The sequence below is a fragment of the Coregonus lavaretus genome, assembly GCF_964263955.1.
Source record: "Coregonus lavaretus genome assembly, chromosome: 14".
Classification (NCBI taxonomy): domain Eukaryota; kingdom Metazoa; phylum Chordata; class Actinopteri; order Salmoniformes; family Salmonidae; genus Coregonus; species Coregonus lavaretus.
The window spans coordinates 42,629,189-42,752,728 of record NC_140001.1 but is presented as its reverse complement, the minus strand read 5'-3'; the positions used below and the strand labels follow the sequence as shown (position 1 = coordinate 42,752,728).

General features: G+C 44.2%; 2 protein-coding genes and 2 pseudogenes across 4 annotated transcripts in view; 1 reads left to right on the top strand and 3 right to left on the bottom strand.

Moving 5' to 3' along the window:
- Positions 1 to 330, bottom strand: part of LOC311141143 (transmembrane protein 17A-like) — a 16,043-nt pseudogene extending 15,713 nt beyond the window's left edge. Inside the window, exon 1 of the transcript in view lies at positions 324 to 330. The product of the transcript in view is annotated as a transmembrane protein 17A-like (transcript). The remainder of the gene's footprint in view (positions 1 to 323) is intronic.
- A 1,816-nt stretch (positions 331 to 2,146) lies between these two features.
- On the bottom strand, positions 2,147 to 7,152 carry LOC311141029 (selenoprotein M-like; annotated as a pseudogene). Its single transcript, XR_014615528.1, has 4 exons — positions 7,024 to 7,152; positions 6,726 to 6,802; positions 3,016 to 3,094; positions 2,147 to 2,340 (listed from the first exon to the last, which is right to left on the bottom strand). The product of XR_014615528.1 is annotated as a selenoprotein M-like (transcript).
- A 12,058-nt stretch (positions 7,153 to 19,210) lies between these two features.
- On the bottom strand, positions 19,211 to 45,993 carry scarf2 (scavenger receptor class F, member 2). Its single transcript, XM_084177369.1, has 11 exons — positions 45,869 to 45,993; positions 43,037 to 43,095; positions 42,518 to 42,619; positions 41,855 to 42,374; positions 37,598 to 37,816; positions 36,981 to 37,109; positions 34,255 to 34,358; positions 31,882 to 31,996; positions 31,192 to 31,316; positions 25,956 to 26,117; positions 19,211 to 20,532 (listed from the first exon to the last, which is right to left on the bottom strand). Exons 1-11 carry the CDS (start codon positions 45,976 to 45,978, stop codon positions 19,235 to 19,237), a joined length of 2,943 nt encoding a protein of 980 aa, XP_084033495.1. The 5' UTR covers positions 45,979 to 45,993; the 3' UTR covers positions 19,211 to 19,234.
- Positions 45,994 to 47,867: 1,874 nt separating this feature from the next.
- Positions 47,868 to 61,109, top strand: prodhb (proline dehydrogenase (oxidase) 1b; the record flags this gene model as incomplete). Its single annotated transcript, XM_084176867.1, has 14 exons — positions 47,868 to 48,191; positions 49,214 to 49,422; positions 51,467 to 51,501; positions 51,605 to 51,748; positions 52,063 to 52,127; positions 52,241 to 52,357; positions 53,994 to 54,064; positions 54,188 to 54,269; positions 54,770 to 54,862; positions 57,096 to 57,242; positions 59,151 to 59,326; positions 59,778 to 59,876; positions 60,205 to 60,293; positions 60,907 to 61,109. 14 exons carry the CDS (start codon positions 47,868 to 47,870, stop codon positions 61,107 to 61,109), a joined length of 1,854 nt encoding a protein of 617 aa, XP_084032993.1.
- Between the last annotated feature and the right edge of the window lie 62,431 nt (positions 61,110 to 123,540).

The window sequence follows — 123,540 nt, the reverse complement described above, 5'->3', positions numbered from 1 at the left end:
TTTAAAACTGAACGTTTTTTAAATGTTCTGAGAACAGAAGTGAAAAGTTTTAGGTTGCAGAGGGGTTCTGAGAACATTTTACTCTGGTGGCTTGAAAGTTTTCCTGGGAGGTTTTATTAACGCTCTGAGAACTGAAATTATGGGTTATTTCGATTTTTTTAGATAACTTCCTTAAAACTTTCACTGAATGTTTCTATAAGACTTTTAATAGAATGCCATCTTATTTTGGGTAACTCTTTATTAGCGCCAAGCACAGATAGGACACACAGAAATTAATTTCCTTAGGCATTAATCATGTAAACACATTTATTTTTTATTGTTACACGGCATCAGTGGAGATTTGAACCTATAATCTTCTATCCTTTATTGATGGAATTATTCCACTGTGCCACCAGGATGGAGCTAACATGACATGTTTTTTTTTACACATACAAAGCTGTTCATTTTAGTCTATTCAAACAGACCCCATTTCAAAGGAAACAAGCACTAATTAAGATCAGGTGTGGCCAATTAGTGGGCGTGGCCAACATACCTGAACACACTTTGCAAGATAGAGGATAGAGGGAGTTTTGTTGATGCTGATAATAGAATGTATACATTTTTAAATAAGATTCTTAGAATGTTCTCTGAACGTTATGAACGTTTTCTTGTGGTTTTTATGGAAAGTTTTCTTAACGTTCTCTGAACAATCTGAGTACATGACTTTAAATAGAACCATGAGGAAACCTGGTAGAAACGTTATGCTGAAGTACTGAAATTCCCACAGAAGAACATTGCTTCTTAACATTCTGGGAACAATTTGAGAACATTCCCAATGTCAAACCAGTTGGAGAACATTCCTAGAACATTCCCAAAATAAAAATGAAATGTACTGTACCATGTTTGAACTTTTAGGAAACGTTCTGTTAAAGTAATAAAATACCATGGAAATTACATTTTTTTGTGAAGTTCCTTAAATGTGCTGAGAATGTCCTAATGCCAAGCAACTATCCTGTACCATTCCCAGAAAGTTGTGGGAAGGTTGTATGCAAAATAACCATAGGACAACCACACATTCACCTAGCTCTAAGAAACATATGGTTCTCAGAACATTAAGTGCTAGCTGGGAATCCCCTGTAATTGATATAAGGATTAATGCAGGTCCTCTTTTAAATCAACATCACACATATTTGCTACACTAACTAATGTCAATCATTACCTGGTGAGACTTTGCTCTATGACTTTAATGAGATGTAGATAAATCATGTTTTGATGGAAGATAGAAAGTGTTGTAAGCATATAATTAGAAATTTGAACACTAGATGGACATGAACCTTCTTATGATGGTATAAAGGTCAGACGTTTTGGTCAGGGAGTTGGTCAACCATGGTTTGCAAGTGCTGTGATAAGATATTTTGTAAAATAATGAATTTGAAGAATTTATCTGCACTGGATGTTTGTTAACTAGTTTGCCTGCCAGTTTAAGAGGAATGATTCCATTAATTTTTCAAATTAACTGCCAATATTCCAACATTCCATTCAAACAATGCAGTCAATCCACAGCCATAAACTGGCTGAAATCAGTTGGACTTGCAAAAATTACTGATATTGTATCATATAATAGCACTCATAGCTTTCCAAGAAAACAACAATTGAGACATTTATGGTCTGTTTACATATATTATAGAGGCTATTTAGACAGAAAACTGGCCAACAACCCATATAAACTGTATTTATAATTATATGACAATATTTTCTGTTGACAATAATTCTATTACACAATTTCTAATACATCACATGGCTTACTTTTATTTTCCTGCATAAGTAAAATCCGGATTATGTAAATTCTGCCATTCACCCCAATTAGACTGGTTTGGATTTCTCCCTGGCCAATCTGGCTGCCATTTTCACCCCATTCTGGATCTTTGAGGGTTTATTACATAGCAAGTTAATAGGACCTCTACGTAATGGTAGTCAGCCACAAAAAGTCAGTAAGAGACACATTTTACGTAACTTGTGAAAACTTTTATTGACAAATTCATGATTCAATTAATGTTTCAATTACAGTGAGACAGTGTAGTAGCGCTCTGCTTTGCTCAACTGCACAGAGTCTGTAGTCCTCAGACTGGGGCCTGGCCTATGTTGTGGCCTTGGGGCCCCACTCGTCATGTGTGACAGGGTGCAGTGACAGAGTATGGCCACGAGATGTCACTGTGCTCACAGCTCATCCCTGGGGGCATGCAGGGGAAAGTACTGAAACTCCTCAGGCACCTCCTCTCCCTTCTGAGATCTCTTGTAGAAACCCAGTGAGTCCAGCAGACTGCTGATCTCATCCACCTTCATCTTCTTTACAGGGACAGTCTGATACAACACACACACACACAAAATGCTTGCATTCGGTACAGGCAGGCAACCATAATGTAAGATATACAACATCACTGTCATGTCTCTTTCTCTTGAACTGTTTTAGATTACACCTATATGTTCCTATTTTTTTATTGTGTAATGTCTTCTTGCAATAGTTATTTATTCCCCTCTAATCTTGTCATGCTTGAGTCAAGGTCATAAAATAGATGTTATTTCCCCAATCATTTAGCTGATAATCTTTGTCTGACCTTTAGACAATATTATAGCGATCTTAACACAACATTAGTCAAAAAGTTTTGACTTCTTAGCGTAAGAGTTAAGGTGTTGGCTATACAGTCGCTGGACCTGGGTTTGAGGCCCTGTCAGGCCTACCCCCAAATCCACTACATTGGTGTCAGAAGTGGGATGACGCCCATGAGGCCTTTGGAGAGGCATGTACATGTAAGGTACTTGGTATAGAGAAGTGTGGGGACAAGCTCTCCCAAAGGAAGGGGCTAATGTAACAACCTTAACTGAACACCCAGAGACTTTGTCAAGAGGTTCGGAGCTCTTGGCGTAATGGTTAACGTGTTGGCTTGATGGTCACTGAACCTGGGTTCAAGTCCCAGCCAGAGCTACCCCCTGAATTTGCTACAATATGTAACACCTTCAATGGGTATCATATCTTACCTGAACAACCTCATCCTTATCATTGTAGAAGATCAGATGTGGATTCTTCTCCTCCCCTGAATCATATTCCAGGTTGTGACTTCAATTTTCAATTTTCAATCAATTTTATTTTATATAGCCCTTCTTACATCAGCTAATATCTCGAAGTGCTGTACAGAAACCCAGCCTAAAACCCCAAACAGCTAGTAATGCAGGTGTAGAAGCACGGTGGCTAGGAAAAACTCCCTAGAAAGGCAAAACCTAGGAAGAAACCTAGAGAGGAACCAGGCTATGAGGGGTGGCCAGTCCTCTTCTGGCTGTGCCGGGTGGAGATTATAACAGAACCATGCCAAGATGTTCAAAAATGTTCATAAGTGACAAGCATGGTCAAATAATAATCAGGAATAAATCTCAGTTGGCTTTTCATAGCCGATCATTAGAGTTTAAAACAGCAGGTCTGGGACAGGTAGGGGTTCCATAACCGCAGGCAGAACAGTTTAAACTGGAATAGCAGCAAGGCCAGGCGGACTGGGGATAGCAAGGAGTCACCACGGCCGGTAGTCCCGACGTATGGTCCTAGGGCTCAGGTCTCTCAGTTGGCTTTTCATAGCCGATCATTTAGAGTTGAAAACAGCAGGTCTGGGACAGGTAGGGGTTTCGTAGCCGCAGGCAGAACAGTTGAAACTGGAATAGCAGCAAGGCCAGGCGGACTGGGGGCAGCAGGGTGTCATCATGCCCGGTAGTCCTGACGTATGGTCCTAGGGCTCAGGTTCTCAGAGAGAAAGAGAGAACGAGAGAATTAGAGAGAGCATACTTAAATTCACACAGGACACTGGATAAGACAGGAGAAGTACTCCAGGTATAACCAACTAACCCCAGCCCCCCGACACATAAACTACTGCAGCATAAATACTGGAGGCTGAGACAGGAGCGGTCCGGAGACACTGTGGCCCCATCCGAAGAAACCCCCGGACAGGGCCAAACAGGAAGGATATAACCCCACCCACTCCGCCAAAGCACAGCCCCCGCACCACTAGAGGGATATCCCCAACCACCAACTTACAATCCTGAGACAAGGCCGAGTATAGCCCACAGAGGTCTCCACCACAGCACAAACCAAGGGGGGGGGGGGGCGCCAACCCAGACAGGAAGATCACGTCAGTAACTCAACCCACTCAAGTGACGCACCCCTCCCAGGGACGGCATGAAAGAGCACCAGCAGGCCAGTGACTCAGCCCCTGCAACAGGGTTAGAGGCAGAGAACCCCAGTGGAGAGGGGAACCGGCCTGGCAGAGACAGCAAGGGCTGTTCGTTGCTCCAGCCTTTCCGTTCACCTTCACACTCCTGGGCCAGACTACACTCAATCATATGACCTACTGAAGAGATAAGTCTTCAGTAAAGACTTAAAGGTTGAGACCGAGTCTGCGTCTCTCACATGGGTAGGCAGACTGTTCCATAAAAATGGAGATCTATAGGAGAAAGCCCTGCCTCCCGCTGTTTGCTTAGAAATTCTAGGGACAATTAGGAGGCCTGCGTCTTGTGACCGTAGCGTACGTATTGGTATGTACGGCAGGACCAACTCGGAAAGATAGGTAGGAGCAAGCCCATGTAACGCTTTATAGGTTAACAGTAAAACCTTGAAATCAGCCCTTGCCTTAACAGGAAGCCAGTGTAGGGAAGCTAGCACTGGAGTAATATGATCAAATTTCTTGGTTCTAGTCAGGATTCTAGCAGCCGTATTTAGCACTAACTGAAGTTTATTTAGTGCTTTATCCGGGTAGCCGGAAAATAGAGCATTGCAGTAGTCTAATCTAGAAGTAACAAATGCATGGATTAATTTTTCTGCATCATTTTTGGACAGAAAATTTCTGATTTTTGCAATGTTACGTAGATGGAAAAAAGCTGTCCTTGAAACAGTCTTGATATGTTCGTCAAAAGAGAGATCAGGGTCAAGAGTAACGCCTAGGTCCTTCACAGTTTTATTTGAGACGACTTTACAACCATCAAGATGAATTGTCAGATTTAACAGAAGATCTCTTTGTTTCTTGGGACCTAGAACAAGCATCTCTGTTTTGTCCGAGTTTAAAAGTAAAAAGTTTTCAGCCATCCACTTCCTTATGTCTGAAACACAGGCTTCTAGCGAGGGCAATTTTGGGGCTTCACCATGCTTCATTGAAATGTACAGCTGTGTGTCATCCGCATAGCAGTGAAAGTTAACATTATGTTTTCGAATAACATCCCCAAGAGGTAAAATATATAGTGAAAACAATAGTGGTCCTAAAACGGAACCTTGAGGAACACCGAAATGTACAGTTGATTTGTCGGAGGACAGACCATTCACAGAGACAAACTGATATCTTTCCGACAGGTAGGATCTAAACCAGGCCAGAACTTGTCCGTGTAGACCAATTTGGGTTTCCAGTCTCTCCAAAAGAATGTGGTGATCGATGGTGTCAAAGGCAGCACTAAGGTCTAGTAGCACGAGGACAGATGCAGAGCCTCGGTCTGACGCCATTAAAAGGTCATTTACCACCTTCACAAGTGCGGCTGAATGAGCGACACCGGTTGAGCATTCCAACAGTATTTCCCTCCAGAAGCCATGAGAAAGTTGTCCGGCTGCAGGGACTGTGCGGGGGGAGTTATACTAACGTTACTGTCTGTACTTACTGGTGGCACAGACGCTGTTTCTTCCTTTCCTACACTGATAATACTCTTGCCTAACGATTGCGTCTGAAGCTGGGCTTGTAGCACAGCTATTCTCGCCGTAAGGCGAGAATTCTCCTGTATATTATGAGTACAGCGACTGCAATTAAAAGACATCATGTTAATGTTACTACTTAGCTTCGGCTGTTGAAGATGTTGATGAGCCATGTCCAGATAAAGCGTCCGGAGTGAAAAAGTTGAATAAGGGAAAAAAAGTTGCGATGGAAAAACGGAAAATAACGTAAAGTTGGCAGCTAAAACGCACAGGAAAATGACTCTTCTGTCTCGGGATAAACGTCCGGGGTGAAAAAGTTTAACGAAAAAAGATGAGTGAGGACAAAACTAAAAAGTTGGTAAATTTGTTGAACACAGAGATTGATTAAACGTTTATTAAAAGTAAAACGTGAATAGTTTGGCAGGTAGCCAAGTAGCAACAAACAGCAGAGCAGCACGGAGACAATGCGGAGTAGGCTCAAGGAAAACACATGTAGGGCCAGTTTCCTGAGCACAGATTATTCCTAGTCCTGGACTAAAAATCTATTTCAGTGAAGATTCTCCATTAAGCATTATTTTTTTTATCCAGGACTAGGTTCACTCTCCGCCCGTAGGATACAAGAACACCAACAAATTCAAGAACAATCTACTTCTGGATATATTTCAAGTGAGATCAAACATCATTCAACATACTTGAACAGTGACACATGATGGATTTGAAGAACTTTGTTGGACCCACTTGTGGTTTGAGGCCAATTCATGATGGCATAAAACTGGGTTGTCGCTAACACACATTGTCTTGTTTATCTGGAAGGTCATGAGAAACTATAAAAGGCTTTATTGGTTGGGTCAATTTTGGAAAAAGATTACGTGAGGTACCATGTAACCATATGAGGTAATGCTAACATACTACAATACAATGCAAACTTGATCTCCCAAGAAATCATTAGAAAGCTACATAGTAACCATAATAAAATTATAATCCAGCCTCATAAATCTATTTGAGATCTACACAGAAACCAATAGAAGGATACTACAATGCCCATCGCTCCATGAGAAACGTATAGAGCTCAGGCATCTTCTTGATGGCTCATCCAACCACACTTGGAGCCTAAGGGAAAAACAGACAATGAGTATTTTTCATTCACAACCACCATGTCTAATGTGTTTCTCAGTTAGATCAAAGATAGTGAAGACTTCATGTATCAACAATAAATATGTGTCCTGATACTATGTAGAACGTTTAATGAAGGTATGTTCAGCTCTCACAGAGTACATGAGTAAATTAATGTCACACATTTAATCACCACATCATTCACATTTAAGACTTACCTTAAGTATGCCCTTGGCTATTACAGGTCTCTCTTCAACGGCAATATCTGTGACATATTTTTCTGCCGTCATTCTTGTAGCAGAAAAGGCCAGCGTGAGCAACAAAACGGCCCACATGTTTGAGCCTAAACCTTGCTTCTTGCGTCTTCAATGGAGTTCTTCAATAGCTGACACAGTTTTAAACTACCTTTCGGGTGACCATAGACACGTGCTCAGGTTGGACTGAACCAGGTGGCAGGGCCAAGGGGGGAGAGGGTCTATTGGGAAAATGAGTATTTTTCTTTTGGGTTTTCTTTTGGTTTATTCTCAATGACAGACATTATGGGGAATAGTCACCAGATGGGAATGGTACTTGTTCCACTTGAAATGGCTTGAATATAAATATAGATGTTAATGTACAGGATTGGAACCCCTGACTAACTCTGTAAAATATCCTCTGTCTCTGTAGCAACCCTTAAGGACACCTGCATCCTTATCACTTTTTCCCAGATCATGATGTCAGTGAAAACAGACCTCATGGCACACTGCAGTGCAATAACTTCAACTTGTTAAGCCTGTGAGGGAAAAAAGTATTTGATCCCCTGCTGATTTTGTACGTTTGCCCACTGAAAAAGAAATGATCAGTATATAATTTTAATGGTAGGTTTATTTGAACAGTGAGAGACAGAATAACAACAACAAAATTCCAGAAAAACGCATGTCAAAAATGTTATAAATTGATTTGCATTTTAATGAGGGAAATAAGTATTTGACCCCCTCTCAATCAGAAAGATTTCTGACTCCCAGGTGTCTTTTATACAGGTAATGAGCTGAGATTAGGAGCACACTCTTAAAGGGAGTGCTCCTAATCTCAACTTGTTACCTGTATAAAAGACACCTGTCCACAGAAGCAATCAATCAATCAGATTCCAAACTCTCCACCATGGCCAAGACCAAAGAGCTCTTATCAGGATGTCAGGGACAAGATTGTAGACCTACACAAGGCTGGAATGGGCTACAAGACCATTGCCAAGCAGCTTGGTGAGAAGGTGACAACAGTTGGTGCGATTATTCGCAAATGGAAGAAACACAAAAGCACTGTCAATCTCCCTCGGCCTGGGGCTCCATGCAAGATCTCACCTCGTGGAGTTGCAATGATCATGAGAACGGTGAGGTATCAGCCCAGAACTACACGGGAGGATCTTGTCAATGATCTCAAGGCAGCTGGGAATCCTGCAGCGCCCGCAAGGTCCCCCTGCTCAAGAAAGCACATACACAGGGCCGTCTGAAGTTTGCCAATGAACATCTGAATGATTCAGAGGAGAACTGGGTGAAAGTATTGTGGTCAGATGAGACCAAAATTGAGCTCTTTGGCATCAACTCAACTCGCCGCCAAGGCAACAAAGGAGTGGCTCAAGAAGAAGCACATTAAGGTCCTGGAGTGGCCTAGCCAGTCTCCAGACCTTAATCCCATAGAAAATCTGTGGAGGGAGCTGAAGGTTCGAGTTGCCAAATGTCAGCCTCGAAACCTTGATGACTTGGAGAAGATCTGCAAAGAGGAGTGGAACAAAATCCCTCCTGAGATGTGTGCAAACCTGGTGGCCAACTACAAGAAACGTCTGACCTCTGTGATCGCCAACAAGGGTTTTGCCACCTAGTACTAAGTCATGTTTTGCAGAGGGGTCAAATACTTATTTCCCTCATTAAAATGCATATCAATTTATAGTGTTTTTTACATGCGTTTTTCTGGATTTTTTTGTTGTTATTCTGTCTCTCACTGTTCAAATAAACCTACCATTAAAATTACAGACTGATCATGTCTTTGTCAGTGGGCAAACGTACAAAATCAGCAGGGGATAAAATACTTTTTTCCCTCACTGTATGTATGATGGTAAAATACCTGCTAAACTGTGTGCTGCAGGGAATATTGAAACATAGTAAAACACTTTAGAATGTGGCACATTAGAACATTTCTCTATTTCCCCACAGATGGAGCTACAGTAGAACAACAGTATGTCAGGTGGAAATAAATGGTTACATTGAATAAGCATGCCTTTAATCATTTTACATTTTAGTCATTTAGCAGACGCTCTTATCCAGAGCGACTTACAGTTAGTGAGTGCATAAATTTTTTATACTGGCCCCCCGTGGGAAACGAACCCACAACCCTGGCGTTGCAAGCACCATGCTCTACCAACTGATCTACAGGGGTCCCCTTAAAATGCAGTCAAATCCCATGACACAATACAGTACATCACAAGAAAACAAGTGTTCTGTTGTCCTATTCCATAGTAGAACCTTTGCTTTTCCTCTGTCAATGAAACAGAGGCATGACATGTACACTAGAGGGCAACAAAAACTGGCTATTATTTCCTAGCAGATTGGCTGGTAAAACGTAACCTACTTCCAAATTCTAGCCACAGACAATTATGTTTCCAAGAAAAATAAACCCTTCTAGATTGGAATGCTAAAGCAAAACCATCTCTCTCTATCTTTTCCAGGCTAGAGCTTAGAACTTGAGGTTCAACCCTCAACGTTCAGCAGTTCGATGTGTGCAAGCTATGATGTGTCAAATGGCAAAGCAGTCCTCATTTTAACAGAGTTTAACAGAGTTTCCTCCCCTTGGCTGTGGCTGTAAATCCACAGCCCAAACTGAACAGAACAGGCCCCCTCCGACACGGAAAATAGTTATAGTTTTACTTTAATTTATCTTTATTTGTGTTATAAACCCAGCCATGTTTCTCACACTGTAAGTTTGCTGGCCAAGATTGAGCAGCAGAACAATCCAACTACAATTCATTTTAAACAGCAGGAGAAGGAAAGAGAGAGAAGGGAGAAGATGGGGGTGGGGTATTCTTGGCATGCCTCTGTGAGTACTGTATATGTGTGGATGCATACCATATGTATTCTCCCTGTATGTGTGTGTAGGCCTCCTTCTATGTTGGAGAGCATGCCAGAAAGAGAGGTTACAACCATCCATCTGCTGACAACGAGAGGGAAAATGATGGTGTAGTGATGTAGTGAGATAGGTCACATGGTGATAACTGATTCCTGTAAAAAGACAGGCAAATAAATGCAGTAAAAATAGGAAGGAACTCAGTCATACCTGACATAAAGCGTCACATTCATGAACACAAAGGCACACTCCATTCATCTCATATTTTAAATAAAAAAAATTAAATGCCATTTAGCAGACGCTTTTATCCAAAGCGACTTACAGTCATGTGTGCATACATTTTTAGGTATGGGTGGTCCCGGGGATCGAACCCACTACCCTGGCGTTACAAGCGCCATGCTCTACCAGCTGAGCTACAGAGGACCACATATCTTGTTCCCCATTCCACAAACTTAGACTCCAGTGTCAAGCCTATACAACTTCACACTCCATGCTGCTATAAAAAACAAATCACTGTCGGTATTGTCAAATCATCCCAGTATATTCTTCCATCATCCATCGTACCTATCGTACATCGGACTAGGACAGGGTTTCCCAAACTCGGTCCTCGGGACACCAAAGGGTGCACGTCTTGGTTTTTGCCCTAACACTACACAGCTGATTCAAATGATCAAATCTTGATGATTAGTTGATTATTTGAGTCCGCTGTGTAGTGCTAGGGCAAAAAACAAAACGTGCACCCCTTGGGGTCCCGAGGACCAGGTTTGAGAAACCCTGGAGTAGGAGTTTCTACAGACCATATGACCAGGTGAGAAAAAACTCTGGGCCCTAGTGAAAACCAACTCCTCGTAGGATCTATATGACATCTGGTCTGTATACATACAGTATAGCAACAGGCCTATTTCCACAAAGAACATGGAGCAAGATCAAACATCCACCTCAAAAAGCTCTTCCCTCCTTCCTGTCATGTCCATCGTGAGTGTACTAGACTCCCAGCACGCCATCCCGTATATATGCATAATGAGGGGAACCAAACGGAAGCCCCTCTCTCTTCCCCAACAGATCTGCAGGTCCCTGTCTGTGTGTCTATCTGTCCTGTCTCCTGTCTCTTAGTTTCTTCACATTCAGCAGTCGTCAGGGCTTGTTATAGAGACATACACTTCCTCTACTCTCTCTCTCCACTAATGTGGCAGTGCGGCGGGGAGCTTCACTAACAGTAACAGGGGTCTGGCTGTGTGTTTGATCCTGTCTGGACCCTCAGGGCTGCAGAGGGAATTAAGGCTTTCCTCCCTGGCTGTCTCTGTCTGCTGGAAATACTGCTGCCTGTAAAATAGGGGTTGGTAACAGTAGGCTTGGTAACAGGGTTGCACACTAGAGTTGCATATACAATCATTTAGGGGCCCAGAGTTATTCCTGGTCAAGCAACATGGTCAGGGAAAACTCATGGCTCTACTTATGCTCAGGTCCAAGAGCTAAAACGGCCTATACCCTCTGCTGACACATAATACATGTACATCTAATTCATGATGATAATCCATTTTGAGCATTTGGCAATGTGGCACGAACCAGACGATGGACATCATGCAAAAATGATAATATCCCAGCTTTACATCTTTGTTTTCAATTCAGCCATGTGCATACAACCCCATAGAAACTAGTCACTGACCTCCACACCTAAATAAAAGCTGAACTTCAACGGAGAATACAGTTGTTTTCTTTATTGTGGTGGTGTGAGTTGGGGGGGGGGGGGGGGGGGGGGGGGGGGGGGGGGCAATGTTTACATACTTAGATTTGAGGATAACTAGCGAGTTAGTGAGGCGGCGTGAGTTGACATCATGCCGGATGCGGGAGCTTTGCAATGATCGATGTCCAGCCGCTGACCACATCAGAGAGGCTACGGGGCAAACAGACTACCACTGCTGCTCCCCTCTCTAATCTCAGCCTGCTAATGGAAAACACATGGCCACGGTGTGTGTGTGGCTGGGAGGGGGTAATGGCTTCAGTGTGAGCCTGGGACACACACAGACACAGAGCAGTGACGCGCCCTCCCTGTGTTCCATTTAGCGTTAGAGAGTCAGACGGCCATTATCAAACCCTGGAGAAAGCTGGGTGGGCAGAATTGAGAGCCGTATCATCTCAGCAAATTAAGCCAGGATAAAGAGGGTGTGAATAACCATGACTTGGCTGGAAAAGGGAGAGCAAGACAGCGATAAGGCAAGCCGGATCTAGTTAGGCAGGAGGCGAGCCAGAGAGGGGAAAGTCCATGGTGGCAACATACGTTTCAGTAATTCTTGGCACCGAAAATAGTCAAAAGAATGCCTGCATCTCATACAATGTACTCAATGTCTGCAACCGCTTGAGGCTTGAGTGTATTTATCAGTATGCTTTTGATTACATTGACTGTAGGACCATTGGTTCAGTGCATAAAAATATACGCTCTGTTGCTCTGAATCATTTCCCTCTCCAGCTTTTGGACAGAAAGAGCTGAATCTTGTGACCATTTTCCATCCCAATCTCTGGAGCATAGTGAGGTTCTCTACTCCAGGTTAGAGAGGAAGTTAAAAAGCTCTGGAATATGTGAAAACTGAAACCTGGAGACACACTGCCTCGTCTGCATAGATAGTGGATGGGGGTGTGGAAAGAGCGAGGGAAGGATGGAAAGCAAGAGAGAGGGCTAGAGGGAATGAGAGAGACAGCGAGAGACAGAGAGTAAAGGAAGAGAGAAAGTGAGAGGGGAAGGGAGAGAGAGAGAGAGCGTTTGACTGACCTGTTTTCTATTAGACACAGAGCTCCTTAATACACTCTCAGCAGAATTATGCTGACAAAGGGGGAAAAAATAGTTAAGGCTATTTAAAGTCCCAGACAACTGTTTGCATACCCCTCTCTTTCCACCATAAAACAATCTGGATGGAGACGGATTGTAGATGTATTCATTCTCTCCCAAAGTATTCCCATTCATCAGTTATGCCATGTTTACAACAAGACAAGATGATAACTAATGAATCATACAACCATACTTACTAACAAAGTGTCTTCACTACAGAAGCAGTGTGGTTGAATGTTAAAAAGGTCAATGTCCGTGCGAAAATGCAATTAGCATAATAGAAAAATACCAATAACAATCTGTCAGTTTAAGCTAGAGATTTTTTATTTTTTTTTGCATCGGATGCGTCTCAATCTACCGCATCCACCGATGTAACACTTCCGCCTCTGTGGAGAAAGGTGACAGAGCTAGAGCGATGTTTGTCAGACCATGAGACATCCCGAAAATCGCTCTTCTCACAAAATCATCTGTGCCGTCCGAACGGTTTGAACTACAAGCTATTATGTCGCCTCTATGGAAAGAGACTCTCACAAATACGATGGTGTTCTCCGTTTTGCTCTACGACTCCCACAAGTGTCTTGGGACTCGTCTGAAGTCGGTACAGCCGATCTGCCAACTTCGGTCTGTAGCGTCCGTACAGTTTGGGCTACACACTAATATGACCCCTCTGTACAGGTGAGACTCTCACGAACACGTACATGTCAGTTGTTTTTTTCTAGGACGCCCACAGGCCTCACAAGACTCATCTGAAGGTCCCCCAGTACCAGTTGAAAACATTTATGGAAGCATATATGGAGACTGTTTAGTAACAAAACTAAGGGGTTAAATACATGTACAAAAATTAAATAACAAATGTTTGCTGATCTTTCTTATATCTCTCAGATATAGGATAGACACCTCAGAACAAACTTTCTTTAGATTTTATGAGGGGATTATCTGTTGTTCCATGTAGTGAATCTGTTATTCAATGCGTTTGTATGGGCTAATAGCAGTAAGGCCAAATAAAACTTAATCAAATAATGTTTTACTATTTTTTTTTATACTTCAAGGGGTCTTAAAATTCCAAATCAAATATCAAAATTATACTTGGTATAACCCCACCCTAGTATTATAGGTTAATATTGCGCTGAGATAACTGTTTCATTGCATGTCACAACTTTGTTAGCCTACACTATAAAGGCCTTGTTGTTTCAGTAGAGCACTCTTTGGATTTAGTTATAATTTGCAGAAAAGATGTTTCAATATCTGCTGACACTTCAAACCCACACGTTAAGCATAATTGCATTACATGACATACTTATTTTAAATATTATTTTATTACTTACCCATTATCCTTTTTTGTATTTCTATGACAGATATATCATAATAGTGTTGCCGAATGTTTATTTGGGATCGCATGCAATGTGGTTGTCTTCAACCAGCATAGTATGTCAGAATATCCCATTTGAGTGTGGTGCCATTGTGAGGGAGTTTTGAGTTTTGGGCTATATTATACTATTATAATGACAGTGTTAAATCACGGAGCAAGTAGATGTCACTGGCAATATATAAACACATATGGGATCCCAGCATTATTTCCTTATGGTGAAACACTGACCTCAGCGTGCTGTGGTTAGTGTGTGTGTGTGTGTGTGTGTGTGAGTGGTTTAGGGCGAGGGAAAACGCCAGCTCTATTTCCAGTAAAAGTCATTTCATAGCTACTGCAGCTCCACATGCTGAACAATGACACTCAACGTGACAAAGCACTGCAATTAAACAATGTCTCTTGCTGTAAGATAATATGTTACAATATGTTGCCGTGAACATCAGACAGTAGATGAGATACTTTCAATGATATGTGTATAGTTTCAAGTCAGGAATTTACTATGAAAACTTATGGCGACTTGAGTGAACCTGTACTTCTCCCTCAATGCTGAAATACTCTGCTTAGTCCAATATGTCATCTTACAAGCAGTGCACGTCATCCGGTGAGGCTCGCTCTAATATCCATAACGTATGAATATAAAAACATTTTCTCCATGCATTCTATTCACAGAAACATTGATATTTTATATATATATATTTTTTGTCCCATTTTCTTTTCTGCTTTGCATTGCAGAAAATATTTGTATTTTTTCCCTCACTCATACATTTCTTTCTTCCTTTTTTTTTTTTTGCAGCTAGGGCTGAAATGGTTACCAGATGTGGATGCAGTCTGTTCCTGTTACCATCGTAACGCAGGGTTCTGAATAGGCCTTCTAGGTTCTAGGGCTGTTAGCTTGGCTGACTCACTGCACTTCTAGTTGTTTTAGTTGCTGTTTCTATAGACCTGGCACACTACACTGCCGTAATATGTGCCAAGATCCAACTTCTGTTTAGACTGTCAGTCAACTTGTCATTGCACTTCCCACCCACACTATTCCTCCCTAACAGTTTGACTGCCATACCTGGAAGTTATCCTACATGGTTTGGTTGTTTTTCTAATACTGTGGTTTACAAATTGCATGAGAAGCTTTGAGCATCTAAATAACAAGTGAGCACATATTTTCATATTTCTCTAACCAATGTTTCACTTTGGATGGAATCATAACCCTCCAAAACCACAACATCTGTATACAGGAATACTTCAGTGTTCAGGCCAAAGGCATTGTTTAAATTGTATTTAAAGGTTAGATTGCGCCTGTCATTCTCAAAAGACACTGATTAAATGCAGATATGCCATCTCATTCATTCCTGTCTTATATGGCATGTTGAGGGAGAGCAACTGTGTGACAGATATTGCAATGCTGGGCTGAGAACCTCCACCATCTGCAAGTTCCACGACAGTAAGTTCTACTCTGACAATACGTTCGATAACATTCTTACGTTCAATAAGTTATATTACACTCTAACATTCAGTAAGTTCTATACCATTACACTCTGTCAGTTATACAGCCAAACAGTGAATACAGTAGTCGAGAGTTCTTTGGGATGTGGTGAATTAGTATTAGGGCCTGCCCTAATCTTTTGGGGGACCTAGGCGAGATTTAATTGGGGGAACCCCCACCTCACAGGCAAAACATTTTAGTGGCCCCCCTCTTGACGGCGGAGACTGGGCTCTAAAGTCCGACCAATTTGGTTGCATATGCAACTAAATAGTTTTATTTTAGGAGCACTGTGCAACTAGGAAAAAAATTGGTGATGTTGCCTATGTCACTTATGCCCAGGGCCGGCCCTGGTCAGTATGACAAACTCAATATGGTAGTTAGTGGAGGGAGGGTCTATTTTAGAAAGGTATTTACATTAAAAACACAATGTAGAAACGCCATGTGTCAATCAAGACAAATATAACTGCTTTCTCTAGGTCTGTCTGGGATATGATTGGCTCAGACCGTCTCTTTGTATTCACAGTGTGGTCAGAAGCTGTAGTCGACCTCTGTGTCACGTCTTGACCGTGCCCTAGTTTGCAGTCTAGCTGTGCATAGGGGGCGCTTTGTTTAGTCTATGCTACACACACACACACACACACACACATACACACACTCAAAGAAATACACACACACTCGCAGAAAGACACACAGACACACACGCACGCATGCTCGCACACACATGCAGTTAAAAAAACATGGAAGTGGAGCACCATGTCAGCAGTGCAGGCCCAAGTCAATGACCCGGTCTTCTGGATTCAATTACCCGACCACATGATCCATCCATACACTCCTTCACAGCTCCTGGCTATATCCCCTTTCTCTCCCCCAAAAGAGTATAAATATGCAGCGTGTGATGCATTAACTTTGGGGTCCTTAGCACAGAGTTCCCACTGTTTTCTCCTATGAAAGGAGCTCTTGTGCCCCTCAGGAGGAGCACAACAGTGGGTCCTCTGGCTCTTCTGCCTCTTTGATGATCGACTGTGACTGTGAAAAAGTCTCTGTATCCTCTTCATCTCCAGGAGAGAGGCAGCCAGGAGTCACCGGAAACTGTAAAATATCAATTATTGCTAAGGGGATGGATGGTTTTAGGCTACAAATGGGGGAAGGGAGCTATATGTCTGAAATCAATATGTTAGGGCCGCTGTGTGATGTTTGTGTGATGGTAATGATAATATTTTAGCACGCAAAAGGTTTACTGAGGGATAGGTTCACAGACTAATGTGAGAGAGGTGATCATTTCCATATAGCTACATGTATCGCTTTTATTTCAAATAAGTAAATGAACAAACACAAATTCAACAACAATAAACTGACTGAAAATCAGATCAGACAAACAAACAAAACAGAATGATGAGTTACAAATATACCGTATCGCTGATAATGTTTCTGCAGCGTTTTGAAGCCCTGCTTACAGATATGTACTGTAGCCTGTGAAAGCAGGCAGAGGCCAGTCAGTCAGATATAAAAAGATATGTGTTTTCCGCTTGCTTAAATTGGCACTTTATAATCACACAAACTCATATGGTTTTAGTTACATGTACTTAATAACAGTGGTAACACAATAATGCACATCCTGTATAATCCTTTGAAGTTTTGATATTTGATATTTCCTATGGACAGAATGATAGCAATTGGGAAAGTCAATAAGATAAAGAGAGTAGGCTATATATTTCCTGTGTAGCTATTAATGCCAGATAAGTTTCACTCTGCTTCATGCAGTTAAGTGTTAAACAAACAATAACATCGATAGAAAAAAGGGAAATGACAAGCCAAGGACAACTTTACAAAGTACATAATCATACTGTGGCTGAAGAGAGCCTGACGCAAACAATCACATGTAACATGAAAGCCAGTTCATTGACACAAACAGAGTAAAAAGAAGTAGCAAAATAATTCATATAAGCGCAGCTTACAAACATATACAATTATACTAATACAAAAACACCTTCACATGTAGAAAAAGAACACTGGTAAAGAGTAGGCTGACTGTACCATAAAAAAAATGAAAACATCAACAACATAAGTGTAGGAAAGACACCAAAAACAATCATAAGCACTATCAAATAGCTCTGAAAACTGTGGAATGTACAGTAAATCTGAATCCACAGTCTGAACCACTGCCACTTTTGTACTACTTTATATTATGCAGATTGGTTGATTGTTTTATAATGAAGTGTTGTATTTATATTCCATACTCTTTTATACGAGCGTCCTCTTGTAATGTTGTAATCCTCATATGTATACAACCAGTAAAACTTAATGCAATATGAAATGTTGATTAAACAATACATCCCTTTGGGGGTAAGTGCTACCCTCGATTCAAAAAGGCCTCTTTAACCAATTAGCTATAATTAGCTAGCATTATTCAGCTAATTAGCCGCACTGGAATTCAAGTTAAGAAAAAGTAAACCTTGTAATGTAACATGAGTAGATTGTCTGTCAGGTAGGTGGACGATTCATCCATTGGTAAAGAATGATCGAAGTATCAAAATGTATGTAAAATATCTGTTGCGTTCCCTCTGGATGTGGAATTCAACCATGACTTCAACCTTAATAAACAACATGATGGTGAGAAAAACCAGATAAGCCAATGCCTCTCACAGACTGTTTCTAGTGGCCAAATATCTAGTGGCAATACATCTGTCTCTATATGCTCCTTAGAAAACAATGGCTGCAGAAACAATGTACAGAAACATTTGGAATAAGGAACATGCCTACCCACATTTATTAGTGGGTAAGAATCAAGCTGAAAACTATTGAGTGGGAAAGAATCTAAGAGTAAGACATTTACACTAGCTGTTCAATAGGCCTGACGAAAGCTTTTTTTAGCTGCTTTTACAGCATATCCAGGTAATATAGTGCATGCCTTTAGAATACAGGGCTATAGATCTGTTAGGAGGGGAATGTCAACAAGTGCTTCCTTAAAAGTTTGCATTGATTACTAATTTCATTGTCAATTAACTGTGACTGACAAAACTGTGGAAGAAAGTTACTGTCCTTCAGCTAAAACATTAGATTGTGGACAACATAGCAACAAAAAAAGATACAAATAACTCAATAATCACCTTTATGGAATGTTCCTTATTGAAACTGGCAAATTTAAATCAAACAGACAAATACTGTATTTGTATTCTCAGTACCTTGGTTCAACTTGAGACCTCACTTTGCATAGATTAGATTTGTATCACATACAATGTTGAGGAAAAACATTTTAAATTACAATTATTGTCAGAAATTCCTATATAAATATAGTGGTGGGCATTGGGGAGATATAGTATAGATGGAAGAAAAATAGAAGATGATTGTATGCTGCTGTCAGAACTCTCCCACTCCCACAGTTATGTCCGGCTTTGAAGTGGAAAACTGATACATTGCAGGTATATGAGTTCGATATAATACAAACCCACTCCCACACCAATGAGAAGAACCACAGTTTAAACAAAGTTCTACTTACTTCCCACTGGTCCTGGACACACAGCACACACATAATACATTCCTTTGATGTACAACCACCAAGTCCTTTTGCATGTCTCCTTTGGAAGAAAAGTCATTCATTCCCCATTGTCAACATTGCCCTGTGTGTGAGAAACATCCTGGTCAATAGGTCTTGGAGTAAAAAATTGTCTATTTGATTATCTGCGGTGGCATAATTGCTGTCTTTGTCGGTGTCTTAGTTTCCAGAGTAGTATCCAAAGTCCCGTCCTTGCCTTTCTTTCTGGGAGGCTTTTTGATGGGGGTCTTCTTTGGCATGACGTCCCCTGCACCACCACCACCACCACCACCCTCTCCCACCCTGGAGCCATTCAAGTCCTGCTTCTCCGGGCTCTTAGGGGCGACCTCCGGGGTGGCTGGGTCCGTTGTGGGGACCCCCACACCCACCGTCTTCTGGAGGCTGGTGGTGGTTGGCAGCAGAGGCTTGTTGGAGCCCTGGTGGCCTGGGGTGGGCGGAGTGGTCCGCTTCGCCTTCTGCGGAGGAGTGGGCTTCTCCCGGTCTCCTCGGTCCCGGAAGGCTGGGGTGGACAGGCCGTTGGTCTTTACCAGGCCAGTGCCCTCATTCCGGTTGATGCTCTGCGTCTTCTCCTTGAGCTGGGCGGCCAGGAGTGTGGCGGCCTCTGAGTTCATGTGTGGGTGGATCACTTTGGGGCTCTTGGGCGGTTCCTTAGGGGTTCCCACAGCGGCTGCCTTCTCGGCCGCCTTCTTGTCAGAGTTGGAGTTGTGGAAGTTACCGATCTTCTTGAGAGCGTTCTGCACCACTCCATTTATGTGCTCCATGTGGTTAATGTCCTCCCCGGACCTTCCCAGCCGATGGGCCTTGTGTTTACTGGGGGAACCATTGACCTCCGTCCCCTTCCCCTCCTGGTTCCTCTTCTCCTTGGACGTCTCCTTCAGCCTCTGCCTCTCTTCGCTCTTGGCTGAGCTGTCGCTGGAGCTCCTGGTTGTCCTCTCCTTGGGCACTGTCAGCCCCTTACCCCCCTGGTTCAGCTGCTCCACCTGGGGCGTGGTACCCCCGGTGTTCCCATGAATCCACGACACCTTGGGTTTGGTGGAAGGGTCTGGCGGGCGTGGTTTGGTGGTGGTAGTGGCCTTCCCTCCCGGGGATGGTGGCTTGCCGTTACCTTTGACCTCTATTGTAACTGTGCTGCCACCCCCATCCTCTTCATCCTTGGAGTTCTTGGAGAGGCGTGCAATGCGGGCGTAGAGGGCCCCGATGGCCGACTCAGAGCCGCTGGTGGAGCCCTCGCTGTCTGAGGACTTGAGCAGGGGTGCTTCGCTCCCGTCCCCAGCCTGGGGCTTGGGGGTGGTGGTGTTGGTAGCGCTGGTGTCTTTCAGAGAGGTGTACTCCCCTGCATCGTCCTCACTGGGGGCAGCTGCTGCAGATGGCTTCTCAGCTGCTGGCTTCTCCTTACTCTCATTCAGCGACTCTATGGGACAGTAAGACAGATCGTTGATGAGAGACAGGTTTAGTTTGGATGGTACTGTTCTCAGATGTTTTATTCAAGACCAGTGGTGTAGTGGAGGGTATACGCAGGTATACGCCGTATATACCCACTTATTTCTCAATGGGCATTGCGTATACTCACTTCTTACGTATACGTATCAAAGTAGTGATAGTGGAGGTATACGCCGGATCAATTAATAGGGCTGATGGAACGGATCGGAATGTTTAGCTTCAAATGTTGATACACTATTATTTCTTCACATTTTAGGCGCAGCAATGTACACATGTCAGTAGGCCAATGCGTGAATGTTCCAAAATGCAATATGAGGGGAAAAAAACTTTCTAAATTGCACATTGCACATGCAAGCGGTTTCATGGAACGAGATGGAAATATCCGTTAGAAAGAGGGGAGATTTAAAGATGCAACAACTATCATGGGTTGCTAATATGATTAGGATAATGCCTTTGGCTGCTAGATAGTGAAAGAAAGTTGAAAGAAAACCAATAGAACAGGAGAACGCATATGAGTAAGTCTTTATAAAAAATAATTGCCTCCACGTTTCTATGGTGGGATTTTGGCTATAGGCTACTTTGAAGCAAGGTAAGAAATGGCTCATAATATGAAGCATAACGTCCAGGTTTCATACAATTAAGGAACAGGAAAAATATAGGGATGGTAATGATAGTCCTAACCTCCTTCTGGTAGATGGAAAGGCTTTCCCCAAAACCTTCTATATTAAATGTTAACTGGGTTCAATTCTCGGGCCGACTCAATTCTCTGTGTATATCAATGATGTCGCTCTTGCTGCTGGTGACTCTCAGATCCACGTCTACGCAGACGACACCATTTTGTCTACATCTGGCCCTTCATTGGACACTGTGTTAACAAACCTCCAAATGAGCTTCAATGCCATACAACACTCCTTCAGTAGCCTCCAACTGCTCTTAAACGCTAGTAAAACTAAATGCATGCTCTTCAATCAGACGCTGCTTGCACCCGCCCGCCCGACTAGAATCACTACTCTCGGCGGGTCTGACTTAGAATATGTGGACAACTACAAATACCTAGGTATCTAGTTAGACCGTAAACTCTCCTTCCAGACTCACATTAAGCATCTCCAATCCAAAGTAAAATCTAGAATCGGCTTCCTATTTCGCAACAAAGCCTCCTTCACTCATGCTGCCAAACATGCCCTCGTAAAACGGACTATCCTACCGATCCTTGACTTCGGCGATGTCATTTACAAAATAGCCTCCAACACTCTACTCAGCAAATTGGATGTAGTCTATCACAGTGCCATCCGTTTTGTAACCAAAGCCCCATATACTACCCACCATTGTGACCTGTACGCTCTCGTTGGCTGGCCCTCACTACATATTCGTTGCCAATCCCACTGGCTCCAGGTCATCTATAAATCTCTGCTAGGCAAATCCCTGCCTTATCTTAGCTCATTGGTCACCATAGCAACACCCACCCGTAGTATGCGCTCCAGCAGGTATATCTCACTGGTCATCCCCAAAGCCAACACCTCCTTTGGCCGCCATTCCTTCCAGTTCTCTTGTGCTAATGACATTTACATTTACATTTACGTCATTTAGCAGACGCTCTTATCCAGAGCGACTTACAAATAGGACTGGAACGAACTGCAAAAACTCTGAAGCTGGAGACTCTTATCTCCCTCACTAACTTTAAGCATCAGTTGTCAGAGCAGCGTACTGATCACTGCACCAGTACACAGCCCATTCTGTAATTAGCCCACCCAACTACCTCATCCCCATATTGTTATTTATTTTGCTCATTTGCACCCCAGTATCTCTATTTGCACATCATCTTCTGCACATATATCACTCCAGTGTTAATACTACATTGTAATTATTTTGCACTATGGCCTATTTAACTTACTACATGTGCACACACTGTATATAGATTTTCAATTGTATTATTGACTGTAAGTTTTGTTTATCCCATGTGTAACTCTGTGGTGTTGTTGTTTTTATCGCACTGCTTTGCTTTATCTTGGCCAGGTCGCAGTTGTAAATGAGAACTTGTTCTCAACTGGCTTACCTGGTTAAATAAAGGTGAAATAAAAATAGCTACAAAGTAGCCCACGCCTACCTGTCAGAATGATATCATGATGATTATTTGCATCAATCCAGTGGCCATTTCTTTTGCAAACTCCATATCATGTGCTACAGAAACACAGCTAATCAAACAATAGTGCTAGGTGCCTGCACACTTGAATTAAAGGTTAACTTCTATAAAAAATAACAATTTCTTTGATTTTCCCAGACCTCAAAATGGTCTCCTGATGTGCAATGTCATGGACTTAGAACATAACATTTTGTTGTTTTTCTGTAAAAGAAAACGAAAACCTGAAACAATTGGGGAAAATCTAAAACCTGTGAATTTCTGACTCAGTTTATCTGTTTCAATAGTTTTAGCCTACTGCAGAGTACAGCTTGGGTTGGCCTGACTGTGAAATATCAATATGGAATAAATCATTTTAGGTCATTCAGATTGTCTGTCACTGTTTCTCATAGAAATTTTCACGCGGGGCGCCATTTGGAAAAATGTAGGCAAAATTTGAATATATACACTTGAATATACACCACTACATCCACTGTTCAAGATGCTATATATCCATTGTTTAGCTGGAATGGAATGTTCATATTCTGTATATTTGACTGAGATCTGTGGTTGTCTCACCTAGCTATCTTTACATGAATACATTTGCTGTAAGTCGCTCTGGATAAGAGCATCTGCGAAACGACAAAAATGTCAAATGTAAATGTTTTACATACAGATCTCATATTACTGTATTGAATTATAAAAAATAAAAAAAGTGTTTTAATATTGAAGTCACAAATGTATAATTTGTACATTTATTTATTAGAAATGTAGTTATTTGTTACATTTGACTGTGTAAAACCTAGCAGTACTACTTATTTCTCTGAAAGTGAGGCGGATATTTAGCATTTAGCAAAAAAACATGATTATTTGTCTCTCTGAAATTAAACCATCAAGTAATAGATTTTAAACAAATACAGTGGGGAGAACAAGTATTTGATACACTGCCGATTTTGCAGGTTTTCCTACTTACAAACATGTAGAGGTCTGTCATGTTTATCATAGGTACACTTCAACTGTGAGAGACGGAATCTAAAACAAAAACCCAGAAAATCACATTGTATGATTTTTAAGTAATTAATTTGCATTTTATTGCATGAGATAAGTATTTGATCACCTACCAACCAGTAAGAATTCCGGCTCTCACAGACCTGTTAGTTTTTCTTTAAGAAGCCCTCCTGTTCTCCACTCATTACCTGTATTAACTGCACCTGTTTGAACTTGTTTACTGTATAAAAGACACCTGTCCACACACTCAATCGTACAGACTCCAACCTCTCCACAATGGCCAAGACCACAGAGCTGTGTAAGGACATCAGGGATACAATTGTAGACCTGCACAAGGCTGGGATGGGCTACAGGACAATAGGCAAACAGCTTGGTGAGAAGGCAACAACTGTTGGCGCAATTATTAGAAAATGGAAGAAGTTCTAGATGACGGTCAATCACCCTCGGTCTGGGGCTCTCACCTCGTGGGGCATCAATGAGCATGAGGAAGGTGAAGGATCAGCCCAGAACTACACGGCAGGACCTGGTCAATGACCTGAAGAGAGCTGGGACCACAGTCTCAAAGAAAACCATTAGTAACACACTACGCCGTCATGGATTAAAATCCTGCAGCGCACGCAAGGTCCCCCTGCTCAAGCCAGCGCATGTCCAGGCCCGTCTGAAGTTTGCCAATGACAATCTGGATGATCCTGAGGTGGAATGGGAGAAGGTCATGTTGTCTGATGAGACAAAAATAGTGCTTTTTGGTCTAAACTCCACTCGCTGTGTTTGGAGGAAGAAGAAGGATGAGTACAACCCCAAGAACACTATCCCAACCGTGAAGCATGGAGGTGGAAACATCATTCTTTGGGGAAGCTTTTCTGCAAAGGGGACAGGACGACTGCACCGTATTGAGGGGAGGATGGATGGGGCCATGTATCGCGAGATCTTGGCCAACAACCTCCTTCCCTCAGTAAGAGCATTGAAGATGGGTCGTGGCTGGGTCTTCCAGCATGACAATGACCCGAAACACACAGCCAGGGCAACTAAGGAGTGGCTCCTAAGAAGCATCCCAAGGTCCTGGAGTGGCCTAGCCAGTCTCCAGACATGAACCCAATAGAACATCTTTGGAGGGAGCAGAAAGTCCGTATTGCCCAGCGACAGCCCCGAAACTGGAAGGATCTGGAGAAGGTCTGTATGGAGGAGTGGGCCAAAATCCCTGCTGCAGTGTGTGCAAACCTGGTCAAGACCTACAGGAAACCTATGATCTCTGTAATTGCAAACAAAGGTTTCTGTACCAAATATTAAGTTCTGCTTTTCTGATGTATCAAATACTTATGTCATGCAATAAAATGCAAATTAATTACTTAAAAATCATACAATGTGATTTTCTGGATTTTTGTTTTAGATTCCGTCTCTCACAGTTGAAGTGTACCTATGATAAAAATTACAGACCTCTACATGCTTTGTAAGTAGGAAAACCTGCAAAATCGGCAGTGTATCAAATACTTGTTCTCCCCACTGTACATATCTGTCATTGCCATGATTAGATAGTGGAAAAACACAGCAATCTCTTTCATAATTTCTTTAAACATTGAAAGCTAATTTACCAACGTTTCTGAAAATGGATATATAGCGGTTTTTAATGAAACTCTTCATATACAGTATTAGTGCATCATCAGGGATAAAGCATGCATATGTGAGGCATGTTTACATTATTTACAATGAGTGTACATCATATTTATCTTCTTGAATAATATAAATAAATATTGAGACCTCCAAAAACAATAAACTAACTGGGAGTCTAAGCTAAAAGAAAGATAAACTGAAGGCCATGATGCTTTCCACCAAACTACAAGGAGTGATTCATGAATTGGATGACTTTACCATTATATTTCCTGTTTATGGTTTCACATCAACACAAGGGACAGGGCTCGATGGCACACGATAAGGATAACTAACTATCCTATCTCTCTAATTAGCTTTGCAGAAGTGTGTGACTCAGTGCTCAGTCATCCTAGGACATATTCTTCCTTTCCACTTTGTGACAAACAAATCCCACTCCAAGTGTGTGTTCAAACATTTGTGTGTGAACGTGTGTGTGTGCATGCATCCGTACGTGCCTGGATGTGTTTATTTGTGGAGTAGCTGTGGCTAATCACGGTATTTATTGTTCTTTCCTGATGACTCACCTTCATGGGGCACACATTGTTTAGACAGGTCTGTCGTCCTTGTGTCCGTCTGTGCGTCTCTCTCTGTGTGTGTGTGTGTGTGTGTGTGTAACGACTTACCTTCATGGGGTACACAGTATACGGGGCCATCATCGCTGGGTTCCTCCTCGAAGGAATCGAAGGACTCCTGGGACGACCAGGAGGAGGGGCAGGGCTGCTCGACGACAGAGGGGGGCTCGATGAAGCTGCAGTTGAATGTGTTCTCAGGGTCGTGGTGGGCTACTGGGGGACAGGGAGAGAAAACAAACACAGAGAAGCAGGGGTCAGAGAGAAGTAGATTGACAGGACTACCTTACAAGAACAACAGATCGAGAGACACTGATTCCACAAGATGTTGTGGTGTGTGTTGATGTTGTAAGGGAGTCTGGCTTGAACTAGCTAGAGTGTTTCAATAGTGTTCATAAACTTTTCATGTTGATTTGTTGTTGGTATTTTGTGACAATCTGCGTGATTCTACATTCCTTGAACAAACTGCTATTTACTGAGAAATAAGTTCAAGTTTTCCTTTAGTTATCATTGCAATAGACAGAGAATGCTCCATTTCCTAAATGTAGGTAATTTCCCTCCCTCCATGCCTCCCTCCCTCCATGCCTCCCTCCCTCCTCCCTCCCTCCCTGCCTCCCTCCCTCCTTGCATCCCTTCCTCCTCTTTAGATGTTGATGTATTCTGCTGACCCTTCAGTCTGGGGACAGCTGTGTTCGTGTGGGATGTCTGTGGTTCCTCTTCTCCTTTCCCCAACTGGCTGTAGACTGACTGTGTTTGTGTGTATGTGTGTGTGTGTGTGTGTGTGTGTGTGTGTGTGTGTGTGTGTGTGTGTGTGTGTGTGTGTGTGTGTGTGTGTGTGTGTGTGTGTGTGTGTGTGTGTGTGTGTGTGTGTGACTGGGCGTTAACTGGACACTAACCACATCAGATATGTCAATTTACACCCTCCCCCCTCCACTCGATGACACATGAGCCCATCCGTTTGTTCTCCGCTAACGCTAAGCTAAAACTAAACCCTCTCTTGGCTGGAAGTTCCCCTCCAACTACACTGAGTCTCTATGTATTCAACATGATTTATTTGACCATTTTAAACACAATTCAGCCACACAAGTGGATTTACTGCATTTAAAATCATCGAGGATATATCTAAAAAGTTTTACAACGTATTTCCATTGTGGTCCTTATTGTGTTATGAGTTTATGGTATGAACGTTGTGGCATGGAAGTCATCTCCCAAACTGTAAAACAACTGACCTCTGCTAACACCAACACAAGCAGGTGTGGTACAGCTACAGTTAAATGAGTACCAGGAGATGTGTAAATGCAAGAGCAGCATTATTGTACTATTCTCACAGCGCTTGTTAACTAAGCCTTGGGGTGGGGTGGGGTGGGGGGTTCTCCTAAGCTAACATATGGCATTGTTTTAAGATGGTCATACCATGGATCATTTAGCTTTTAGATTTTTGAATTTTAGGACCCCTGTAGGTATCAGATGAGCATTTTTTATTATTTGATCAAATAAAAATATAGAATTGGGCCTGCTATACCCCATAGAAACACATTGAATAACACATTCATAAATGGTCAAACAGACAGTTCAAAAATGTATCATTAGGAATTAGATTTTGAAGTGTCTGTCCTATATCTAGGAGATATACGAAATCTCTGGATTTGTATATATTTTTTACACATATTTAGCCCCTTTTTTTTGGGGGGGGGGGGGCACAAAACTACTTCATTAATTGTTTTAACCAGTACGGGGTTTCCTTCAGTCCTGTGAGTCTCATCTTTCCATATCAGTCTGTAGCCCAAACGGTTCGGATGCTACGGACAAAATTTGACACATCGGCGGTACCAACTTCAGACAAGTCCTATGGGGCTTGTGGATGTCATAGAGCAAAATGGAGCACACCATCATGTTCGTGAGAGTCTCTTCTTTCCATATTAGTTTGTAGGCCAAACTGTTCTGACGTTTTTTTTTTATTTTGTTAATTAGATTGACGCAAGGGGACTTTCTATGTTGGTGGGAATTTCCACTGAAAATGGTGGGTACTATGAGGATGTCCTTCATACTGCAGAGTCAATCTCAACACTTCTAATATTGTTCCTGTCATTATATCTGGTAATATCCCAATATTGTTCAGATATTGTTCAAATTCTACATAATACCGCCATGGTGATGGGATTAAATGGAGGAAATTGACTTGATGTAGATTAGTTGGACTGTAGCAATGGCAGCCGTTACAAACAATATAATATAAACAGTGCCCACCCAAATATTTATCCACGGACACAGAAAAAAAAGGCTTTTCTTCCAGCTGATAAATATTTTGCTCAAATTCAATAAAGGAGATACATAAATAAATACACCAGACTTTCTGTTTGGACGGTTTGCACTTTATGACTATTGTAACAGCCCTGCTGTGCTAGAGTATAATGGACAGACGACTCCAATGCCAAGGAGGTACAATAGCAGAATGTCCCAGTTGACTTAACCAATGTCTGTGCTAGACTATATTATTCAAGACTGATGCAGTGTCCAATAGGGCCTACTGTAAGTAACCTCAATTGACCAACTAACCAACTGGCTCTTAATTCCATTCATTCTCTTTCATGCTTCACTGAACAACTGCTGTGGTTGAATGTTCACACCAGACTAAAAGTCTGGAGCCGGATGGATTCTTCAGGGAGAGACAGGACAGCACTGAAAGACCAAAGCTCAGCCTACACAGAGTCCATTGGACAACTGTGCATTTCTTGACGAGCTCCAGCTGTACAGGCCTATCATAGCTGCCTGTGAGGCCAGCTACCCTGGAGCAGGTGGTCCCGCTCCACATCACTTTTCACAGGGAAGCATTCGGACATGCAACTGCATCCCAAATAGCACCCTATCCCCTATATCCCCCAGAGCCCTGGTCAAAATTAGTGCACTGTACAGTATAGGGAATAGGGTGCCATTTGTGACACACACGCACACACAGAGGGCTACGGAATGGAAATGGGGGAAGGCAGCCAGCAGAGCGTGAGATAGCTAACTATAGTGTAGGGCGTGGAATAAATATGCTTAGAATGGAATGACAAACTATAAGCAGTGTGGAGGTTTTAGTACAGGATGGGGGATGGGGGGAACGTTTACGTATGAAGGAGCGGAGGAGCTATACGAGCTATGCAAAAGACAGAGCAAATGTTTTCTTCCTCCCTCCTCCCCCTCTTCCTCCCTCCTCTTCCTCCCCTATTTCATCTTTCCTTTTGTCTTGCCACATCTGTTGTAGTATGTTGACCCCAGTGTGGGTAAATCATAGGTCTGACACAGGCTGGGGTAAATTTGGCCACTTCCTGTTTCGAGTCCAGTGGGCCTCCTGTGGAATGTTGAAGGGACTGACGGCGCCCCAGGGAGGGTAGAGTTTCAAAACGCTGGCAGGCAGGCCACGCTTCTGTGGGCAGGCAATGAGGAAAGCAAAGCAGAGCAGAGCGATGGAGGGAGGGAGGGAGGGGGAGAGAGAGAGAGAGAGAGAGAGAGAGAGAGAGAGAGAGAGAGAGAGAGAGAGAGAGAGAGAGAGAGACAGAGACAGAGAGACAGAGAGACAGAGAGAGAGAGAGAGAGAGAGAGAGAGAGAGAGAGAGAGAGAGAGAGAGAGAGAAGCTGACCAGTTTATCTCTCCTTATGAACAAGAGAGTCTATAACACTGGTAGAAGGACTGTAAAGTATATTCTTACATTTAGTCGTTTTATAGCAGTGTGTTGTCATGTATTGTTGAATGTGAGGGAGGAAAACTTAGAGAGAATTGGTTTTGGTTTGAACCAAAAACTCTATTCTACTCTCTCCAAATTCCCAAAGTGGTAGTTTGTTCTCCTTGATTTGCTTGATTGCAATCCAGACATCGCACGATATGCTTTGTGCACAAAATAATGAAAGGGCTTGTTTGTTTGAAAGGAGGTCATACGCATAGACTTTTAACAAAATGCCATTTCTGTAGCCTCTGGCGGATTGTTTATAAGTTACAGTAAACTTTGAGGGTGTTTGTGAAAAATGATCTTAATGTCCCATGACACTGGATGACAAAGACAATACTGTTCCAGTGTGTGTTTCTACGCAGGCACAATGAATACAGCTGCTAGCTGAAATAATCAGCTAAAGAAGTGGAGAAGCACATGCTACTCATCGTGAAAGAGGAGAGAAACAAGGTCACCGCTTTTTAACTCCTTCCCCATCACCGGTCTTAAATTATTGCTTTTAAAAGTGTCATATTGCACTGAAGAGCAACTTAGGGTAACTACAATATATCCCACAAATAGGGCATTTCTCCATTCCAAAATATAGTCAGAACCCTGTCAGAGCTCTTCCATCCATGCATTCAGAACCAGTCTAGAGAGCCATGATTCAATTGAACTCCTACATTGCAGAGCCAAAGCAGAACGGCACAGAACGTGGCCGTGTCTGGAATGTCTAGAGATTCCAGAAGGCATCTGGGTAGACAAAAGAGAGTTATTCAGTATGTAGGCTATGTGTAATGTCCTTTAAGCTGACTTGAGATGGGTCCTGACAGACAATCCTATCCCAGACCACGAGACCTTCCTCCACCTCCCTCTCTCCCTCCCTCCACATAGACATACAGGAGCTACTCTCCCTCCTCTCCTCTCCATGTTGACACAAACAGAGTAGCCTTTGATAAAGTATCACTCAACACCACTCAGACCTCCCGAGCACCACACCACTACACTGACCCTTTCTTTCTTAATAACAGCGCCTTCAGCCCAGCAGAGGAGGAACTCAACTCACTTTCTTAGGAAGGAGGGAAAAAAGAGAGGGCCCGTTTAGGGTTGTAATAACATGAACACATGGTATTTAAGGGTGCCAAGAATAATAAGCCCTGCAACCAGTGCATTCCTCTCAGATGAAACCCCATACCCATTTGGCAGTCGCAGTACACTTTTCAACCCTATTCATTGTCTGAAAACCACTCCACAGAGAGTCGCAGAGCGAGGTATTACAGAGCAAAGGTAAAATGAAAATGCTCTCTCCCTCTTGCTGAAGAGTTAAAGAGGCTTGCAATGACTATGACACAGAAACTATGGGATCATCCAGAGACACATGGAGCATATACACAAACAAACAAGACAGTATCGTATTGAAGAAAGTGGCTGTAGACGCATCCCGAATGGCACCTTCTATTCCCTATAGAGTAAACTACTTTGAACCAGGGCCCATAGGGCTCTGGTCAAAAGTAGTGCATTATTTAGGGAATAGGATGCCATTTAGGATGCAGATTCTGTCTTGGCATGGTTGCCTATGGGGAGGAGGGATTGGGGCTTACCGACTACTTTGGGCAGCTTCTGTCGTCTCAGTGGGATCCGGGGGAGTTTGGTGCTGATTCGGCTGAATCTTCCACATAGGATCCGCTTGGCTTTTTTGCTGTTGGTAGAGTTGTCTTGGTCAGGACTGAGGGAAAGAGGGAGGGGTGACGCCATGGAAAACAAATTAATTACTAAACACCACAAATCGATTCAAATGTGGGTGATGTTCATCTGTATTGACACACTTGCAGTACAAGCAACATCTCATGGACCACATGAAGAAAAAGACCACACACAATATCATACTGACCCATTTTTGATTTGGCTACAAATGACATACTATGCAGAGCCTGCAGTTCTTCCTTACCACGTGAACTAACCAGGAAATACTTAAGGCCCTTATTGTAACTTATAACAAGGACCCAGAGTCTTTCCTGATCAGTCTTTCCTCCAGGCCCTAACTTGACTGTATGTACAGTTGTAATGTAATACTATATATTGTCACTGTCAAAAGAAAAACCTTGTAGATCCATTTTTGCCATTTTTATTTTATTCCGACAGTGACAATATAAGATACAAGGGCAAAAAACTATTTCAAAGGATGGAGCCATCTGCATGAGCTATTTTAGCAAGGAAGGCAAACGGCCCACTCTTCCTTTCCAACCCATCCCCATCCCTCGCTCTACACCAGGCCCGTGTCTGTCACTCACTTGTGGTCATCTTTATTTCGGCAGAGGCAGCAGCAGCAAAGCAGCGAGAGGAGGACAATGAGCAGAAAAGAGACCAGGGTTCCTGCTGCGATCACGCCCATCCGCTGGTTGGGCTCTGAAAAAGCAGACAGACACAAGCAGGGATTTTTGGGTGTGCCAGACTGCCAGTGCCAACCAGAGCCATTTGTATAATATATCTGGTGTAAACTAACGTTACTCTCTGTCAGAACTACCTGAACTCCCAGAATCAGAACTCTGGAGCTGAAATTCAATCTGTCGTGCACTGTGTTGACCCTCCACACTGTGGAAATACTGTAGGCCTATCATTTGTACCATTAAGTGGGCATTGAAGAGATAGAGGTATCCAAATTATAGACAATGTGAAACAGACTAATTGACTTCCATGAAACAGCCTTCTTCTATTAAATCGCCACCTGCTTTATCTATCTCCTGTTGTGGATTCTACTTCTGAAATGTCTGTCAAACCCCATCTTTTCACTTTTCAATTTTTTACATTTACATTTACGTCATTTAGCAGACGCTCTTATCCAGAGCGACTTACAAATTGGTGCATTCACCTTATAGCCAGTGGGATAACCACTTTACAATGTTTTCTTTTTTTTTTTTGGGGGGGGGGGGGGGGGGGGGGGTAGAAGGATTACTTTATCCTATCCCAGGTATTCCTTAAAGAGGTGGGGTTTCAAATGTCTCCGGAAGGTGGTGAGTGACTCCGCTGTCCTGGCGTCGTGAGGGAGCTTGTTCCACCATTGGGGTGCCAGAGCAGCAAACCGTTTTGACTGGGCTGAGCGGGAACTGTGCTTCCGCAGAGGTAGGGGAGCCAGCAGGCCAGAGGTGGATGAACGCAATGCCCTCGTTTGGGTGTAGGGACTGATCAGAGCCTGAAGGTACGGAGGTGCCATTCCCCTCACAGCTCCGTAGGCAAGCACCATGGTCTTGTAGCAGATGCGAGCTTCAACTGGAAGCCAGTGGAGTGTGCGGAGGAGCGGGGTGACGTGAGAGAACTTGGGAAGGTTGAACACCAGACGGGCTGCGGCATTCTATCACTGCTCTACTACACTCCCTATACCGCCATAATTCATTGATGATTTATTAGCACCCCTCCCTTTCTAAGCTGGATACACTTAAACAGAATAGCAGTCCGTCTGTTGCATAAGCATCTCTTAGGGTGTGACCGAAATGGCACACTATCCCCTACATAGTGCGCTATACTGTTAACCATAGCCCTATGGGCCCTAATCAAAAGCAGTGCACTGCATACGGAATAGGATGCCATTTCAGACCCTTCATCTCAACAGTACACATACACTGTGCAGCCAGATGACACCATAAGTGAGATAACCTATAAGTTAGCATATAGATAAATACTGCTGGCCCCTGGCCCTCTACGCCCCTCCGCTGTCATAGAGGCTGTGGATGAATGAAAGTATGGCCTGGGTGTGGCGTGTAAGGCCTCTGTGTTCACAGCTGGAAAAAGGAAGAAACTGGCCTGGCAGAACCCAAAGGCCTGACCTGGTGACATCATCACTGCTTCCTAACATGTCCATTTGGTAACCCTGTTTCCTCAAGCTGCTCTCCTCCCCCCATTCCATCTCTTTTCTTCCTCCAGCTCTCTCTTCCTCTTCCTCTTTCTCTCTCTCTCCAGCGGGACAGGAAGAGGGCCAACAAACACAGACGAAAAAAAGACACCAGGCAGTCTGGAAACACCATTAGGCTCCCTCCATGTTAACTCTACTACATTGACCTGAATAGACATGTGTGCTAGTGCTCATTGTCTCCCCCATAGGGCTCTGGTCAAAAGTAGTACACTATATAGGGAAAAGGGTGCCATTTAGGATGAACATTGTCTCCGTCCAACTCACAGACATTCTATACATGAGGCGCGTCACCGCTATCAACTGGCTATTTAGACAAACAGTTCAAGCAAGGGGTTTGGGACCTTCATGTGCAGTGCACACATTTGATATGTTCCCTATGGTTTCGTGTGTTTTCTTTATGTCCTGCCTTTCTTTCCAAAATATAAAAACTTCTTTATCACTAGAAGCACCAGGGTTTGACGCCCCACATACTCTGCTAAGAACGCCTTTTTTACATCTACATTTTAGGTCTTGCAGCATGGCTACCTTCAAAAACAGTGACCTAACATTCTCCCAGATCTGTAAAAGTGAATGAGGTAATAAAGAGAGTGGTTCCCTTACGTAGGTTGCAGAGTGTGTGTGTGTCTCTCTGTCTCTCTGTGTCTCTCTCTGTGTGTGTGTGTGTGTGTGTGTGTGTGTGTGTGTGTGTGTGTGTGTGTGTGTGTGTGTGCGTGCACATGTGTGTGACTAAGGAAAGAGAGTGGGTTGGTTTCCTTACCTAGGTTGCAGGTCCCAGACATTGGGTTGCAGTTCTTGTCGTGACAGGAGCAGGTCTGGGCACAGTTCACTCCATACTGACCCATCTGACACGTCATATTGCAGCTACAAGATAGAGAAGACACAAACAACTTAGTTACTGTGTCCATGTGAGACACATACAATGAAATAGACAGTGGCACAGGGATTCAAAGACAGTAAAAAATAAAATATAATAACAATATGATACTGACTACTTCCCTGTACTGACTGAATAAGCAATGAGTACAGCCAGGTGTTTTTCCTGAACATGTGACCTGACCAGAGATATGCTAGAGGTCTACGGGTCTAAAGTGTTTCCTGCTCTGGTCATGTAGACAGGAAACTCTAGGCGTGAAGCACGGATGAGTGGAAAAAAACAGCAGAGAGAAAACATGTCATGTTGGACACTCTCTCTGGCAGTGAAGCATCCTTAGAGGAGGAAGGGGAGGACCATCCTCAGTGAATTTGATAAAAATACAAATAGTGAAACATTAAAAAAGTTATTATTTTTAGATAGAATTATAATAAATATATTCACGTCACCAAATAATTGACTTAACACACTGTTTTGCAATGAAGGTCTACAGTAGCCTCAGCAACGCTCTGTAGGGTGGCACCATGGTGTAGCCGGAGGACAGCTAGTTTCCGTCCTCCTCTGGATACATTGACTTCAATACAAAACCTAGGAGGCTTGTGGTTCTCACCCCGTTCCATAGACTTACACAGTAATTATGAAAACTTCCGGAGGACATCCTCCAACCTATCAGAGCTCTTGCAGCATGAACTGACATACTGTCCACCCAATCAAAGGATCAGAGATTGAATCTGGTACTGAAAGCATAAGCTACAGCTAGCTAGCACTGCAGTGCATAAAATGTGGTGAGTAGTTGACTTAAAGAGAGAGAAAGGAGAAAGACAATAGTTGAACAGTTTTGAACAAATCAATTTCTTCAAAAATGAAGGAGAAGCAAGAGAGAGAGAGAGTGAGAGAGAGAGCTAGCTATATTTCATATTTTTTTCACTTACTTAGCTAGTGAAATACAGCTAGCCTACTCAAACACCTGGCTCAAACAGAGAGGGATGATATGTTACCTAGCTGGCTATGGCTATCCAACACTGGAACTCTTCCAAGTCAAGGTAAGCTTTTGGTTTTATTAATTTATTGCCACCGGGGCCCGCCGGTGTAACTGGTAAACTGCTTGCTAACTGTACACTGTACTGCATGATTGTAGCGGGTTTACTAACGCGTTATTTCTAGTAGCTATGTTGACTTGACGGTAGCTAATATGGTGACAACGATGTAGGCTGTGTGTAGCGGTTAGCTGTTATGATATGAAAGTTTGGCTTGTAACGTTTTTTTTGCCTGGTCACAGACAGTTAATGTGTTGTGCACTGAAGTCCACAAGTGAAGGGAAAAGGTGACAGGAGGAGAGGGCGTAGATGCGAGAAGGAATAATCCAAAGATCAAAGGGATCATGCTGTTTTATGTGACTGCTATGAAAGTGAAGTGTGTTTGCATGTGAACAGGGGTGTATTCATTCCACCGATTCTGTTGAAAAACGTTTCTTAAACGGAAACAAACGGAATGAAAAGGGAATAAACATACCTGAATTTGTCCAATAGAAATTCTAGTTTGCAAGTGTTTGACTAATGATTACACCCTAGATCAGCTAGTTGCAAGCAAGACTGTGCAAAGCGGTATTGAATGTGTCAATGTCTGTCACCTTGCTTACTAAAATTTCTCTCAACCTGTACTCCTACATTGTAAACTTTCATTCATAGGCTAGGTTGTAGCAACCTCATGATGGGTATAGGGAAAATTTGAGTATCATTTAGTAGCCTAAACCTATTGATGTTACAAACGAGGGCACTACGTTCATCCACCTCTGGCCTGCTAGCCCCCCTACCGCTATGGAAGCACAGTTCCCGCTCAGCCCAGTCAAAGCTATTCGCTGCTCTGGCACCCCAATGGTGGAACAAGCTCCCCCACGACGCCAGGACAGCGGAGTCACTGACCACTTTCCGGAGACACTTGAAACCCTACCTCTTTAAGGAATACCTGGAATAGTATAACAGTAATCATTCTACCCCCCCCCTCCACCATCCCCCCATAAAAATAAAAAAATAAAAGGAGTGGTTGTCCCACTGGCTATCATAAGTTGAATGCACCAATTTGTAAGTCGCTCTGGATAAGAGCGTCTGCTAAATGACGTAAATGTAAATGTAATTGAGCTGGGTGAATGGAATATGAATGACAGTCATCAAATATGCTATAATAGAAATAAGGCCAAGCTCATTAAATAAAATATCGTCCTCCCTCATCTTAAATGGCACCGACCGCCATTGCTCTCTGGGTTTTGTAGCTGTGAAGGGAAGCGTAAACATGAAGATGTTTTTGTGAGAGGTCTGACTCACTAGGTCCCGTAAAATCCAGGGTCACACAGGCACTCTCCGGTAGCAATGTGACAGACGCCGCTAAAACAGTATAATGTAGTAGCCTAAACCTATCAATGTTACATTGAACTGGGTGAATGGAATATGAATGACAGTCATCCAATATGATGCAATAGAAATAAGGCCATGTTCATTAAAAAAAAGATTGTCCTCCCTCATCTTAAATGACACCAACTGCCATTGCTCTCTGTGTTTTGTAGCGGTGAAGGGAAGCGTAAACATTAAAATGTTTTGGTGAGAGGTCTGACTCACTAGGTCCCGTAAAATCCCGGCTCACACAGGCACTCTCCGGTAGCAATGTGACAAATGCCGTTAAAACAGTGGCTGCAGTCATTCTCACAGTTATCCCCATAAGTCCCGTTGGGACAGCGCACTTCACACCTACCGACCAGGGAGACAAAACAGGAAGGAATGTTGTGATTATGGTCATTGTCACATCAGCTGTGAATCATGTCTCAGAAACATTAGCACAACATGAAAGCCTGTGTCAGTACAAGTACAAGTTCAAGTATTTGAAATAGTCATTGTAATGCAGTACCTATGTAAATTACACGTTGACGTGCTGAAAAGTAGACAACAATTAAAACTTTCTCTAGCTTTGTATTCAAGTGTATATTAGCATAACTGTAAGTCTTTGTTTGAAGTTATGTTTTCAAGTGTTTTAAATTGTACTAGAGCAGGGCTGTTCAATGTCGGTCCTGGAGGGGCCAAAACACTCCTAGTTTTCATCCTCTCCTTTGAATCTGGGACTGATTCAGACCTGGGACACCAGCTGAGTGCAATAAACTACCAGGTAGAAACAAAAACCAGAAGTGTTTATGTGTGTGTATGTGTGTTTGTGTTTCCATTCCATGTGTGTGTTCTCTCACCTGTCCCCGATCCAGCCGGGGTTGCAGTGAGAGCACTTTCCGTCGATGCGGTTGCAGAAGTGGCCGTCTTTACACGGGGGACACACGTCCAGGCAGTTCTCTCCGAAGAAGCCTGGCAGGCACATCTGATCACACTTGGTCCCGTTCCAGCCCCTCTCACAGGTCACACACCTCCCCTCTGTTATCTTACAGGGCTGCTGGCCTTTACAGTGGCCACACCTGGGGACATGGAGGGAGAGAGGGCATCAGGATGGTGGTTGAGACATTTGCTTACAAAATGGCCCCATATTAACATCATATTCCCTATGGTGCACTACCTTTGGCCTGACCTATTGACACCAAGACTATTTAGTAACATTGTTATAGCGAATATTCGTGTTGTTATCTCCATAGTTTAGCGGGCCCTGTATATACATTTCCAGGAACCTGTAGAAATGTTACACCTCCATACTGCCTTTTCAAATAAAATAAAATAAAATAAAATACAATTTTATTGGCCACATGCGCCGAATACAACAGGTGCAGACATTACAGTGAAATGCTTACTTACATCCCTTAACCAACAGTGCATTTATTTTTAACAAAAAAGTAAAAATAAAACAACAACAAAAAAAGTGTTGAGAAAAAAAAGCAGAAGTAAAATAAAATAACAGTAGGGAGGCTATATATACAGGGGGGTACCGGTGCAGAGTCAATGTGCGGGGGCACCGGCTAGTTGAGGTAGTTGAAGTAATATGTACATGTGGGTAGAGTTAAAGTGACTATGCATAAATAATTAACAGAGTAGCAGCAGCGTAAAAGGATGGGGTGGGGGGGCAGTGCAAATAGTCTGGGTAGCCATGATTAGCTGTTCAGGAGTCTTATGGCTTGGGGGTAGAAGCTGTTGAGAAGTCTTTTGGACCTAGACTTGGCACTCCGGTACCGCTTGCCATGCGGTAGCAGAGAGAACAGTCTATGACTAGGGTGGCTGGAGTCTTTGACAATTTTGAGGGCCTTCCTCTGACACCGCCTGGTATAGAGGTCCTGGATGGCAGGAAGCTTGGCCCCAGTGATGTACTGGGCCGTACGCACTACCCTCTGTAGTGCCTTGCGGTCGGAGGCCAAGCAGTTGCCATACCAGGCGGTGATGCAACCAGTCAGGATGCTCTCGATGGTGCAGCTGTAGAATTTTTTGAGGATCTGAGGATCCATGCCAAATCTTTTCAGTCTCCTGAGGGGGAATAGGCTTTGTCGTGCCCTCTTCATGACTGTCTTGGTGTGTTTGGACCATGATAGTTCGTTGGTGATGTGGACACCAAGGAACTTGAAGCTCTCAACCTGTTCCACTACAGCCCCGTCGATGAGAATGGGGGCGTGCTCAGTCCTCTTTTTTTTCCTGTAGTCCACAATCATCTCCTTTGTCTTGGTCACGTTGAGGGAGAGGTTGTTATCCTGGCACCACACGGCCAGGTCTCTGACCTCCTCCCTATAGGCTGTCTCATCGTTGTCGGTGATCAGGCCTACCACTGTTGTGTCGTCAACAATCTTAATGATGGTGTTGGAGTCGTGCCTGGCCATGCAGTCATGGGTGAACAGGGAGTACAGGAGGGGACTGAGCACGCACCCCTGAGGGGCCCCCGTGTTGAGGATCAGTGTGGCAGATGTGTTGTTACATTTTACATTTACATTTTAGTCATTTAGCAGACGCTCTTATCCAGAGCGACTTACAGTTAGTGAATACATATATATATATATATATAGATATATTTTTATACTGGCCCCCCGTGGGAATCGAACCCACAACCCTGGCGTTGCAAACGCCATGCTCGATCAACTGAGCTACATCCCTGCCGGCCATTCCCTCCCCTACCCTGGACGACGCTGGGCCAATTGTGCGCCGCCCATGAGTCTCCCGGTCGCGGCCGGCTGCGACAGAGCCTGGATTCGAACCAGGATCTCTAGTGGCACAGTTAGCACTGCGATGCAGTGCCTTAGACCACTGCGCCACTCAGGAGTACTTGTTACCTACCCTTACCACCTGGGGGCGGCCCGTCAGGAAGTCCAGGATCCAGTTGCAGAGGGAGGTGTTTAGTCCCAGGATCCTTAGCTTAGTGATGAGCTTAGAGGGCACTATGGTGTTGAACGCTGAGCTGTAGTCAATGAATAGCATTCTCACGTAGGTGTTCCTCTTGTCCAGGTGGGAAAGGGCAGTGTGGAGTGCAATAGAGATTGCATCATCTGTGGATCTTTTGGGGCGGTATGCAAATTGGAGTGGGTCTAGGGTTTCTGGGATAATGCTATTGATGTGAGCCATGACCAGCCTTTCAAAGCACTTCATGGCTACAGACGTCAGTGCTACGGGTCGGTAGTCATTTAGGCAGGTTATCTTAGAGTCCTTGGGCACGGGGACTATGGTGGTCTGCTTGAAACATGTTGGTATTACAGACTCAGTCAGGGACATGTTGAAAATGTCTTTGAAGACACTTGCCAGTTGGTCAGCACATGCTCGGAGTACACGTCCTGGTAATCCGTCTGGCCCTGCGGCCTTGTGAATGTTGACCTGCTTAAAAGTCTTACTCACATCGGCTACGGAGAGCGTGATCACATAGTCATCCGGAACAGCTGGTGCTCTCATGCATGCTTCAGTGTTGCTTGCCTCGAAGCGAGCATAGAAGTGGTTTAGCTCGTCTGGAAGTCTTGTGTCACTGGGCAGCTCGCGGCTGTGCTTCCCTTTGTAGTCTGTAATAGTTTTCAAGCCCTGCTAAATCCGACGAGCGTCAGAGCCAGTTTAGTACGATTCAATCTTAGTCCTGTATTGACTCTTTGCCTGTTTGATGGTTCGTCCGAGGGCATAGCGGGATTTCTTATAAGCGTCCGGGTTAGAGTCCCGCTCCTTGAAAGCGGCAGCTCTACCCTTTAGCTCAGTGCGGATGTTTCCTGTAATCCATGGCTTCTGGTTGGGGTATGTACGTACAGTCACTGTGGGGACGACATCATCAATGCACTTATTGATGAAGCCAGTGACTGATGTGGTGTACTCCTCAATGCTATCTGAAGAATCCCGGAACATGTTCCAGTCTGTGCTAGCAAAACAGTCCTGTAGCTTAGCATCTGCGTCATCTGACCACTTTTTTATTAACCGAGTCACTGGTGCTTCCTGCTTTAGTTTTTGCTTATAAGCAGGAATCAGGAGGATAGAGTTATGGTCAGATTTGCCAAATGGAGGACGAGGGAGAGCTTTGTATGCGTCTCTGTGTGTGGAGTAAAGGTGGTCTAGAGTTTTTTTTCCTCTGGTTGCACATTTAACATGCTGGTAGAAATTAGGTAGAACGGATTTAAGTTTCCCTGCATTAAAGTCCCCGGCCACTAGGAGTGCTGCATCTGGATGAGCGTTTTCCTGTTGATTTATGGCCTTATACAGCTCATTCAGTGCAATCTTAATGCCAGCATTGGTTTGTGGTGGTAAATAGACACCTATGAAAAATATAGATGAAAACTCTCTTGGTAAATAGTGTGGTCTACAGCTTATCATAAGATACTCTACCTCAGGCGAGCAAAACCTCGAGACTTCTTTTCTTATAACATCTACGACATAGAGGTCAGAGAAGTGTGGGAAAGTGGCTATGTAGCAGCTCATGTATAACATGAGTTCTGCAGACTTTGAGCAAGGTAAATCACTTAACCTGAATGGCTTCAGCATATTGGATGATTATTATGAGATAATGTGAATACCAATTCCACAATATCGCCCTAATACACTATCATGTTTAAAGTAACTGTCCAGTGAAAATCTCAATTTCAAAAGTTTATATTCTGTTAACTCATACACAAATAATGCTGTTGACTCTTTCTATACTAGCACAAATCATTTTTTTGACAGGTATACGCCCACACCATTCTGTTGTTGGGGTACGCCCACACCATTCCAACGCAGAAAAGCTGATTTTAAAATACTTAATTAATATTTCACTCATATTGTAATTATTTCTAGGTCACATTTTATAGAAATCTGTAAACACTACACATTTATTTTAAGATATGTTAAGGGTTATCAGCTGGAGCGTATGTCAAATCATATTTCCAATCAAAACTCCAAAACCACAATATAATACGTATCAGGGAAAATACATTAACATTAAGATCCTTGGAAAAAATTAAGAGAAAGCCCTGTTCATAAGGCTCCTTGGCTTTTCAGTTTCCCAGCTGCTACACTATCATGAAAAATGTCTTATGTTCGGTTATAATAACACAGAGTCATGTTCTCCAGTGGTTCCTCACCTGTTCCTGCAGTTCTGTCCGTAGAACCCTGCGGGACACGGTTCCCTGCAGAACTTCCCTCGGTACCCCGGTGTGCAGGTACACGAGCCGTCCGCCTGGTTGCACTTCCCATGGATACACTGACAATATCTCTCGCACCGCTGGCCCCACAGTCTCTCCCGGCACTGGCAACGACCCGTGAACTGCTCACATGGCGAGTTATTACAGTTACACTGGATGGCACAATTCCTCCCTGTCCAGCCTGGACTACAGTTACACCTTCCTGTGTTCTGGTCACACACAGAGTTGAGACTGCAGTAGCAGTTGTTTGCACACTGAGGGCCCCAGAAGCCATATTGGCAAGTGCATGTGCCCGTGTCCTGGTCACATTTGCCCTTCTGGCAGAGGCAGGGCTTCTCGCAGATGGGCCCCCAGCGGTTGGGGTTGCACGTGCACTTGCCCGTCACGTCGTCACACTGGCCGTTGGGAAAGCATTGGCACTTGCCCTTGCAGTCGGGGCCCCAGAACTGGGTGGGGCACTCTGGGAAAGGAGGGATGAAGTGGTGGATATTATGGTGAGAACATCACAAACATTTCTTTGATGCCTTATATCTAGGTGAATATGTCCTTTCTGATGGTTTAGGACAAGACGTTTGAGATGTGTCCGAAAAACAAGGTGCTTACTTGTATCACAACTGGCTCCGAAGTATCCATGGCGACAGCGGCATTCGTTGGGCCTGACGCACACCTCATCTTCCTTACAGGTGAAGTTACCTTCACAGAGAGCTAGGGGGAGGATGTACTGAATCACTACAGGTCCACATATTAAACATTGAGGGCTGGTTTCCCCGACCCGAGAATCTCCATTGAAATAATTGTTTAGTCCAGGACTAGGCTTAATCTCTGTCCAGGAAACAGGCCCTAAGTGATATATATATATATATTCTTTTTACCTTTATTTAACTAGGCAAGTCAGTTAAGAACAAATTCTTATTTACAATGACGGCCTACACCGGACGACGCTGGGCCAATTGTGCGCCGCCCTATGGGACTCTCAATCACGGCCAGTTGTGATACAGCCTGGAATCGAACCAGGGGATCTGAGATGCAGTGCCTTAGACCACTGCGCCACTCGGGAGCCCAAGATATAAACATGTAGATATTGAAATACTATGCTATGATGTTGATATGCTGTATACATACGTGTCAAACATTCCTCTCCTATCTGCCCCCACCCGCTGCAGCACACAAAGCCTGGTGACCTGAAAGAGAGGAGAAGAAATACGAGATTGTCAGAGAGGAAGAAGATAAGCAAGAAAACGTAAACACACACTGGAGCATAACAACACGCCACCGCCCTGCACAACCACTACTATCCTTTCATCTCCTCAGTCCTCACACTTCTCCATCATGTGGCAAACGCTGAATCCTCTAATCGTCTGCGCAGCATTTGTTCTTTCTTTCTCCATATGCTTTCCATGTGCAAAGAAATGGGTAAATATGAATAACACACTTCTCTCATAAACATCCCTTTCTGCAGCGCGCCTTCAACCCCGACCTCTCCTGCCCGGTCTGTCAGCAGTCAACAGTCAGAACAATAGTAGCCTCTGAAGTGCTAACCCAGGGAGAATATAGAGGAGCAACTCTAGCAATAGCTAGCTAGCTACAACCACGGTTCAAAAAGTATTTGTTTTCTTTCAAATACTTTGAACGTGTGATTGAACCTTCCAGGCATGCCTGGAGGGTGATGTTTTGCACTTTTGGGACTATCCCATTGATCCAGTGTGTCAGTCAGTCTCAATCAAGCACAGCTTTGGTATCAGAAAGAAAACAAATACTGTTTAAAGATGACCCCACGTCTAGCCAGGAAGGAGTGAGGAGTGTGTTTAGAGAGGCAGTCTTTGGCGGTCTAGCTTGAAGCAACGATAGATCCCCTCCGCACTGCTCTCCTCTCCGCTCTGCTCTGTCAGGAAAGGACAGATGCTTCTCTTCTTCCTCCCACACCACTGACCTCCCAGAGCCCCCCGCCACACTTTTACTTCCTCTAAAGTGTTGGGGCGGCATTCTCCCTTCAGTCAGGGCGCGCGAGCGCGCATGCACGTACACGTGCACACAGACACACACATGCGCTGTTTTTCCCCTCTAAAACCTGCCATGTGTTAAAAACACTATCTCAGCCTCTCTGTTTTGTCTCAGAGCTGGGTCTGTCACACAGAGGAAGAGTCTGAGGGATACTGGTCTTATTTAGGCCTACTATTCTGGATTAGGTCTAAAAACGCAAGAATGAGCTAATGCATGGATAAAAAGCTGTGTGGGTTCATTTATAGCTGACAAGAAGCTGTTTGTACAGTATTAATCAAATCTCCTTTCAGTGAAGTGTTTCCAAGGTGGCCAGCGGTATCTGTGATTTTAGATGACCCCATCTGACCTTTGACACACAGCTCAATCCATCACAGCTCTGGAAAAGACACATTATGTTCATTGTGTAACAAATGTGACGTTTTGACATAAAGCAGGACTCACATTGGTCTCTCATGATCAAAGCAGGTCCCACATTTGTCTTTCGTTACTCAAATTAGCCTAAACTTTTTCGCCCACAGTATTGTTACATTTGGCACTTCTAAGGGTGTTCTAGTACTGAACACCTCATTCAATAACATAATATTTGTTTCTCGACACTGTCAAAATCAGATAGCAGCTTTTCCCCATTTTTATGGGTTTTCTTTGCAATTCTCACTTTCCCATGGTACTTTATGATGCATTGAATACTGACAAACAATGATGTGTGAACCAATGTTGTTAACGTTGTCAATGACCCCACTACAGTCAGCGAGCTGATTTAGTAACACGAGGACACAGATAGGAAGTGCTGAGCAGCAATGATAAAAAAACAACTACTTCCCTCAATTCTTCCTGTGAGCAGTGAACCCAGTTAAGAGATTAAACAAAATGCACAAATGAAATAAAATGATAGGGGTGGTGCACAGCAAAAAAGCAATCATGCAAGCATGTAAAAACACGAAGAATAGGGTTGTGATAGAGACGTTAAATTGAGAGTGGGGCCAGCGGTGAACTTGTGTGATTGTGTTGAAGATAAAAGGGTTGAGAATAGTTTACAGTAAGCACTAAAACTCATCAGGGATGCTAAATGTTAAAGTAATGACCTTCATACCAACTATAGACACTTTGGCAACAACTTTGACAACAACTTTGACAACAAAGGAACATGTTTTGCCCATGAGGCACTGCAAATGCTCACCATTGTCTATTGAGTCATATTCTAACAGGTAAGGATAGGCCCAGGTGTCTTCTTGTAATGACATTTAAACGTGTATAAGACCACAGAAGGGCTATGACCTCTATTATGGAATGCCAAAATATCAACAGATCCCACAGACTCTGGTCCTACACCCGACCCTCCTTTGACATGTGGTTTTCAGTCCCCCTCCACAACCACCGCCCACCCCCACCCCCCACACATACACATGTTCTGAATCTGATAAATAAAAACATTGGGACACCAAGCTGTCTATACGTTCAGTCTAGAACTTTCCTTTGTTTTTTGCAGCTGCAGCCATACAATTTTGTGTGGTTATTTTCAGTCATATAGCTGATGCCACGACTTCAAGCCAGTGTCACTAAATATATAGCGCCTGGAAGCGCCCCCTATGTGAAATTATAGAACATTACGCATGGTTCCAGATGTAGGTAGCATTTGGATGGCTGCTCCTCAGATGGACTCCTCCTTGTGTAAGGAGACTGCATTTGAAAATAAATATGACTAACTAGCTTACGCAATATCGAAAATGAACTATTTTAGGTAGTGAAGGGCAAAATAAACCTTCATACCCGAGTCTAAAACAGACTTTTGCAATGTGAGCAGTCAATAATCAAAGCACAATAGTTCAGAATTTGACCTGAATAATAAACAAGTAGCTTAGTAGTTGCATTGCATGGAGAGCGATAGAAGCAGGCAACTCCTTCTTTTATCGACAGAAGCACGTTATTCCGCGTCCGCAGTGCAGCTATACTTACCCTGGCAATTTGCATACATTCCTGCCTTTGGGATTGAGTTCTTGGCTAAAACTCGATGAAAAAAAGGAACAAACCACCACAACAACTTCAAAAATGATCTTCAATTCCATTTTACAAGAAACAGCATCCTTCTAGATGCCTCTTTCTCTCCGCATTCCCCCTCTCCAGAAAACTGCAATTGCTCCTATTATTCTGCTCTCCAGGGTTTCGTTTATAATCCACGGCGGTAAACGTTTTTTTTGTTGTTGTTATTGTGGGAACTTCAGAAGCTTTATCCAAGTATTCGAGGTATGATCCAGGTTCCAGTTGGGGAGAAAAGGCTTACCACTGCGCCATCTACGCCATCGACGTACCCAAAAGTTGAAAGAATGTGTAGCGACACCAAACCACACAGAGCACAGTTCCAAAGAAGTTATAAAACCCAAACTTGAACACGCAATTCGATCTCCTCGAATGATGACTTTCCTTCATTGCTGACTTGTAATAGTAAACCATTCATTATTCCATACATTTTCAGAAGAATAAAGAAGAATGAAAGAGGCATCAGGAAAGTAGCAGAATCCAAAAGGCATCCTCCACCGACAATAAAAGCAGCCGCTTATTGCCACCAACCATAACTTGGCCACAAATCTTATGTTTTGTGCCCAGTGCTATGGAATAGGTCAAAACAAAAGAGTAGAAAAACTAAATCTTTCAACTTGCGAGGCAAAGACTCCTTCTTTTTTTCTTTTTTAAATCAAATATTAATAACGTTTTATTGTCTTCTCTTTCACTTGCGCTCTCAGGAGTGACGGGGGGCAGGCAATTCCTGATTTGTTACTCTAGCCTTGCCTGCAGTTAGTTACACAGAGTCAAGCGAGCATACTTTTCGTGCGCAACAGTTGATTTCTTTTCAGAGAAAATAAGCCATAAGCAACACACAAAAGTGGGTGTGCCACATGGGGACAATATGATATAGGCCTAGGTTCTTCAATGACAACCTTTCCTCAAAATATAAACTATAATACATAGGCCTACTTATAATAATAATAATAATAATAATAATAATAATAATAACAATAATAATAATAATAATAATAATAATAATAATAATAATAATAGGGTGAGTATTGGTAAAGTAGGGCACTTTCTGAAACCCCCCCCAAAAAATAATGCCATTCTAAATAGGTTAAGAACTATATTACACTATATAAAAGCAATAAAGGATGGATGAATCTTATTCAAACAGAAATTGTCCTGAGACCAATTGTTTTGCTGTCGACACTGGCAAATTGGGACATCTTTGATTGGCGAAGTAGGACACTTAATTGTTTAATGTAAAAATAGAGAAATTAGAGAGTAATAAGAATAATAATTTGATAAGAATAAGATTAATTCTATCAAGTATCAAACTTAAATGTATTTATTCACATTTTTGTAATATGAATGTTAGTCCCAATCAATAGACCCAATTTGGTATTTTACGGCCAACTTCATTGTATCGAAATGTAACAGATGACTACTAATTAGGCTATACTTTTGCAAGACAATGGCTCCCCCGTCTGTTTCATTAAATGAACTGGCAAAATAACCACAGAGATGACTGTGGGTTATTAGTATATGGCCATAGTTTTTCAATACAATATTGTTTACTATTTTTACTGATGTTGAAGGTGCAACATTAGGCCTACACAAAAACGAAGTCACTATTCCATAAGATTTCATGACAGGGGACAGATAGATGGTCTTGCTTGCTCAAGTCCACCTGAAAATCGTGACAAATGAGGTCTCAATATAGACGTGTCGTAATTAACCTATTACGTCAAAATCAATATGCATGCGTCAGGGTTTTTCCACCAACCGGTACTTCAGAATTAAACTACTGTAAATATGCATGAACGGAGTAGATACGAATACGTGTGGCAGATAAATGCGCAACTAATTTCAAGCAGCCTACAAGCGATGCTGCGCTCACCTGCTTAGTTAGCTCCGCTGAGACCAACGCAACACCTCAAAACTCATGTCAATTGTCAAAACTGTACCTGCCCTTGCTCGGGCAGGCGTGGATATAAACTTCAGAAGACTGAATGCCCTTTCTAACCGGAGAGCACAGTCCACTGTCGCCTCAACTCAGGCGGACCAGGATGTCAACAACAGAGAGGACGCCGGCGCACAGTCCTACTCTTCAAGGAAAAGCAGAAATGCTTCCTCCTCTCCAAAGATCTCTATTGACTTTGAGCAGACACAGGAAGCATACAAGAGTAAAGACAATTTAGAACTGCTCAGAAGTTTGGTGGTTTTCAAATTGTGCTCTTATGACCTTTTGGTTGATAAGAATAAGGAGGTATGGTGTGCTGAACCTGCATCAAGTTTGTTTTTGTTTTTTGTTGAGAAGCTCAAGTTGGTGAGACACATAAACTGCATTAGAGACACTTTAATGCATGTCTCTCTATATCCTGCTGAGGTGGTTTCACTTTCTGATCTGTCTGTCCTTTAGAGGGATGCTAAATCATAATATGTCATTTAGCAGACGCTTTTATCCAAAGTGACTTACAGTCACGTGTGCATCGAACCCACTACCCTGGCGTTACAAGCGCCGTGCTCTACCAGTTGAGCTACAGAGGAATAATAGAAGAAAGACAACACAGAAGGCCCAAATGACTTTCTAAATGCAGGACAATCTGCATTTGATAGAATATAGAATATATAAGAAACAGAATGAAATCGAATGAAATAGAACAGAATAACTTAATTTTTCCAGTGAGGGAACTCTTATTTGACATGGTATAAGAAAACATAAACATAGTTGTTTAACATTCAGTTAACCTAAAGGGTGTGCATACAGGTGCAGTCAGAAAGGAATCTATTATGTCTCTTCCAGTAATCCTGTCGTCCACCTAGCATGCTGTGTGCCTATCACTAGATAACGTTACCACCAAGCTGTCTATTTATAGTGTGGAATTACTCCCTCTTATAGAACATCACTGTGCCTGGCTTGCCTGGCCCTCCTCCTACTGTTTGCTGTCACCTTGAGGTCATCACCTCAGTGAAATATCCACAAACTGCAAAAGATGGTGTTCATGACAAATGCTATAACAATGTTATGTAGCATTAATAAAGGATTTATTACCATTATTACCACACAATTATGGGATTGATTAAATCCGTAGCGCTGAAGATCTATGGTAATAGCGTGATTTAAATTTAAAGGCAATATTTACTTGTTTGCAGGGACTGCATTCACTGTAAATACTGCATATGTCGGCTCAATCGAAAATTGCCTTTACATTTAAATCGCGCTATACCGCAGATGCTCAGCGCTACAGATTGAATCGAGCCCTAAATGCATTTCCCTATTTTTCTTAGCTGATGGATATCAGTAAGTTCCTACTGGGGAAGAAGGCATTTGAGCAGTTTATGAAGATGACATTCTACGGTCAGTTTGTGGCGGGAGAGGACCACAAGTCCATCAAGCCTCTGATTCAAAAGAACAGGGCCTTCGGAGTGGGCTCTGTCCTGGACTACAGTGTAGAGGAGGACCTCACACAGGAGGATGCAGTGACTAACGAGATGGAGTAAGTAAATTGCTTATTACTCTAAAATTGCTGTTCCTGACCTATATCAAATGAGATTCCCCAACTGAATAGGAAAGGAATATGGGTGGTTGTTTGATGTATGCATTTCCTGCCATCAGTTAGGTTTCGATAAGGATTAGGGAACATAGAAAGTACTGCATCTGTGTGTTATTTACTTATGAAAGCACACAAGCATTGTTTTAAGCAAAACAAGTTCTATTTTTCACACATACAGATTTAGTTGCCCAAACTAATGTAATTTCCTTATTTTTGATCAAATCAAAGGCATCCAAATCTAACCAGAGTGAACGACCATAAGTATGATTTCCCCCTCGTTTGAAAGCAGGGACATGCTATAATTTGATATCCCTCTTAGGATGTAAACACTAGTCTGTCCAGACCCCATTGGTCAGTTTGGTCAAGGCCCTCCTCGTTGGATTGGCTGGCCTCTCGGAACTCACTCTTCAGGAATTCTGTCACATGAGTTGATCCCAGCTCTGATATAAGCCTGTATGACAGGCCAGGAAAAACTTACACAACCGTTCTCTCTGAGTGATGTGTGTGAGATAATGGCACAATGCACTCACACTGTAAGTTAGTTATGCTAAGGAATTTTGTTTTTCTTCTTAACTCACTTTTCTGGCCCCTCTTTGAAGGACAACTAATTTTGAGGTTATACACCTACAAATAAGTAAATAAGACATTTTGTCAACATTTAGTCCAGTGAGAGAGAGAGATAACGGTTTATTTCACTTTTGTTTATTATCTATTTCACTTGCTTTGGCAATGTAAACATATGTTTCCCATGCCAATAAAGCCCCTTAAATTGAAATTGAATTGAATTGAGAGGGAGAGAGAGAGAGAGAGCGAGAGAGGAACATACTGTCAAAGGACTGAGTCTCTCTCTCTCTCTCTCTCTCTCTCTCTCTCTCTCTCTCTCTCTCTCTCTCTCTCTCTCTCTCTCTCTCTCTCTCTCTCTCTCTCTCTCTCTCTCTCTCTCTCTCTCTCTCTCTCTCTCTCTCTCTCTCTCTCTCTCTCTCTCTCTCTCACTCACTCACTCGGAAGGAAGTTACTCCGGTCAGGTACATTTTACAATCAGCAGTCGATCAGCTCTGTTGACTCAGAATATATCTCTGTTGACTCAGATATCTTGTTTAATATGCAAACACTCCCAATACACATACCGTCACCTTAGTGCTCTGCTTAATTTTCTGCTTTGTCTGGAAGTCTCAGTCAGGCCTCTCTGTTGGTCAAAAAACAGACCTGCAAGGCATACGCTAGGGAGAAGTAGCTAGTCTACTTTGATGCAAGACGACTGCTATAGTAACGTTAACTCACCAGCTAGAGTAGGACACAAACAACAGGGATGCTTGGCCATCCAGGAAAATAAAATAGAAAATAATAGATTTTTCACAAGCTCATACATGTACACACAAATATGCAAACCAACAAACAAACCATCACCCAGACATTTACAGTTCCATCCCAAGCATGTTGTAAAACGTCTGGCACTTATAGTCCAGACACGCATCATAGCTTTCAACTTCCTTCTATTTAAACACACTGACAGTGACGTCCAAATACCCACCAAGGTTAGCACCAATAACCACCAAAATACCCAATATAGTGTCCTGTGATGCAAGTCAGCCCATGTGTCCTTTGATCTGTGATGGTATAGTGTGTCTGGTTGCCCTTTCAGGAAGGTCAAGACATTGGCAGGGAGACAGCTCAGCTTCAGTCAATCTGGGGCCACCTGTGGGTAGATGTGTGCTATATCCACTGGCTTGTGCCTCAAGGGCAATATGGTACATGGAATGGTGTTTATTTATAGAAGTGGAACGGGGCTTGATGTGCCAAGCGGTCACCAAGGAATTGAACGTGTGTGTGTTTGTGTGTGTGTGTGTGTGTGCGTGCGTGTGCGTGCATGCATGTGTGTGGAGAGAGAGCTCTTTTATAATACTTTGTGTCCAAAACATTATAATACTAAACTTTGTGTCCACAACCAATTAATCAATTCTCCTCTCTTTTCTTTTCTCATTGTCAGCTCATGTGTGTCCGCTGCAGAGAAAGAAAGCATGGGTAAGTCCGTCCTTGGGTTGTTTTGCTCCCATTTGAGCCCTAACTATATGATGCAACTGGTTGCAATAGGGAGGGATGCTGATGTGTTTACTGCCCCCTGCAGGCCACAGAGAAAAGAAGTACAAGGCTCACCAACAGTTCGGGGACCGCCGAGGGGGAGTGACCGGTGCCAGGACATACTTCTACACTGATGAGGCCAAATGTGACCAACACATGGAGACCTTCCTAAAGTGTATCAAAGCATCTGGTACGCCTGTGGATATAAAGAATACGAAGGCTGGGTGGTTGGGATGGAGTTTTTTATTAAATGACTCTCTGTGGAGAATAATAGCAATTACCATATACCAATTTGTAGTTTCTTGGCATCATGACACTCAGTAATGGACACTCATGAACGCGAGACCGTAATTATTACTTAGCAAAATATCCCGCTATGTAACCCTACTGTTTAGACAACATAATGCAAAATGCATCAGCTTCCCATTTCCATGAATTTATATATTGCTGTTTTTGATTGATATTACTGTGGCTTACACTGAGCAGCTATCAATATTCATCCAGGTGGGAGCTCAGTGGATGGCTTCTCTGCCATCAAGATGACTGCACTGGGACGACCTCAGTTCCTGGTAAGTAAGGGGGTACTCACCTCATTCAACATCAATGTGTAGCACACACTTAGCTGATACTTGACTCTCTGGTAAAGCGCTATAATGCTTGGTTTTGCTCTCTACCTCTATAGCTCCAGTTCTCGGAGGTGCTGGTGAAATGGAGGCGTTTCTTCAGCTTCCTGGCAGCACAGCAGGGGAGAGATGGCATGGAGGCTCTGGAGCAGAGGCTAGAGCTGCAACCACTACAGGTATACAGAACACACAGGGTTGGGCAGTAATGGATACCAAAAAAAAGTACCTGTAATCCATTAGGTTACCAGCAAAAATATTGTAATCAGATTACAGATACTTCTGAAAAACTAGATGATTACTTATTGGATTACTTTTAAAATCAGATTTTTTTTTGTGCCCAAAACCTATTTGACACCCTGCTGTTTTCTCAATTACATTCAAATCGGCATTGAAAAAAGGCGCATGTTTATATTCGTTCGGTGTGAGCGAGTCTGAACACAAGTCAAAGACCAGTATGATGACACACCAAATACGTTTGATGGATCGCAGGAAAATAGTATGAATAGGCTTTTGTAGGCTACAGTCCAAGCTATGTCTTCCAATGGCGCGACTGCTGTCGGTATCCAAAGATTATCCAACTTGAATACACGCTTGGAGTTAAGGACAACAGCAGTGGTGGATATCACTTATTATTGATATCTACATAGCACATTGATGTGAATCACACTGTTGCTCTCTCATTTAGCTAGTTGTATTTGTTATGGATTCCCATTAGCTGCTGCCAAGGCAGCATCTACTCTTCCTGGGGTCTAGCAAAATGAAGTCAATTGTATACAATTAAAAACATGACATTACATTTTACAACAGGTTTCACAACACATTAAGTGTGTACCCTCAGGCCACTACTCTACTATCAAAAACTAGTTTAATTTAAGTGGGGCTTTTATTGCTCAATCTAATTCGTGCTGATTAAAAAAAAAATCCATAGGCCTAACGGACAGATGCTCAAACTCGCACACTTTTGATGGAATTATCCCAAACAGCTGCAAATTATTGAGATATCAAAGCGTCACCAACAAAAACGCAAACAATAGGCCTATAGCAAATGCAGCATATGGCATTCATTTGTCACATGCAAATTGCACTTTTCAGTAGTGCTCAAAGCATGCCATTCCATGAGAGCAGCATTCATTTTTTTACTCGAAGCAATGACCCCAATCAGTCCTCCATGACAACGAAACATAAATAACAGAGTAGGTTAATAAGTCCTTAGTTTTTGGGTTATGTTCAGGTAAAACATTTTGGCTAATCTATATTTCCAAGTCTTGAATATCAAGGGGTATTCATTAATTGGAATGACAGGAAATCTGACAGACTTTGTTTTTAAATGTAAAGATATAGCCTAATCGTATTATCTATAGTAGAAAGCAATGGGTCAGAAGAAGCCTACATAACCAACCCATAAATTAAAATGCAACATCCATTTATGGCCAGCTATGTAAACTCTAAAATGTATTTACCCTGCAATAGATGTCTTTCAATTGGTAATATACATTTTTGTCTTCTTCTAGTGGCTATTAAGGGGAAAGTAATAAAAAAGTAACTGAAAGTAAACAGATTACGTTACTGAGTTTGGGAAATCCAAAAGTTACGATTCTGATTACAATTTTGGGAAGGTAACTAGTAACCGTAACGGATTAGTTTTAGAAAGTAACTTACCCAACCCTGAGAACACAGTTGCTGTTCTTTAGGGTTCATATGGACTTGTTTTTAGGTGATCACCCCTTGTTTGACCTGTTTGATCCATTGAGATAACAACGTCTTACTACATATATGGTCAAATGTGACATAAATGCCTATTTGTCCATACAGGAGTTTATGACCAAGCTGGGGGCCACAGGTGACTTCCATGGCTGGTTCACTGGAGAGAAACAAGGATCAGGGTAAAAATAATACTGTATTATGTCATATCAAGCAGTAATTTTCCTTGCATACTTTGTTGAAAAAGCCCCTCATAACAACTATATTTGCCTTACTAAAAGTGGTATTTCTCTGTGCCCCACCAGAACCATTGACAGGCTGGACTGGAATAGCCTGATCGACGACAGAATAAAGATATCAGATCTACTGGTTGTCCCAAATTTAAAGGTAAGCAAGACACGGCAAAGGCAATGAAAGTACTCCAGAAGATAAGCACCATATGGATTTGTTTCATACTTAAGTGGTCTGTAAACACCTCCAAACCCTGTGGTGGACTTTCAATTGTTTGAGTAAATAAGTTGATAAGATTGACCATTCAGTTTAGAGTTGATCCCAGAATGGTGAATTCATGTTTGAAAGGATTTACACCTCTTGTGACTCACTGGGCCTGAAATGATTTGAATTGGCACGCCATTCCCTATGTAAGCTTTAACACATGACAGCTGAGCAATTCCAGGGAATAACCGCACACCTCAGCAGTGTGAGAAGGCACGAGGCCATGTGTTAATGCTTACTTATCTTAGCTTAGACAAAGCCAGTCTGTTGAAGGTAAAGGCCCTCGGGTCTCTGTGTGTGTGATCTATTTATCTCCGGTGTTAGCTCAGACAGTGTAATTTATTGAGCCTCAGGTAAAGGTATTTTAGGCTGTCCTTTGTTTGTTTGTCCAGACTGGTCAGCTGGAGCCCCTGCTCAATAAGTTCACAGAGGAGGAGGAGAAACAGATGAAGAGGATGCTCCAGAGGCTGGATGTACTTGCCAAGGTAAACACAGGGAGGTCAAAATGCTATCTGAAACCAAGCCATGTTTATGTTATCTTCAGCAATGTTATGCTATGTCACGTTACATCATACCGATCACTGCACCTGTACACAGCCCATCTGTAATTAGCCCACCCAACTACCTCATCCCCATATTGTTATTTACATTGTTATTTATTTTGCTCATTTGCACCCCAGTATCTCTATTTGCACATCATCTTCTGCACATCTATCACTCCAGTGTTAATACTAAATTGTAATTATTTTGCACTATGGCCTACAGTGGGGAGAACAAGTATTTGATACACTGCCGATTTTGCAGGTTTTCCTACTTACAAAGCATGTAGAGGTCTGTCATTTTTATCATAGGTACACTTCAACTGTGAGAGACGGAATCTAAAACAAAAATCCAGAAAATCACATTGTATGATTTTTAAGTAATGAATTTGCGTTTTATTGCATGGCATAAGTATTTGATACATCAGAAAAGCAGAACTTAATATTTGGTACAGAAACCTTTGTTTACAATTACAGAGATCATACGTTTCCTGTAGGTCTTGACCAGGTTTGCACACACTGCAGCAGGGATTTTGGCCCACTCCTCCATACAGACCTTCTCCAGATTCTTCAGGTTTTGGGGCTGTCGCTGGGCAATACGGACTTTCAGCTCCCTCCAAAGATTTTCTATTGGGTTCAGGTCTGGAGACTGGCTAGGCCACTCCAGGACCTTGAGATGCTTCTTACGGAGCCACTCCTTAGTTGCCCTGGCTGTGTGTTTTGGGTCGTTGTCATGCTGGAAGACCCAGCCACGACCCATCTTCAATGCTCTTACTGAGGGAAGTAGGTTGTTGGCCAAGATCTCGCGATACATGGCCCCATCCATCCTCCCCTCAATACGGTGCAGTCGTCCTGTCCCCTTTGCAGAAAAGCATCCCCAAAGAATGATGTTTCCACCTCCATGCTTCACAGTTGGGATGGTGTTCTTGGGGTTGTACTCATCCTTCTTCTTCCTCCAAACACGGCGAGTGGAGTTTAGACCAAAAAGCTCTATTTTTGTCTCATCAGACCACATGACCTTCTTCCATTCCTCCTCTGGATCATCCAGATGGTCATTGGCAAACATCAGACGGGCCTGGACATGCGCTGGCTTGAGCAGGGGGACCTTGCGTGCGCTGCAGGATTTTAATCCATGACGGCGTAGTGTGTTACTAATGGTTTTCTTTGAGACTGTGGTCCCAGCTCTCTTCAAGTCATTGACCAGGTCCTGCCGTGTAGTTCTGGGCTGATCCCTCACCTTCCTCATGATCATTGATGCCCCACGAGGTGAGATCTTGCATGGAGCCCCAGACCGAGGGTGATTGACCGTCATCTTGAACTTCTTCCATTTTCTAATAATTGCGCCAACAGTTGTTGCCTTCTCACCAAGCTGCTTGCCTATTGTCCTGTAGCCCATCCCAGCATTGTGCAGGTCTACAATTTTATCCCTGATGTCCTTACACAGCTCTCTGGTCTTGGCCATTGTGGAGAGGTTGGAGTCTGTTTGATTGAGTGTGTGGACAGGTGTCTTTTATACAGGTAACGAGTTCAAACAGGTGCAGATAATACAGGTAATGAGTGGAGAACAGGAGGGCTTCTTAAAGAAAAACTAACAGGTCTGTGAGAGCCGGAATTCTTACTGTTTGGTAGGTGATCAAATACTTATGTCATGCAATAAAATGCAAATGAATTACTTAAAAATCATACAATGTGATTTTCTGGATTTTTGTTTTAGATTCCGTCTCTCACAGTTGAAGTGTACCTATGATAAAAATTACAGACCTCTATAAGCTTTGTAAGTAGGAAAACATGCAAAATCGGCAGTGTATCAAATACTTGTTCTCCCCACTGTATGTATTGCCTTACCTCCATAACTTACTAAGTTTGCACACACTGTATATAGATGTTCTATTGTGTTATTGACGGTATGTTTTGTTTTTGTTTATTCCATATGTAACTGTTGTTTTTATCGCACTGCTTTGCTTTATCTTGGCCAGGTCACAGTTGTAAATGAGAACTTGTTCTCAACTGGCTTACCTGGTTAAATAAAGGTTAAATAAAAAATTAATAAAAAAATGCCACGTCATCTTATCATCTCATAATTAGCTACTACTTTAGTTTCCTTGGTTTATTGAGAAAAGCTCTGAGCTCATGTGTGGATTGAAGTGGAACTCACCTGTTCTGGCTGTCTGTGTTGCAGCATGCAGAGGAGCACAGTGTTCGTCTAATGGTGGATGCAGAGCAGACCTACTTCCAGCCCGCCATCAGCACACTGACTGTGGAGATGCAGAGGATCTACAATAGAGGGAAACCTGTCATCTTCAACACCTACCAGTGCTACCTCAAGGTTAGAGAACCATTCGTCTCTCGTTGCCTTCCTTCCAAGTCTTGTTTGTCACGTCACAAGGAAGTTGAAGCCTGGGAGCTGAGGCTACTAGAGACCCTTTTACACAACACGTGCATTCAGATAGAGAGGAGACATCCTGTCACTGAGTTTCTATGCTCATACTGTATGTAGTCATGTCTTACCTGCAACTCTCTGAAACACTTCATTTGAAGGTTTTCTTATAAACAGCTTACAGTGGGGTAAAAAAGTATTTAGTCAGCCACCAATTGTGCAAGTTCTCCCACTTAAAAAGATGAGAGAGGCCTGTAATTTTCATCATAGGTACACGTCAACTATGACAGACAAATTGAGGAAAAAAATTCCAGAAAATCCCATTGTAGGATTTTTAATGAATTTATTTGCAAATTATGGTGGAAAATAAGTATTTGGTCACCTACAAACAAGCAAGATTTCTGGCTCTCACAGACCTGTAACTTCTTCTTTCAGAGGCTCCTCTGTCCTCCACTCGTTACCTGTATTAATGGCACCTGTTTGAACTTGTTATCAGTATAAAATACACCTGTCCACAACCTCAAACAGTCACACTCCAAACTTCACAATGGCCAAGACCAAAGAGCTGTCAAAGGACACCAAAAACAAAATTGTAGACCTGCACCAGGCTCGGAAGACTGAATCTGCAATAGGTAAGCAGCTTGGTTTGAAGAAATCAACTGTGGGAGCAATTATTAGGAAATGGAAGACATACAAGACCACTGATAATCTCCCTCGATCTGGGGCTCCACGCAAGATCTCACCCCGTGGGGTCAAAATGATCACAAGAACGGTGAGCAAAAAATCCCAGAACCACACGGGGGGACCTAGTGAATGACCTGCAGAGAGCTGGGACCAAAGTAACAAAGCCAACCATCAGTAACACACTACGCCGCCAGGGACTCAAATCCTGCAGTGCGAGACGTGTCCCCCTGCTTAAGCCAGTACATGTCCAGGCCCGTCTGAAGTGCATTTGGATGATCCAGAAGAGGATTGGGAGATTGTCATATGGTCAGATGAAACCAAAATATAACTTTTTGGTAAAAACTCAACTCGTCGTGTTTGGAGGACAAAGAATGCTGAGTTGCATCCAAAGAACACCATACCTACTGTGAAGCATGGGGTTGGAAACATCATGCTTTGGGGCTGCTTTTCTGCAAAGGGACCAGGACGACTGATCCGTGTAAAGGAAAGAATGAATGGGGCCATGTATCGTGAGATTTTGAGTGAAACCCTCCTTCCATCAGCAAGGGCATTGAAGATGAAACGTGGCTGGGTCTTTCAGCATGACAATGATCCCAAACACACCGCCCGGGCAACGAAGGAGTGGCTTCGTAAGAAGCATTTCAAGGTCCTGGAGTGGCCTAGCCAGTCTCCAGATCTCAACTCCATAGAAAATCTTTGGAGGGAGTTGAAAGTCTGTGTTGCCCAGCGACAGCCCCAAAACATCACTGCTCTAGAGGAGATCTGCATGGAGGAATGGGCCAAAATACCAGCAACAGTGTGTGAAAACCTTGTGAAGACTTACAGAAAACGTTTGACCTGTGTCATTGCCAACAAAGGGTATATAACAAAGTATTGAGAAACTTTTGTTATTGATCAAATACTTATTTTCCACCGTCATATGCCAATAAATTCATAAAAAATCCTACAATGTGATTTTCTGGAAAAAATGTTCTCATTTTGTCTGTCATAGTTGACGTGTACCTATGATGAAAATTACAGGCCTCTCTCATCTTTTTAAGTGGGAGAACTTGCACAATTGGTGGCTGACTAAATACTTTTTTTCCCCACTGTATATGCCATTATTATCCAGATGACCGGTGTCCCTAATATCCCTCCTTTACTTCCTCCCTCTCACTCTCTCTTCCATTGTAGGAGGCCTATGATATCATGACCATGGATGTTGAGTTGTCGAGGCGTGAGGGATGGTTCTTTGGGGCCAAGCTGGTGCGTGGGGCCTATATGTACCAGGAGAGGAGCAGAGCGGAGGAGATTGGATACGAGGACCCCATCAACCCTGACTATGAGACCACTAACATGATGTACCACAGGTAAGGGATGGATGTGCGTATTTAGTTACTCACGGTGCTTAAATACATACTTAATACATTCTTCAATTTGTATTTAATAGCAATTGTTTTTAAGAACCTGTTAAGGTGCTGAATGGCCTATAAACTAAACTCTCTAGCTCTGACTTGACCAAAGGTAAAGCACTATGGGGAATTGGGTGCCATTTCAGACACAGCTGTGTAACATTGTTTCACACAGAGAGCACCATGGTTTGCATTTGTTTATTTTAGTAATTTAGCAAACACTCTTATTCAGAGTGACTTACAGGAGCAACTAGGGTTAAGTGCCTTGCTCAGGGGCACATCGACCAATTTTTCACCTGGTCGGCTCAGTGATTCAAACTAGCGACCTTTCGGTTACTGGCCCAACGCTATTAACCGCTAGGCTACCTGCCGTTTACTTAACATGTCTGTCATGTCTGTACTTTGTAAGGTGTCTAGACTACGTCCTGGATGAGATTGGACTGAACAGAAATGCCAATGTCATGGTTGCTTCTCACAACGAGGACACAGTGAAGCACACCATCAGGAGGCAAGTCTCATCACTGCACTGCATGGCCTTGGCTTGACACAGACACACTGAGGATGGCTCTCTGCCTAGTTTTCCTGCTCAAACTCTAACACATGTGGTTATTGCATTTCTATCGAGCTTTTCTCATGCTCAAAGCACATACTATGTATGTGGAAAGCTAACGGGTCCCTTTCACCACTAGAGCTAGCTCGAGCTGTTTGCACATGCAGTAACAAAATGTGTCCAAAGGAAGTCTCTATGCCCAGGTACCTCATCTCTCAGTTTCATGGACATCACTGTCATATACCATACAAAGATAACTGTTATACTTTTCCTCTTGTTGACACAGGATGAATGACTTGGGCCTGACTCCCACGGAGAACAAGGTGTACTTCGGACAGCTGCTGGGCATGTGTGACCAAATCAGCTTCCCATTGGGTGAGACTGACTGACTGATTGATTGGTTAATTGATTGATTGGTTAGCTTCCCAATAGTCCAAGTTTGCACTTGCCATGCCTAAAGGACAGATTATTGGGACGCAGGGACAAACGGAGCTCTCTGACCTCACAGAGCACTGCTGATTTGATGGCCTATTGGCCCTGTTTGGATTCCATAGGATTAGTTTTGGCCATTTCCCAATAGCAGTCAGTTATTTGTGTTGACACATGGAACCTCTTTACCATTCAATGTGTACATATGGAGTTACACGTGGCAGTCAGATTATGTTCTGGGACTTGCACTGATACAAATTGGCCATGACTGTTGTTGGCTCACAGCACTAGTTTGTCAATCAAATACATTATATTGGACTAAATCTTGGTGATCAACTGAGGTGCTGGGGAGCCACAGGATGTGCAGGCTTTTGCTCTAGCCTAGCAAAAATACAACCTGTTCAACTTTGTGTGGTCTAAAATTTAAGTGCACGATTAGTTGAGTAGATTCCCAACTCACTAATTCCATTACACTAGCCAAGTATAATATTTATTTGGTTTGTACTGAAAATCTGCCCCAATAAATTTAATTCTCTACCCCTCTGTCTCTCTCCACCAGGCCAGGCAGGTTTCCCTGTCTATAAGTATGTTCCATACGGGCCGGTGAACGAGGTGATACCGTACCTATCCCGTCGTGCCCAGGAGAACAGGGGCTTCATGAAGGGTTCCCAGAGGGAGAGGGAGCTGCTGTGGAAGGAGCTGAAACGCAGGCTGGCCTCTGGACAGGTCTTCTACAGACCTCAGCCTGAGCCGGCACTATGAGATCACAGCTAGCTAGCTGTCTGTCTGTGCTGCCTACTCTCTTTCTAGTGCTCTCTCTTTCTGTCTCCTTCTCTCTCTCTGTGTCATGTTCTCTGTCTTATTCTTACCGGCTACTTGTTTGCTCGCTCATAACACCCCTCTCTCTGTTCATCTCTTCCCCTTCCCCCTAGCCATCTCTCTCCCTCTCTCTTTCCCCCAATGTCCCTCTCTTCGTCTTTCTCCCTCTCTCTTAATTCTCTCTCTGTAAGCATTCCTCTTGGTGTCCTCAGCATCCTCATAGCGCTGCATACATCATATGGGCATCTTTACTACTCCAACAGGACTCCCTAAAATGTCAGGCTGGCACAGTCCACCCGTCGCTCGCTGCTTTTTATAGCTCTATTTAGAGGGACAACAATAATAAAAACATAACAGGCTTGATTTAAATGGCTGTAAAATATCCAACAACATCCCTTTTACTTTATAATGCTTCTTGAGGATACAAAAACCTCTGAGGAGTATTTCTGTAGATTTCCTACATAATGTTTTAAAGGTAGTATCATATAGTGTTCTTTGGAAATGTATACTGTACATAAATCTAGGGTGAGTTTGTATACTTGTCTACACACACTGGTGCCTCTGTAGTACTATATAATAATAATAATAATAATAATATTACTGTAGTACTGTATTACATATTACACTCTCATAGACAGAGCTAGTTTAGTTTGAATCAATAAGAGTTCTTTGCAAATATATACTGTAAAGGGTCTGGAGGGTTGGTTTTCCAGTAGCCTAGTTTTGATTGTGTTCATATCCAGGGATGCAATTACATTACTGTATATGATTCTGGACTTCAAATAGCTGATACTGAGTGTGCTATTTATTTGTCCATTTGGCATGTAAATGTCATGTTAAATATGTTGGATTTAGCACTCCAACCTTGTCTCTTGTAAATATACTTTAGCTATCTGTGAAAAGCTGTTCATTTCTTTATTCAAAATGTGTTTCACAAAGTGAGTTTATGATCAAAATGGCTGACAAGAAGAATGAACAAGTCCTCAACAAGTCTTGTACAAGTTTAAAGTAAATTGAGAAATCACAAAGTTATTGTCCTCTTTTGATAGCCCAGCTTTTGAGTTAGACTCCCAGTATGGGTCATTTTGTATGAATGCACACAACTTCGAACTCTCAACACATCAACAAGTCTTGTTAAAGTTGAAAGCAAATGGAGAAATCACAAAGTTATCGCCCTCTTTTGATAGCCGAGCTTTTAAGTTAGACTCCCAGTATGGGTCATTTTGTGTGATAATTGTAGGTTAGAGCCTGTTTCATTACTGACAGTCCATTAATATCTCAGTCAGAAACTAATCATGCTTCCCAATAATTATCACCCTGCGACTCTGTGACAGCGACAATTCTTCTGCAGATGATCATTAAATTGCCTGTGATATTGTGCTCTCACACTGAATAGGGGAGGGAGATGATGTGTTATTCATCGTAGGCAAAATTGGTCAGAAGAACTCTTTGTGTTACAGAAACGCAGTGTCTAATGTAGGGGCTCAATTCCATCTGTATCGTTATAGCTCAAATTAAATTTAATGGCAATGTTCCCACGTTGGCGGAGACTGCATTCACAGTAAATGCTGCAAATGTCGGCTCATTCGGAAATGACCTTTCAATGTCAATGCGGATCTTCAGCGATACTTCAGTGATACGCATTGAATCCAGCACTACGTTTCTGCTATACGTTTCTTGGTGAATTGAGAATAACGTTCATTTTTGAGTTGTGTTGTGTTTCGTTTTATAGCTCAACTCACATTTGTTTGTCAACAATTTTATCCATCCAATACACTTACTCAATCAACTGTTCTTTTTGACTTTCAGGACATGTTTTTTTCTCTAGTAAGGAAACAATGGAACTCCAGATCCACTGTCAGTACCTTCTAAACTGAGCTTTTCCTAATTTACTTTATGTAATGAGTGTTGACGTTTCTTATGCAAGAGGTTGACTGTAATCACTTTACATGTGGGCAGCAGGTAGGGTGGCAGGTAGCCTAGCGGTTAAGAGCATTGGACCAGTAATTGAAAGGTTGCTGGCTCGAATCCCAAAGCTGACTGTGACAAATCTGTCGATGTTCTCCTGAGCAAGGCACTTAGTCACTCTGGATAAGAGTGTCTGCTGAATGGCAAACATTTTAAGTGCAGTGTTGTCTCATGAGAGCCCCTGTGGTGATGGAATGCTTCAGACTGTTTGTTTTGCTTGCCTTATGTTTGTGGTTAGGATTTAATTGATATCAGACAGCAATTTGTGCCTTTTCCCTGGTCTCAGCAACATTACATGCACTCTTTGACAGGGCAATATCAGTGCTGATATGCAAACACACACACACCCACACACCACTGCAGTGTATCTATATAGATAGATTCGATTTTAAATATGTTTGTCACAGAGTATAGACTGGTAACAAAAAAGTACATCTATTTGGGAAAAGGATAAATAGACAATGGGGATTCTGTTTATGATGTATTTTATCAATTCAAAGCTTGTACGGTTCATATGACAGCTAAATCTCCATAGGTTTATTGAAAGAAGGAAAAATAAATCTTATTCCCCATCTGTGATATCATCATACCTATACTATAACATAAGTAATCTCCTGCCACTTAACCTACTCTAAACCACCATACCATGTTGTATGCAGTATATCATGCCACGAGCTGGAAAGTGACGGGTTCTTTTGGATCTGGGATGAGCAAGCAGAGTGAAGTAGAGACTAACTCACTCATCCTCGTCACGCTGGCTGGCGCATAGGGCATCAACAAAGGCATTCCATTTCTGTCTGTCCCTGGCCGTCTTTTCCAATGTGCACCAGCTTTACTGATGTTGTTGGAGCTCAGTGTCGATTGTTCTCCGATTGTCCTCTGGAGTCCAATGGACAGCTATTCTTGGGATGGAGTCTGTACTCTTTCTCAGGGCGTGTCCAATCCAGCTCCAGCAGCGTATCGAGTATGGCATCCATGGCTTCCTGCTTCGTTTGTCTAAGGAGGTTGGTGTTTGATATTGTGTTTGGCAAGAAGATGTGCATGATTCTCCGGAGACAAATTGTGTGAAAGGTAGATGTTTCTTTCTATAATTTCCAATGTTTCTGGGGTGATCCATTCCTTGTGTTGCCTTCTTATGTGTCCTATGGTTTTCTTGCTGCTTTCACTGTAAGCTTTAACCACTTTCTCCCACTTCCTATATATATTTTCCTCAGTCTCTTCCTCATCTTCTTCTGTGTTGTTTGAAAGGGCTTGATACTTTTTGCGAATTTGCATTATGAAGGTTTTCTTGACGGTTTGGTCCCTCAGCATGACAACATCAAATCTTGGTGTTCCTTTTGTTGGTGGTCCTGAATGTTTTAGTTTAGTTTTAGTTTGATGTTGGCAGTCACAAGATGGTGGTAACTGGCAACATCTGCCCCCCTTCACACCTTGACGTCCCTCAGCGAGCTTCTCCACTTGCCGTTGACCATCAGGACCATCAAGATTTGGTCAATCTGGTTCTTGTGTCTTCCATTAGGAGAGTACCATGACAGCTTGTGGATATTCTTGTGGGGGAAACAGGCTGCTAGAGACTAACACGAAGGACCAATTTAAAAACAGTTATTTATAAGTCATGGTTTTGCGTTCAACCATTCAGCACATTCTCAAGTCAAATCAACAACACACATTATCATTTCTGTTCTTTGTATCAATTTCCTCCAGTTTTGTCTTTAACCCACTAAGGTCGATTTCTGCGCCCCCACAGAAATTGAATTAGCATAATAAAAAAATCCCCATGAAAATCTGTCAGTTTAAGCTCGAGATATCTGTTTTTCTTTTTGCATTGGATGCGTCTCAATCCACCGCATCCGCCTATGTCGCACTTCTGCATCTGCGGTGAAAGTTGACAGAGCTAGAGCGGTGTTTGTCAGACCATGAGTCATCCCGGAAATCGGTCTTCTCACAAAATTGTCTGTAGCGTCCGAACAGTTTGGCCTAAAAACTATTATAACCCCTCTATGGAAAGATTAGACTCTCACAAATATGATGATGTTCTTAGTTTTGTGTCTTGGTACTTGTGTGAAGTTGGGACAGACAATCTGCCAACTTATGTCTGTAGCATCCGAACAGTTTCGCCTACACACTAATATGACCCTTCTGTGGAAAGGTGAGACTCTCACAAACACAGACCCCCACAGGCATCACAAGGACGCCCAGAGGCATCACAAGTCTGAAGGACCCCCGGTACCAGTTGAAAAAAATGAAACTGAGACTGTTTAGTGCCGTAAAAAACGGTTTAAATACATGTAAATTTGTTTAAAAAAATAAACCTAATCTTATAAACCTAATCTTATATATCTCTCAGATATAGGACAGACACTTCAGAACAAACTTCCTTTAGATTTTCTTGGGGGGGACTATCTGTTGTTCCATGTGGTGAATCTGTTATTCAATGCGTTCGAATGGGCTAATAGCAGTAAGGCCAAATACATTTTTTCATCAAGTAATTAAAAAAACATGTTTTTGATAATTAAAGGGGTCTTAAAATTCAAAATCCAATAGCAAAATGATCCTTGGTATGACTTTCTTAAAACAATTCCATGTAGCTTAGTAGAACCCCCCGGCTTAGACATGGCTTACACTGTTTAGCAGAGGTGGGACCAAGTCACTAATATTCGAGCAAGTCTTCAGTCACAAGGTCCGAGTCTCAAGTAGAACGGGTCAAGACTCGAGTCAAGTCCAAGTTGTCCATTCTAAGAGTAAGTAAAGTTGAGTCGTCTCACAAGTTTTCAAGTCAAAATCAAATCAAATGTTATTGGTCACATACACATATTTAGCAGATGTTATTGCAGGTGTAGCGAAATGCTTGTGTTCCTAGCTCCAACAGTGCAGTAGTATTTAACAAATACATGGGTTTAAGAAATATATAATATTAGGATGAGCAATGTCAGAGTGGCATTGACTAGAATTCAGTAGAATACAGTACATACACATGAAATGAGTAAAACAGTATGTAAACATGATTAAAGTGACCAGTGTTCCATTAATAAAGTGACCAGTGATTCCAGGTCTACTGTACGTACATTGGGCAGCAGCCTCTAAGGTGCAGGGTTGAGTAACCGGGTGGTAGCCAGCTAGTGACAGTGACTAAGTTCAGGGCAGGTTAATGGGTGGAGGCCGGCTAGTGATTGTTATTTAACAGTCTGATGGCCTTGAGATAGAAGCTGTTTTTGTGGTCCTCTGTAGCTCAATTGGTAGAACATGGCGCTTGTAACGCCAGGGTAGTGGGTTCGATCCCCGGGACCACCCATACGGAAAAATTTATGCACACATGACTGTAAGTTGCTTTGGATAAAAGCGTCTGCTAAATGACATATTATTATTATGATTTAGCATCCTTCTAAAGGACAGACAGATCAGAAAGTGAAACCACCTCAGCAGGATATAGAGAGACATGCAGTAAAGCTAAATGGCATATTATTATTATTATTATATTATTTTTCAGTCTCTCGGTCCCAGCTTTGATGCACCTGTACTGACCTCGCCTTCTGGATGATAGAGGGGTGAACAGGTCTTGGCTCAAGGTGGTTGATGTCCTTGATGATCTTTTTGGCCTTCCTGTGACATCGGGTGCTGTAGGTGTCCTGGATGGCAGGCAGTGTGCCCCCGGTGATGCGTTGGGCAGACCGCACCAACCTCTGGAGAGCCCTGTGGTTGCAGGCAGTGCAGTTGTCGTACCAGGCGGTGATATAGCCCGACAGGATGCTCTCAATGGTGCATCTGTAAAAGTTTGTGAGGGTCTTAGGGGCCAAGCAGAAATTCTTCAGCCTCCTGAGAAGGCTGTTGAGCCTTCTTCACCACACTGTCTGTGTGCGTGGACCATTTCAGATTGTCAGTGATATGTACGCAGAGGAACTGTACGTTTTTCATCTTCTCCACTGCGGTCCCGTCGATGTGGATGGGGGCGTGCTCCCTCTGCTGTCTCCTGAAGACCACGATCAGCTCCTTCCTTTTGTTGATGTTGAGGGATAGGTTATTTTACTGGCACCACTCCACCAGGGCCCTCACCTCCTCCCTGTAGGCTGTCTCGTCATTGTTGGTAATCAGGCCTACTACTGTTGTGTCGTCTGCAAACTTGATGATTGAGTTGGAGGTGTGCGTGGCCATGCAGTCATGGGGGCTGAGCACGCACCCTTGTGGGGCCCCTGTGTTGAGGATCAGCGTAGTGGAGGTGTTGTTTCCTACCTTCACCACCTGGGAGCGGCCCGTCAGGAAGTCCAGGACACAGTTGCACAGGGCATGGTTCAGGCCCAGGGCTCCGAGCTTAATGATGAGCTTGGAGGGTACTATGGTGTTGAAGGCTGAGCTGTAGTCAATGAACATCATTCTTACATAGGTATTCCTCTTGGCCAGATGGGATAGGGCAGTGTGCAGTGCGATGGCAATTGCATCGTCTGTGGATCTACTGGGTCGGTATGCAAATTGAAGTGGGTCTAGGGTGTCAGGTAAGGTGGAATGATCCTTAACTTGCCTCTCACATTAGTGAGTGCTACGGGGCGATAGTCATTTAGTTCAGTTATCTTTGCTTTCTTGGGTACAGGAACAATGGTGGACATCTTGAAGCAAGTGGGGACAGTAGACTGGGATAGGGAGAGATTGAAGATATCCATAAACACTCCAGCCAGCTGGTCTGCGCATGCTCTGAGAACGCGGCTAGGGTTGCTGTCTGGGCCGGCAGCCTTGCGAGGGTTAACTCACTTTAATGTCTTACTCACGTCAGCCACGGAGAACGAGAGCCCACAGTCCTCGGGAGCTGGCCGCGTCGGTGGCACTGCTATCCTCAAAGTGAGCAAAGAAGGTGTTTAGCTTGTCCGGGAGCAAGACGTCGGTGTCCACGACGTGGATGGTTTTTCGTTTGTAATCCGTTATTGTCTGGAGTTGCTGCAAAACACGTGTCCTGTCTGAGCTGTTAAATTGCGACTCCACTTTGTCTCTGTACTGACGTTTTACCTGTTTGATTGCCTTATGGAGGGCATAGCTGCAATGTTTGTATTCAACCATATTCCCAGTCACCTTGCCGTGGTTAAATGCGGTGGTTCGCGCTTTCAGTTTTGCGCGAATGCTGCCATTTATCCATGGTTTCGGTTTGGGTAGGTTTTAATAGTCACAGTGGTAACATTTCCTGATGAACTCAGTCACCGTGTCAGTGTATATGTCAATGTTATTCTGAGAGGCACCCCAGAACATATCCCAGTCCGCATGATCAAAACAATCTTGAAGTATGGATTCCGATTGGTCAGACCAGCGTTGAATAGACATTAGCACGGGTAATTCCTGTTTGAGTTTCTGCCTATAGGAAGGGAGGAAAGAATGGAGTTGTGATCTGATTTGCCGAAGGGAAGGCGGGGGAGGGCCAGTGGTCAAGAGTTTTTGAAGCGCGAGTATTACAGGCAATGTGTTGACAGAACTTCAGTAGCGGTTTCCTCAAATTTGCTTTGTTAAAGTTCCCAGTTACAATAAATGCGGCCTCAGGTATGTGGTTTCCAATTTGCACAAAGTCCAGTGTAGGTTCTTGAGGGCCGTCTATATATCGGCTTGAGGGGGAATATACACGGCTGTGACTATAACCGAAGAAAATTATCTTGGGAGGTAATACGGCCGACATTTGATTGTGAGGTATTCTAGGTCGGTTGAACAAAAGGACTTGAGTCCCTGTACGTTATCACAATCATACCATGAGTAGTTAATCATGAAACATACACCTTCGCCTTTCTTCTTCCCGAAGAGTTCTTTATTCCTGTCTACGCGATGTACTGAGAACCCAGCTGGCTGTATGGACGGGGACAGTATATCCGGAGAGAGTCATGATTCCGTGAAACAGAGTACGTTACAGTCCCTGATGTCTCTCTGGAAGGAGATCCTCGCTCTGAGCTTGTCTACTTTATTGTCCAGGGACTGAACATTAGCGAGTAATATACTCGGAAGCGGTGGATGGTGTGCACGCCTCCTGAGTCGGACTAGAAGTCCACTCCAAATACCTCTTCTCCGCCGCCGGCATCTTGGAGCAGCCTCTGGGATAAGTTAAATTGCCTTGGGGGGTACGAACAAAGGATCCAATTCGAAAGTCGTATTTTTGTGACGGGTACTGAGGATAAGAAGAGGCAGGATGCAGACGCAGGAATCAAAAATGTAAAGGTTTACTTAACTCTGAGCAAGACAACAACAAAGAGCGAGTACACGACAAGACACTAACAATCACACACAACACAACACTGAACAGTCCAGGGCTATATAGGGGGGGGTGATGAGATGATGATTAGGGTGCGTTGGGTTTACATTCCGGTGTTGCTGAAGTGGTGTGCTCAGACCGGTGGCTCAGTAGACCGGCGAATCAGAGGCCAGCAACGGGAGGAGACGTGACAGTACCCCCCCGGACGCGAGGCTCTGGCCGCAGGACGTCGCCGGCAAAGAGGACGACCCCGAGGACAAAGAGCGGGCCGGTCAGGGTGGCAACGGTGGGAGTCCCGAATTAGGTTGGGGTCCAGAACGTCCCCAGCCGGAACCCAGCTCCTCTCCTCAGGACCATACCCCTCCCAGTCCACCAGGTAACGGAGCCATCCCCCACAGAACCTGGAGTCCAGCAGGTCCCTCACCGCATGCGCCTGACTCCCGTCAATGTTCAGGGGTAGAGGGGGCGTACCCCGAGGGACGGCATCCACCAGTGGACCAGGAACCACCGGCCTGATGAGAGACACATGAAAAGTGGGTGAGATACAGTAGTGGGGAAGGAGCAGCCGGTACGATATCTCATTTATACGCCGGAGGACCTTAAATGGCCCCACAAACCGGGGGCTCAGTTTCTTGCAGGGCAGGCGGAGAGGGAGGTTTTTAGTGGACAGCCAGATGCGATCACCAGGCTGGAATACGGGGGCCTCACTGCGGTGGCGGTCTGCTTGGTCCTCCTGCCCGACGAATGGCCCTCTGGAGATGGACATGGGTGGCGTCCCAGACCTGTCCGGCCCTGCGGAACCACTCGTCGACAGCGGGCGCATCGGTCTGGCTGGGGCCAGGGCCGGCTGGTACCCCAGGATGCACTGGAAGGGAGTGAGCCCCGTGGAGGAGTGAACGAGGAAGTTCTGGGCATATTCTGCCCAGGGAAGAAACCTCGCCCATTCACCCTGCCGGTCCTGACAGTGGCAACGAAGAAACCTCCCCAGCTCCTGGTTCATGCGCTCCACCTGTCCATTTGACTGAGGCCTATACCCGGAAGTGAGGCATGGCAGGTGAATTGGGGGCCACGGTCCAAGACGATGTCCTCCAGAAGTCCATAATGCTGGAAGACCTGTTGAACAGGACCTCAGCGACCTGGAGAGCAGAAGGAAGACCAGTTAGTGGCAAAAAACGGCATGATTTGGAGAACCGATCTACGCCCACCAGAACTGTGGTGAAGCCGTCAGAATGTGGAAGGTCGTGACAAAGTCTATGGACAGGTGTGACTAAGGTCGCTGAGGCACCGGGAGAGGAACTAGTTTGCCTGCCGGGACGTTCCGAGGTGTCTTCGTTTGGGCACATACGGATCAGGAGTTGATATAGCAGGAGACATCAGTAGCCAAGGTGGGCCACCAGTATTTTTGTGAGAGAGAATGTAGTGTGTGCATCATACCGGAGTGTCCTGCCGTAAGGGTGGTGTGCGCCCAGATCAGCAGGCGGTCACGGACCCTGGTGGGTACATACACGCGCCCCGGAGGGGCGTTGGCAGGCGCTGGGTCCTCCTGAGCCGCCAGGCGGATGTCTTTCTCCACATCCCAAATGACAGGTGCCACGATGAGAGACGGAGGTAGGATAGGACCCCCAAGATCCTTCCTTTCTCTGGTATGGTGCATCCTGGAGAGTGTGTTGGCTTTCACATTCTGGGATCCTGGGCAGTAGGACAGAATAAACTGAAAGCGAGTAAGAAATTGGGCCCACCTGGCTTGAAAATAGTTAATCCGTTTCGCTGCCCGTATGTGCCCCAAATTCCGGTGGTCAGTGAGAATCCGGATTGGATGGACTGCGCCCTCCAGCCAGAGTCTCCATTCCTCCAGAGTGAGGACCACCGCCAACAGCTCCATGTCTCCAACTCCATAGTTCCTCTCTGCGGGGGTACGCATTTTTGAGAAAAAGGCACAGGGATACATTTTCTCTGGCTTACCTTGCCGTTGGGAGAGGACCCCACCTACGCCCTCCTCAGATGCGTCCACCTCCAGGATGAAAGGACGAGCTGGATCTGGGTGTTTTAGGATGGGCGCTGTGGTGAACCTCTCCTTCAGCCTCTTGAAGGCAGCGTCAGCCTCAGGGTTCCAGGCCCCCCTTCTGAGGCCCCCCCCCCCTTAAGGAGAGAGGTGAGCGGGGCAGCTATGGAGCTGAAGGACCTGATGAAACGCTGGTAGAAATGTTCGAAACCCAGGAAGCTCTGTAGTCCCTTGATGGTGGTGGGGACTGGCCATGACCTGATGGTGTCCATCTTCGCTCTTTCCATGAACACCCCCTGAGGACTGATCCTGTATCCCAGGAAGGAGATGGCCTGTTGGCAGAATTCGCATTTCTCCCCCTTCACCAACAGGCTGTGTTCCCGGAGGCGGAGTAGGACCGCTCTGATATCCCTGACGTGTTCCTCCTTCCCGGATTCGGATCAGGTTGTAGGCACTCCTCAGGTCCAACTTGGTAAAGTACCGGGCCCCTCGCAGCTGCTCGATGACTGATGGAACCAGAGGGAGGGGGTACCGGTACTTGGTGGTGACTGCGTTAAGCCCCCGGTAGTCAACGCACAGCCTCAGTCCTCTGTTTTTTTTGGCCACAAAGAAGAAGCTGGCGGAGGCAGAAGAGGTAGATCGTCTGTTGAACCCCTGTTTCAGGGTCTCCGCCACATACTTCTCCATGGCCTCAGTTTCCGCTATGGAGAGAGAGTAAATGTGACTCTTCGGGGGGTGTTGTCCCTCCAGCAGGTCAATGGCGCAGTCCCAGGGCCTGTGAGGAGGGAGACACTTAGCCTTGGAGGCAGAGAAGTCATCAGAAAGATCTGCGTACTCACGTGGAATGTTGGGCTGGAGGGTGGACTCCGGACTCTCCACTGACGTGGAACAACAAACCACCGGCAGGCAGGTCCTCCGTAATGAGGGGGACCAGGCTGTGATCCTCTTGGTGATCCAATTGATGGTGGGGTTGTGTAGTCTAAGCCAGGGCAATCCCAAGACGATCCGGTGAAGGGGTGACATGACGATGTGGAAGGACAGCTCCTCGTGGTGCTCCGGTAGTCTGGGAATGGTGATGGTGATTGGGAGAGTGACGTGCGGAAGCTCAGGGCGTCCTCAAACGCAGCCCCCTCTCCCTGTTGTAGCCGGAGGAGACGCTCACCCCCATCCTTTCCTTCCGTAGGATGATGAACACCGCCCTGAACCGAGCGAGGAAGGTGGAGTAGGAAAGCGCCACAGCCTCACCTCCCTCCCAGACTGCCGTGGCCCAATCCAGCGCCTTTCCCTTCAGTAGCGAAATCACCAGCGCTATCCAGGCTTGGTCCGATGGAGATGCCCCACGCTGATGCGCCAGATACAGTGAAACCTGTAGCAGGAAGCCTCTACATTTCGTAGTTTTCACGTCATAGTGCTCTGGCAGAGCAAGGGGTCCCTCAGACGTTGGTGATACCACGGGTGGACTGGGTGCACTCGCCGCTCCCTGAGGTGGAACCGGAGCGATGGTCAGTTTATGCAGCGTTTGGAGCACTTCCTGCATGGCGCAGTTCAGCTGGGCAATCTGCTACTGGTGGTGGTCGAGGCGCTGGGAAACTCCAGGAGGATTACCTGCTGCATCCATCTTCGTGATTGGTGTGTGATTCTGTGACGAGTACTGAGGATACAAAGAGGCAGAACGCAGACGCAGGAATCAACAATGTAAAGGTTTACTTAACATTGAGCAAGAGAACAACAAAGAGCGAGTACACGACAAGACTCTAACAATCACACACTACACAACACTGAACAGTTCAGGGCTATATAGGGGTGGTGATGATATGATGAGGTGCAGGTGCGCTGGAGGTGATTAGGTTTCGTTGGGTTTCCATTCCGATGTTGCTGAGGTGGTGCGCTCAGACTGGTGGCTCAGTAGACCGGCGAATCAAATTGCCGGAGGGGAGCAACGGAAGGAGACGTGACCATTTCTGGTCGGAATGCTGGTGAGTTACCTCTGATATCCAAAAGTTATTTACGGCTGTATGTAATAACACAAAAATATTCTGGCTAATAATGTAAGAAATAACAAAACAAAAAAAAGATATACTGCTGTGTCTGTCGGCATCATCTTGCCTCAAGTCTCAAGTAATAAAACTAAATCTATACATGCAACGACTTGTTCAACTGCAAATCTTTGTCTATTTATCGAGGCTACAGGACAGCTCTTTTCATTATTTTGTCTACAACATATTTTTTATTAGCCTATGTAATTGTAAAAGATGTACCTTGTAGCTGTCAAGGGCATGAAATCAGCAGAAGGCAAAGCAGGTTGACGTGCTAAAAGTGTAGATTTATTTACAGGTCTTGGTGATCCAATGGTGAAAGCAACATATCATACAAAATATACACGTAGATTTACCAAATGTACATTGGCAATAGCCCAAAAGAAATAGCCTCTGTATCAGGCTTAACCTGTCCTATCTGAGAAACCAAATTGAATCTGTCTAAAAGGAGCTCAAACAGGTAGGCCTACATAATAAGCACTTGGCCCACAGGACCATACAATTACCCAATTGGCAATTACAACCAATAAACTGGTTCTACAATTGAAAAGGTAATTTCCACATCCATTGTTATATTTGTACATTAGTCTTAATCAGACAATGATTATTAATGATATTCTACCACCATGCATACATGGAACAATCATTTTCTCTTATTCAATGTTCTTACTCCAAAGCATGGAGCGCAGGCCAAGTAGCCTATTTCTATGTGCACTAAGGCGCGCGCTCCTATGAAGCACAACAAAAATGACAGAGACATAGGACATAGACACATGGAACTCTGACATAACCCAGGAAATATGAACAAAGGAAACTATACATTGAATTAAATAAACATAGCTTCTACCTCATGAGTCTTGTGAATGTTCATGTGCACTATAAACATCGCGCCCACTCAGATCAGGGTAAGAAATTGTTGGGTATAAAATGAAAATGTACCGTAGGCCCATGTATCGTAAACATTACACAAGTTGGAAATCGCAAATTGAACAATGAGTGGTTTGGAAGGAATCAGTGGCTAACTGCAAGCATTGCAAAGCAATCACAGGCCTGCTATTCAGTGGAGTGGGTGTGTGGTCCAAGTCTGGGTTTAAGGGTCCCTTTACCGAGCTTAAAAAGGATAAACATTTAACACCATGGGCCAGAAAAGTTTGAATGCATTGGCCATGCTGTCAATCCAGCATGACTTCTGCCGCGTTCAAAACAACTGCAAACTCGGAACTGGGAAATGTCAGACTTCAGTGAGTTCAACACAACTGGGACTCTGAAAAAAAACGAGCTCCGACTGGGAAAATACGTTTTGAACGGTCATCCAACTCGGAATTCCAAGTCGGGAACTCTGGCCTCTTTCTAGAGCACTGACCTGTAGATCACTGACGTCATGATTCAACCTTGTTTTTTTCAGAGTTCCCAGTTGTCTTGAAAGCAGCATAAATCCAGAGAACGCAAGACTTTGATGACAAAGTTTGATGACAGAATTTGCCCACAAGGACCGCCGCGCCACCTTCCTATTCAAGTGAGCACAGCACAACAAGGTGAGTCCCAAAATGTATTGTATACTGCTGCAGAATATGTAATATGCCAGGGAGATATGTATACTGTAACTAAGAAAGTAATACTAAGTGTATGTTGTGTAGTAAGCTGTTAGTAGCCCATCTGCCTCACCCTAATAATTTGGTCCCTTTACCCCTCATAACTTAGCCTACCGTTCTGACTTGTTGTTGCACATGTAGCCTACAGCCTGTTTTAGAGAAATGTAATCATCGAATATTGTAAGGGATTTCATTGTCTGCTTATATGCCCCCTTTATTTATCCTACGGTTCTGACTTCATGTACAGGGAGAATACTGTAAGAACGGTCCATATTCTGAATTCTGTTGCTGTACATTTCAAAAGTGCTGAACAAATAGTTATATTAACTACGTCCGTCCTAGCTCGCTCATTAATGTCTTAATTGAAATTACGGATTGCCTCTTATCCACTCTTCATCCCTTTATGCCATAGTTTGTACATCTCAATTGTCAGTAGAAACCACATTTGTTTAAACAAGTCAACCATATCAGCTACGTTTTTTTAAAGGCAGTAAATTATGCTGAATGATCTGTTTCACTGCCAGACAAGGCTACGCTGATAGCCAGGTGTAGCGGTGGTAAAGATTCACTCCATGGTGCTAAAAAGAAAGCTCTGCTGTTGGGACAGCTTTATGTAGGCCCTAACAGTTCGTGGCTACCGTTTGTCACCGTTATAGTGCCATTAATGTATTGTTTAGTGTTGTGTTGTGTTGTGTAGTGGCTTTGCTGGGATGCATCTAAAAAAACTATTTTTAGTTTGCCCCACCAAGATTTACATGCTAAAATCGCCACTGCGTAGGCCTATCAAACATGAAACAGAAATGTCTACGTTTTGCAATAAACAGTAAGGTAATAGAATGATGAAGCACTAGCAATTATTGTAGTATTAAATGGAATATAGATTTACCACGAGAAAAAAAGCAATATCCACTGGCGGGAGTTTGGAGAGTGCAGGTGAAGAGCAACGCTTATGGTGCGTCTTCGCCAAAGTAATATTTGATTTGAACAAATTCCAAATGCAAGCTTCATGAGTAAATTATCAATATCCAGCAATTGTTACACACCAAAAGCCCAGTAGACCTATTCTAGTAATTGTTGCCCCATTGCTGGTGAGCTTGAAAAGTAAACAGTTAATATTCTTGATCACCAAACAATATTTGGAGCTGTATATTTATTTATTTATGGCTGACGTTTGTGCTGCACCCGATCCTATAGCTGTACAGCAAATCAGCAATCTGCTCGCTAGCTCACCCAACCTGTGTTGATTGACAGTTTGCTGGTCCAATCAGAGTGCAGAGTGTGCGTTTCACTAGCCAATCTGTTGCAGTTTTTTTGCAAGGGCGATGCTGCGGCTACTATCTCTGGCTGCATGTAGATCAATCCAAGTAGACTCGGTGCCACAAAATGAGTGACAAAACATTACAAAACCAGCCCAGATCATTTTAAGTCATCAGTCTCAAGTCAAAGTCGAGTACCGAGTCTTGAGGCTCCAAGTCCAAGTTATTTTATACCAAGTCAAGTCTCAAGTCATCAAATTTGTGACTCGAGTCAGAATCGAGTCCAAGTCATGTGTCTTGAGTCCACAACTCTGCTGTTTAGTTCCAAAAATAAGGGGTTAAATACATGTAAAATAAAATCCTGATCTTTCTTATATCTCTCAGATATAGGACAGACACTTCAGAACAAACTTCCTTAAAAAAAATAAAAATGGGACTGTTGTTCCATCTGTTATTCATTTGTATGGGCTAATAGCAGTACAAAAAAAAATCCATATCAAATTTGATTGGTCGCATACACATATTTAACAGATGTTATTGCAGGTGTAGCGAACTGCTTGTTCCTAGATCCAACAGTGCAGTAAAATCTAACAATTCACAACAATGCACACAAATCTAAAAGTACAAGAATGGAATTAAGAAATATAGTATATAACATTAGGATGAGCAAAATCAGAGTCCAGTGTGTGTGTGTGTAGAATATTTAGTATATCTGTAGAATACGTAGGATAGAATAATTGTATATATACACTACCAGTCAAACGTTTACAGAAGATAGCCCTATTTGGTAAAAGACCAAGTCCATATTATGGCAAGAACAGCTCAAATAAGCAAAGAGAAACAACAGTCCATTATTACTTTAAGACATGAAGGTCAGTCAGTATGGAACATTTCAATAACTTTGAAAGTTTCTTCAAGTGCAGTCGCAAAATCCATCGAGCGCTATGATGAAACTGGCTCTCATGAGGACCGCCACAGGAATGGAAGACCCAGAGTTACCTCTTCTGCAGAGGATAAGTTCATTAGAGTTACTAGCCTCAGAAATTGCAGCCCAAATAAATGCTTTACAGAGTTCAAGTAACAGACACATCTCAACATCAACTGTTCAGAGGAGACTGCGTGAATCAGGTCTTCATGGTCGAATTGCTGCAAAGAAACCACTACTAAAGGACACCAATAAGAACAAGAGACTTGCTTGGGCCAATAAACATGACCAATGGACATTAGACCGGTGGACATTTGTCCTTTGGTCTGGAGTACAAATTTGAGATTTTTGGTTCCAACCGCCGTGGCTTTGTGAGACGCAGTGTGGGTGAACGGATTATCTCTGCATGTGTATTTCCCACCATAAAGCATGGAGGAAGAGGTGTTATGGTGTGGGGGTGCTTTGTTGTTGACACTGTCTGTGATTTATTTAGAATTCAAGGCACACTTAACCAGCATGGCTACCACAGCATTCTGCAGTGATACGCCATCCCATCTGGTGTGGGCTTAGTGGGACTATCATTTGTTTTTCAACAGGACAATGACTCAACAGACCTCCAGGCGGTGTAAGGGCTATTTTACCAAGAAGGAGAGTGATGGAGTGCTGCATCAGACAACCTGGCCTCCACAATACACAGACCTCAACCCAATTGAGATGATTTGGGATGAGTCAGACCGCAGAGTGAAGGAAATGCAGCCAACAAGTGCTCAGCATGTGTGGGAACTTCTTTAAGACTGTTGGAAAAGCATTCCAGGTGAAGCTGTTGAGAGAATGCCAAGAGTGTGCAAAGCTGTCATCAAGGCAAAGGGTGGCTACTTTGAAAAATCTAAAATCTAAAATATATTTTAATTTGTTTAACACTTATATATACAGTGGGGAAAAAAAGTATTTAGTCAGCCACCAATTGTGCAAGTTCTCCCACTTAAAAAGATGAGAGAGGCCTGTCATTTTCATCATAGGTACACGTCAACTATGACAGACAAATTGAGAAAAAAAAATCCAGAAAATCACATTGTAGGATTTTTAATGAATTTATTTGCAAATTATGTTGGAAAATAAGTATTTGGTCACCTACAAACAAGCAAGATTTCTGGCTCTCACAGACCTGTAACTTCTTCTTTAAGAGGCACCTCTGTCCTCCACTCGTTACCTGTATTAATGGCACCTGTTTGAACTTGTTATCAGTATAAAAGACACCTGTCCACAACCTCAAACAGTCACACTCCAAACTTCACTATGGCCAAGACCAAAGAGCTGTCAAAGGACACCAGAAACAAAATTGTAGACCTGCACCAGGCTGGGAAGACTGAATCTGCAATAGGTAAGCAGCTTGGTTTGAAGAAATCAACTGTGGGAGCAATTATTAGGAAATGGAAGACATACAAGACCACTGATAATCTCCCTCGATCTGGGGCTCCATGCAAGATCTCACCCCGTGGGGTCAAAATGATCACAAGAACGGTGAGCAAAAATCCCAGAGCCACACGGGGGGACCTAGTGAATGATCTGCAGAGAGCTGGGACCAAAGTAACAAAGCCTACCATCAGTAACACACTACGCCACCAGGGACTCAAATCCTGCAGTGCCAGATGTGTCCCCCTGCTTAAGCCAGTACATGTCCAGGCCCGTCTGAAGTTTGCTAGAGTGCATTTGGATGATCCAGAAGAGGATTGGGAGAATGTCATATAGTCAGATGAAACCAAAATATAACTTTTTGGTAAAAACTCAACTCGTCGTGTTTGGAGGACAAAGAATGCTGAGTTGCATCCAAAGAACACCATACCTACTGTGAAACATGGGGGTGGAAACATCATGCTTTGGGGCTGTTTTTCTGCAAAGGGACCAGGATGACTGATCAGTGTAAAGGAAAGAATGAATGGGGCCATGTATCGTGAGATTTTGAGTGAAAACCTCCTTCCATCAGCAAGGGCATTGAAGATGAAACGTGGCTGAGTCTTTCAGCATGACAATGATCCCAAACACACCGCCCGGGCAACGAAGGAGTGGCTTCGTAAGAAGCATTTCAAGGTCCTGGAGTGGCCTAGCCAGTCTCCAGATCTCAACCCCATAGAAAATCTTTGGAGGGAGTTGAAAGTCCGTGTTGCCCAGCGACAGCCCCAAAACATCACTGCTCTAGAGGAGATCTGCATGGAGGAATGGGCCAAAATACCAGCAACAGTGTGTGAAAACCTGGTGAAGACTTACAGAAAACGTTTGACCTGTGTCATTGCCAACAAAGGGTATATAACAAAGTATTGAGAAACTTTTGTTATTGACCAAATACTTATTTTCCACCATAATTTGCAAATAAATTCATAAGAAATCCTACAATGTGATTTTCTGGATTTTTTTTCCTCATTTTGTCTGTCATAGTTGACGTGTACCTATGATGAAAATTACAGGCCTCTCTCATCTTTTTAAGTGGGAGAACTTGCACAATTGGTGGCTGACTAAATACTTTTTTCCCCCACTGTATATATATATATATATATATATATATATATATATATGCACAATGCCTTCGCAAAGTATTCAGACCCCTTGACTTTTTCCACATTGTGTTACTTTACAGCCTTATTCTAAAATGGATAAAAAATAATAATAATGATAATCAGCAATCTACACACAATACCACATAATGACTACATGATTCCATATGTGCTATTTCATAGTTGTGATGTCTTCACCATTATTCTAAAATGTAGAAAATAGTAAAAATTAAGAAAAACCCTGGAATGAGTAAGTGTGTCCAAACTTTTGACTGGTACTATATAATAAATAAAACTGAAATATCACATTTACATAAGTATTCAGAACCTTTACTGAGTGCTTTGTTAAAGCACCTTTGGCAGCGATTACAGCCTTGAGTCTTCTTGGGAATTATGCTACAAGCTTGGCACACCTGTAGTTGTGGAGTTTCTCCCATTCTTCTCTGCAGATCCTCTCAAGCTCTGTCAAGTTGGATGGGGAGCGTTGCTGCACAGCTATTTTCAGGTCTCTCCAGAGATGTTAAATCGGGTTCAAGCCCAGGCTCTGGCTGGGCCACTCAAGGACATTCAGAGACTTGTCCCGAAGCCACTCCTGCGTTGTCTTGGCTGTGTGCTTAGGGTCCTTGTCCTGTTGGAGGGTGAACCTTCGCCCAAGTCTGAGGTCCTGTGTGCTCTGGAGCAGGTTTTCATCAAGGATCTCTCTGTACTTTGCTCCGTTCATCTTTGCCTCGAACCTGACTAATCTCCCAGTCCCTGCCGCTGAAAAACATCCCCACAGCATGATGCTGCCACCACCATGCTTCACCGTAGGGATGGTGCCAGGTTTCCTCCAGACGTGTTTCTTGTCATTCAGGCCAAAGAGTTCCGTCTTGGTTTCATCAGACCAGAGAATCTTCTTTCTCATGGTCTGACAGTCTTTAGTTGCCGTTTGGCAAACTCCAAGCGGGCTGTCATGTGCCTTTTACTGAGGAGTGGCTTCCGTCTGGTCACTCTACCATAAAGGCCTGATTGGTGGAGTGCTGCAGAGATGGTTGTCCTTCTGGAAGATTCACCCATCTCCACAGAGGAACTCTAGAGCTCTGTCAGAGTGACAATCGGGTTCTTGGTCACCTCCTTCTTCCATTTACGAATGATGGAGGCCACTGTGTTTGTGGGGACCTTCAATGCTGCAGACATTTTTTGGTACCCTTCCCCAGATATGTGCCTCGACACAATCCTGTCTCGGAGCTCTACGAACAATTCCTTTGACCTCATGGCTTGGTTTTTGCTCTGACATGCACTGTCAACTGTGGGACCTTATATAGACAGGTGTGTGCCTTTCCAAATCATGTCCAATCAACTGAATTTACCACAGGTGGACACCAATCAAGTTGTAGAAACATCTCAAGGATGATCAATGGAAACAGGATGCACCTGAGCTCAATTTTGAGTCTCATAGCAAAGGGTTTGAATACTTATGTAAATAAGGTATTTCCGTTTTTATTTTTAATACATTTGCAAAAATGTCTAAAAACCTGTTTCGCTTTGTCATTATGAGGTATTGTGTGTAGATTGCTGAGGTTTAAAAAAATGTTTTAATCCATTTTAGAATAAGGCTGTAAAGTAACAAAATGTGGAATAAGTCAAGGGGTCTGAATACTTTCCGAAGGTGTTAAAGAAATCAAAATACATTTTATATTTGAGATTCTTCAAAGTAGCCACCCTTTGCCATGAGGATATCTTTGCGCACTCTTGACATTCTCTCAACCAGCTTCATGAGGAATGCTTTTCCAACAGTCTTGAAGGAGTTCCCAAATATGCTGAGAACTTGTTGGGTGCTTTTCCTTCACTCTGTGGTCCAACTCATCCCAAACCATCTCAAATGGGTCGAGGTTGGGTGATTGTGGAGGCCAGGTGATCTGATGCAGCACTCCATCACTCTCCTTGGTCAAATAGCTCTTACACAGCCTGGAGGTGTGTTTTGGCTCATTGTCCTGTTAAAAAACAAATTATAGTCCCACTAAGCACAAACCAGATGGGACGGCATATCGCTGCAGAATGCTGTGGTAGACATGCTGGTTAAGTTTTCCTTGAATTCTAAATTAATCAAAGACAGTGTCACCAGCAAAGCACCCCCACACCATCACACCTCCTCCTCTATGCTTCCCGGTGGGAACCACACATGCGGAGATCATCCGTTCACCAACTCTGCGTCTCACAAAGTCATGGCGGTTGGAAACAAAAAATCTCAAATTTGGACTCATCTGACCAAAGGACAGATTTCCACTGGTCTAATGTCCATTGCTCATGTTTCATGGCCCAAGCAAGTCTCTTCTTATTAGTGTCCTTTAGTTGTGGTTTCTTTGCAGCAATTTGACCCTAAAGGCCTGATTCATGCAGTCTCCTCTGAACAGTTGATGTTGAGATGTGTCTGTTACTTGAACTCTGTGAAGCATTTATTTGGGCTGCAATCTGAGGTGCAGTTAAGTCTAGTGAACTTATCCTCTGCAAATCAATTCAAATCAAATCAAATTGTATTTGCCACATGCGCCGAATTGAACAGGTGTAGACCTTACAGTGAAATGCTTACATGCAAGCCCTTACCCAACAATGCAGCTTTTAAGAAACTAAAAAAAGTGTTAAGTAAAAAACAGATAAGTAAAAAATAAAAATTTGCAAATAATTAAAGAGCAGCAGTAAAATTAAATAACAGTAGGGAGGCTATATACAGGGGGTACCTGTACAGAGTCAATGTGCGGGGGCACTGGTTAGTCGAGGTAATTGAGGTAGCATGTACATGTGGATATTCCGGGTAGCCATGATTAGCTGTTCAGGAGTCTTATGGCTTGGGCGTAGAAGCTGTTAAGAAGCCTTTTGGACCTAGACTTGGCGCTCCGGTACCGTTTGCAATGCGGTAGCAGAGAGAACAGTCTATGACTTGGGTGGCTGGAGTCTTTGGTATAGAGGTCCTGGATGGCAGGAAGCTTGGCCCCAGTGATGTACTGGTCCGTACGCACTACCCTCTGTAGTGCCTTGCGATCGGAGGCCAAGCAGACCATTTTACTATGAACGATGAGTCATTCCGATTGTCATAGGCTACAGATCTCCTGGGCGTGTGTGCCCATGTGTGTTTCGATATCAGCATGTCAGATATCAGTAGCTGGTATAGACATTAACTCCGAATGGTTAAGGTAAGGGTTAAGGTTTGAGATAGACTTAAAACAAAAATCTGAAAAAACAACAACCTAGTAAAACCGAAACCTACTTGAAGGTAACAGAGCTCACTGTTTCCCCTAGTGCGTGTGTTTAGGCCTGTGTGTGCATGTGGTGCGTGTCCATGTGTCTGAATGTGTGTGTGAGAGTGAGAGTGTGTGCGTTCATGCTTCGTGTCTGTGTGCTCACTCGTGTGTGTGAGTTGTAATGAAGGAGGATACCCATTGTTAGAGCTACACTACCCAGCAGAGAAACTAGTGGGTAGTGGGTGGTGAAAAGAACAACCATCCAGGAGTTATTTCAGGGCCTTGATTTCTCCCAACCATCTATCTATCAGTCAGGGGCTGAGGAACGAATGGGACCGGGCAAATTATTTTATCATTAGTCTGGCCTTCAGCAGCTCAACGAGGACGCTTGTGAAAAATGAGACTATCTTATGTTCAAGCCACCTGTTCTTAAAAAAGAAAAAAAAGAAGAAAAAGAAACCTCCAAGGCTGGATGGATTCCATCATCCCATACCTAATGCAGGGGAGAACTAGGCTATTTCCTATATACTGCACTACATTCGACCAGATTCCTATGGGCCCTCGTCGAATGAAGTGCACTAAGTAGGGAATAGTGTGCCATTTGAGATGCCATAGCCATAGGAGGAGAGATAAAGGAACAGAAACAGAAAGACAGCAGATTGGTTTTCTTCTTCTTGCACTAGCACCTGCACCTTGGGAAGACGAAGGCTGATGATACTGTGCCTACTGTATATTATAGTGTTTGTTCATTACTACAAAGGGCCTATCATGTTTTAGTTCCTTCCTGCCTGATGACTTCAGAGGGACTTTGAACTTAGAACTTCATCAAATGGACTGATTTGTTGTGGGAGGAAGCAGAGAAGAGAACCACATCATCATCATCACATCCTACTTATATCTCAACAATGACTTCCTATACCTCTACAATGACCTCCTATACCTCTACAATGACCTCCTATACCTCTACAATGACCTCCTATACCTCTACAATGACCTCCTATACCTCTACAATGACCTCCTATACCTCTACAATGACCTCCTATACCTCTTCAATGACCTCCTATACCTCTACAATGACCTCCTATACCTCTACAATGCTTCCTTCCTTAGAGGGACTGTGGACTTATAATGTCATTAGATGTGTTATGGGGGAAGCGAGCAGAGAAAAAGAAAGATACGTTTATACCTCTCCATCTCCAAACAGGATATTAATAATTGCTATTGTTACTGAAGGATGATGGACATAGATACGGCACAGTGCCTCCACTCCTACCGTTCCTTATTCCTCACTCTTTATTCCTGACCCTGGGCAGAAGGTTAGAATCCAGCATATAAAAGCCGACTGTACAGCAGCCAAGTCTAAAACATCTTCATTGATTTCTCTTCTGTGTGTGGGCTTCGAGAGATTCGGCGGGCGGGCGGCATGTGATCCACAAGAAAAGGATATCCTTTCTTTCTCTGTTGCGTTCTGCCACCCACGGCCGAGCTGAAATTATGATTCATACCTCTAAGCCCACACACTTCAGACCAAGCAAATATAGAGGTGAGCAGTGCTCTGGATAGAATACATTCCGGTAGGGGAATATAGTACCAGAATTTAACACTAGGTGGTAGTAGTGATCTTCCCTTTCCTATGATAAGACTCCAGCTGTGAATGAACCTCACACATCCCATCCAGCTTCCAGCCCATCACTAGTTCTCCAAAAGCCGTTTTTAGTGTGTGAATTTTCATGCTGACCTATTTTAGTTAGGGAAATATCATATGTTACATTTTTTCTTATGGGTTGGACATGCTTCTCAGTGTTATTGCACATCATGATTCAAAACTTGACAGCTTTGCACACTCTTGGCATTCTCTCAACCAGCTTTATGAGGTAGTCACCTGGAATGCACTTCAATTAACAGGTGTGCCTTCTTAAAAGTTGATTTGTGGAATTTCTTTCCTTCTTAATGCGTTTGAGCCAATCAGTTGTGTTGTGACAAGGGGGGGGGGGGGGGGGGGGGGGGTATACAGAAGATAGCCCTATTTGGTAAAAGACCAAGTCCATATTATGGCAAGAACAGCTCAAATAAGCAAAGAGAAACGACAGTCCGTCGTTACTTTAAGACATGAAGGTCAGTCAATACGGAAAATGTCAAGAACTTTGAAAGTTTCTTCAAGTGCAGTTGCAAAAACCATCGAGAGCTATGATGAAACTGGCTCTCATGAGGACCACCACAGGAATGGAAGACCCAGAGTTACCTCTGCTGCAGAGGATACGTTAATTAGAGTTATCAACCTCAGAAATTGCAGCCCAAATAAATGCTTCACAGAGTTCAAGTAACAGACACATCTCAACATCAACTGTTCAGAGGGGACTGTGTGAATCAGGCCTTCATGGTCGAATTGCTGCAAAGAAACCACTACTAAAGGACACAAATAAGAAGAAGAGACCTGCTTGGGCCAAGAAACACGAGCAATGGACATTAGACCAGTGGAAATGTGTCCTTTGGTCTGGAGTCCAAAGTTGAGATTTTTGGTTCCAACCGCTGTGTCTTTGTGAGACGCGATGTGGGTGAACGGATGATCTCCACATGTGTAGTTCCCACTGTAAAGCATGGAAGAGAAGGTGTTATGGTGTGGGGGTGCTTTGCTGGTGACACTGTCTGTGATTTATTTAGAATTCAAGGCACACTTAACCAGCATGGCTACCACAGCATTCTGCAGCGATACATCCCATCTGGTTTAGGCTTAGTGGGACTATCATTTGTTTTTCAACAGGACAATGACCCAACACACCTCCAGGCTGTGTAAGGGCTATTTTACCAAGAAGCAGAGTGATGGAGTGCTGCATCAGATGACCTGGCCTCCACAATCCCCCGACCTCAACCCAATTGAGATGGTTTGGGATGAGTCGGAGGGCAGAGTGAAGGAAAAGCAGCCAACAAGTGCTCACATATGTAGGAACACACACACACACACACACTCACAAAACTGCTAATATTTCAACTCCCCTTGTATCTTTTACACACTTTTCTAAAAGAGGGCTTAACCCCAGGCTTTCATTAGTCAACAGAAAGCCCCTCATCCTCCTCTCTTCTCCCCAGAATCTATTTTGGTGCTTTACTATCAATCTGGTTGCCTCTCAGATAAGCAGCAAAGCAGATGAGAAATATCATAACACCTCGGCAGGGCGAGGCTTGAGGTACGACTGTGTGGCTGTGATTTCCTGCTGTGGAGATGTCAGTGGGGACTGGGACGTGTTTGTGTGTGTGTGTGAGTGAGTGTGAGTTAGTGTGTGTGTTTTGCAGGCAGGCTGACGCTCCTTCCAGGCTAGGATTACTGTACTGAATAGTTCCTCATTATCACCCAGAGAAGAGATCATCCCTGGTCTTCCCTTGCTGCTCCCATGCCATCTACAGCACTCTGTACCCAACGCTAATACACAAATGCTCAGAGCTACAGGGATATGGGCTGCTGCAGATATTGATACAGGTCTGATATGGACCAACATACACTGTGTGGTTAGGGTAAAACCAGGACAAAAATACTGAAATAAACAGCGACTCTCAAACACATTACACACAATACACACAGACACAAACAGATACAAATAGACACACACAGACATGCAAACACACAAATTGGACTGAAAGGAAATAGAATTACTCCCCAATTCTGTGATTAAATTTCAGACTCCAACCCTGGCTGGCTGGCTCAGTCATCACCAATAGAAAGACAGAATAGATCATGCCACACTGTATTACAGTAGACAGGGACCCCCACTCCAGCTGTTGCTATCCCAGTCAACCTTGATGGTATTAGCGAGAGACTGTCTGCTTTTGTCCCAAATGGCACCCTATTCCCTGTGTGTCCAGGTCAAAGTAGTGCACTACATAGGGAATAGGGTGCCATTTAGGACACATCCAGACAGAATGCTGTCTGAGCACACTAGACGCGGTCTCTCTCTCGCTTCACTAATCTCATCAATACTAACACCAACAAAAAAATGAGTTCTGACCTGCCATTACAGAGCGACATATATTTGACCAATGACATGACGGAGAGGAGCTAGGGCACAAAATGGCTCCCTAAGCTGTATCAAATGACCTGTTAAAAGGTCACCCTGATTAACGATCTGGCTACGGTCTGGTCGGGGTAAATGAACGGCGGGCGGGTAATGCTGTAATTTAAAGGAGAGAGAGAGAGAGAGATAAAGATGGAGATGGAGATGGAGATGGAGATGGAGATGGAGATGGAGATGGAGATGGAGATAGAGATGGAGATAAAGAGGGATTCCTTACAATAAAAAACGGCATGCTGCAAGGAGGCATGAGGACTGCAGATGTGGCCAGGGCAATAAATTGCAATGTCTGTTCTGTGAGACGCCTAAGACAGCACTACAGGGAGACAGGACGGACAGCTGATCGTCCTCGCAGTGGCAGACCACATGTAACAACACCTGCACAGGATCAGTACATCCGAACATCACATCTGCGGGACAGGTACAGGATGACTATTATTTTTATTTTTAGTCATTTAGCAGACACTCTTATCCAGAGCGACTTACAGGAGCAATTAGGGTTAAGTGCCTTGCTCAATGGCACATCGACAGATTTTTCACCTAGTCGGCTCGGGGATTAGAACCAGTGACCTTTCGGTTACTGGCACAACGCTCTTAAGCACTAAGCTACAACTGCCCGAGTTACACCAGGAACGCATAATCCCTCCATCAGTGCTCAGACTGTCCGCAATAGGCTGAGAGAGGCTGGACTGAGGGCTTGTAGGCCTGTTTAAGGCAGGTCCTCACCAGACATCATCGGCAACAACGTCGCCTATGGGCACAAACCCACTGTTGCTGGACCAGACAGGACTGGCAAAAAGTGCTCTTCACTGATGAGTCGCAGTTTTGTCTCACCAGGTGTGATGGTCGGATTCACGTTTATCGTGGAAGGAATGAGCGTTACACCGAGACCTGTACTCTGGAGCGTGATCAATTTGGCGGTGGAGGGTCCGTCATGGTCTGGGGCGATGTGTCACAGCATCGTCGGACTGAGCTTGTTGTCATTGCAGGCAATCTCAACGCTGTGCGTTACAGGGAAGACATCCTCCTCCCTCATGTGGTACCCTTCCTGCAGGCTCATCCTGACATGACCCTCCAGCATGACAATGCCACCAGCCATACTGCTTGTTCTTTGTGTGATTTCCTGTAATGCAGGAATGTCAGTGTTCTGCCATGGCCAGCGAAGAGCCCGGATCTCAATCCCATTGAGCACGTCTGGGACCTGTTGGATCGGAGGGTGAGGGCTAGGGCCATTCCCCCCAGAAATGTCTGGGAACTTGCAGGTTCCTCTGGTTGCACATTTAACACGCTGGTAGAAATTAGGTAGAACGGATTTAAGTTTCCCTGCACAAGTCCCCGGCCACTAGGAGCACTGCCTCTGGATGAGCGTTTTCCTGTTTACTTATGGCCTTATACAGCTTATTGAGTGCAATCTGAGTGCCAGCATCGGTTTGTGGTGGTAAATAGACAGCTACAAATAATATAGATGAAAACTCTCTTGGTAAATAGTGTGGTCTACAACTTATCATGAGATACTCTACCTCAGGCGAGCAAAACCTAGACTTCTTTAGTATTAGATTTTATGCACCAGCAGTTGTTTACAAATATACACAGACTGCCACCCCTTGTCTTACCGGAGTCAGCCGTTCTATCCTGCCGATGTAGCGTAAATCCCGCCAGCATGTCGTCGTTCAGCCATGACTCGGTGAAACATAAGATATTACAGTTTTTAATGTCCCGTTAGTAGGATAACCTTAATCTTAGGTCATCTAATTTATTTTCAAATGATTGAACATTGGCTAATAGGATTGATAGAAGAGGCAGTTTACTCGCTCGCCGTCGGATCCTTACAAGGCACCCTGACCTACGTCCACGATATCTCTGTCTCTTTCTCATGCGAATGATGGGGATTTGGGCCTTGTCGGGTGTCTGTAGAATATCCTTCGCGCCCCACTTGTTGAAGAAAAAATCTTCCTCCAATACAAGGTGAGTAATCGCTGTCCTGATGTCCAGAAGCTCTTTATGGTCAGAAACATTATGTACAGAATAAATTACAAATAACGCGAAAAAACACACATACAGTGGGGAGAACAAGTATTTGATACACTGCCGATTTAGCAGGTTTTCCTGCTTACAAAGCATGTAGAGGTCTGTAGTTTTTATCATAGATACACTTCAACTGTGAGAGACGGAATCTAAAACAAAACTCCAGAAAATCACATTGTATGATTTTTAAGTAATTAATTAGCATTTTATTGCATGACATAAGTATTTGATCACCTACCAACCAGTAAGAATTCCAGCTCTCACAGACCTGTTAGTTTTTCTTTAAGAAGCCCTCCTGTTCTCCACTCATTACCTGTATTAACTGCACCTGTTTGAACTCGTTACCTGTATAAAAGACACCTGTCCACACACTCAATCAAACAGACTCCAACCTCTCCACAATTGCCAAGACCAGAGAGCTGTGTAAGGACATCAAGGATAAAATTGTAGACCTGCACAAGGCTGGGATGGGCTACAGGACAATAGGCAAGCAGCTTGGTGAGACGGCAACAACTGTTGGCGCAATAATTAGAAAATGGAAGAAGTTCAAGATGACGGTCAATCAACCTCGGTCTGGGGCTCCATGCAAGATCTCACCTCGTGGGGCATCAATGATCATGAGGAAGGTGAGGGATCAGCCCAGAACTACACGGCAGGACCTGGTCAATGACCTGAAGAGAGCTGGGATCACAGTCTCAAAGAAAACCATTAGTAACACACTACGCCGTCATGGATTAAAATCCTGCAGCGCACGCAAGGTCCCCCTGCTCAAGCCAGCGCATGTCCAGGCCCGTCTGAAGTTTTCCAATGACAATCTGGATGATCCAGAGGAGGAATGGGAGAAGGTCATGTTGTCTGATGAGACAAAAATAGTGCTTTTTGGTCTAAACTCCACTCGCCGTGTTTGGAGGAAGAAGAAGGATGAGTACAACCCCAAGAACACTATCCCAACCGTGAAGCATGGAGGTGGAAACATCATTCTTTGGGGATGCTTTTCTGCAAAGGGGACAGGACGACTGCACCGTATGGAGGGGAGGATGGATGGGGCCATGTATCGCGAGATCTTGGCCAACAACCTCCTTCCCTCAGTAAGAGCATTGAAGATGGGTCGTGGCTGGGTCTTCCAGCATGACAACGACCGGAAACACACAGCCAGGGCAACTAAGGAGTGGCTCCGTAAGAAGCATCTCAAGGTCCTGGAGTGGCCTAGCCAGTCAACAGACCTGAACCCAATAGAACATCTTTGGAGGGAGCTGAAAGTCCGTATTGCCCAGCGACAGCCCCGAAACCTGAAGGATCTGGAGAAGGTCTGTATGGAAGAGTGGGCCAAAATCCCTGCTGCAGTGTGTATAAACCTGGTCAAGACCTACAGGAAACGTATGATCTCTGTAATTGTAAACAAAGGTTTCTGTACCAAATATTAAGTTCTGCTTTTCTGATGTATCAAATACTTATGTCATGCAATAAAATGCAAATTAATTACTTAAAAATCATACAATGTGATTTTCTGGATTTTTAGATTCCGTCTCTCACAGTTGAAGTGTACCTATGATAAAAATTACAGACCTCTACATGCTTTGTAAGTAGGAAAACCTGCAAAATCGGCAGTGTATTAAATACTTGTTCTCCCCACTGTAATAGTACAATTGGTTAGAGGGCTGTAAAACAGCAGCCATCTTCTCCGGCACCGGATGAATGGCCTTTTATTCTATGAGATAATCATCAGCTAACTCACTTTTTGTGAATTTTGAAGCGTTTATATGATTTTTAAAAAGCACATAAAGGCTCCATAATTCATATAGGTCATGTTAACTGACTGGAATTATCTCATAGAACAAAACATATCAGATCTCCAAAGCCTGTGTTCACCTCAGACCTTGTTTTCGGTGTTTATCCCAAAAACCTATTCCTTCCCCATTAATTTTCCCCATAGGGATGGCTGAATGAACCAGAGGTAACAAGCTCGCAAGCTCTATTCAGCTGATAAATAAATGACATAGCTCATGAACAGCTTCGGGAATTAATCAGTTTTTTATACAATTATATAGGCCTAGAATACAGAATAGCAAGACTCCACTATGCAAGGTACCATTTCACTGTATTGTTCATGACTTGACAAACAAGCAACTCCACAGTGTAGGCCTGTGTAAACCATTTCTATTTGCTGTGTCTGTTATGAAATAAGACTGAAAAGCAGGTGGAGGACTTTTGAATACGCATGCCAATGTTAAACTCTGAATTGATGGGCTTCCAGCCTCGCTGAGACGGGTCTGGTGCGAGTATCCAGGACGTAGCCTACTGAGATGGGGCTCACTCGAGACACACTCGAGACTAGCTAACGTTAAGTTAGCTGGCTAGCCAGTTCAAATAATGAACACATCATATAGCTGACACCGTCTTAACTTTAGATAATTTGTATTCATTATTACAAGAAAATAAACTCACAACGAGATCATTATTTACAAGTTAATGGCAAGCTAATTACAGAAAACAGCTTACGGCTGTGAGTGTGACGAGATAAAAACAGGGCATTCTACCGGAGAATTTTAGAACTTGGACACTGTCTCGTTGGCCTAACGTTATATCCTAATTTGACTTTGGTGCAGGTCATGTTGTTCTTCAGATTACCGTCTCTTGTAAACACACACTATATAAAATCAAATCAATGTTTATTTGTCACATGCAGAGGATACAGAAGTTGTAAACGGTATATTGAAATGGTATCATGCATAGTGGAGTCTTTTGTTTAGACATGTAGCTAGCTAGCTAGCTAGCTAGAAAATGAACCATAATCCCAACTCATAATGTTACTACTCTGCATGAATCTGCAGGTAGCTAACCAACTAGATACAATGTTAGCTAGCTAGCTAATATTAGGCTATAACTAGCAATGCAAATGCCTCTGAGATACGAATAATATTACTACAAAGATCATACTAGCTAGCTAACAGTACACTTTAACTTGCAATGAAAATGACTTTCTGACTAAATTAGAAACATATAATATCTGAAAATGTAGCTAGCTAGACTCTCTTACCCATATACTGTACATGGATGAACGCTTCTCCCTCTCACAAATGCCATGGTTGCCCTTAGTTTTAACATGTAATCCGGTGACAGGTGTTTTATACAACAGCCTTCTGTGTGTTTTCTTTTCGACTCCCTCCGCATATTTGCAATCAAACGTCAGAATTTTCTCCATGTCCTTAGCTACCGTACTCTGCTTCCACCGGACATTCCACTGATTTCAAAACTCGGTCCTCCAGGAAGTGGAGGGCTACACTTTTGCAGACCTTGTCTTGAATCCATCAATAGCCCAGGCCTAGGTGTGTGGAGACACATATTGTACAATTTGAGGAGGAAATTATATTCCTAAAAAAGTTTCAGTGACGCACCCACTCACCTGAGATGGCCGATGCGCTGGTGCCAAAAGCTTATCTCTCTTGTTTATTTTGTCAAACAATGCTGTTCGCTCAATAGGCGTATTTGGAAGTTGATAACTTGGCAGCCTACAGACAGATTAGTAATCTCTTTTCAGCAGGATCCATTTGCTTTCCAATCTGTGTTTTCCCGTGATTATATTTGAAATATTGCGAAAGGCCTGTTTTGGCTGCATACTGTTAACTGACAGATTTGCAGCGCGTTCCCGACTGTAGGCATGCGTTGTGATTGGGCACAACGCATGCCTACAGTAAGCTATTGATCGTCTGTGGCTAAATTATAGGCTTACTCCTGGTGTACTATTCGGAATGATTTCATTTATTTCTGAACAGACAGCAGTAATTCTATAACTTTGGCAAATGTATTTCAATTTATCAGGGGTGCTGCAGCACCCCAGGCACACTTCCCATGGCTATGGTTCTATAAGGAAATAAATGATGAAGTGCAACGCTGGAGAGATGAGAGTTGCAGGCTCATATCTATCAGAGCAGAGAGATGGAGAGAGATCATAGAAAGGGAATCTCATTCTATTACCGTGAGAGATACAGACGTGCTTCTCTCTCTCACCACAGCAATGGCCACGTGTTGGTCTATGTAGGCTACAATGTTGCACAAACCATAAACCCGGGCTGGCCCAACACAAATACATTTGTAGAATATATCAGCCACGTTTTCACATTGCGTTTTTTAGGAGGCAGGAGACTTGAATTAACTCTGATTGCTTTTATTATAATGTTTACATTGCAAACAGTGACAATTATTCTTTATGCCAAGAGAGGTACCGGATCCTGGCACAAAATTGTCAAAAACTGAGAGGGAACAGGATTCGGCTCAAATAAAGCACTGTTCCTAACTAAAAAGAGCTGGGGATATGTAAATATAATTACTAGAACCACCATTCCCATACAAGTCAATGTTATGTGCTGGGTGAACCAGCGGCCATATCATTCTAGTTATTCTATTACTATGGGCCACACAGGGAGCTCATCCAGCTGTCATCCAGGGCCACACCAGGCAGCTCTGAGTGAGTCATGTGTCTGATTGACAAAACCGCCCGCAGGCAGCCTCTGCCTGTCACAGGTCAGCGATCGATAATGAGAATATTTGACTGATAAATGGAAAGCCACGCTGAAACTTAATGACTGTCACCCCGGTCGGTTTCCACCCCATCACAGCATCACAGCATCAGTCCATACTTTCTGACTGAGAGAGAGTCATCAGTTGGTTTGCTAAACTATACAGTGCAAAGCTATATATCAGATCTCAATGCAATACCAATGCTCCATCACTTGAATAACTACAGAACTATAAATCAAATTCCTATATCTAAATAGATATACTATAGAGTAGGCTACAGTATAGTAAAAATCAATCACTGTATGGAACATGAAAGTACAGACGTGTTACTTACCTTGTGTACTGATGTCATGACACAATTATAAGCTACATTACTTTTTAATTATTTATTCAATTTGAATTATCAATTTGAATTATTTACGGTTAATGGGCTCTGTTGCAATATCCACACTTCCATACCACTTAGATTAAAAGCAGTGCAATGTAGGCATTCATGCTCAGTGGCAAGCTAGCAAGAGTATTGAAATGTAGACTACAAATGGTTATTTCATTAATAAGGCACTGTGAAAAGGATGTGTAACTATGCTTTTCTTTTTTACAGACACTGTAAAACTTTCCCCTGTAGATTTACAGCATTATACTGGCACCACAGTTGCCAGCTTAATACTGTTATTTTGCTTTACAGACAGTTACATGACCTACAGCATGGTCAAGCAAGTTCATGTTTCCGACATTTTCGGACCACTAAACAACTATTGATTTAGAACCACAGAGAGGTACCGCAAGTCGCTAAGAAAACAGGAGCATGCCTCCACTATTCCAGTACCATTTTAACTTCACATCATCAAATCACCTCTGCTTAGTCTAATACAGTTACAACTAAAAGATACCAACAACAAGTAAGCTAAATATAATGTGGCTATCCATGGTTCTGATTTCTGTGTGTGTGTGTGTGTGCGCGTTCGTGCGAGTAAAAAAACATGTTGATTCACCCTACTTGTAAAGAAACACCAATGCAGTACACTTTTATATTTTGTTGTCATGTGCTACCTGGCTAAAATGCTTGCTCGCAAGCCTAACTTCCATTCATAGGCAACATTAGCTAATTAACATTAGCTGTTTTACATCTAGCTACAAATTGAACTTCCATCTTCTCAAGCCAGGGGCACAACAATGTATGAATTAATGGTTGGATCAGAACCGTCGTTATAATCATTGGCCACAAGTCCAAATCCCTATCTCCATCCATGGCTAATTTAGGAAAGGGCCAATTTTAGCTAGCTAGCCACTGGAGGACAACAACACAACGAGATGCAACAATTCAGGTTTTTCTGTCAGTGAAGTATGATCTCAATTGGATTTGATAGGCGTGACGCCAAAATCCAAACTGGTTTTGGTGCGCCAGGACCATTCACAGTTGAACTCGCTCAGTTTAGATCAATGCTGATTGGCTAATTTTGTATACCTCTTTTTATCAAGGGAGGCCAAATGCTCGCTGGCGTCCCTTGCCTTCAATTCTACGGGCGGCAACAATGTCATACTCGTTTGGACCAGACATATGGCATACACGTAGAGATACAGAGGGGCGCTCTTTCGCTCGCTTGGATGCTTTCTCCTGTGAGATACATTCAGCCTCTCGCGAATTGAAGGAAAATTATGAAACACAGAGAGACTAAAGATTATTTTTTTTATTGGGGAAGCCTGGCTTCCATGAATACACACCACTGCAACTCTGGTGCCAGTATAATGTTATAGATTTACATGGAAATACCTACAGTAATATGCAATTATTTTACAGTACTAAGCAGCATTGCAGGTTGTCTTTAGAAGAAAGCTCCCTGAAATGTAATATTGTAAGAAAAACAGTATGTGTACAAATATATATATATATATATATTTATTCAAATTCATAACATGGATTTCACATGAATTGCACTTTAATCAAAAATAATAATATTTGAAAAGAGCAACATTACAACTGCAGATGGTAGGAGAGAGAGAGAGAGCAAGAGACAGATACAGTGGTAAGAACTTTGACAGAAACTGGCCAATAATGTACTTCACCATACACAAACCAAGACATCAGAATAGGTCATTCTTGAAAATACTGGGCTATGTATAAGAATAGAAAGAGAGAGATTATTACTACTACTACTACTACTATTACTATTACTATTACTATTGCTATTGCTATTGCTATTGCTATTAATATTGCTATTGCTATTGCTATTGCTATTACTATTGCTATTACTCGGTGGGTAAAAAGGAAGATGACAACTGACAAATCAAGCTTATGAGTTCATCAGGTGTGTGTGTGTGTGTGTTTGTAAACTTACATATTGGAGTTTCTCCACTCAAACTCCTTCAGGTCTGCGAGGAAGTGTGTAAAATGGGGGTTAATTGGCAATGGCGTCCTCTGGACGACCTTTCCGGTCTTGTGGCTCACTCCTGCTTCCACTGTGCATTTAGTTCCTTCAGTGTTTATTCGCACCAGGAACCTGTACAACACAACACAGAATACATGAAATCAGTTGAGGAATTGAACAAATAACAATAAGAAATATAATTGCAATGTAACTGTAACAAATGCTAAATGTAAGTGTTGGATCAATGAATGTTCAATGCTCACCTCTGTATCAGCTCCAAGGTTGCAGAGGCAGACTCCTGGTATTCTATGTTAAAAAGATAGAAAGTGCTGAGGAGCACAGAGAGGGCAGCAGCAAAGTTGGACTCATTGTCCAAAACACAGACCACTGTCTCCTCGATCAACACCATTCACTTTGAAGAATCCAACAGTGTTTCCTGAAATACACAAAAGTAATAGTGTTAGTACATACGCACTAGATACCAATAGATAGGTACCACAATCAAATAATTGTATTACCAAGCATGATCAGCCTTGGGGTGTCCGGCAAAGGACTTTGCGCCTTGACATCAACCCGAGTTGCAGTGACCTAAAATCCCCCAAACTACATAAAAAAATATTAAAAACGTGTAGTAGTACAGTATAAACATGATTAATCATATATACACTTTATAAGTATAAAACACTATTCCTTACATCTGCCAAGAGGAACAGAGATTCCTCCTTCTCTTTGAAGAATGGCAGCAGTGAACAATCAACAAAGGAATGGCAGCAGTGGCAGTTAGATCGTCATTGCCTCTGATGTTACCGTCGATATCATTCAGCAAGCACTGGATCTCTCTCCTCCACTTGGTCTTTTAAAAAAGTTGACAATTCTCTCACCCATGTTCAGGAGAGCTGTAGTTAGGCGACTGTCAATCTCGATGCCAGTGAGGGTATTGAAGTAGTCGCAGAGCCATAACTTGGTGAAAAGGAAAGTCCACTGTTCCTGGAGGTCACTGATGATTGGAGGAGGTAAAGTGTTGATCATGTAGCGTTGATAAGTGTGTCAGCTTCATCAGGTCATCCACTTCCCTCTTACCTGCACCTCTGGGGCCCACACAGCTGAAAATGGTTGCCATCGCCTACCTCTTGTTTTCTAGGGAGTCAGGGGTTTCTTTCTCTGGAAAGTCCTGTGGTTGCTAGTTGATGCAGCCATAACTGTCTACCTTGGTTCTTGCTGTTTTTGCCAATCCGCTGATGTCCCTTTCTTCTTCATTGCTCCTCTTGGGTGCGGTTAAAATGTTTATGCTCCACTCTGGTCTTAATCTTAGTGAACATGGTGTGGTACCCACTGCCAAGTGGTTCTCCTTCCTCGGTTAGGTCTCCAAAAGTCTTTGGGCACTGCGTTACAATGGATTTTGCAATTTCACTGCATTCAGCCTTGTTGGGATTGGGGCAGTGCTCACGCATGGCGTCGACAGTCTCCCTCACCATCTGCTGCCTATCTGCCGCCTCTACCCTCTTTCCTTGGGCAATGGCCTGCTTGAGGCTGGAGGGCATCTTCTGCCAAGGTACCTGGAAGTTGTTGACCCAGATTGTGCTCATGTTAATCGTTGTTGTTGTAGGCAAAGAAGAGGCCGGACTAGGAGGGGACAGCAGTTCACTCACACCACTGACTGACTCACAAGGCAGAGGGGATGATGAGCGACCAATCTTTAAAGAAGAAAATATAAAACAATTTAGGCAAAAATTACAATGTATAAGAAACAGTCCTCACCATATGTATTTGAACAGTGAAGAGTAGAGCACTGGCTCTATACATCAGCATTTTGGTTTTGAGATCAGATTATGAATATGATGTCACCTTTTATTTGAGGGTAAATATTAGGGTGGTATATGTTCCTACTCATTCACAGATTGTCCAAAAGTAAGAAATGATCACAGCTGAAAATGTAGATTATTTACTTAGTCCTATTGAATTATCAATGAAATAGACAATTTTACTCACATATGCGCGTTAATATTTTTGCTGTGCGATCTTGAATTTTAATTTAGGAACAGCAGTGTGCCTAGAAAAATGTAAAGGATTCTAGATTTAACACCTAATTTTTCATTGTACTCCTACATTTTCAACACACACTCCTTGTAAAAAAGATCAGCGTAGAGCCCTGCATGGCTGGCTACTGCTGCCTGCATTATTTCCAGACACAGAAAGGTATTTGATTGCCCCATATATCGTTTCACTTCCGAGAGGAGTAAAACTTTTCTTCTCCTGACACTGATGCCACAATGTTGTACAATCAAAATTAACTAATAATCTTTCATCTTTTCGCCGGCTACCCATGTTTGTCGAGGGACAGATCGTTAGAAAATGACAAACTATGTACAGATCCAAAACAATTCAACCTATCCATTCTTCATTTGTCTTAAAACAAATACAAAGACAAAACTGTCTGTTAGGCTATGCGCTGCACTCCATCCCAGCACAAGAGGACAAACAATCTATTTACAGAAACATTTGTATATTTGTTTTACTTTCTTTTATGTATTTTTTTGGTCATTTCTGTCTCTTTTATTGCATATGCCTCACTCCCTCATAGCATAAACCATTTATTTTGAAGGCAAACAAATGAACTATTTACTTTTTAACCTTGTGTGTATGTGTGAGAGAAAGTCAGTGTAATAATTATATGAACATGTTACATTTATCAATCAGGTCTCTCCTCTTTGCTTGAAGGACTGAAGCAATTTCTGGCACTGTATTGGCGTCAAATTGTATTTTATGTCCTCCGGCTGAACATATTCAAGGTCTTTAATATTCTCCACTCAAACATTTCCCCTCAGATGCTCCGACAAAGATATCAGCATCTCGGTCTCCAACTCAGGCAATTGGTGTTTAATTGCATCTTGAATACCCTCCGTGCCTACACTGGTTTAAGGAGAGCACACTGAGTGATGCAGGGAAACAACAGAGAAACCTAACACTTTATAAACTGGTACTGGGTAATAATCACTCAGACTATCTGCATTAACACACACATAATTTATCACAGAATCTGGTATAAAATGAACCCCGGGATCGACCAGTGACACAGACTGATACACCCCAACGATTAAATGGACCTGTGACCAGAATCAGTGAGATCTTTCCAAATGTGTATCCGTCATCATTTTTTTCCCATTACAACAAGGCCTTTAGTGTATTTTGTTCCTTTGTATACAACTGTAGACACCTCTGCGGTGCTTTGCTTTGTGAACCCTTTTGACTGTACAGCTCCATGAATGGTATCGTTATATAATTGCTCCACAAATTCATTCATGACACCAACAACTTCCATGCTTTGTGGAGACAACTGGCCACTGCATAAGTATGATGGGAGTAACTGGTGCCTCTCAGACAATGTTTTGCACAGGTTTCTAAAGTTAGGAAGTTTTCAGTCACACTCCTTGAAGTAGGAATGCTTGCCCTCAAACCTCAGTGTCCACAAACGAATGAGTGTCCCAAAGTGCAGGATGAGGTCTGGGTAATGTATCAAGTAGTTATGCTTTGGTTTCAGTTTGGAGTCAGGGATCATAACGCTTCTCAAATGCACATATTCGTCAATCAGAACCCTCAAGTATGCAATCTGATTGTGACTAATTTTGTGGGCACAAATTAGCTCAACCATCTCCCTCAGTTTGAGACACAACTGCCAGACCTCACTGTCTAGTGTTTTTTTAATCCTATCGCCAACATACACTGATAGTAGTCGCAGAAAACACAAATTCTGGGCTGCATGGCCACCAAGTTTTCTCTGTTTGATTTGATCTCACATGGCTTATTATGTGCATCGCTCCCTGTATGTCTGAGCTGTGACATGCACCTATTTAACTGGACATGTGTGATGTTTTTCTACAGTTACTAGATACTTAATGAAAAGGGCCAAGTCATAGGACACTATTCCTTTAAATAAATTGTGGCCTAGACAAGGAGGAAGCCCTTTACACACATGGAAGTGGTTCAAAGTGTTGAACACAGAATCAAACTTGATCCCTTGAATTATGTCTTGGTCAGTGGTGGACAGCTCCTCAACACTGTCTTGATAGTTACTGATTGTTCTGTTTGGGCCAAGCTTGCGAGGTGCTCTTTGAAATGACACACTGTCAACTAAGCAGTATTGGCAGAAATACTTAGTACAGCTAAAGTTTTCTGTAAACCCACATATATAGTGAGATTGTCCCCAGCAATGGCGATCAATGACCCTTTAAGAGTTTCCCCATCCCCTGTCTCAAAGCCTGACTCCTCAATATCCTTAAGATCTACAATCAGATTGGAAAACACTTTCTAATGCCCAAAATATTTAAAATCATTCTACCTGCAGAGCAATACCAATTGCATGGGATCGATTGTGGGGCAGAATCTCACCCACCCAGTGTCATGTATACCACCAGGATATACAGTCCCAGTCAAAAGTTTGGACACACCTACTCATTCAAGGGCTTTTCATTATTTTTTTAAACTATTTTCTACATTGTAGAATAATAGTGAAGACATCAAAACTATGAAATAACACATATGGAATCATGTAGTAACCAAAAAAGTGTTAAACAAATCAAATCAAAATATATTTTATATTTGAGATTCTTCAAAGTAGCCACCCTTTGCCTTAATGACAGCTTTGCACACTCTTGTCATTCTCTCAACCAGCTTCATGAGGTAGTAACCTGGAATGCATTTCAATTAACAGGTGTGCCTTCTTAAAAGTAAATTTCTGGAATTTCTTTCCTTCTTAATGCATTTGAGCCAATCGGTTGTGTTGTGACAAGGTAGGGGGGGGGGGGGGGGGGGTATACAGAAGATAGCCCGATTTGATAAAAGACCAAGTCCATTTTATGGCAAGAACAGCTCAAATAAGCAAAGAGAAACGACAGTCCATCATTACTTAAAGACATGAAGGTCAGTCAATCCGGATAATTTCAAGAACAGTCACAAAAACCATCAAGCGCTATGATGAAACTGGCTCTCATGAGGACCACCACAGGAATGGAAGACCCATAGTTACCTCTGCTGCAGAGGATAAGTTCATTAGAGTTACCAGCCTCAGAAATAAATGCAGCCCAAATAAATGCTTCACAGAGTTCAAGTCACAGACACATCTCAACATCAACTGTTCAGAGGGGACTGTGTCAATCAGGCCTTCATGGTCAAATTATAGCAAAGAAACCACTACTAAAGGACACCAATAAGAAGAAGAATGAACGGATGATCTCCGCATGTGTAGTTCCCACCGTAAAGCATGGAGGAGGAGGTGTTATGGTGTGGGGGTGCTTTGCTGGTGACACTGTCTGTGATTTATTTAGAATTCAAGGCACACTTAACCAGCATGGCCACCACAGCATTCTGCAGTGATAAACCATCCCATCTGGTTTGGGTTTATTTATTTATTTTTTTTCTTTTTAGTGGGACTATCATTTGTTTTTCAACAGGACAATGACTCAACACACCTCCAGACTGTGTAAAGGCTGTTTTACCAAGAAGGAGAGTGATTGTGTGCTGCATCAGATGATATGGACTCCACAATCCCCCGACCTCAACCCAATTGAGATAGTTTGGGATGAGTTGGACGGCTTACAAGCAAAAACTAAAGCAGGAAGCACCAGTGACTCGGTCAATAAAAACGTGGTCAGATGAAGCAGATGCTAAGCTACAGGACTGTTTTGCTTGCACAGACTGGAATATGTTCCGGGATTCTTCCGATGGCATTGAGGAATACACCATATCGGTCACTGGCTTCATCAACAAATGCATCGATGACGTCGTCCCCACAGTGACTGTACGTACATACCCCAATGAGAAGCCATGGATTACAGGCAACATCCGCACTGAGCTAAAGGGTAGAGCTGTCACTTTCAAGGTGGGGGACTCTAACCCGGAAGCTTATAACAAATCCCGCTATGTCCTCCGACAAACCATCAAAGAGGCAAATCATCAATACAGGACTAATATCGAATCGTACTACACCGGCTCCGTCGCTCGTCGGATGTGGCAGTGCATGCAAACTATTACACACTACAAAGAGAAGAACAGCTGCGAGCTGCCCATTGACACGAGCGTACCAGACGAGCTAAATTACTTCTATGCTCGCTTCGAGGCAAGTAACACTGAAACATGCATAAGAGCATCAGTTGTTCCGGACGACTGTGTGATCACGGTCTCCGTAGCCGATGTGAGTAAGACCTTTAAACAGGTCAACATTCACAAGGCCGCAGGGCCAGATGGATTACCAGGACGTGTACTCCGAGCATGCGCTGACCAACTGGCAAGAGTCTTCACTGACATTTTCAACCTCTCCATGTCTGAGTCTGTAATATCAACATGTTTCAAGCAGACCACCATAGTCCCTGTGCCGCAGAACACTAAGTTAACCTGCCTAAATCACTACCGACACGTAGCACTCAAGTCTGTAGCCATGAAGTGCTTTGAAAGGCTGGTCATGGCTCACATCAACACCATTATCCCAGAAACCCTAGACCCACTCCAATTTGCATACCGCCCCAACAGATCCACAGATGATGCAATCTCTAATGCGCTCCACACTGCCCTTTCACAGCTGGACAAAAGGAACACTTATGTGAGAATGCTATTCATTGACTACAGCTCAGCGTTCAAACCATAGTGCCCTCAAAGCTCATTACTAAGCTAAAGACCCTGGGACTAAACACCTCCCTCTGCAACTGGATCCTGGACATCCTGACGGGCCACCCCCAGGTGGTAAGGGTAGGTAACAACACATTTGCCACGCTGATCCTCAACACGGGGGCCCCTCAGGGGTGCGTGCTCAGTCCCCTCCTGTACTTCCTGTTCACTCATGACTGCATGGCCAGGCACAACTCCAACACCATCATTAAGGTTGCCAATGACACAACAGTGGTAGGCCTGATCACCGACAACGACGAGACAGCCTATAGGGAGGAGGTGAGAGACCTGGCCGTGTGGTGCCAGGACAACATCCTCTCCCTCAACGTGATCAAGACAAAGGAGATGATTGTGGACTACAGGAAAAAGAAGAGGACTGAGCACGCCCCCATTCTCATCGACGGGGCTGTAGTGGAACAGGTTGAGAGCTTCAAGTTCCTTGGTGTCCAAATCACCAACATACTATCATGGTCCAAACTCACCAAACAGTTGTGAATAGGGAACGACAAAACCTATTCCCCCTCAGGAGACTGAAAACATTTGGCATGGGTCCTCAGATCCTCAAAAGGTTCTACAGCTCACCATCAAGAGCATCCTGACTGGTTGCATCACTGCCTGTTGTGGCAACTGCTCGGCCTTTGACCGCAAGGCACTACAGAGGGTAGTGCGTACGGCTCAGTACATCACTGGGGCCAAGCTTCCTGCCATCCAGGACCTCTATACCAGGCGGTGTCAGAGGAAGGCCCTAGACTCCAGCCACCCTAGTCATAGACTGTTCTCTCTGCTTCCGCACGGCAAGCGGTACCGGAGCGCCAAGTCTAGGTCCAAGAGGCTTCTAAACAGCTTCTACCCCCAAGCCATAAGACTCCTGAACATCTAATCAAATGGCTACCCAGACTATTTGCATTGCCCCCCCTCTTTTACGCTGCTGCTACTCTCTGTTTATTATCTATGCGTAGTCACTTTAATATCTCTACCTACATGTACATATTACCTCTTTTGGGGTACTGGAGAGAGATTGGTGCTCCAGCGATGATTAATGACGTTTAGATTTTTCAGGGCTGCCAAAGCACTCCTTGCACTTCCTAAAGAGAGAGGGGTTAGCACAATTTAACCCCTCCTTATTTGCTACCCCAAGACGGTTCCAGGGCATGGCGAGACTGATTACGGACTGAGAGTTTCATAAATCATACTTTGTCAATTTCTTGGAACGATTAATTATTATTTTGCAGGCCCAAGCTAGGATACTTGCCTTAGCAATTATTTAGATTCTTGAGGTAACAATGAAGCACAATATACCTATTTACCCCAGTTAAATGTTACCCTCATGACTGTGTGTGTGTGTGTGTGTGTGTGTCTGTGTGTGTGTGTGTGTGTGTGTGTGTGTGTGTGTGTGTGTGTGAGAGAGAGAGAGAGAGAGAGAGAGAGTGTATGTTAGTGTTTGTGTGTGCATAATGTATGGGTATGCGTGCATAAGCTGACATTAAAGGTGCCATAAAAACATACTATGAATTTATAAAAGGGCTACCTGTGTGAGTGTTTACTGTATCTGTATGAAGGAAAAAAGGAGGGTGGGAGGGTGTTGTAAGGGGGGCTTCCTATCCTATACAGCCAATTAAGGCTGCGATCCTCAGCCTCTGCTGATGTGCTGGCACTATGTTTATGATCTCATTATAAACAGGCTTTATATTCCCCTCCTCTCCTCCCTTCTAACACATACACTGCAATTCTCATGTCCTTAATTTAGAAGACACTGAATATCGCAGCCTGGAAGGACTGTAAAGGTAAAATATGATTTGTGGTGTAAAGAATAGTGCCTCATATCAGCACGATACACAAACACACACACATTGTGGGGCGATGCTGTGGCACCCTGAAACATGTTGTTGATCCACAGTGGCTATTTAAGAGACTGGCTGTGTTGTGTGAGATAGTTTATTCCATACTGGGCCTTCCTGCTACCCTGCTGTGTGATGACACAGCTGTTTATGGGTACACAACAGACCTGGGTTCAAATACTATTGAAAATCTTTAAAATACCTAAACTGTGCATAATTGAGATTACCTGGCTTGATACAGTAGGACAGAAGTCTCAAAAGCACAACCCCAACACATCTGGCCTAGGAATGCTAGAGCAAATGCTCAAAGTGTTTTGAGAGATTTTAAATACTGAACCCAGGTCTGGTACACAACATCTTCAATTAATATGCACGTCTTCACTCTTTATAGGTTTGTGTTTAGGGACTGCTCTTGTCTTGTCTCACTGTTGAGAATTCCAGAGAGCCCCAGGGTGCAATCACCTGACAGATACAGCAGACAGGCTTGGATGATTAGTAATAGGAGGAGGATGATAGAATATGACAGGATATTGTGTAATGTATTTTCAAATGCACTCACGGAAGTATACAACCACGCACATACACTAGACTCTAGGGAGTCACACACAAAAAAAGAGGTAAGCTGAGGCATATTATTAATTTGGTTTAATACACTGCTCAAAAAAATAAAGGGAACACTAAAATAACGCATCCTAGATCTGAATGAATGAAATAATCGTAATAAATACTTTTTTCTTTACATAGTTGAATGTGCTGACAACAAAATCACACAAAAATTATCAATGTAAATCAAATGTATCAACCCATGGAGGTCTGGATTTGGAGTCACCCTCAAAATTAAAGTGGAAAACCACACTACAGGCTGATCCAACTTTGATGTAATGTCCTTAAAACAAGTCAAAATGAGGCTCAGTATTGTGTGTGGCCTCCACGTGCCTGTATGACCTCCCTACAACGCCTCGGCATGCTCCTGATGAGGTGGCTGATGGTCTCCTGAGGGATCTCCTCCCAGACCTGGACTAAAGCATCCGCCAACTCCTAGACAGTATGTGGTGCAACGTGGCGTTGGTGGATGGAGCGAGACATGATGTCCCAGATGTGCTCAATTGGATTCAGGTCTGGGGAACGGGCGGGCCAGTCCATAGCATCAATGCCTTCCTCTTGCAGGAACTGCTGACACACTCCAGCCACATGAGGTCTAGCATTGTCTTGCATTAGGAGGAACCCAGGGCCAACCGCACCAGCATATGGTCTCACAAGGGGTCTGAGGATCTCATCTCGGTACCTAATGGCAGTCAGGCTACCTCTGGCGAGCACATGGAGGGCTGTGCGGCCCCCCAAAGAAATGCCACCCCACACCATGACTGACCCACCGCCAAACCGGTCATGCTGGAGGATGTTGCAGACAGCAGAACGTTCTCCACGGCGTCTCCAGACTCTGTCACGTCTGTCACAGTGTGAACCTGCTTTCATCTGTGAAGAGCACAGGGCGCCAGTGGCGAATTTGCCAATCTTGGTGTTCTCTGGCAAATGCCAAACGTCCTGCATGATGTTGGGCTGTAAGCACAACCCCCACATGTGGACGTCGGGCCCTCATACCACCCTCATGGAGTCTGTTTCTGACCGTTTGAGCAGACACATGCACATTTGTGGCCTGCTGGAGGTCATTTTGCAGGTCTCTGGCAGTGCTCCTCCTGCTCCTCCTTGCACAAAGGCGGAGGTAGCAGTCCTGCTGCTGGGTTGTTGCCCTCCTACGGCCTCCTCCACGTCTCCTGATGTACTGGCCTGTCTCCTGGTGGCACCTCCATGCTCTGGACACTACGCTGACAGACACAGCAAACCTTCTTGCCACAGCTCGCATTGATGTGCCATCCTGGATGTGCTGCACTACCTGAGCCACTTGTGTGGGTTGTAGACTCAGTCTCATGCTACCACTAGAGTGAAAGCACCGCCAGCATTCAAAAATGACCAAAACATCAGCCAGGAAGCATAGGAACTGAGAAGTGGTCTGTGGTCACCACCTGCAAAACCAGTCCTTTATTGGGGGTGTCTTGCTAATTGCCTATAATTTCCACCTGTTGTCTATTCCATTTGCACAACAGCATGTGACATTTATTGTCAATCAGTGTTGCTTCCTAAGTGGACAGTTTGATTTCACAGAAGTGTGATTGACTTGGAGTTACATTGTGTTGTTTAAGTGTTCCCTTAATTTTTTTGAGCAGTGTATATGAAGAAAATGAAGATAAGGTATTCGTGTCTCCACTTCGGTTGTATAGAAATCTATGAGTTAGGATTCTGAGGCTAGAAACAGATCCTTAGGCCCAGGGTCAGAGGCTAATGTTAGCCCATGTAAACAAGCACATCACCTGTTTGGCAAAATGGGGATGTTTCAATGGATAAAGGATGACATGCCACTGGTGTATGATCTCAGTCACGCCAGATCCATGTAAACACAAATCCGCGATCAAATCAAATGTTATTGTCGCATACACATAGAGTACCAGTCAAAAGTTTGGACACACCTACTCATTCCAGGGTTTTTCTTTATTTTGTAATATTTTCTACATTGTAGAATAATAGTGAAGACATCAAAACTATGAAATAACACATATGGAATCATGTAGTATATCACGTTTCAGGAGAAGACCCAGATGCAGATAGTGTTGAAGTAACAAAAGTTTATTACAGAAACAGGTCAAGGGCTGGCAGAGGTCAGTAATCCAGATCGGAGTCCAAAAGGTACAGAACGGCAGGCAGTCTCAGGGTCAGGGCAGGCAGAAAGGTCAAAACCGGGAAAACTAGAAAACAGGAACTTGAGAAAGACAGGAGCAAGGGGAAAAACGCTGGTAGGCAAGCCAAAACAAAACGAACTGGCAACAGACAAACAGAGAACACAGGTATAAATACCCTGGGGATAATGGGGAAGATGGGCGGCACCTGGAGGGGGGTGGAGACAATCACAAAGACAGGTGAAACAGATCAGGGTGTGACATAGTAACCAAAAAAGTGTTAAACAAATCAAAATATATTTTATATTTGAGATTCTTCAAAGTAGCCACCCTTTGCCTTGATGACAGCTTTGCACACTCTTGGCATTCTCTCAAACAGCTTCATGAGGAATGCTTTTTCAACAATCTTGAAGTAGTTCCCACATATGCTGAGCACTTGTTGGCTGCTTTTTACTTCACTCTGTGGTCCAACTCATCCCAAACCATCTCAATTGGGTGGAGGTCAGGTAATTGCGGAGGCCAGGTAATATGATGCAGCACTCCATCACTCTCCTTTTTGGTCAAATAGCACTTACACAGCCTGGAGTTGTGTTGGGTCATTGTCCTGTTGAAAAACAAATGATAGTCCCACTAAACGCAGACCAGATGGGATGGTGTATAGCTGCAGAATGCTGTGGTAGCCATACCGATTAAGTGTGCCTTGAATTTTTAATAAAATCACAGACAGTGTTACCAGCAAAGCACACCCACACCATCACACCTCCTCCTCCATGCCTCACGGTGGGAACCACACATGCGGAGATCATCCGTTCACCTACTCTGCGTTTCACAAAGACACGGTGGTTGGAACCAAAAATCTCAAATTTTGACTCATCAGACCAAAGGACAGATTTCCACCGGTCTAATGTCCATTGCTCGTGTTTCTGTCACGCCCTGACTCAGGGGACTCGTATATGTTGAGTCAGGGTGTGTATGTTCTATGTTGGTGTATATCTATGTTGATATTCTAGTGTGTGTATTTCTATGTTGGCCGGTGTGGTTCCCAATCTGAGGCAGCTGTCGCTCGTTGTCTCTGATTGGGGACATACTTAGGCAGCCTATTGGCACTAGTGGGTTGTGGGATCTTGTTCCGTGTGAGGTATGTTGTTTGTGTACCTTGGACTTCACGTTTCGTTTAGTTTGTTGTTTTGTCGCTTGTTTATTAGTTCCAAATAAACATGTATGCATATCACGCTGTGCCTTGGTCTGACCCGTCGATGAACGAACGTGACAGAAGATCCCACCAAATGAGGACCAAGCAGCGTGCCCAGGAGGAGCGAATAGCCATGGCACAGGTGGGCAAATTGTGGTCATGGGAAGAGATATTCGCGGGGAAAGGGCCATGGGCGAAGGTAGATGCCCAGGCAGGAGAGGAGCAACGGCAACACGGAAGCCGGCCGAGGAGGAGGCCCGAGAAGCAGCCCCAATAAAAAAATTTGGGGGGGCTAAAGGGGTGGTCGGGGAGCGTGAGAGAAGAGCCCCGACCACTGCACCCGGTTGGTTTCAAGATTGGGTCCCCACGACCATGGGAAGAGGATTGGGAACAGTATTATACTGAGGAGTCAGAGGATGACGACGACAAGTTTCTGTTCCCTAACTCGTGGGGGTTCCCGGAGGAGTCCTCACGGGAAGAGGAGTGCAGACGACGGAGACCCGAGAGGCAACCCCAATAAAAAATGTTGGGGGTGCACACGGGGTGGATGACGAGGCTACAGGAGGCTAAAAGGGAGAAGGAAAGTGTAGAGGCACGGCGAGAGGAGCTGGTTAGGCAGCAGAAGGAAGCAAGTGGTGCGTGTCGCCAGTCCGGTCCGGCCCGTTCCTACTCCCCGCACTAAGCCAGTGGTGCATGTTCCCAGTACGGCCTGACCCGTTCCTGCTCCTCGCACCAAACCAGTGGTGCATGTTCCCAGCGCGGCCCGGCCTGGCCTGTTCCTGCTACACGCACCAAGCCAGTGGTGCGCGTCGCCAGCCCGGCCCGGCCTGTTCCTGCTCCACGCACCAAGCCAGTGGTGCGCGTCGCCAGCCCGGCCCGGCCTGTTCCTGCTCCACGCACCAAGCCAGTGGTGCGCGTCGCCAGCCCGGTCCGGCCTGTTCCTGCTCCTCGCACCAAACCAGTGGTGCGTGTTCCCAGCCCGGCCCGGCCTGTTCCTGCTCCACGCACCAAGCCAGTGGTGCGCGTCGCCAGCCCGGCCCGGCCTGTTCCTGCTCCACGCACCAAGCCAGTGGTGCGCGTCGCCAGCCCAGCCCGGCCTGTTCCTGCCCCTCGCACCAAGCTAGTGGTGCACGTCGCCAGCCCGGCCCGGCCTGTTCCTGCCCCTCGCACCAAGGTAGTGGTACGCGTCGCCAGCCCGGTCCGGCCTGTTCCTGCCCCTCGCACCAAGCCAGTGGTGCGCATCGCCAGCCCGGCCCGGCCTGTTCCTGCCCCTCGCACCAAGCCAGTGGTGCGCGTCGCCAGCCTGGTCCGGCCTGTTCCTATCCCTCGCACCAAGCCAGTGGTGCGCGTCGCCGGCCCGGCCTGTTCCTGCCCCTCGCACCAAGCCAGTGGTGTGCATCGCCAGCCCGGTCCGGCCTGTTCCTGTCCCTCGCACCAAGCCAGTGGTGCGCGTCACCAGCCCGGCCCGGCCTGTTTCTGCCCTCGCACCAGGCCAGTGGTGCGCGTCGCCAGTCCGGTACGGCCCGTTCCTGCTCCCCGCACCAAGCCAGTGGTGCGTGTGTCCAGTCCGGCACGGTCCGTGCCTGTTCCACCGGTGCTCCACCCCGGAGCCAGAGCAGTCCGCTCCACCAGTGCCTGATCCAGCTCCGGTTAGCTGCTCCACTCCGGAGCCAGAGAAATCCGCTCCACCGGGGTCCAGTCCAGCTCCGGTCAGCGGATCCACTCCGGAGCCAGAGCAGTCCGCTCCACCGGTGCCCAGTTCAGCTCCGTTCAGCTGCTCCACTCCGGAGCCAGAGCAATCCGCTCCACCGGGGTCCAGTCCAGCTCCGGTCAGCGGCTCCACTCCGGAGCCAGAGCAGTTCGATCCACCGTCGTCGGGTCCAGCTCCAGTCAGCGGTTCCAGTCCAGACCCAGACGTCAGCCCCTCTCCAGGTTCGGGGTCTCCCACACCAGGGTCCAGACAGGGCTTGGTACTTCGTGGGAGGAAGGAGAGGGGAAGCAGCACGCCGAGGTCCAGACCAGACCAGGGGCGCAACAGGGAGGCGGAGAGTAAGCGGTCATCACGCCCTGAGCCGGATCCGCCTCCGAGGCGGAATGACCACCCGGTCCCTACCCTGTAATGTTTATGTTGCGCGGTCGGAGTCCGCACCTTTGGGGGGGTACTGTCACGCCCTGACTCAGGGAACTCATATATGTTGAGTTAGGGTGTGTATGTTCTATGTTGGTGTATATCTATGTTGATATTCTAGTATATGTATTTCTATGTTGGCCGGTGTGGTTCCCAATCAGAGGCAGCTGTCGCTCGTTGTCTCTGATTGGGGACCATACTTAGGCAGCCTATTGGCACTAGTGGGTTGTGGGATCTTGTTCCGTGTGAGGCATGTTGTTTGTGTACCTTGGACTTCACGTTTCGTTTAGTTTGTTGTTTTGTCGCTTGTTTATTCGTTCCAAATAAACATGTAGGCATAACACGCTGCGCCTTGGTCTGACCCGTCGATGAACGAACGTGACAGTTTCTTGGCCCAAACAAGTTTCTTGGCCCAAGCAAGTCTCTTCTTCTTATAGTGGTTTCTTTGCAGCAATTCGACCATGAAGGCCTGATTCATGCAGTCTTTTCTGAATAGTTGATGTTGAGATGTGTCTGTTACTTGAACTCTGTGAAGCATTTATTTGGGCTGCAATTTCTGAGGCTGGTAACTCTAATGAACTTATCCTCTGCAGCAGAGGTAACTCTGGGTCTTCCTTTCCTGTGGCGGTCGTCATGAGTGCCAGTTTCATCATAGCGCTTGATAGTTTTTGCGACTGCACTTGAAGAAACTTGAAAAGTTCGTGAAATCTTCCGGATTGACTGACCTTCATGTCTTAAAGTAATGATGGGACTGTCGTTTCTCTTTGCTTATTTGAGATGTTCTTGCCATATATGGACTTGTTCTTTTACCAAATAGTGCTAACTGATTGGCTCAAACGCATTAAGAAGGAAATAAATTCCACAAATTACCTTTTAAGAAGGCACACCTGTTAATTGAAATGCATTCCAGGTGACCTCATGAAGCTGGTTGAGAGAATGCCAAGATTGTGCAAAGCTGTCATCAAGGCAAAGGGTGGCTGTTTGATATATTTGTTTAACACTTTTTTAGTTACTACATGATTTCATATGTGTTATTTCATGGTTTTGATGGCTTCACTATTATTCTACAATGTAGAATAAAGTACAAATAAAGAAAAACCCTGGAATGAGTAGGTGTGTCCAAACTTTTGACTGGTACTGTATTATGATGGGATGTATTGACATTATAGACAGTATGAGGATAGAATATGTAGTGTATCTAAAGAATACATAGAATAGAACATCTCATTCCAAAATCATGGGTTGGTTCCCCTTTGCTGTTTAAACAGCCTCCACTCTTCTAGGAAGGCTTCCACTAAATGTTGGAATATTGCTGCGGGGACTTCAATTCAGCCATTAGTGAAGTCGGCACTGATGTTGGGAGTTTAGGCCTGGCTCGCTGTCGGCATTCCAATTCATCCCAAAGATGTTCGATGGGGTTGAGGTGAGGGCTCTGTGCAGTTCTTCCACACCGATCTCGACAAACCATTTCTGTATGGACCTCGCTTTGTACATAGGGACATTGTCATGCTGAAACTGCTCCAGTCCAATGGCGGCGAGCTTTACACCACTCCAGCCAACGCTTGGCATTGCACATGGTGATCTTAGGCTTGTGTGCGGCTGCTCTGCCATGGAAACTCATTTCATGAAGCTCCTGACAAACAGTTATTGTGCTGACGTTGCTTCCAGAGGCAGTTTGGAACTCAGTAGTGAGTGTTGCAGCCGAGGACATGCGATTTTTAGGCGCTACTACGCTTCAGGACTCGCCGGTCCCATTCTGTGAGCTTGTGTGGCCTACCACTTCACGGCTGAGCCGTTGTTGCTCCTAGACGTTTACACTTCACAATAACAGCACTTACAGTTGACCGGGGCAGCTCTAGCAGGGCAGACATTTGACGAACTGACTTGTTGGAAAGGTGGCATCCTATGACGATGCCACGTTGAAAGTCACTGAGCTCTCCAGTAAGGCCATTCTACTGGCAATATTTGTCTATGGAGATTGCATGGCTGTGTGCTCGATTTTATACACCTGTCAGCAACGGGTGTGGCTGAAATAGCCGAATCCACTAATTTGAAGGGGTGTCCACATACCTTTGCATATAAAGTGTATGTACAGCAATAGTTCAAAAGGATGGCCTTGACTAGAATAGGTAAAACAGTATGTGAAATAGGTACACCAGTATGTAAACGTTATTAATGTGACCAGTGTTCCATGTCTATGTACATAGAGCAGCAGCCTCCAAGGTGCAGGGTTTAGTAACCGGGTGGTGGCCGGCTAGTGACGGTGACTAAGTTCAGGGCAGGGTACTGGGTGAAGGCCGGCTAGTCATGGCAATTTAACAGTCTCATGGCCTTGAGATAGAAGCTGTTTTTTAGTCTTTCTGTCCCAGCTTTGATGCACCTGTACTGACCTCGCCTTCTGGATGATAACGGGGTGGCCTTGGCTCGTGTGGCTGAGGTCGTTTATCATCCTCTTGGCCTTCCTGTGACACCGGGTCCTGTACAGTGAGGGAAAAAAGTATTTGATCCCCTGCTGATTTTGTACGTTTGCCCACTGACAAAGAAATTATCAGTCTTTCATTTTAATGGTAGGTTTATTTAAACAGTGAGAGACAGAATAACAACAAAACATCCAGAAAAACGCATGTCAAAAATGGTATAAATTGATTTGCATTTTAATGAGGGAAATAAGTATTTGACCCCTCTGCAAAACATTACTTAGTACTTGGTGGCAAAACCCTTGTTGGCGTCAGATGTTTCTTGTAGTTGGCCACCAGGTTTGCACACATCTCAGGAGGTATTTTGTCCCACTCCTCTTTGCAGATCTTCTCCAAGTCATTAAGGTTTCAAGACTGATGTTTGGCAACTCGAACCTTCAGCTCCCTCCACAGATTTTCTATGGGATTAAGGTCTGGAGACTGGCTAGGCCACTCCAGGACCTTAATGTGCTTCTTCTTGAGCCACTCCTTTGTTGCCTTGGCTGTGTGTTTTGGGTCATTGTCATGCTGGAATACCCATCCACGACCCATTTGCAATGCCCTGGCTGAGGGAAGGAGGTTCTCACCCAAGATTTGACGGTACATGGCCCCGTCCATCATCCCTTTGATGCGGTGAAGTTGTCCTGTCCCCTTAGCAGAAAAACACCCCCAAAGCATAATGTTTCCACCTCCATGTTTGACGGTGTGGATGGTGTTCTTGGGGTCATAGGCAGCATTCCTCCTCCTCCAAACACGGCGAGTTGAGTTGATGCCAAAGAGCTCGATTTTGGTCTCATCTGACCACAACACTTTCACCCAGTTCTCCCCTGAATCATTCAGATGTTCATTGGCAAACTTCAGACGGCCCTGTATATGTGCTTTCTTGAGCAGGGGGACCTTGCGGGCGCTGCAGTATTTCAGTCCTTCACGGCGTAGTGTGTTACCAATTGTTTTCTTGGTGACTATAGTCCCAGCTGCCTTGAGATCATTGACAAGATCCTCCTGTGTAGTTCTCCTGTGTAGTTCTGGGCTGATTCCTCATCGTCTCCCGAGTGGCGCAGTGGTGTAAGGCACTGCATCGCAGTGCTAGCTGTGCCACTAGAGATCCTGGTTCGAATCCAGGCTCTGTCGTAGCCGGCCGTGACCGGGAGACCCATGCGACGGCGCACAATTGGCCCAGCGTCGTCCAAGGTAGGGGAGGGAATGGCCTAGCTCAGTTGGTAGAGCATGGCGTTTGCAACACCAGGGTTGTGGGTTTGATTCCCACGGGGGGCCAGTATGAAAAATAATGAATGCATTCACTAACTGTAAGTCGCTCTGGATAAGAGCGTCTGCTAAATGACTAAAATGTAAATGTAAAACTTTTCTCATGATCATTGCAACTCCACGAGGTGAGATCTTGCATGGAGCCCCAGGCCGAGGGAGATTGACAGTTATTTTGTGTTTCTTCCATTTGCAAATAATCGCACCAACTGTTGTCACCTTCTCACCAAGCTGCTTGGCGATGGTCTTGTAGCCCATTCCAGCCTTGTGTATGTCTACAATCTTGTCCCTGACATCCTTGGAGAGCTATTTGGTCTTGGCCATGGTGGAGAGTTTGGAATCTGATTGATTGATTGCTTCTGTGGACACGTGTGTTTTATACAGGTAACAAGCTGAGCTTAGGAGCAATCCCTTTAAGAGTGTGCTCCTAATCTCAGCTCGTTACCTGTATAAAAGACACCTAGGAGCCAGAAATCTTTCTGATTGAGAGGGGGTCAAATACTTATTTACCTCATTAAAATGCAAATCAATTTATAATATTTTTGACATGCGTTTTTCTGGATTTTGTTGTTGTTATTCTGTCTCTCACTGTTCAAATAAACCTACCATTAAAATGATAGACTGATCATTTCTTTGTCAGTGGGCAAACGTACAAAATCAGCAGGGGATCAAATACTGTTTTCCCTCACTGTAGATGTCCTGGAGGGCAGGCAGTGTGCCCCTGGTGATGCGTTGGGCAGATTGCACCACCCTCTGGAGAGCCCTGCAGTTGTCGTACCAGGCGGTGATACAGCCCGGTGCATCTTTAACATTTTTTTCGGGGCCATGCCTAATTTCTTCAGCTTCCTGAGGTTGAAAAGGTGCTGTTGCGCCTTCTTCACCACACTGTCTGTGTGGGTGGACCATTTCAGATTGTCAGTGATGTGTATGCCGAGGAAGTTGAAGCTTTTTTACTTTCTCCACTGCGGCCCCGTCGATGTGGATGGGGGCATGCTCCCTCTGCTGTCTCCTGACGTCCACGATCAGCTCCTTCGTTTTGTTGATGTTGAGGGATAGGTTATTTTACTGGCACCACTCCTCCAGGGCCCTCACCTCCTCCCTGTAGGCTGTCTCGTTATTGTTGGTTATCAGGCCTACCAGTGTTGTGTCGTCTGCAAACTTGATGATTGAGTTGGAGGCGTGCGTGGCCACGCAGTCATGGGTGAACAGGGAGTACAGGAGGGGGCTGAGCACGCACCCTTGTGGGGCCCCTGTGTTGAGGATCAGCGTAATGGAAGTGCTGTTGCCTACTTTCACCACCTGGGAGAGGCCTCTGCCACATACGTCTCGCGTCTGAGCCGTTGAATTGCGACTCCACTTTGTCTCTGTATGGACGTTTTGCCTGTTTGATTGCCTTACGGAAGGCATAACTGGACTGTTTGTATTCGACCATATACCCAGTCACCTTGCCGTGGTTAAATGTGGTGGTTCGCGCTTTCAGTTTGCGCGAATGCTGCCATATATCCACGTTTTTTTGTTTGGATAGGTTTTAATCATCACAGTGGGAACAACATGCCCTATACACTTCCTGATGAACTCAGTCACCGTGTCAATGTATACGTCAATGTTATTCTCAGAAGCAACCCGAAACATATCCCAGTCCGCGTGATTAAAACAATCTTGAAGCATGGATTCCAATTGGTCAGACCATCGTTGAATAGTCCTTAGCACGGGTACTTCCTGTGTCAGGCACAGATGAACAAAGGCCATCTTGCAGACATGAAGGCATCCATACATACATCATAGCAATTGCGAACAGACATGCACACATACACAAACGCACTGATACACACACGTCCTAATGCATATACACACTGACACATGGATACACATATGGTATACTGCTGACATGCCAACACAAATGCACACGTAGATGAAAAACACTGAGAACCTGGTCCTATCGTTTCATGTAAATATCTAAAAATATTAATGGGAAAGCAGCAGAGTGGCTTTTGAAGTACTCTATGAACCTCACAGGGTTCATACAGATGAAATATTGACAAGAATCATGAATATGCATGAATGTGCACAGTATACAGAGGAGATAGATAATATCACTCATTGAAAAATACATCTAGCTATATGATTTACTGTATCATACAGAGTTTATCAGTGTGAATCTGGACTTGACTCGCAGCACGCACAGACAAAGAGGAATAATAACTTAACAATGCTCTTTCCTTGTGATGCACTGAGAGCCTATTTGGTCAAAACACTTTGCAGTATGGGTCCTGCAGTAGCCATATTATGCTGATTCACTCCTACCGCTATATTTGTCTATAGTCTATCTAAATATTATTGCTGCTATATATGTTTTTGGGATGAAATGTGAGTGAATAAAGATCAACTGTTTTATTCAGTGCCATTTCAATTGATATAGCACAGGTTGGCTATATCTTTCTGTGAGAAGCTGTCCCAACATGCTTTGAGGTCTGGGGATCGCCCAACGATAGCCATCTTAGTGTAACTCACCTTAATTGGCTGTATGGACTGTGAGACACAGCCAATAGCAATCCATCTACACCCTTTTCTGTGCATCATTGGTCAGCCACCCATCCAGTTGCTAAGTGAGATTGAATAACCATCAATAATGATTAGATGGTGCCAAACACCCGTCTAACTCTCTCCCAACTCAAGTATATGGATATAGATTGCTGTTTTATACGAATAAGCTTCCTAATTAGTGTTTGCCAAGTTCCAAGACGGTCAGGAGAAGAAAGTTCAGCAACTCAGCTAGCTCAGTCAGTCCAGCCAAGGATGTCAGTTAAGCCAACTAACTCAAACACATTTTAGGTGCCAACCATGCCATGCTATGTTTATACAATCCATGTCTCAGACCAATTCCCTTTAGCCTCAGCTAGCATACTACCACAACCTTCTGAGGTCTATTCAAAATTGTAATTATCCCTTGTTGCTGGAGATGTCTTTCATGTGGAGTATGTTAGAGCGTTGGGCCAGTAACCAAAAGGTTGCTGGTTCAAATACCCGAACCATCAAGGTGAAAATCTGTTCATGTGTCCTTGAGCAAGGCACTTAACCCTAATTTGCTCCAGGGGCCCCCTACTACTATGGCTGACCCTGATTGGCTGACCCCGATTGACGTAACGGTCAGCGTTTGAGCTGGCCACACTGTTTTTACAGAAACATTTTGCACAAACACAGTCTTTACAATGCTATGTCCTCAATGTGAGCAGTTTATTTTTGGATGCAATGTTCAGACATTCACGGAAGTAGCGACAGCATAACACAATTCTCATCCAAACCAGAAAATGTAGGTTACATAAGTCGTAGCGCTAACTGAGGAAAGAGTGACCTAACCCAAGCAGTCGTATTTAGCTAATTCTCGGCTGACAGAAACCATTGTATGAATTAACTAATAGCAATTACAATTTTACACGGGTGAGCTCACCAGTGATCAAAATAAATGAGTAAAACACTTTCTAAATATCTAAAGTAATCCGAAGTCATGTTTTTTTTTGCATCAACCAAAGATAAGAGGTTACAAGATGAGTTGGGTCTGTTTGCAGCATGCATGTTGAAGGGGGTGTGTCGTCTACCATCATTTACCTCCATCATTCACTTCCGGAAGTTTACTCGAAAGACGAGTGAACCATCCCTTCACCTCGCTTTGTTGTAACATCTTTGGTCTGACAGACGTTTACGTGACAACCAGAATGCATTGTATGATGGGTCCCCTGTAGCTCAGTTGGTAGAGCATGGCGCTTGCAATGCCAGGGTTGTGGGTTTGTTTCCCACGGGGGGCCAGTATGAAAATGTATGCACTCACAACCTGTAAGTCACTCTAAGATAAGAGCGTCTGCTAAATGACTAAAATAAAAAAATGTAAATGTAATGTTAACAAACATCGCGCCACACATACAGTGAGGGAAAAAAGTATTTGATCCCCTGCTGATTTTGTACGTTTGCCCACTGACAAAGAAATTATCAGACTATAATTTTAATGGTAGGTTTATTTGAACAGTGAGAGACAGAATAACAACAAAAAAATCCAGAAAAAACGCATGTCAAAAATGTTAGAAATTGATTTGTATTTTAATGAGGGAAATAAGTATTTGACCCCCTATCAATCAGAAAGATTTCTGGCTCCCAGGTGTCTTTTATACAGGTAACGAGCTGAGATTAGGAGCACACTCTTAAAGGGAGCACACTCTTAAAGGGAGCGCCAAGCAGCTTGATGAGAAGGTGACAACAGTTGGTGCGATTATTCGCAAATGGAAGAAACACAAAAGAACTGTCAACCTCCCTCAGCCTGGGGCTCCATGCAAGATCTCACCGCGTGGAGTTGCAATGATCATGAGAACGTTGAGGAATCAGCCCAGAACTACACAGGAGGATCTTGTCAATGATCTCAAGGCAGCTGGGACCATAGTCACCAAGAAAACAATTGGTAACACACTACGCCGTGAAGGACTGAAATACTGCAGCGCCCGCAAAGTACCCCTGCTCAAGAAAGCACATATACAGGGCAGTCTGAAGTTTGCCAATGAACATCTGAATGATTCAGAGGAGAACTGGGTGAAAGTGTTGTGGTCAGATGAGACCAAAATCGAGCTCTTTGGCATCAACCTAACTCGTCGTGTTTGGAGGAGTAGGAATGCTGCCTATGACCCCAAGAACACAATCCCCACCGTCAAACATGGAGGTGGAAACATTATGCTTTGGGGGTGTTTTTCTGCTAAGGGGACAGGACAACTTCACCGCATCAAAGGGACGATGGACGGGGCCATGTACCATCAAATCTTGGGTGAGAACCTCCTTCCCTCAGCCAGGGCATTGAAAATGGGTCGTGGATGGGTATTCCAGCATGACAATGACCCAAAACACACGGCCAAGGCAACAAAGGAGTGACTCAAGAAGAAGCACATTTTCTTCTGGATTTGTTATTTTGTCTCTCACTGTTCAAATAAACCTACCATTAAAATTATAGACTGATCATGTCTTTGTCAGTGGGCAAACATACAAAATCAGCAGGGGATCAAATACTTTTTTCCCTCACTGTATGTATTCACCCCCTTTGCTATGAACTATGAAGCCCCTAAATAAGCTCTGGTGCAACCAATTATTATCAGGCACGTTTTCACATTACGTTTTTTAGTCAACGTTTATTGCCTTTATTATAATTTTTACATCGCAAACAGTGACAATTTTTATTTCATGCCAGGAGAGGTACCAGATCCTGGCAAATGGGTTCCGGAACGAAACAGTCCAAAACTGAGTGGTACCGTGTCCTGTTCCGGCAGGATCCGGCTAAAATTATGCAATGGGTATTACATACTGGGTCAGGGAGAGGTTGAAAATGTCAGTAAAGACACTTGCCAGCTGGTCAGCGCATGCTCTGAGTACGTGTCCTGGTAATCCCTGCAGCCTTGTGAATATTAACCTGTTTAAAGGTCTTCCTCACATCGGCTGAGGAGAGTGTGATCACACAGTTGACCGGAACAGCTTGAGTGCTCATGCATGGTTCAGTGTTGCTTACCTCGAAGCGTGCATAGAAGGCATTTAGCTTGTCTGGTAGCCTCACATTACTGGGCATCTCGCAGCTGGGTTTCTCTTTGTAATCTATGCTAGTTTGCAAGCCCTGCCACATCCGACGAGCTTCAGTGCCGGTGTAGTAGGAATCGATTTTAGTCCTGTATTGACGCTTTGCCTGTTTGATGGTTTGTCTGAGGGCATAGCGGGATTTCTTATAAGCCTCCGGATTAGTGTCCCGCTCCTTGAAAGCGGCAGCTCTAGCCTTTAGCTCAGTAGGATGTTGCCTGTAATCCATGGCTTCTGGTTAGGATATGTACAGTATGTACGGTCACTGTGGGAATGATGTCGTCGATGCACTTATTAATGAAGCCGGTGACTGATGTGGTAAACTCTGCAATGGCATTGCATGAATCCTGGAACATTTTCCAGTCTGTGCCAGCGAAACAGTCCTGTAGTTTAGCATCCCCTTCATCGGACCACTTCAATTTTGAGCGCGTCACTGGTACTTACTGTTTGAGCTTGTAAGCAGGTACTTACTGTTTTTGCTTGTAAGCAGGAATCAGGTGTATAGAGTTATGGTCAGATTTGCCAAATGGAGGGCGAGGGCGAGCATTGTGTGAGTTTCTGTGTGTGGAGTAAAGGTGATCTATAGTTTTTTCGCCTCCAGTTGCACAGGTGATATGCTGGAAATGACGTAAAACAGATTTCTGTTTCCTTGAATTAAAATCACCGGCAACTAGGAACGGATGAGCGTTTTATTGTTTGCTTATGGCCCTATACAGCTCGTTGAATGCGGTCTTAGTGCCAGCATCGGTTTGTGGTGGTAAATAGATAGCTATGAAAAATATAGATGAAAACTGTCTTGGTTAATAGTATGGTCGACTCTACAGCTTATCATGAGATATTCTAACTCAGGCGAGCAGAACCTTGAGACTTCCATAATATTAGAGGTCACGCACCATCTGTCATTAACAAAGAGAGACACACTTCACCCCTTGAGCTTACCCGACACTCCCATTCTGTCCTGCCGATGCATATAAAAACCAGCTAGATGTACACTGAGTGTACAAAACATTAGGAACACCTTCCTGATATTGGGTTGCACCCACTTTTGCCCTCAGAGCAGCCTCGATTAGTTGGGGCAAGAACTCTACAAGGTGTGGAAAGCGTTCCACAGGGATGCTGGCCCATGTAGACTCCAATGCTTCCCACAGTTGTGTCAAGTTGGCTGGATGCCCTTCTTGATACACACCGGAAACTCTTGAGCGTGAAAAACCCAGCAGCTTTGCAGTTCAAACCGGTGCACCTGGCACCTATTACCATACTCTGTTCAAAGGCACTTAAATATTCTGTCTTGCCCATTCACCCTCTGAATGGCACACATACACAATCCATGTCTCAATTGTCTCAAGGCTTAAACCTTATTTAACCTGTTTCCTCCCCTTCAGCTACACTGATTGAAGTGGATTTAACAAGTGACATCAGTAAGGGATCATAGCTTTCACCTGGATTTACCTGGCTCAGTCTATGTCATGGAAAGGGGAGGTATTCCTAATATTTTGTACACTGTGTATATTATCCATGTCCTTGTTCAGCCACGACTCTGAGAAACAGGATATTACAGTTCTTCAGGTCCTGATTGTCCTCCAGTGATTGTACGTTCAGCAATAGAACGGAGGGTAGAGGCGGTTTATGTACCCGCCGACGTAGTTTCGTCAGGGTGCCTGCACGTCGGCCTCTCTTACACCGCCTTTTTCTTTTCAGAGTTTTGGGGATTAGGGCCTGGTGCGGGGTGAGCAGTATGTCCTGCACCTCCGACTCATTGAAGTAGAAATCTTCATCCAAATCGAAGTTAGTGACCACTGTTCTGATGTCCAGAAGCTCTTTTTGGTCATAGGAAACGATGGCGGAAACATTATGTAAAAAAAAAGCAGCGGAAAAAAACAGAAAACAGCAGATCTGGTCAGGAGCCGTAAAATGGCTACTATCCACTGCAGCGCCATAAATAAAATAAAAACACACAAAAAAACACCACACTCCCTTTATTATGTTATTACGTACCTAATTCGGTGGAAGTCCCGAATTAGTTTGGGATCCAGAATGTCCCCAGCCGGAACGTCCCCAGCCGGAACCCAGCTCCTCTCCTCAGGACCACACCCCTCTCAGTCCACCAGGTAATGGAGCCGTCCCCCACGGAACTTGGAGTCCAGCAGGTCCCTCACTGCATACGCCGGACTCCAGTCAATGTCCAGGGGAGGAGGAGGCGTACCCCGGGGGACGGCATCCACCAGAGGACCAGGAACCACCGGCCTGAGGAGAGACACGGTAATGAGGGTGAAGGAGCAGCCAGTATGATACCTTATTTATCCGCCGGAGGACCTTAAACGGCCCCACAAACCGGGGGCTCAGTTTCTTGCAGGGCAGGCGGAGAGAAGGGGATGGACATGGGCGGCATCCCAGACCTGTCCGGCCCTGTGGAACCACTTGTCAACAGCGGGCGCATCGGTCTGGCTGGGTGTCCAAGGGGCCAGGGCCTGCTGGTACCCCAGGACGCACTGGAAGGGAGTGAGCCCCATGGAGGAGTAAACGAGGGAGTTCTGGGCATATTCTGCCCAGGGAAGAAACCTTGCCCACTAACCCTGCCAGTCCTGACAGTGGCAACGAAGAAACCTCCCCAGCACCTGGTTCATGCGCTCCACCTGTCCATTCGACTGAGGCCTATACCCGGAAGTGAGGCTGACCGTGGCCCCGATCTTCTCCAGGAAAGCCTTCCACACTCTGGAGGTGAATTGGGGCCACGGTCCGAGACGATGTCCTCCGGAAGTCCATAATGCCGGAAGACCTGTTGGAACAGGACCTCAGCGACCTGGAGAGCAGAAGGAAGACCAGTTAGTGGCAAGAAATGGCATGATTTTGAGAACCGATCTATGGCCACCATGACTGTGGTGAAGCCGTCAGAATGTGGAAGGTCGGCAACAAAGTCTATGGACAGTAGTGACCAAGGTTGCTGAGGCACTGGTAGAGGAACTAGTTTGCCTGCCGGGGCATTCCGAGGTGTCTTCGTTTGGGCACTTACGGAACAGGAGTTGACATAGTGGGAGACATCAGAAGCCAAGGTGGGCCACCAGTATTTTTGGAATAGAGAATGCAGGGTGCGCGTAATACCAGAGTGACCTGCCGTAAGGGTAGTGTGCGCCCAGATCAGCAGGCAGTCACGGACACTGGTGGGTACATACACGCGCCCCGGAGGGGCTGGGTTCTCCTGAGCCAACAGGCGGATGTTTTCGTCCACATCCCAAATGACAGGTTCAACGATGAGAGACGAGGGCAGGATAGGACACCCCAGATCCTTCCTTTCTCCGGTATGGTGCATCCTGGAGAGTGCGTCGGCCTTCACATTCTGGGATCCTGGTCGGTAGGACTGAATGAATTGGAAGCGAGTGCGAAATTGGGCCCACCTCGCTGCCCGTATGTGCTCCAAATTCCGGTGGTCAGTAAGAATCAGGTATGGATGGACTGCGCCCTCCAGCCAGTGTCTCCATTCCTCCAGAGCGAGAGCTGCCAACAGCTCCCTGTCTCCAACTCCATAGTTCCTCTCTGCGGTGGTAAGCTTTTTAGAAAAAAAGGCACAGGGATATATTTTCTTTGGCTTACCGTGCCGCTGGGAGAGGACCGCACCTACGCCCTCCTCCGATGCGTCCACCTCCAGGATGAAAGGACGAGATGGATCTGGGTGTTTTAGGATGGGTGCTAAGGTGAACCTCACCTTCAGCCTCTTGAAGGCAGCGTCAGCCTCAGGGTTCCAAGCCAGCATCTGAGGCCCACCCTTAAGGAGAGAGGTGAGCGGGG

Bases quoted from the DNA above. Each gene is read 5' to 3' on its own strand.
- scarf2 (XM_084177369.1), bottom strand. From the start codon at position 45,978: ATGGAATTGAAGATCATTTTTGAAGTTGTTGTGGTGGTTTGTTCCTTT. The intron at 42,620-43,036 runs GTATGTATACAG...TCCTCCCCCTAG, and splicing joins AGGAGAGGAATGTTTGACAC to CTCTCTGTGAAGGTAACTTC. The intron at 31,997-34,254 runs GTAAGGAAACCA...CTGCTTTTTCAG, and splicing joins GTCTGGGACCTGCAACCTAG to AGCCCAACCAGCGGATGGGC.